This window comes from Chroicocephalus ridibundus, chromosome 1 (assembly GCF_963924245.1).
Source record: "Chroicocephalus ridibundus chromosome 1, bChrRid1.1, whole genome shotgun sequence".
Lineage (NCBI taxonomy): Eukaryota > Metazoa > Chordata > Aves > Charadriiformes > Laridae > Chroicocephalus > Chroicocephalus ridibundus.
Genome location: NC_086284.1, coordinates 198495966 through 198601640, shown reverse-complemented (window position 1 = coordinate 198601640; position 105675 = coordinate 198495966). Strand labels below are relative to the sequence as shown.

The window sequence follows — 105675 nt, the reverse complement described above, 5'->3', positions numbered from 1 at the left end:
CTGAGGTGGTTAGTCTTGGAAGGCTGGGTGTTTTTTTTGTTTTTCATCAGCAGGAAAAACAGATTCCTTTACCCTAGAAATTTGCGGCTTGAACTTATTTCACTCGTTATTTAATTGTATCAGCAGACATCTCTTGTTCTATAGCCTATCTCCAGTTTTTGGATCTTCAACACACTCAGGAAGCACGCCTGCTTTGCCAAAGCAGCTCAGCACCAGCAGCTCTGAAAGCAGGGTACGAGTGAGTCACAACACTTCAATTCCTGTTAGCACAACAAAATGCCCAGGAACGCCTTTCTGGATGCTACCTTGCATAGTCCCACTACCCATCACAAGGAACAAGTACTCCAAAAAATGCACTCTCTGGTTCATATGCAGGCTATATGTGGTGTGTTATACCCAGAGGTGGAATAGGGAGTTATTTCTCCATAGAGAGGGCTTGCTCACAACTAAGAGAGCTATCTTTCAGTAGGACAGTGCCAGAACCCAAGTCCTCAGTGCTCTTGCAATACCTTTTACATCAGTTGAAGTAGGGAAAACACAATTAACACCATCTGCTAGGATCTGGCTTTACCAATATTCTTTTCATAAACAGGTAAAAGACAATGTCTACTCTGTCAATGTATCTACTATAGTTGTATGTTAAATACCTTCATGTGAGTCCAGTTTGTCAATTTTCCAGTAAGGCTTTCTTTTTGGAAAATAAAGAGCAGCATCAGTCCCAGTACTGAACAAATTATTATTCAATTATTGTCGTTAAAAACTAACAATTAAATTTTGTTATCTATACATAAAAATACACTAGATCAGAGATCTACCCAGTCCACTCTCCTGTGCCTAAAAGGATCGCTAGCAGATGCTTAGGAAAAATAAGAAAGAAGTTAAGTATGCTACTTCTGTGGATTATTTTAACATATATGTTGCCAAGTTCCAGTGACCTGGATCTTATGGATGTCCTAAACCACGTGTACATCACTGTTTTTACTAGCTGTTTCTGGACCTTTCTTACATGAATTTGTACAACTCTTTGCATCTATTTATCCTTTGGGTTTTTAAAACTTCTTGTGGCAATGAGTTACACAATCAAACTGTTTATTTGCTTTGTTTTGATTTTAAATTTGCTTCCAAATAGTTCAGTTGGGTTCCCCACTTGGTCTTGCTTTAGAAAAAATAGAGAATATCCATTCTCATCTCACCTTTGCCAAAACAGTCACAATTTGATTGATTTCTAGCATATCACCCCTTATTTTTCTAAGATTAAGAATATACCTCTTCATTTTCACTATACTCTTTTGTAAGATAGGGAGTCCTGCATACAATATTCAGGAGTGAGCAGAACAAGGATCTTTTACACAATAGCATAGTGATGTTGACTGAATCATCAGAAGCACGATGTCCCTCTACCAAAAAGCCATTTTGACTCTCCTTAGTATATCATTCATCAGTATGTCTACTGCAAGCAAGCCAGTTCAGCACACACCACAGTTTGTAGTTTTGCAACTTCAATTGCAATTTATGGGACCCTGTAGAATACTGTTTGATTACTGTGTCAGATATTAGTCTTATTCTTTTGGATTATTTGCTTTGAACTTAGATCTGAGACAATTCCTCCAACTCATGCCTCAGTAGATTCCCCTGTAATGAACTCCACTGCAAGCAAGCAAGCACTTAATCTTTTTATTGTGTCATTAGATTCCTTGAGCAAAAGGTGTCCTTTCGTATCTCCATTACTAGTCAGCTCCATAGACTTTCTAGGAGACTTCCTTCTCATCTTTGGTTAGAAAAGAATGATATTGACCTTTCTTAAAAATATTGCATTGGGAGATGCAAAAAGATGTTTTCTTACAGGTAGCATTTTGGGGGATATCTTATATATGTACTGTTGAGGCTTTTCCCTATATTACTTTTAAAGAAGCTCCTTGTGCGTGGAAAGCTCCTACCTTTTCAACTGCTCCTTTTAATTTCCTTTTGGAGACTTATTAATTTTATATAGTTCCTTTTTTACTTATACATTAGCATAACACATTTTTTTGGACATTGAACTTGTGCCACTATTGAAGAGTGACTTTTTGAGCGGCTGCTTGGAAAGGGACCAAGAGTTCTTTCTCTTCCTATGGGGTCTGTGATTACTTGCTCCAAGCAAGTCATCTGTAGTGTTTACAAATTTAGTTTTTGCATCAAGCCTTAAGGTAACACTCCTCCAGTTTCCATAAAAATGACTGATGTCGCTCACTTAGTAAGTTTTCTTCTCTCTTACAGTTTCCGGTGTTTCTTAGCACACCACTGTCATCTTCCAAATAAAGTGGTTAGTAGCACTGCTCTAACAGTATACTCTTTCTATGCAGGAGCAGTGTTTCAGTCCAGACAGTTTCTGTAATACCTATTATTAAGTTCAGGGGGCAATAACCTTATTCTTACTTACATTACTTGACAGTAAGCTTTTTAAAATCACATTCTAAACTAGTACAATCTACTTTACCATTCCTACATACTTTGTATCCTGGAATTACAGTGTTCACCCATTGGTTTTATTACATCTGGTTATGGAACCCCCATTAGGCTAATATTCCCACTAAAACCTGGGCAGTATAATAGACACATGCCATATTTTTTGAAAACTACCATTTATGGAGAAGCATCTGGTCTTGCAGCCCAGAAACCCAAACATATCCTAGGCTGCATCAAAAGAAGCGTGGCCAGCAGGTCAAGGGAGGTGATTCTCCCCCTCTGCTCCACTCTTGTGAGACCCCACCTGGAGTACCAAGTCAAGGTACTGGAGCATAAGGAGGACATGGACCTGTTGGAGCGGGTCCAGAGGAGGCCATAAAGATGATCAGAGGGCTGGAGCACCTCTCCTATAAGGGACGACTGAGAGAGTTGGGGTTGTTCAGCCTGGAGAAGAGAAGGCTCTGGGGAGACCTTATAGCAGCCTTCCAGTACCTAAAGGGGGCCTGCAAGAAAGTTAGAGAGGGACATTTTACAAGGGCATGTAGTGACAGGACAACGGGCAATGCCTTTAAACAGAAAGACAGTAGATTTAGATCAGATATCAAGAAGAAATGTTTCACTATGAGGGTGGCGAGACACTGGCACAGGTTGCCCAGGGAAGCTGTGGATGCCTCATCCCTGGAAGTGTTCAAGTCCAGGTTGGATGGGGCTTTGAGCAACCTGGTCTAGTGGGAGATGTCCCTGCCCACAGCAGGGGGATTGGAACTATATGGTCTTGAAGGTCCCTGATTCTGTGATCTATGCATGTGAAATTTATATGTGCACTAGCTCTTAGGCTCCCTGCTCAAACAGGGCTCTAATTCTGGTAATAATTCTTGAAAATAATTTATTGATAATAGATTTCTTTTATTCCTTGTTCCTCACTACACCTTATCTATATTTTAATCAACATTTGTCTTGTGTTTGACATTTTTATTACTTCATCCCTGAAGAACAGATGATAGCAAGTTATATACTATCCTGCTTCTACCAACATTCCCTCCATCTTAAGAATAAAGACTTAAAAAAACTCTTAATAGGAAATGCCTGCTTTTGCACTTTGGTAATATAGACACTTTGCAACCTAAAGCATTATTACAGCACTGGTTAAGGACATAGAAAAGCCAAAGTCTAAACATTTCTCATTCCAAGAAGGTTTGAGTCCAAATCTTGCACATTTCAGGATCCTTCCTTTTTTTTAATAAAATGCAGAGGTAGACCCTAGAGTACAGAGCAAAATCCAGTATTTCCCATCCTCCATTTTCTCTTGGGTCAAGTCTGATCTCTGGACCATCAGCCCAGGCCCCCCCTTCTTAATTGCTGTCTGGCTTCACAAATTTTGCATGCTTGGCTACACACTTGGCCCGTGTGAAGAGGGATCAATAATATAACTCCATCGTTGCTCAAGTGATTTCAAGGAACACTATGTGGAAATAAAACTTAGGACAGGTGTATCACCAGACATACCTAAGCAGCCAGACATGGATTTTGTGACTTGTTGTGTAGGAGTTTAGGCACAGATTTCTACCTTGGCTACATATTTACTGCCTTTGTTAAGATGAACATGTCAATGACTAGGCTGGAAGGCATGTCCCTGTCACATCCACACTAGAGAAGTACCAGCCTTCTTTGGAGTACAATAGCCATATTCACACTACATTTTGCAAGAGTATCCTGTGGTACAGCACTACATACTTTCATGTCTCACCAACACAGGCACACATATCTTATTACTATTATTCCAGCTGTCTCGACATGAAGGGCCATGGCCAGCACAGTCCCATAGCTTCTCTTTTAACTTAGTGTGCAGTCGTGCTGCCTGCACCAGGCAGCAGACATCTTGCCTCAGGGCCACTCACATCAACCACAGGACAGCCGAGTGTTTATAACTTAACAGCTTCTTGTCATGTTGGGCAAGTTGTGGAGTGGAGCCGTGTGGGGTGCTACTGTCATCACAACAAAATATTCACAATGATTCAGAACTACTTGGGAGCTGCACTTTTCCAGGAGTGTGAGTACATCTCCTGTCCAGAGTGAGCCAGCACAGCCAGGGCAGGTACTCAGTGGAGGATACCAGCAGGGCACGTAGGTCCCACAGAGCCACAAGACAGGCTGGTGAAACAGGAGCTGCCCAAGTGCTCCTGTAACCAGCATGTTACTGCTTCATTCTCTATAAACAATTGCTCCTTATTTCATCTGCATGATCCAAGGCGACCCTCACTCTCTTCCCCTGCTCTGTCCCTTTCCTACAAGAGTGACAAGTATTCAGCAACGATGGCAAATGTTACAGTAGGTAGCACCTTAGAAGCATTGCCTACCACCTGTAGAAGCAGTGAAAACACACCCAGAACTGCAGTTAGAGGCTGGAAATGTCATTCATGCACAAGGTATGCACAAGTCTGCAGTACAGGGGGCGAATGAAATGCTCAGTGGGATGTGAGAAGGCTGCTATTTCACCTGGCTCATGCTGTACTATAAGCAGGCTAGACCCAATGGCTAGACTATCAGAGCTAGACCCAACATTGATGAGATTACACAGTTCTTGCAATTATCCTGCAACTGGGCCCTTTAGAAAATGCAACTTTCAAAATATGGCCTTAAGCAGAGGCAGGTCAGGTGCACCAGACAACCAGGGATTAAGTCCTATGTATGTAACTACTATTAAAATAATGTATACTGTATTTAGGCAGCAATGTCTAGTTAAAAAGTGATTCACTTCCAGGCAGAACTACTAGCCATAGTATTGTGTCCAGTGATATTGCTTCCCTGTCAAAGCAAGTCAGTTTCTCCTGTGAGTAACCATCAAGAGTTCCTTCTTGTAGCTACTTCTCCTTTCACCACCCACAGTGCCAGGAAAAAGACAGGAAAGGATGAAGCACTTCTGGAAGACTGTCCCTGCCCTCAACCTTCTCCCTCCAATACAAATACCCACATTAACACACTTGTCTGCTGAGTACTCTCCGTGAAGAGCACTGACCTGAACAGACTTGTTGCTGCTCCTCCGGACTGGTGTCAGCAGTCTCCAGTGCACTCTGTGAAACTACAGTTTTTTACTTAGTACAATCAGAATCATTCCCAAATGATGACATCTAATCAGCATGGGGTTTTTTTCCTGTGTCCAATTACTTCAGTTTTAGTTTCTTCTGTCCCAGTTACTCTGCTTCTTTTTCACATACTGTTTTAATACCAAAACTGCATTTAGTTTATGCTTTTCCTTTATGTTTTTTCTGAATCTTCCCTTTTTGAGGAAAGGATAATGCAAGGGTATGCTGAAGGTGAGAGCATCTGCTTTATAGGTAGACATAGCTTTGGAGAGGGCAAACCTGGATTTAGCAGCTGGTAAGAAGGGGAAAACAAGAGGAATGTGAGGATTTCAGACATTTGAGAGGAGTCTGTGTAGTCTGTAACTACACAAAACTCAGTAAAGAAAGTGCAGGGGAAGGGGCTGAGAGAGGAACAAAGAGGGAATAGACAGAAAGGAGCCAGCTGCATCTAAACAGCATCCGGTCAGTACACATGTGACCAAGCTCTGAGCATGATGAGCCCAGTCTGTCCTATCTTCTTATTGAATCCTTTCTTAACCATCTCTCCATCACCTCACTCCACCCCACATGTGGGAGCACCATAAGGACAAGATGCCAGCACTTGGAGGGGCAGGCAGGACTGCACTCAGTGCCAGGAACCAGAGTCAGCCCCAGGGTGCAGGCACCCCTGGCTGGTGGCATTAGCAGCTGGAGAGGGTGGAGGTCTTGGCCACAGCCACTGGGGTGGGAATGGTGTGTGTCACAAAAACCAGCTACTGGGGGGGAAGAACATGATTCAGTGGTGACACCTCTGGGAAAATGTATTTTAAAAAGGGCAAAACACTGCATGTCAGTGAGGAGTGAGGACAAAACTGTGAGAAACTGCAGCCTTGTGATCATCAAGGTCAGAGAACGAGGCGGGGAGGTACTCCAGGCACCAGAGCAGAGATTCCCCTGCAACCCATGGAGAGACCACAGCAGAGCAGATATCTACACTACAGCCCATGGAGAGGACCATGGTGGAGCAGCTATCTCCCTGCAGCTCACGGAGAGGGAAGGAGAAAGAGAGGAACCACTGTGTATCAACCATACCCCCATGATCCTCCGTGCATCACTTAGGGTTGGATAGGGGAATCGTGACTGAAAGACTGAAGTTCAGTTTGGGACAGAAGGGGAGAAAACGTGTTGTTTTAAGGATTGTTTCTCACTACCCAAATCTATTTTAATTGGCAATAAATTAATTTTCTGCAAGTCAGGTCTGTTTTTCCTGTGACAGTAACTGGTAAGCGACCTCCCTGTCTTTATTGAGACCCAAGAGCTTTCTTGTCCTATTTTATCCCCCTGTCACACTGAGGAGGGAAGTGAGCAGCTGGAGTCTGGCCCTTAGCTATCCCACCTGGCCCTTAGTTAACCCACCACAGGTACCAGACAGGCAGGGGCTATATGCTGGTATTTGAGAGGACCCACAAGCATAGGGTGTCTGTGAGATAAGCGTGTGTGTGTTTGCTAGCGCACATCAAGCTGGACCAGCTCGCGAGTAGGAGACCTGTGGAGCAGGTAAGAGGGCCTGGGCTCTGGGCAGGGGTCATGGACAAAGAAGCTATGCTGATGCTTGAGGGATCTGCGAACATCCGTGTCAATAGAGTGAGTGGTGGGTGTGTGCTTTCACTAATGAGCTTCAATCCTGATGAGCTGAAGGGGGCGAGGGGACTTGACTGTCTGCACTTACATAAGTCCTGGTGGTACTATATGTGGGTGCTGTTGAAGGCAGTGCCTTCTCATGGCAGCATGTGTAACCAGCCGTGTCAGTGTCCTCTGTGTGTGTGTCTCTGACACACGCTCAGCCTTGTTGCTGGTTGAACCTGCAAACAGAAAAGCAGCAGCTCCGTCCATCAGCCTGAGACAGAGACCTCCAGGCCTCAGGACAGCACAGGCTGGGCTCCAGCAGCCAGGCAGGAGGTATCCCCACCCCTGGAGCTGCTGGAGGGGCAGCCCCTTGTAACACATCCCTTAAGAGACATTTAGCACAATCAATAGTTTGAATTGGTATGTATACAATTATCTACATGAAGTTTTTGACTTACTAAGGGATCGCCAGTTGGTGGGGTTTTTTCATCCCCACAGAATCTGTGAACCATTACCACTCTTTTCCATCCGGATCTGTTTATAGATACAGCCTCAAGTATAAGCTGGGTAAGACAAGCTGAGCAACTCTTGCAGCCGAAGGGTCAGTGCTGCTCTTCCTCTGCACACTCCCGGCGGCACTAGTCTGACACTTCAGTAAGATGACTGAACTCTTTAAGCCTGCAAAAAAGTGCAACTGCCTGTGACTGTACATCACTACAGTTATACTGTAACTAGTATAAGTAAATGTCTACACGTAACCATTATAAGTAAATGTATAACAAATGTGTACAAATGTGTAAGAAGCTGCCGTGACAATAAATTCAAATTGCAACCATTTTGGTTACATCAGTGGGAAAAAAAAATCCAACAGCATTTGTCCCTTAAAAAAAAATGTATTCACCACAAGCTAGTCCTTGGCTACTTTTGAAAACAAAACAAAATAGAACATGACTCAAGAAATACCTTTATCTGTGTCTACAACTCTCTTGTTGATTTTTTCTTTGGCCTCCTGTGGTATTATGCTGCTGGCATTTAAACAACTCACTTGAAGGAGAATACAGAAGCTGTTGTATTACAGAAGTCCTCTAAAATAAATCATGTTATTGGAAGTTAGTTCTGTTTCACTAAATCTAATGAATCCATTAATAATTGTAAAGGAATTCCACTGCCTCCTTGCCCTCTGGAAATGAAACACTGGTAAATCAATCCTTTGACTAACCCTCAACATAGTATAGATAAAGATTCTGTTTGGGCAGTGGACTGGCACCAGCCTCCTTACTCTAAGGCATTGCTCTGAACTATATCAAGTTCTAAAATTAAAACTTTGCCAAGTTCCTCTTCCTTCTGTCATCAAACATTCATATATTTGAAATATATTTTAAGATACAGAATGCTATTCACATCCTACTTAAAATAACTTTAACATCCACTTAAAAAGTTCTATATGTGTGGGCTTTCACATTTGGAAGACAGTAAATCTGTGCCCATACTTTCTGAACTGTTGCATAATCTCTTTGGTTTTATACTTAACAACAATCCTCCTAATGAAAAGGAGGAAATTAGACTCTGGGGAAGTCCAGTGAAACAACCCATTATTCTGTGTGGAAGTATAAAAAGGGAGGGAATTTTTTTTCGAGACTGTATACACCTCCTAAGATCATCCTATGCACTGTGGCCATTTTCCACTTCAATAACAGTGAAAATTTAGCAGCAATATGTTTCCCCTAAGCTTTTTAGTGGTGCAAAATCAGCACTGGTGACCCTGGCCAGTTTTAAAAAACTTCAGCTGCTTTACCAATCCAGTCAGCTGATCGATGGAGCTATGGAGAATCCTAAGGCAAAAGTATATACTCTGCTCACTCATAGTCAAGTATCATGGACCTTCCTTAGCACATGATATTAGTAAGATAAGACTATTTTAAATCAGCTTCTCAATTATAAAACCAAAATACTTTTTTTCCCTGCAACGCCAATTATTTGCTATACTTGTCATGCAAGCAATACAGTACAATGGCAGGGAATCTCTTATCCTGAAAATTTAAAAAAGGCAGGCATTGTCTTCAGAGGATTAAGCTATTTTCAGCTTTAATACACATGAGCACCATAGCTTTTAGAAAAGTAAGAAAAAAAAATACGCTTGCACTTTTCAAATAAACAATCCATCCACCAGCCGATCCATCTGAAAGGCATTGTAAAAATTACAACAGGCATGGAACTTGTGCAACTTAATAAAAGAAGCTCACTTAGAAAACCTAGTACATTTCATTATTTTCTCTCATGCAATAGAACGAAAATGTCGCCTCTTTAAGGCCAAATTCTTTAGTTATGCAAATTACACTGAAGCACTAGTGCATATACAGACACATATATATACATATTTGCCCTGACTTTACCACCATGTCATAGCACCCAGAATGGGTACAATTGAAATGTGTATTTTTATAAAGCAAAGATTGAAATGTGTATTTTTATAATGCATTCAATTCCACAAAAAGGATCCCATTTCATGCTCTGATTACAATCATTAGCCAATTCTAGCTGCTTGCTGATGCAAAAGAAAGGCATAGTCCTGCTACCCCTACTTCCTTCAACCTCACCCTCACTCATCAGACTACCTGCCAACATGATTGACCTATTAGAAAACTAATCCATCCCCGTAAACTGAACAGCTTCCTCTGGGTCAGCTAGCAAGTTACCTCAGATACACAAGAGCCTACAGAACACGATAGGAATGCATGGCTGGCACCAACTGTGGGAGAGGTAAGGAAGGACATGAAACTGCTTCTTCCATAAGAAAGCCTGATTTGCATACAATTAAAACTGGCAACCACAAGATTCTCTAGTATAATAGGCATTCCTAAGAGACAGCAGTTCGTTAAAAGATACTCCCTACCTTATTCTGCTAATTAATACATTCCTAACTCACATGATCCTTTTCCTTACGCAGGGTCAACCAGTTTCAATTCAAAAAAGGATTCAGTTAATTTAGCTAAGTATTTAAGACCTACTACCTTCTAATTGTTAACATGAATGCACTTATTATTCAGTAGTAAATCACTTGTAGTATGGACTCCTCCCACCTAACGAAGATTATCTAAGTGCTGAGGATTCACACTGTGGGAACCAAAATAACAGCTTATTTCTCCTCTCTCCTCCCTTCCTGGCTCTTTCCCCTTCATACTCAGTTGCACAATTTCACTCTTCCCTCTGCCTTTGCACAGACTCTGGCGCTCATTTAATCAAAAATGAATAAATTAAATTAATCCAAGAAAAGAAAAAATCTATTTGCTGCATTAGTGAGTTAAATAAACATACTCTGAAATTAAATGAGTACCTAAGTTGCTTCAACGTAAACAAATGGCTGTGGTGCAGGGCAGGGAATGGAAGCTGTGGAAGGGGAGGACATCAGGTAGAATACAGTTTTAAATTTTAGTTCAGCAGTTAACTCGGTTCAAACCCATCTCATGAAACTACAGCCTCAGGATGTAATCGATCTCCTCTGACTGCCTCCCTAGTGAACAGAAGAAGATAAAATCTGAAGCCTTCTGAAGGTCCTTTTCTCCCTTTTCACCACCTTAATTTCCAAAGCTGGGTACTAAAATGGAAGTAAGACAACAAATTTGACAATATGACCAAAAGCCATAATGCAGCGCTGAGGCAAGTCCCAGAGCTGGGATTCCTCAGCCTCCTGACACCTAACCGCCACTTACACAACGCAGGAGAATCAGTTCAAGCACTTTGCACATATAGCAATTTGGCTGAATGTTGGCATGCTTTCTCAAAAAAAAGGTCCTAAGCCAAGGAAAGATTTAAAGCAAAACAAAAGTTAACCACTAGAATTCAATTCTTTATAGCTTCTTTCTTCCTCTTGTCCTTACTCCTTTGCCATTGTTACTTAAACAGTTATTGAGATATTAAAATTGCAAATTATGTCTCGAGCACCTAAATTATTGTCTTCTATCTGAAGCCAACAATAGAGCCAACTGAATTCTGAAGCCAAATCCAAATAAGCTATTTGAAATCTCACCACAGCTATTAACATACTTTGCTTTGTGCAAAAAAACATTTTCATGTAGTAGGGAATCTAATTTAGGAACATTTGGGACATCTCTGCAATATTTCTATTCATGTTCAAATACAAAAAGCTGATATAAATATTTGAAAAAAACCCTTGTGCCTTTGACAGGCAATTACAGCTATAAATAAGAATAGGCAGATAACTTTCTTTCAATCTCTCCCCTCTTTCTAAAGATTAATTATGAATATGTCATGAGTTTAGCAAAATGGGAAGTTTCACATGGACCTTATTTATAATTTTATGTGCACGGGCTCCATACTGATGTAAACATCTGACTGCTGACTGGGGCCCTGCATAGTAAAGCTGAATATATTGATATTTCCCTCAGCACTTTTAAGTCCTTATCTCACTTACTGGTGATCAAGTTTACAAAGAAATTGATATGAAACCTAGCAGCACCAGTGATTGCCATCCGCACCCTGGAAACCATGTGATTTCATCAAACTACTTACTTTAGCTGTGAAGGAGCCAGTTTTTTATAATAAATCAATATCTGGTTATAGTGCAAGTATGAAAATTACTAGCATCCTTTCTTACAATTAAGAACAAAGAGACATCTTCATTTCTTACCATCCTAGACTGAAGGGAATATGTATTATCATCATATAGATTTAAATTCTTGGAAATTACTAATATATCAATATTAGACTGGAAAGAATTTTACACACTATTTTTGTATAAAAAGCCACAGAAACGATGAACTACTGTAATCACTTAGTCAGAAGAACATGGTTTTCCATGGAATATTAGGATGTCTTTGTAACATGCTTTAAGAGCTCTGGTATATGGGGCACTCACTCTGGAGGGCACAGCAGTCAATGCGGGCAGAAGACATGTTCACCCTGGATTATGGATGCCCAGATTATTCAAGTATAGGTCCACACTTACAAAGACAGCCCAAATCTAGGCCACACACAAATCCCACCTGCCTTTGAGCCATACGACATTAGAGTGCTCTCAAAAAAAAGATCCCAGGGCACTCGTCAGCCATCATAACCCTCATAATATTCTCACAAAGTCAGTCATGGAAAGCGGCAAACATCTGGGCTAAGCGTAGGCCCAAACATACCTGAAGGACTCAAACTACCTCTCCTCCCTACTCCTCAAAAGTTCTTAAGCTCACTCAAAACCTGCACCTGAGCAGCAGTTTATGTTTACATATTGTGACTATGAAACAAGCTCAAGCTAATTTTTTCAATACAATGTAGCCCACTGTTCTGTCTGTATGCTGTCTGTACTACCAGAGGAACTCTTAGTAATTCCTGCTCTCCAGGTACAATGAATCTTCACTTCTAGAAAATATGCAAAGAACTTTCATCTCCCATTGTGGGCAACAGGGAGACTGATACTGGCTTCTACAAGTATATAATAAGACAAGACATGAGCCACAGATATTGATTTGGGTGGTATGAAACATCAGCTCACTGCTTAACTGCTGCAAATTAAGCACAAATTTGTCCGTCATTATTAGATCTGTACTTACCCCTGCAATTCAATCTGATATGTAATGCCTGATTCAACAAGGGCTCCACATCTCTTTTATATTTAGACATGACTGACTTACTACAAAATTACATGTTGAACTTCTACAGTGCCAAGTTCTTTCCAGCATAAACAAATATTTACTGGCATCGCTTTCCTAGCCTTCAGGCAAATACCTGATCTGTGTCATGTGTCTCATTCTCAGCAAAATTTGGCCTGTTGTAACTCTATAGCAAAAAAAAAAAACAAAAAACAGAAAAACAAAACTTTTACAACAGGGAGAAATTTAAAGAAAGAGTTGTCATGACAGATATTACAGAGATTCTTCAAAATAGAAATATTCTTCAAAACAGAAAACCAATATACAGGTAATCTTACCAATAAAGCAATAAAGCATGAATGTCATTTGGATTGTTGACACAAGTTGCTTCTTACCACAAGGTATTTTTGTTTCCTAAAAAAAAAAAAAACCAAACCCAAAACAGTCACATATCAATGTTATGTTATGATTTTAAAGTCTAGTGGGGAAATTTGGGAACGCAATAAGGGCAACCCCAGAGGATTAAGAAATAGGCAAGAGACTGACAGTTCCTAAAATATTGTCTTAGGTGTCTTAGGATAACAGCAGCTCCACCTCCCAGGTTAGTTCAAATTATCTCCGAGGACAAACAAAATTGATTTTGCTGCCCTGAGTATGAGGAACCAGGCTGCTCTTGTCATAGAAATGGAATGGTGATGCCAGAGCCTTGGCCAGACTGGTCTGTCACCCTTCAGGTGCTTGAGGGCAGAGAAAATAATCACTATGGTGGAAGGAACTACCACCACCTGCAAGCAGCATCCCAAATACATCAAATAATTTAGAGAGGGCAAAGATGGTATTCTATGGCTCCGGAAGAAACACAGAGGCCTTGAGGTCAGTTGCCACTCAGAGGTCTGCTGCCCTATATACATCTGCCTAGTTTACCTATGATTAGAACTAGCGCTGTTTTGCTCTGAGATAAATACTTCATATTTCATTTTCCTTAAGACTCTTTCTCTCCATATCAAAATTAAAAAAAAAAAATTATACTGAAGGAAGAGACTGAGCTCTTTAACTTTTGAGGCTCAGATCATGAGGTTTTACTTCTAAATCAAGCTGGGAATAATATATTTTACATACACATAGTGTTCAGTCCCATGGTTTTCCCACAGACTAGTATGCAGATTAATTTCTTTGCACAGAAGAAGTAACAAAAAAATCTTCTCTAAGGGAGGCAGATGTTTAAAACAACACTCATTTATTACCAGTGACCTTCCCAGACACCTTTCCAAGCAGGTGAAGACACATGCTGCGTCCAGCCCATCACAGTTTCACTTCCCAGCAGCTACTGTAGGATGGTCATAAGGAGCTAAACTGCTTTCTCTCTCTTCTGCTCCTTCTGTCACTTGTACCTTCTGTTTTCCAAACAGGACCACATGGAATTCCTTAGCAACCCCACATCATCAAGTCCTTTCAATTAGAAATGCCCAACAAGCAAACTATACTTAATGACTTTGTGCTGATCACTGCTATGAGCGAACAGATTTTCTCACCCACGTCAGAGAGGTTGGTGAGGTACCCTAACACTCTTCCCGGGATTTTCACAACTACAACACAGACCACCCTTACCATCCTGCAAAGCAACTTGTACAAGGAAGCCTTTTCTCCACTCTTTTTCCTTAAGCTTACGTGAATTACTGGGTACAATACACAGATGCTAAAGACTTTATTTTCCTAAAATTAGAATCATACAATCATAGAATGGTTTGGATTGGAAGGGACCTTTAAAGATCATCTAGTTCCAAATTAGGTCGCTGAAAGCCCCATGTACTATTAAAGAAAAAAAAATAAATAAAAATTATCAACAAGTTATTAAAGAAAATCATTTTAGAACACTATTAAAATTTTTAATAAAATTATAAAAGAAAAAGCTATAAACTTGAGTGTTCAAAAAAAATCCTCTTAAAAAAATAAAAAAGAGAAAAAGAAGGAAAAAAAGAAATTTTCACAATTTTCCAACCTTTTTGTAGACAATCTATACTTTTAAGAACTTAAAGCTCAGAGAAACTGGCATTTTTAGCAAATTAATTGCTAAACATATTTACCTTAATTGCTTTTCTAGAAATCTTACCAAATTGTATTTGTCTGGGTTTAGGGCAGAAAGCAGTTCTTATGCAATTCCACGGTTTAGCCCTACAAAAGAAAAGAAGCAAAAGCAACTATAATCCAAGCAGCAATAAACAAAGGTAGTATTGGAAAATTTTCTCTCATTTCTATGCCAAGGACTAACATCTAACTATTTATTTGGTTTTGCTACTTACTTTAATATTGACATACCAAAAGGCTTAGAGATCTAAAATTTTTCAGATTTGATACAAAACAGTTGTACCTGAACTCCGAGGCTGCTGACTACTGGTAGATAGGGAAAAGCATAAATGCGGTGATGAATTACTTTTACAAGATCTTTGTTTAGATTAAATTATCTAAAAACAAAAAAAAAAATATTACATTTCTCAAATTCAGTTGTATATACTGATTTTGTTATCATCACATATTCTCACAACTGTATAATAACATTAATAACACTGGAATATAAATAAAGCAACACCGCAAAAATACAACACAATATCCTGAGTTTACTACGGGCTTACATAAACGAAATTTGTTTTCTAATGCAGATGAAAATTAGATGATCTGGAAAGAGAAAAGCATTTAAAGGGAAGTTTTTAGGAACCAATTTTCCTCATATAAACTGCAATGCGTATAATTTACCCTTTTTTTCACCAGATCACAGCTACGAGTGCAACTAACTACTTGAAATACTTTGTTCCTTTGATTTTAGCAATAAAAACCATAAATTTTATCTAATTTGGCTTTCTGCTATGCTCACAATATTTTTCAATCATGGCTGCTTAAAGGAATAACGCTAAGGAGTGAATTAGAAGTTATCCTTACCTAAGGAGCTGTAGTGCATTTAGGCTTCACGCCATTCAAAAGAACACAGGCTGAAGCCCCTTGTCCTGCTCTCTTGCTCTCAACTGTGTGAAGACCCCACCTGCCAATGAGCCTTGGTGGTACAAAGGAAGATGTAAATACTAAACCTTCCTCAGGGCAAGCAATCACAAGTGACAACAAACAGACCCAGTGGCCTCTGTGGAAAACAATGTTATATCCAGTTGTATGAAAAGCTCTGTTCTCCACCTCGCTGTATATTAAAACCAATTCGGCCATGCTACTAAGTGAAAATGCATTGCCAAAATCTTCTTGGATTGTTTACCACCAGGTCTTCTTCATTATGGTGATAATAATATTTTTTTTGGCTTTGGTTTGTTGGGGGTGGAGGGGATTCTTTATACTCCATGACATCTCCATGAGTATGACTATGTCTCGCCTTTAAAGCCCTAGCACGTCATTATTAGGACAGACTGGATTTTAGAGAGAAATAGATACTCTGTGATTAGACTAGACACCATAGATTAGCTCTATGGTGATCCATAGATTATGAATAGAACAGATATTGAAGTATTGGGTCATGATACACACAAAAAAATGGAGCTTAACACACAAGAGATGCTGCATATGAGGACACTAGCAGTTTCTAGAACAGAAAGTAAACCTTAACCATCTGGAACGACAGAAATAAAAGCTCCTTCCCAACTATCAAAATTTCAGCTGAGATCAGCAGGGTTGTATTTCAGATTTTAGACTGTATTGACACCAGGACCAGACACAAAATAAAAACAAGTTGCGTCACAGAAAGAAGGGAAGCTGCTTCTCACCATGTTCTCCTTTCTTACCAAATCTAGAAAAAATCTTTCCTTGAAAAGCATGGACCAGCAAATGACAACGATATGGGTAAGTACGGAAAGACTGGCAGAGTGGCAATTATCAACAAAGTGATGCCATGTAGTCCTCAAAGAATGGGAAATCTGGGATAGTGTTAGAAAATGTTATAAGCAGCAACAATGCTGGCTTAAGATACCACCGTATCCACTGTCCTGTGCTGTAGCATCTCAATCCTTCAGTTGAACTGAGCGTGTGGAGCCACATTGCAAACTAAATACGGAAACCAATGCAGCTTTAAAACTGCTTCAGAACAAAGAGTGATTTTGTGTGATTTGAGTGATTTGGATTTTTTTACGCAGATCAGTTTGAAGCATCACAAGTGTCCTGGTGCAACTCAGTGTCGTAGCAGTATGGAGTAGGTTGAAGTTTTAAAACTATCTTCTTTCCCATTTCAGTATTGAACTTCAGTGTTTATATAATGCAAATAAAATCATTCTGATTTTATGTAACTTTTTACATAAATCAGATGTTGGAAAGAACATAAAAATAAATACAAAAACTCCAAGATGAACCATATTGAAATAAATGAGACTCTTTCCATAGACTTCAAGGGAAATGGGTAAATGTGGAGCAGAAGAACACGAATAATTTAAACCAGGACTGCTGGCAAAGAGTACATATCCTCAGAATTGAGCCCAAGTGAGTCAAGGCCTCCGTCTAAAAAAACAAGCTCCAGAGTAGTTGATATTAATCCTGGTTATTTGTTAAATGGTGAGCACGGGAACAACAAAGAACCAGTCGCGATCCCTGCACTGTCAATAGGGGCCACTAGGAAAGACAGGCTACATCCTGCACAGACAGCGTAGAGGTACCCAGGTAGGAGATATGGAGGCAGGAGGCACTCCATCAGCATCTCTCCTCTGCTGGCACTTCTGAGAACAAGCAATGTTGGGGCAACCTCCAGCAGCTCAGCCCCTGCAGAAGCACTTGGTCTCTTGTAGCTGCTGGAAAGCAGAGCTGGCAATACAGGAACACGTTCCCAAATTCCTTCTGGATGCCCAAAGTCTGATGGCGTAAAGCACAAAATCACACAAAACAAAGCAGCAAATAATCCTATGCATACAGTGTTACGCGCACACTCTTATTTTCCCTTTCCAGAACACAAAAGTGGTAAGAATCCCTAGAACCTCTGGTTATCTGGATTTCAGCCTCCACGGTTCACAATAAGCAGAGGAGAAAAGAACGGGGCCTGTTTAAAACTAAACACTCTGCCCTTTGTTTGAGGAAATGGCCACTACCAAGTATCTATATAAACGATGTTTCTTGGATTAGGAGCTACATCAGATTTTAAAAACAGAGTCAGCTAGGGGAAAAATCATTCAAAAAAACATTCAGTATCAGTTTTATATTTTTTCTCCAGAAACGGTTTATCTTAACAGGACAGAAAAGAATAATTATAACTTGTTCACCAAAGAGGTTAGAACTTTTGAACTACCGAAACAGAAAAATTAGGAAATAAATGTGAATAAAAATACTCTGAGGAAAACTCCAGTAAGCATTACATAAGGATATTTTATACCTGTAGAGGTTTCCCATCTTGAAAAAGGAAGCACGAAAAGTAATTTTTGCTTCTATTTGATGGTCATAACCAGGTATTAACAGAACACTGATTACAAAGTAATTGTCCCATACAAACGGTTTTCATGGGCATTTCTTTCTCGATTGCTTAAAGCTAGCAGGCACGGTTTTCCTTTCGCATGAATCTGATTCATGGTAACCCATTCAGCTCTGTCATTGTTATTTCACTCCTTGGCGGTTTTCCCTATAAATATACAGGCAGAAAAACAGTTTACTGTGAAATATCTCATATTAGCATTAGTCAGATAACACCAGATAAGGTGGAAAAAAATAATCCAAAACCTATCTTTTGAAGATACTTTATCTAAGATACTACTATTCATAAAATGGATGATACTAACATTTTCTTCTGCCAGTTTCTCCCTGAGGGACTTCCCACTCAGTAACAAACAAAAGTACTTCTAACATGTGAAAAAACAGGAAATCGTTATAAAACCAATTCAGTTGCCAGGGAGCCTGAGTACTCCAGTTTCTGAAACTAATTTAGATTTTATTATTTTGATCTCACGGATTCTCTTCAGAAACACAAGACCCAGATCACAAAACACGCAAGTTTTTATTTGACAAACTCCTTTAACTCCAACTACAATTCACAGTGATTTATACACAAACCAACTGATTACATAGTCAGTCTAACGTTGTAATTGCAAGTACAGATTATGTGCAAGTCTACTTTTTCAAACAGGAAATGGAGCAGAGAAGGGATATATGAACAAGGCAAAACATAGGCAAGGAATGTGATGGGAAGGGAAAAAGAAAGTACTAACAAAAGATAAATATTCTGTTGATCTACCTCTAGTTCGTATGAAGTCATACCCAAGATCTTAAAGATGGCGACTATGAGTTTGCAGTGGGCTAAGCTGGCTAACTAAATCAGCAGGAAACTAGTCATTTTTTTAATTGATCATTTTTCTGCCCATTTAATCAGATACCAGCCAGCACAACAGAAGAGGACAGAGGAGACAACCCCTTCCAGCACCGAGTTAGATCAGCTCACTTGCCTTGTAAAAATCTCCCCTTGCAGCTGCTGGAGGTGACGGGTAGGAAAGACCTAAAAAGCTTTTATCGACTCAAAACTACCCATGCAGAATATACAGGTACATATAAGAACACTTATGCACAGTCCATTTGACATAAGAGACATTTCTGGATACAAAAAGAGGTCTGTATTCCTGTTGTCAGGGGGGAGGCAGTGTACCACTTTTTCCGGATCGCTCATTCTTGTTGAGCACATATGGAAGAAATTTTTCACTATGAGGGTGGTGAGACCCTGGAACAGGTTGCCCAGAGGAGTTGTGGATGCCCCATCCCTGGAAGTGTTCAAGAACAGGTTGGATGGGCCTTTAAGCAGCCTGGTCTAGTGGAGGTGACCCTGCCCATGGCAGGGGGATTGGAAGTAGATGATCTTTAAGGTCTCTTCCAACCCAAACCATTCTGTGATTCTATTTTAAGCCCAGGTTCATAAAAGGAGCTTAGGTCCAACAAACATACTGCTCTTCTAACCATAACTCGGCATGTGTCTTAACAGAAAAACACAAGTACCAAAGGTGCAACTTGATAAATCGGATCCTAACTACAATTTTCCTCCTCACCTGTCTGTTCTTATAAGGCAAGTTACTACTAAAAATGACAACAAAAAAATACCAATAGCCAACTGTGTGTTCTTGTTCCTGATAGATGCTACAAGAAATTTGCCTGCAGGAGCAGAGAGGAATAAGAAAATGCTTTTAAAACTGTAATTTTCCCCTTCTGCTTTCCTAGCTAAACTGGTGGCTGAGGAAGGATTCAGGTACCAGGTGCACACAATTTTACTTTTCCAGAAGATGCTTCCGCCAGATTTGTTTGTTTATTTTACCTAGGGCTAGGGTTTTTTTTAATTTTGTTTCTTCTAAGCTAGGACCCTAACTCATGGTGTAAACTAAGCAGTATCTCGTAGCATTAATTCTACTGAAACCCAGCAAGGCAGGAAAAGGCACTCTCCACCCAGTTCCAAGCAGAAACCCTTGTAACACGGCACATACACTGTTATCTCACCAAGCTGACCTCAGAGAGGGCTATGATTTTTGTCCCTTGAACAGGCTTCCCAGCTCTGCTGTGGAAACAGATCATCTCCCAGCACACCCTAATTAAAGCTACAAGCAATGAAGATTTATTCTGTGTCAAACACCAACACATAAGATCACTTGGCAAAGAAGGGCTGACAGTAGCAGAGGCCACAGTGGGTGTTGCTTTGAATTACAAAAGCATTTAACCCCAGAGTGAGATTTATAGTGAAGCTTTCTCTGCCCGAGAAAGGCTTCTTATGTCAGCGGCCAGCTCTGCATGGTTTTAAAAGCCTGCCTCTTACCTCCATGATTTTCTTTCTCGCATTGGATACGAAAATTCAACCTGCAGAGTGGTATCCATGGTGGGGCTCCTAGTTTCCTAGGTGTGCAGGGAAAAGTCCTAGCACCTGGCAGATTGTGCAGTGCAGTTCCCACTGGGCTGAACAAGGTGGGAAGAGAGCTGTGTCCAGGCAGGGAGTCCAGGGGTGTTCATCATCACTGGAAAGCAGAATCTATGGCTGGTAGCTCTATGACATCCTCTTTTTTTATTCCCATCTATTCCTTCCCCTTGTTAATCTAAGAAGACTAAAAAAACCTCAGCTACAGACATATATCTCAACTATTACTTCAGGGTCAATCCAAATTCTAACTTAATCATTCTCTTTAGCCTATTTAGTTTTCCTCTTTCTTTTTGACAAATGCTATTTTCTTCACCTCTTATTAAAATACTGTAGTTCCCCAAAAGAAAGGTAAATATCGCCTATTATATCCTGTCATTAGGTTCTTCACAGCCACTCCTGGCAGCAAAACAAAAATCAGTAGCTGTTTAAAAGGTTTTCACTGTTTGGAGGAGAGCACCTCAAACCATTTGATTCAAAAGGAGTCTTCCTCAAAAGGACCAGAAACATGGTGTAAAGACCCTGAGTGCCTTGCTTGTATAAGCATTTTGTGGAAAGGAAATTCCTTCAGAATGTGCAACTCCCCATTAATTTCTTTTCCAACCAAGGTCAGTAATAGAAGCAACATCTACTTCTATCTAACCTTCTGGATAACCAAAGCCAATAACCATTTGACAGAAAAGATACAGATGATCTCTTGAAGACACAGATTCAGTTAAACACAGGCAAGTGTGTTACCACCTAAAAGAAAGCAAACCATTAAGATACATTCACGCTATTCTACATATGACTCTGCATTTTCACTTTACAGTGATTCATTAAGAACTTCTACACTACCTACAGTCTTTGTCCAGTTTCAATCCATGTGTGAGATTTATAAAGTTGTTTGGATGTTTATTTTTAGGTAGAACTGTCACTATTTCTTTGCAACTTTCAAAAAAATTGTGTACAATCGAAAACTAACTTTTTCTATTTATAAAAGTCATAAGATTGGAGCAGATTCATCATTATTTATCTGCCTTGTTGAGAGACTGTTCACACGACTACCACCAGTAGAGGCATGAGATTTGACAGTATTTAAGAAAACAGCAGCTGCATCCTCTGGTTGCTGATGTATTAGTCTGGACCAGAAACATACACTATTTTAGGTGAACACAGAGGTTGGTGCATACCTGCTCTTAAGAAGCACTGCTCTAAACTTGAAAGAGTATTCTCTATGTATTAAAATGCCATAATAATTATCAGCTTTCCCAAAACCAAAAGAAAACATGCTAGCATACCTGAAGGGCTCCGCACTATACATACCTCTCTCTCTCTCTCTTTATTTCCCCTCCCCAAAAGCAAAGAGGCAAGCTTTGCAGCATGCTCTGAATAAATGATCTGGGTTATTTCAGATTAAAAAAGAATGAACCTAAAGTCTAGAACCTTTCAAAAACTAACAATAAAACAATAAAAACTGAAAAACAATAAAAAACCACCACCTTGTCAGCAGCTATCTTCCTAGTAACACCAAAAAGCCTATTAACATGGAAAATCTTACAGTGTTCGAAATCAACACAATAATAATAATATACATAATAATACACATAATTCACCTCAGAGAAAAAGGCAATCTGTATGGGGATTATCCCTTGTTCAAGGGCTGATAGCTTCTGTAAGTTTTAAAGATAGTTAGGAAAAGAAATAAATGTGAAAAAACTCTCTTAATATCAGTAGTATCTCCTGTTATATGGCTGACTGCTTCTGTTTGTTGCTATTTTTTTGCTTTGGCTAGTAGACTTTGTGTCTGGCCACTCAGAAAAAGCCCCTTCCCCATTTAACAGTCCAGAAATGGAAGCCTAGTGGGAAAGAATATTCTGTTTTCACTTCTCCAATTAGAATGTCAATCCACATTCTTGAGTTTCCACATAATAAAGACTTTTATTTATATAAAAGCAATGAGATGCAAACCAACTTCACAACTCCTACAAAAGTGAAGTATAAGCAAAAATATCAATTATGACTTGTACTCATAACTTTACAAAAGCATTTATCAGTTACACTGACTGCATAACTGCAGTTATAACAACCTCTTGCAAATATATGAAGCATACTACATATTGTCACATTTTACTTTGCCATCAGCATAAATTCATTTGACTTATTACCTTTTATCTAAAGGCATCTTCTAAAGCAACACTAGAATACAGATACCAACAGAAAAGACGTGTTAAAAATATTATCAATATATTTCAAAATTATTAGAAAGACATTATTTACTGTGTTATTCCCTGGCTCCTACTGCTGTAACTATATTGCTGTTTATAAACGGAAAAGTTTTTAAGCCTTAATTCAAACAGTTGATTTACTGTATTGGCTTGTACTGTATTGGTGGCATTTGCAGAATCCAAACTACTGAGCCATCTGCACCACAACTGCTTTCCAGGCTTTGTCTTTGTCAAAATCCTTTAAGGTATTATTGGAAACCTAAAAGCAAACACATTTCAGACAAATGGAAACATGAAACAATGCTTTGGTTAAAAACTGAAGTTCAAGCAAATAAACACCTGAGAAAAACTAGGAGAATGTATACATGAACAGTTACAGTCTGAACTATTAAAATATTCTATATATTGTAAATTGTATAGTTTTGTATATTGTATAGTATACATTTATGATAGAAACTGTATAATATTTGAGACATTTGGGTCAAAGAATCTTGGCAAAATTCCTATTTTAAACATGTTATTTAGCACATTTTTTCAAGATTTTTGCCAAAATGTGACTGAAAGCCCTAGCATCTAAATCTCTAAACCCAAAGCCAAAAGTAGCCCTCTACACTGCAACTGAAGCAAGATTAACCTACATACATGCAAGCAAACTAAGGTCTTGCCTAAGAACACAGACTTCTGAGCAGCCAAAGGGACCTACAACATCACCTGTAACATTATTCATGTGTTAGGTAAGCAAAAAGGTGTTGCTTTTCTGGACAAAGTGCTCCTTTTAGCATTTAACTTGCACCCAGTTTCTCAGTGACTCACAAACTAGGCACACTTATGTAAATAATCCCCAGAATAGATATGTTTAGCCATGCCATGACCTATGCTCCAAATGTGATTTGCAGCAGTGGAAGTGCTGCTGGGCTTCATATTTTATACAGAACATAACTCTCAGGACACAGATCCAGAAAATAAGCAACCTACACCGAATGCCCTCAGCAGCCTGAGGGGACATGAATCTACAGCTTCCACTTTCCATTACCAGCTGTATAATGACTTGACTGAATTTCAGTCCCTGCTCCCAGTGTTTTTTATCCAGTGCTGTTTCAATGAAGATGCTCTTTCTAGAGCAGGGACTGAATCCAGCGCTCTCTTTCTAGTGCTGGGCCATGCAATAAGCATCCAGTTAACACGAATTTCTCTCCTAAACTTTAAGGATAAAGCACTTTGTACAGCAGAGGTGAAGAGAGTCTAAGGGCTACAGTGCTGTGCTAGGAGAAAGCTGTAGTTAACCTACGCAGGCTGAAGAAAGCTGGGTTCCCCCAGTCCCTGAAATAGCACTCTAACCCTGAAGGACTATAAGGAAAGTGGCAAGAGTAATACTGCCACCATCATGCTCTAAAAGAAGTATGTGACAAATCTGTATCTGAAAGGATAGCTTGAACATGGAAGTGCAGGAAGGAAATGGTGGGAAATATCAATTCTGGTCTTTATATCTTTATCACCAACTTTGGTAGTGTGGTTAGGACATGGAGACACCTGCAATTCCAGGAACCCTCCTCTGCACACTATTTCATGCACGGGTAGCCACTCACTCAGCTTGCCCATTGTTGTTCCTGTGCTCCAGGTTCTTAACTCTTCCCACTCGCAGATTAGGGAATTTAAGAGAACTACCTCAGTTTAGTAAATTCACTCCCCCACAGCAGACCTTAGAAAGGTACAACTCTATCAAATACTCTCTTTCCATAGCCTAAAACCTTTGCTCGTATTGAAAGGGTTAAATCCATTCCTTTCTTAATAGCTGGCTATCTCATTATCAGAACACAGTCATGCAAGGCCCATCATCTTTTCTCTAACTTCATTCTGACATATAAATAGCAGCATCCTGTGGAGTAGGACAGTAGGACTATCATCTCATCTTAGTACAATGATGAACCTCATCTGTAATTGGGAGCCCATACTACAAATATGAACAAAAGGAGTCTTTAACCTTACAACTGTCTTTCTCTTAACAGGACTTGTCGTGGATTTAGATATTGAGTCTGTCAAGCCCCAGTTGTCATTTAACCAGCAAAATATTATCTCTTTCTTAAAAAATTCACCAGTGCATTAACATCTTTACAGCTCTATGGAGCAGCTTTTAATTGTGATCTGAATTATGTAACATAAAACATTACAAAAAATATATTTTAAATTTTATGAGTAGAAATACTTACCTCTGTTGTTCTGTATTCCTGTTTTTTAACCTGTGATGCTGTCCATGATGAATCATATAGTTTCATTTTTGTCTTGTAATTTACACACTGTATTACAGTTCCGATAGTAAGACATGCCTGAATTAGCAGCATCAACATCAGCAGCAACAGGAGTACATCATAAGATTGCTGAAAATAGAGACATTAAATGTGTTGTTAACTACCTGAATAAAATATTTTCTGCCATTCCCATCCTTTGGGATTTGTATCTAGATTTTATTTTTTAACCCAAATTATAATTTACATTTTATTTCATCATGAAACTTCAATTAAAATTTGAATGCCTGGGTTTGCTCAAAGTAGAACAGCAATTATTTTTAACAAAATATTAATTTGCCAAATTATCTTTTCCTCTAGAAATAGAACAGAATTGAGGAATCCATCCTCTAAAACACAGAGCCTCTGACCTGAGCAATGTTGCAGCTGTGCCTGGGCCTGGCCTTGTGCCCTGCTGGCTCTGACCTTGCCCTGCCGACTTGAATTCCTGGCTGACCTTGTATCTGCCTCACTACTATGGACTTGTCTGGCAACCACTGAACTATTAGCTGAACCTGGTTACCACGGCCAGACCTGCCTTGTTTTTCTTTTTTTTGTGGGTACTGTAGGACTGCACCCCTTGCCAATGTGGTCACTGTCCTTGTCTCCCTTGCTGTCACCTTCTGCTCCATTGTTCACCCTCCTTTGCAGAGCAGCCCAGTCTTGCTGCATCCAGACACAGAGCAGCAGAAGAATCTAAGAAATGCTCTGTAAGGGTCACATCAATTGTCTAGGCAGTCCAGCTTCTGTCTACAACATGTGCAACAGGAGAAGCTACTTAAAGAGAGCATGTAAGTCGTGGCCACTTCCTGAGGTCTAACCACATACTATGTTCCTCCAGTATCAGAACAGGATCACATACTCAAAAGCTGGTTTTCCAGTCCCTAAGTCTCAGTTTAATAAACATTATCACTCTCTTCTTCTAAAATTACAAGACTACTTAAGGACGAGTGGGTACTAAGAATCAAGACTCTTATTGACACTATTTTAATCCCCATAAATGGTTCTTTGAACATCATCACGGATTGCAAAACACTTTGACAGTAAAGCCACAGAAAGCTCTTCAGCAAACACTGGTAACACTTCATATTGAAATGCTTTAAGGTTTGAAAACTTTTTTTCTTCTCTGCCCCAATCCAGGCTTTGAATGAATCCAGGTGTAAATTTGCAATCCCAACATGCCACCTGTTGGTAGACATCCTAAGAAACACAAAAATGTATTCTTCAAGTAAACCAAGAATCTTTCATTTATACACTACAAAGTTATAAAAAACTCAAGGAGTCCAGCATATTACATATTATTTTTACTGATTCTTTAGAATAATATCCCATTGTTTTTAAACTGTAATTCCAGGGTGGCAACAGATTTAACATACTTAAAATTATATCATTAGTCAAGTAAGCTTTTTTTAATAATTTCTATAGTGTTTTATTCAACCTTGATGTTGCAGTACCTTGTCTTCTAATACTTCCTAATTCATTCTTGTGTTGCTACTGTAATAGGTAGATGTTAATTTTTCAATTGCATAAAAATACATACTTTAACAGCAGGTGGATAATTTTTAAAGATGTCAACAACTTGCATGATACTGAAGGATAAGTATGCAGAAGCTGTGAATAACAAAGGAGAGGTAACACTGCTAATGGCAATCAGGACCTCAACCTAAAAGAAATAAAACAATAAGTGTTAAAAAAGAATAAAAACAAGTTAACACTTTGATTTGTGAGCTATATCTCCTTGAAGCAAGCATAACAAAAGTGTGTAAAAGTGTGTAAGATTATACATATGAGACAAATGAAGAGCCATCCACATTGCATACACAGAAGCAAGCTTTGAATAAATTAAGTTCCTAGCCAAAACACTGTTGTTCTGTAATTCATTTTCCACTTAATATGGATGATGGGGGTTTTGTTTGATTTTAAAAGTGCCTTTCATATGCAGATAGAGGAAGCAATACCCCATTTAGAGAGCCAGTATAGACGCATCATTTATTCTTCAGTTTGTATGAAATAATGAGAATTAACAGCAACAGACTTGCAACCTAAAATAACTATGCACATAAATTTGAGTGCAAATTTATTTCAATACAATAGCAGCCAAGTTTTCATTCAAATATCATCCTACAGGATCAAATTCTCACTTCAGTTGTGGTCATGCATCATTACTGACTTAAATATGGTTGCATGACTGTAACTTAGAACAGATGTCTTAAGGCAGCCTAACTACACATCTGGGACAGTTAAGGAATAAATGCACTCTATTGAATATTCTTAGTCCTTGTTGCTAGCCATGCAGATGAGGAATTTGTTTAAAGTAGGTTCTAGTCCAGTGCAGCCTGCACACCTAATTTTCTTCTTTCAGAAACCACAGCTCAAAGAGCTCAAAGGACCTCAGCTCAGGAATATGAAAGCAGTTCTGGGCATACCATATGAGGAATGTTGTTTTCCCAAGGAACCAGTACAAAAAAACCCACCCAACAAACAGTCCTTTCAATTCTTTTCTAGAATTGGTGGAATTAAGTCTCCAAAGGACCTACTGGATTTCGTTTCAGGAATACCAGCTTACACTCGTACTACGTATTTCTGTCACATTTTGTAGAAGCAACTAAAAACAAGTGAGCAAACGTGAGTAGTGCCCACTATCACAGGCAGGCTTTCTTAGCATTACTCCACTCTAATGACAAAATCCAAGAATTTTACACACTTACCAGACATTTACTAGGATATTCAGCAGCTACGTGACTTGCAATAGCACTTGGAAAGCACTAAACAAAAAAGCGTAACAAAATAATATTTACCGACTTGAAAATTATACAAATTACAATTGAGTTACAGTGATTCCAATTGGTCAAATTTCTTGAAAACTTAAATCTGTATAGACTTATTATGACAGTATTAAGAATCAATTACTCAAATGGAGATAAAACTAATCTTCCATTTAACTTGCATTTAATTAGTATCATGTATTAAACCTAAACATACTGAAGTATGATTATCCTCAAAACTTGACACTTTTACATAAAAACCTAATGAACCCTACTGAACTTTGTGAATTCTGAATGCTGAAAAACTTATGATCTTTCTCCACTTCATGCTGAGGGATTTTCCAGACATAGTAGCCATATGTTCATATCTAATGTTCATTGTCTTCTTTCTCAACTGGTTCAATTAGTGGCAAGCAGGGTAGCACGGCATCCTTCATGAATCCACTGCTCCTAGGTACAGGCTGTTATTAGTGACAAGGGTTACCAATCAGTCTGAGGCTTTTATGGCAGTTAAGGCTGACAGGCTAAAAGCGCTGTTATAAGGATTCTACCACGCTGAAACTAAACTCAACTTTTTATTTTTGCAACCTGAAATATTCTAAAACCTAGGACTTGTTTGACAAAACACTTCAATTCTAATAGCCTTGTTTTATTACTCATTTCCATTTTACTGAACTGAGGACTGAAAATGTATCAGAACATTTTATAAGAAACAAAGTACTGTAAATCAAAATAGAAAAAGCATATTGCATAAATATATCAAGTATTTTGAAGCGCTAATTTATTTGCTAAGCAGCAACTGCCAATTAGTATTAGGGTCAAACAACTATTCCAGTAGAGAGAGGAAAAATAAAATAAATTAAAAAATTAAAAACTCAAAGACACTGTTTTAAAAGAGTACCTTCATTCTGCACTACTTACAGCAACTAAGATCCAAAAGAATGTTACTGAAAGATATGGACCTGACACTAGAACATCCATATTCAAAGCAATTATTCCACCAAATACTGATGAAATTCCAATAATCACCTCAATTACCTAAAACAAAGAAGAGCACACACATTATTAACAGTGCATTTGAACCGAATTTCCTATTTGCATATAGAAAGGAACTCACTGGAAGGAGAAAAATGCATTTATGCTATTATCTATGCATTAAGTCAATGTTTTTCAGATCTAAAATAGAGCAAAACTCCATCTGGCTTAAGTAAAAAAAAAAAATAAGCTTCAATATACATATTTAGGGTCTCATTTATTAGCTCCATCGAACAACAGTTCAATTTACTCTATCCTTAAGCCATTAAGTAGTCTCTTTCCTATTATATATGGCAGTTATCACTTATCTTGCAACAGTCTAAAAGGAAACGTTTTAAGATATATCTGTCATTTCTGTCTTTATTCTTTCAGCTCTTACCTACACTGATCTCTTCCTGGCTTTAATGAAACTTAACACTTAGAAAGATGAAAGAATAAGTTGATTTAATGAAAGAAAACAATGCCTTTCTTACTGAGTATGACTTCAGAATTCGAGTAGGAAAGCTGACATTGCTCAAAACGATGGTACTGTCATATGCAGTATTCTAGAGAGGGATAAAAAGTCATGATCAAAAAAACATAAAAAGCAATACATTCCTTTCTAATATCTTGTACAACCTGTCACAGATCCTAACAGAGGCACACGATGTGACAGCGACACACCACAGAGTCAGACCACATCAATCTCATTAAAACAATTGAGGTAGACCCTGATTATCTGCTATACAACCACTGTTCAAAAATGAAATATGGTCACCTTGTCTCCCCTTTCCACCTTGAAAATATACTTTCTTCCTGAGGCTTCAGGTTTTACTGATGTGGATTAACAGTAACTGAAGGAGAACAGTACACTATACGACTTTATCTAGTGAGCAATACTTCCACTGGAACACAAAGTGGCAGAGCGTATTTGCTTCATTATTAGCTACAAGAAGTACTGTTGTAGAAAAATGAGGGTGGGATTTGGGAGAGCACATGTGACTAAAGAAAATTTTATCTATAGCCCCAAATTCTGAAGCCAATATTCATTGCCCAGAAACCACCAAATTGGCATACATGACGAATACTTTCTCTACTTCAGGTTTCAAAAGGGCATGGCTTGCATACATACAAGTCACAGTATTCTGATGTTTCATACATCATTAAGCTTTGTTCTACAAACCAGAAATAAAACATTTGCCATGCCTGTTCATAAGATATTCAAACAGCCCTGTGCTGTATAATTGCAACAGGTCATTTTGCGGAGGGCCCATGGCACTCAAAGACAGAAGAGGCTATTACCGTTTTGTACAGTACTTTTATTTATTATTCCAATCTAGTTTTACCATGGAACCTAGACTCACTAGAACAGGTTGCCCAGAGAGGCAGAAGATGCCCCATCCCTGGAAACATTCAAGGTCAGGTTGGATGGGCTCTGAGCAACCTGATCTAATTGAAGATGTCCCCGCTCATTGCAGGTGGAGTTGGACTAGATGACCTTTAAAGGTCCCTTCCAACCCAAACTATTCTATTACTCTATGTAATATGAAATTATATACTGGAGTCGCCAGTAACTTGTCAACATAAGTAATACAGGAAAAATCTAGTATTTTTTAACACCAAAAAAACCCAGACATTTTTAATCCCTGAGGGTACCTACTTTCTTTCTCGTACAGCACTCTTCAGTAGACCTAGCTGAAATGATCACAGTAGTTGCCATGAAGATTTCCAGCAGAATAAGTAGAATCAAGTTGAAATTTATCTGTCAGTAAAATCCCAGACAGAAATAAGTTACATCTTCCATATTAAAAATACGGGAGGGAGCAGGATCTAGCAGTCCATCTATTTTTTATGACATTCAGACATGTCTATTATATCTATTAATTAGATACTTTGTTAACCCTTTTCTTGGTTCTTGATGAATTTCTGGGACAACACTTAGCTGTCAACATAATGGTCAGAATGCCTAATCTAAGAAAAAAAAAACATTTATTTAATTTATGGGAATATTCTGCCTGAAGATTTTATCACTGTCTTCCAAAAGAGCACTTAATGACAAGGGGGTGATTGCTGGGTACATTTGCATTTTGCAGGACCTCCCATGTGAAACTAGATGCAGCAAATCATGGAAGATTCACAGGAAAAGAAAGAGTACAAACAAGAGCAAGCCTGACTAGCCCAGGGTCTAAGATAATCGACTGGAGGGGTGGGAAGGAGGGCCAAAGACTCCCAACCCTTACGCTGCAATCCAAATGGTGGGATACAATGTGTAACACTGAATGAAAACACAATCCAAAGAACCGGGCCAAGAATCCTAGCTCTGTGCTCTACCTATTGCAAGCAGAGCATTGATGAACACTCTTCATGATTTCACAACTCTTGCAGGTCTCACAGACTACATTACTGTGCAAAACCATAGATGCTGCCATTCCTCATCTTCAAGAGACAAATAAGTGAATGTAATACTTTACATTTCTCTTCGGTTGCTGATTATCTCATGAAAAGAGGTAGGTATCTACTCTACATGGGCTGAATAATTTTTTAGAGGCATGCAAGTTAGACAGAGTGGATCTCCTTCTCTTGTCTTCAAAAGCACCGTGTTTTTCCACTGGCAGCCCAAGAAAACATTTGGAGGTTAGGTCAGGCCATTGGGCAAAGTAACAGAATTATATTATTCCCTCATGTCAGACCTGCTTTGTAGATGATCAAATCTGTTTTTCTCTGCCACATATCTTGCAGCACACGTCTTTTTCAAAAGATCGTAAGTGGCAGATTTGAAAGGCTTTTCTGGGTACTGAAATTCACCCTTCTTGGGAAATGATAATTGGAACTATGAAACTGTATAGTTGTTATTACAGCCAAAAACATCAATAGAAGTCATAGTGGCAATCTTCTAGGGAAAGTGCTAGCATGAAGAATAAAGACATTATTTGGCAAAAGAAGAGGTGTCAAACATGTGGCCTGCAGAACAATTTAATCCAGCCTGCAAATTCCTATGATTTGGATGTGATTTGACATGTAGTGCTGGTACCGATGTGGGAGGACAAGGCCACACTATACAGTGCAGTGCCAAGCAGACATACAAAACTGAGTCCAGAAGCACTATAACTACATTGAAGGACTAGCTCATTTAGTGCTAGCTATAAGAAGTAAGGAACAGAAATTGAAAAAGTAACAGTAAATACACTAGATTTTTTTTTTTATTTAACTTTTACCTTTCCAGTATTTTTTTTTCTGATATGACATGTCTAGACCATCAGACAGGACAGAGCCTTCCACTCATAAAATTAGTTCATCACCCCTAGATCAAAGTAAAAATATCTAATCTCCAGTTTTGGAATTTGGGTGGGTTTGTTGTTATTATTTTTTAAACAGAAATACGGCTAAAGCTAGAAGTAAGTATCTTTTTATACCATCAGTAACAATGGTAAATTCAATGTTAGATTTCTAAGCACTGAAGAAAATTATCCCTACAACTACCACTGTACATAAAACCTAGCACCAGATGCAGAGAAACAAGTAAACTGTGTCCCTAATCCTCTTCTATGACTAAGCAACACACAAGTGCAACTGGGTGTAAAGCAGCAGATTAGCACGACTTTAATCCAATTTGCTCTGAACCTGCAACAGGCATTTAAAAACATGGTTCACTGAAACTGTACGAAAGGGTTGAATTAATTTAAAGGTTAGATAATTTAAAGTTCAATATAGTTGCTTAAATGCATATTTTTTTACACGGTTTAAGATATCCTCCAGATGTTTCAAGGCATCTGCACAGGTCTGACAAATAATGACAGAGCACCTAAAGGAGACTGATGCCTTCCTGGACCAGTGGCTGAAGCAAGGCAGGACAAACCAGCACATACCTAATGGAGACACACGCTTATGGTTAGGCAACACAATCAAGCACCTACGCTCCGCTATCTGTGTGCACCCATGCTGCCTAGGCTTCCACTACTGTCTGTGGAGACCTAGTCTATACAGACAAGAGAAGGAACCCCAAAAGCTTCTGGGCCAACCAGTTCCTAGAGGAGGGGTTCAATTATACTGGCTGCTAGTGCCATTTGAAATACTCAAGCATAGTGAATGTGCCTACATGAATGGGATGTATGACGGAGGACTGATGGGGGATTCTCACCCACCCAGAGTAGAAGCAGAAGTCAGGCAGAACATCTCACAGCACATTTAAAATAAGAGATGCTTAAATTCAGGCCATGGAATCCTGCCTTAGCCATCTACACTGAGGCAAACAAGATTGTACTGCAGGGTCCCAGTGACTGGATCATCTCAACTATAATGGAGGTACAGACACTCAACGCACACAGAGGCAATAAATGTATGTACTCAATTTGGAGCTAATCTGAGTCCTAATCTGTTCAAGATCTGAACCCTTTCAGTTACAGTGGCCAACACGCACAAGGCTTCACAGAATCACAGAATGGTTTGGGTTTGAAGGGACCTTAAAGATCATCTAGTTCCAACCCCCAACACTCATTTTTGTCCCTCAGGCTTCTTACTCTGAGAGCTGGGAAGGAACAGAGTGGCAGCAGTGGTAGTTTGCATCTTTTAGACATTGCATTCTTCATGTTGAGAGTATACTAACTACAGAACTACACACCACTGGAGTGGTGTCACACAGTCACAGCCTAGGACGTGGCTTGTATCTTGCATTCCATTTATCTATCTGAAGTAATTTTGCAGAGTTATCCATCAACACAAGTAACACTAATGAAGAATTACCCAGGTCGTTGGGGGGGGGGGGGGGTGTTAAATATTAATTGTCTTAATTGGATAAACTTATTCTTTTTATGAGTCTTACTGCTTTTAAACTACTGGCAGTGATTTCACTTCAGACCTAGTATTATTTTCTTGTGCAGTTTCCCATGGAGAGGGAAAATAAATACAATGATGAAAGAACAGTTAAAAAGATGGTATTCAACATTTTCTTTGTACCGCATGGGTAATGGAAAACCGCCGGCAGTGAGCTGCCAAACAGCGAGACTGCCTCACTGAAACAGTATCCTTCAAAGAGGAGAGCAAGTCAGTACCATGAATAACTCTTAAGACAGAAAGGTCCAAAAAAAGCTTCAGAGCCAGCTTTGCACACACATTTATCCTGATTTATCTTTATACAGTGATCAACACCACAGTATGGATATGCAATAGGCAAGTGAAAAGAATTAAAACCACATAACCAAGAAGGTCTTGTAGATATTATTGTAGATAACTAACATTGGGCAAAGAGAGAATTTGCCTTGTTATACATTTAATGTTTGTCACTTATACTTTTCCAGTCTAATATAATCTCTTTTTTCAAATGGTTTGATCTGCCTCGAAAATACAAAAGCTGTTTAATAATAGAAGATGCAAACTTTTATGCAATCTAAAAACTACTCACTTCAAAAGTATGCAACTAAAGTTAAGCTCTTACACACAGAGCCAGCTCAAAGCTTCTCAAGAGCATAAGCAAAACTAGTTTTGTCACACTGGAGCTCGTGACAAAATAACTATTTATTGTGGTGACAAAATTAGTCCCTTGGGCCCACCCTTCTTGGGCAGACATTGCCCTCCACTGTCCCAACCACGCTGTGATCCTGTCTACCAGGGAAGGGAGTGCAAAGCGTCTAGTAGTCTCCAGTCACAGAATCAGAGAATGGCAGGGGTTGGAAGGAACCTCTGGAGATCATCTAGTCCAACCCCCCTGGCAAAGCAGGGTCACCTAGAGCAGGTTGCACAGTCACACTTCTGTGCTGTTTTCTCTCAGAATGCTTGGCCTGGTTTCTAATATTTGAACTCTCTACCAAGAAAGGAAGGGAAAAGGGAAAAGGCAGTACCACTGCATCTTGTATATAATTCATTCACCCCAACATCCTAAGACACTTGAGGGGGAAAATGAATGAGGGAACTGCTACACTAGCAATAAGCTATCAAAGGCTGTGCAAACAATTGACTGGTATAAACTGTCCTGAGATACACACAGAACCCAGGGGGCCATGACACTGTCCCATCAAACACAGGGCAAAACTGCCCCCATCTAAAGCTAGTAGTACTTGAATTCAAGTGATTTGACTGTCCAGAGTGCTAAATCTCCACAGCTCTGATTGACTGCAATACTCCATCTCTCTGAAAACTCGGCCAGCTGCACAGAAACGTGGAGCTAGACCTAGTTATCTAATATAAAAACCAGCTTTGTAAGTACTGGCTTGATATACAGTACTTTCTAACAGGATGTAAACATGGTTGATTTAAAAGTTCTACATCTGTGAAATCTGGAGCTAATCAGATATTATTAAAATAGCATAGATAATTCCAAAGCAAACTATAGTCTCTGCACTATTTTTCTATTAGAAAAGTCTTTTGTTACTAAAACTAATTCAGATCTGCTATATGACTATAGGGAGCCATTATTACTGCTGAGCTCTTAGTATGACAACAATTGATATGACAGTGGGAGGAGAATGGAACAATCACACATGAGAGCAGTCATTAACTTTCATACGAAATGTATGGCATAGTTGTATTGTGTACTGCTATTCTGTGATAGTCTATTATGAATATTCATCAATGGCAATGATAATACCTATTGCTATGTTATTTACTCATACTTGTAACATTCTTATTAGTACAGAGGTCTCAGGACATTCTACCGTAACACAAAAAAACAAAACCACCCTGTAGTTCTAATGCTTGGCTCAGGCCACGAAAGACAGATGTTAAAAGGTTGTGACTCAAAACCAGTGAACTTTTCCTAGCATGAAATATGTATGCTTCAAATGATGTAACTGCTGCATTCTCTTTGTTTATGATGTATAAGAAAAGTGCTCATCAAAAGTTTCTTTCCTGATGGCCTCACAAGTAAAACTATCCATTAAAGAAGATCCAGGAAAGGATTATACTTAATCTGGTGATGAAATGTCCTAGCACTGTTTGGGACACCTCATTTCAGTACAATTCAACCCTAAAAATTGGCTAATCTACAGATGAGCTACTAATTAATTTTCAATTTTCTCTTGTGACCCTGCTCTTTAAAACACACAAACAAACAAATAAAAAACCAACAAAGCTTGCTACAGTCAACAGAAAAATAAACAGTCAGTTAATCAAACTGGATCACATTTGAAAATCTAGTTCGTGTTTTCAAACTTTGAATATAAGAAGACAAGAAAGTCATTTCCATATGTATCACCTCTACGTTAGCTATAACATGCATCTTCTAGCCATGTAAGTTTCCACCTTCGATGTAAATTTTCCAGTCTTGTCTTACTCAGAAAAGTAGTTACTGCTCGATGGTCTCTCCTCACAGACTAAGTAGGAATACTGGGGTATCGACAGCAATGTAATTACATGTGATCTCCACCTACCTCACACATACCCTTTTTTTAAACAAAGATAAATGAAGAATTAATTAGTAATTGTTTTAGTAACTTACATTTATGGCTGATGGATTGAGGACAAGTTTGCATCCAAACCAAATTAAACACGTCGTTGTTACAGCAAATGTAGAGACAAATAGAATCTGAAAATTTGGTATCTGAAAAACAATTTCAGAATGGGTTTCTCTCTCATTTTAACCACAAGAAAAAAAATAATATGTAATTGTCAATAAAATCATATACTTACCACATTAATTTTATTCCTTGCTATAGCAAAGCTCACAACTGCTGAAGGAATACACTGGGAAAATTAAAAGAGAAGACTAGTGGGATATTCTGCACACAGAATTTTATATATATTTCTGTACATGTATTTTATTTGGTCTTAATTTATATTTCAGTTAACTTAGACAAACAGAAGATCAGAAACTCTGAGAAAGTCTGTCACTCTTTTCTGAGCTCATTAATTACAAACAGTATCTGAGGATTACAAGAGGTTTAAACATGCCTTCCATATCCTTCAGTTTTGACTAGCTACCCAGCACAATGTGATGAGTAAAGGAAAGAAAGAAAGTCTTTCATGAGGCATTTCACGCCTTTGTTAGTTTAAATTAACTCTAGAAGGCCTGAGATCCTTCTGCAGGAAAAGAAAAACACTGCTACTCCCAAACTGGGCCTCCACGTTCTTTTAAACAGACAAAAAGTCATGGTTCTGTAAGCTAAAATTTGGCCAGTCTCAACATAGCTCTGAAGAACTTTGTGAAAACTCATCTTTTGAGTCAAATTACACTTTAAGAATTGTGGCTGGGATCTCCAATATGTTCAGTAGGTACTGTGTTTCTATACTTAAGGGCAAAGCTAAATGGAAAAATCATATCTAAGTGAAAAGTTTCACGAAGTAATTTCTCTATGCCTTAGCTGTTCCTCACCACAATAGATATGGTACCATTACAGATCCACAAATACATAAAGTTATAACATACTAATAAGCAAATTAAAATTTACTCAACTAAAATTATTAAAAATGTTTCCATGTTACATAATGAATCACGTAACAAATGTTGCATTTCTTTACTAATTATCCTTTCACACCTCTCAGCACTGATGGCTTAACAATGGAACTGCTGTAACTAGATTAATAGCGACATTTAAAATTCTTGGCAGCACTTCCTTAACACCTAAATGACCTGTATTTAACATAATTAAAACATCCTTTTATGTCCTGGATACCCTAGAGTCTCTAGAACACCACATGACTATGTTTAGGCAACTGAATCCTACTACTAGTCAAAATGGTCAAGAAGTCTAGAAAGCAATTCAGCTCATGCTAAACTAGACACTTGGTGGTCAATTGGCTATATAGCTCCCCAGGCTCTTCCAACTGTATTGACTCCATCATCTGTTGTAGGAGCTGTAACACTTTGCTCACATACAGACACCCAAACGTACACATCTTTATCCACAGCAAGCCATTCCAACACAATGTGATAACCTGCACCTACCAGATCTTTGGAAATTCTCAATATACACAAAGTTCAAAGAGACAAGATTTGGGGCAGAAAAAGAGACATCTTGGTAACTGACAGTAATGTTGCAGAGAATAACACATCAGTGAAGATATTAACTTCAAAAACTGCTTCAACTTTATTTTAATGTCTCTAGCAGAAACATAAGTGACAACGCATTCACAAAGCAACTCCTGGGATTTGTTTACAGTAAAGCATTAGTCTTGCACCTAATTTAAAACAAATCTGCAAGTCAAGTTGCAAAAATAACGACAAAACAGAATCCTGCCATGGACAAAACCAGTACATCAGACTCATCTTATGCACATATATCTAAAGCGCATATATTAAGCGCATATAATACAGCACAACAAATATGAGTCCCTAAAAAATATAGTAAAAAATATTGAACTTTGAAAAACATCAGACATCTTTAATGCATATTTTACTATTACTTTAATAATTAATAATATTCAAGAGAACTTCTTAGTCTGCTTCAGTACATGGCAAAATACATGGAAAAAGTAATACTTTCAAATACAATCTGAAATACATTCTGATAGCATTTAGCCAGGAAATTCCCCAAATACTTAACAATGTAAATTTTCTCAAAATCAAGCAGAGAAAAATTGTTCATGTGGATAACTACTGTATTCCAGTGGTGAGCTGGTTAATGAAAATGGTAGCACAAACCAGTTGTCTTTATGAAAACCCATTTAACGAACTGTTATATAGAATTAAATCGTCCATGAAGAAAGTTAGTAGTAAAAAGAGAGACAGAATAAAATGCACAAAAATTATTTACTACTGATTTTGCTGCCAAACAGCCACAGCAAATAATTAAGAATGCTTACTGAACCTGCTGCACACCGTAAATAATCCATTTCAGATGGAAAAATATTTCCCAGATACAGTGAAAAGCCAGAAGTAATAAGGAGGCAAGTCTGCAAAGCAACAAATAAGATAAATTAATATGAATAAAACTATTTTTTAAAAAGCAACTTGTCAGATAGAAATCAGTAATTCCTTTCAAATTAGGCTACTGATGAATATTTAATAATGCAGTCTTTGTGTGAATAATTTTGAAGCAAAATACCAAAACATGCTGACTTCTGAAAAGATGTTTTGCTGGTTACCAAGACTCACTAGTGAACGATATCATTTGAAACAATACAGTTTGAATCAAGCATTGTGCCCTGACTTGGCAAATACCTAATAAAATGCTCAAAAGGTAATTGCAGTGTTCAGTGGTTAAAATGTTTCAGAAACCTCAACTAAGCCTCTACTTCGCATTCTGTGCTTGACTCCACCAACATTCATTATGCCTATGGGCAGCTGGGCATACCAACTAACAACTAGAACACAGTAATAAAAATAGTATTAGGACATATTGATGAAGATTCTTCCACCTATATTCCTGTCTCCCTCCAAACTCTCTTCCTGCTTTGGTCCAATGGCACACCCATAAATGTTCAACTGCTCCTGTTCCTTTACTAACTATTCTATTTATTTCCTAACTATCAGAGTTAGGCTCTCAGCAATAGTGTATTCTATTAACATTTTTTCTTTTTCTTTTTGCTTGTCATTTCTCAGAGTAGGCATTTCTTTGAAGGAGAAGCTGAGCAACAGAATGGCTCTTTTATTTGGGCCTTTTTTTTAAGTTACAAAATTAGAGGGGTGTTCAAAAAGTCCTTGTCAAAAAATGACAGAAAATAAGGATAGCATATATCCGTGTACAGGCACACACCCACAGAATTCTGGCAGGCTGGAAGAACGCTATAGAATACAACTTAAAATTGTGCTTGAGGCATATGGACTTGTTCCTGCACAAGAAAAGTCCACACCAGCAGGCACTTTGATGTCATTACGGTTTGCATCTGCTCCCTGAAGTACAGGTTCTGTGCACTATGATTTATCTTGCTCAACATACAGACTTTCCTTTCTGGACACTGTCTTTCAGAAGAGTTGAGAGAGATTAACCATAATACTTGGGAGAAAAATCTAATTGGAATTTATTGGATGACCTTATTAATAAAATTGCATTTATGTTGATCCATAAAACTCATGCTTCTTGGTAATATGACTTCAGCAAATTATCATTAAAAATTAGTATCTCCAGTCATTCACAACAACTCAGTAAAAAGGAAAAATCTAATTAAAGACAGTTGTCCTTTTTCACAATTAAGTTTAAGAAAATTTAATGCAAAGAAAGCCAGCTCTTCTTTTGCTCTCTTTTTATGTAACAGTACATCTGAAAGGAAATCCAAGTTCCACAGATTGTCAGAAAATGTTTCCATGAAAATGTTTTCATGTCAGCTGTTTCCACGAAAATAAGGCAATACTTCTATTCACGGTGCAAAAATAAGTAATTACCATATTAACAGTGAAACATTTTTAGCTCTTAATAAAAACTACTCTTCAAAACACACAAGCTGAGAGAAAAAGATTAAATTCTAATTGCTATAACAAACTTTAATCAACCTGGCTCAGAACACGAAGCATATGATGTACATGCAAGATCAGCATCCTGTTTCTCTTGCAGTGACACAAAAATTCAAACCACTGACATTCATGTAAGAATCCGATGTATATACCTCACTACATGAAGATTCTAGCAAATAACTACATGACTACTGATCCCTGAAACATGAAAGGGGCATTTAAGTACCATATATATTTTTAATTGCAAAATGTTATCATGGCAAGTAAAGTACTTTTAACAGTTAAAAATATGTTAAGAGCATACTTTATATCCTTTACCAAAGGCAGTGCTTATACACACATATGGGTTGATATTTACCACTACCACACTTATTCTGTTTATGCTATATGACAAATATTAAAGATAAAAGTCAGCCTTCATGTAGCATCTTTGATTAGTACAGAATTAGCCAAAGAATACCATCAGTCACTTAAGTGTTACATTCTAAATTTGCCAAATATGATCCTTTCTGTACAAATATTTATATTCAATACTGTCAGTGATGAAATTGTGAGTGCCCAAACGATGTGAAACAGAACAGATTACTCGGCACTGAGACCTCACCTACATTTTTAATTTTTGTATCATTTAAAGTACTTACTCCCATCAGCAAAGAAAAGATCCATGTTCTGTAACTAAAGCAAGGATGCAGCCTCTTTGATAGATGAAGGTCACTGGATTTGATATCTGGTATATAATTTCCATTCTCTTGTTTTCCCCGCTCCAAAGTTGGCATCCTGTCATAGCTAAATTCTTCTCTGTAACCCTCTTCCCTGGTCATAACACTTCACAAAGACAATTAAATAATAATAATAATGAAAATGCAAATTATGAAGAAAGATCAAAAATATAATTTAGTTCCTTCACATACTCAGAACAGTGCTCCACTAGGTTTTTGCCTATTTAAGATAAAATCAATAAAAGCAATTTTTAGTAATGAGCTGTATTTACATTTCAAAACATGTAAGCATTCTAACAACTTACTTGCATACTCTAAGTAAACTGCATCCTGTAGCCACAGTTCATAACAATATGGCATAAACATCAAGAGAATGCAAGTTTGTGTATCTATGATAGCTCAATAGACTTTTATTTCAAGATCTAAGAACCATTTTTGGAGGTGTTTAGTTTGAGGGTAACTCTATAACCAAAGCTTTTTGCCTTTTTTTTTTTTTTTTAAACTCTAGGACAGAAAAGATATTTAAACATGTTTAGATATTAACTCCCATTTGATTTCAACACTTCTTATCAGATATCTAAAATGACAGACTTCACTATGAATCCGATGAACTCATATATTCACAATAACTCAGCTACAGCAAACTTTTTCTAATTTACCCAGTATCAACCATTTTTCTTGTTCACTTTGCCCTTTTATGTTCATCTCACTGCTTACCAATCTGTTCAAATACCTTGATCAGTATCTTAACATTAGAATTAAGTTACTGCAGATTTTTCAACCGTTAAAAATCTTCATGCTTACCTTCAACTGAAAAGTTAACTGTCAGTTTAAAACAGTCTTGTGAACACAGCTGCCTGTACACTTTGTGATATTCTCACCGTTCAGTGAGTCATGCCGTCTTTGAAAAGTTCTCCCTTACACTTTGGCTTTCAACAACATCTATTCAGATATGGAACAAAAGCACAGCAAAAACTTCAGTTAAGCCAGGGAACAGGAAAATGCCTCCTGAATTTTAATTAACAGAACACACTAGAAAATGACTGTACTACATTCTCATAGGGCTGCTTCCAAACCAGACCAACAAATTAAAAAAGTTTAAAGTCTCTTTTTTATTTGAGTACTACCCCTTGCTTAGCATCTTAAATAAAACCTTCCTCATAGTTTACCACTTTTAGTTATTATAATAGCCAGTGATAACAATGTTCAACAATCTAGTTCCTTTTTCAAAAGAACAAAAACTACTTACAATGTAGTATTATCCTAGAACGAACTACAGATAAAAATTCAAGTATTCAAGTATCCCAACAAGCTGGGAAGTTAGACAGTTAAAGGTTAGAAATCTATCAAGAATATTATCTTCACTGTAGAACTCTTCTTTATCTTTTTCTACTAACCCTAGTTTTCTAGAGTGTTCAGATAAACCCTGCACACTTCAGTCGTGCTGACATTCATACTTACAGAACACCGTGATGACTAAACAACAAATTTTAAATCTAGCAGGCAGCAATGACATGCAATGGCCAGCGTACATTGGATTCAGTCCTCCTGCTTATTAGGCAATGAAAAAAAAAGAAAAGAATGCTTTTATCTTGAAGATGTTGGCACCTTGACAGCTGCAGCAATGACAGGGTCTTTTGTATAAACTTTAAACACTGTTGTAACCAAGACACAATTAGATCTTCAGTATTCTGAAGGGCATCACCTTTAAAGTGTGCTAGAAAAACTTTAGAACAGCACTACTTCTCAATTCGTACAGACTGTCGATTTCACTCTTCTCATAATGTCAGCCAATACTGAAAGAATATTAAAATGTTACAGTTGTTTTAATAGATTGAAACATGGAAATTAATACACCATACACAGTGCTAGACACAGCTGTAAACTGTGTTAGAAAAAGGGTAAAAAAGAGACTCTTTAGCCAATCAAAACTGTCTTAAGTAACTAAGCCCTTCTTTTCCTGGGTTCAGGGAAGAAATACCATGCAAATATTTACATTACCTGTAACATTTAAAAGACTACGGTTTAATGGAAAATGGGTAATACTTACTTTACTGGTTTGTTCTAACATAAATTAGTATAGATACAAGACAGGATCATATTTTATCCTGTTTGACCAATTTAGGGAGATCAACTTATTTTTTTCCACAAAATTGGTGAGATATTCAGGTATTTACTTGATATAATCTCTTTGAATAAAAACAATTTTAAAATTCCTGCATCACTGAACAGAGCAGGGCTCAAACCCTACAAACTTTTGTTCACAATTCCAAGTGTTGCAGCCAATATTGTACCTGAAACCCACCTCTCTCAAGCATGGCACTACAGTGTTTGCTCTGGTTATGGTGAAATTCCTTCTGCCCCCTTCCCTGTCCATTTCTTAGTATTTGCCATTTTCCTTTTTGCACAGATGTTCACCACACAATTACTGTACCCTCTGCATTTAGCATCAGTGTTAACAAAATACACTTAAACTTCACAGCTCAGTTTCTACTCTAAAAATTTTCTGGGGCCCTTATTTTACATTCCCTTAATTTCATGCTCCTGATTCCATAAAAAGTCTTGGGTCATTTTTGCGTATACACAACCACAAAGCAAGATCTGGTAGCCAGAGCCCAAGTCACAGGCCAAGACCTTATAACACTAGGTAAGGTGCAGGTGCTATACAGAGATTCCGCCCACCTCTAACGGGTGCATAGGAAATCTACACAAAGACTGTAGGAAACATAAGAATGCCAACAGAAGATTACGGGCTTCTGAAAAGGATTTACAAATTACGTGTTTTTATCCTAAGTTAGGCCAAAACATGTCAAGGAAAGAAAATCAAATAAAATCGTCAGAGACTACAAAGAACTACTTACTTCCACCACTGAAATGACCACTGAACAAGTTCAGATTGCCTGAAGCAGCTATAGCAGATACTACATCACTTCCCAGGGCTGTGCCATGCGAGCATCCCCCACGGTAACCACAAAAGACAAAAACCAGATTGACAATTATGACTGATCTGCCAAGGGACAATATGATGAAACGGTACATAAACTTGTCATAGTCCTACTTTTGTATCAGTAATGAATAAAAAAGCATTCTGTCCTGGAACAGTTTTCCTAGCACTGAACCCAGGCTCATACCCACGTTACCAAATCCAAACACAAAAGCATACAGCACCTGAAGCTCTGGTGAAATATACTTTTACCATGGCTCACCAACCCTTCCTTTTTTGATGAGTTTTTACGAGCTATGCTATCTATGCATTTTTTCACACAATATATAATTACACTATTTTAGCTCATTACCTGTATTCCTTGTTCAATATTTTCAGCTCTTTTAAATAAATCAGCTCTTTGAAGTATTTTGCTTCTCTGGAGCTGATTTCTCAACCCTTCTTTCCCAGCTCATGTCTTGGGGCATGTACTGAACCAAGAACAAAATGTAGGCCAAATAGCTTCAAAAGGATGACTTGCTCCCCTAGTATAATATAAACTTATTTGGATTTAGTCTTTCACATGAATCATCATCTGAAGAGCTTAAAAAGGTTTGATCCCTATCCATTGATACACTATCCATTGTATGCTATTAAAACATAAAATACTTCTAGTTTTATGGATGTCACAAACACATCATGTTAGCATTTTAAAGGACATCCAGACTGAATACTGGTATTTTCTGCCTTGGCCATTTTCTTGCAATAAGATTCCTGAGAAGCACAGCCTGGGAAAGGTGTTACTAACTACAGGATCTTCATGCAGGAATTTATGCATGTGTAACTACTCCCCTCCTCCAGAAAAACAATTTCTTCACCTGTCATGGTTTTGCGAACCAACACTCCTCTGCTTGCACTCCACAAAAATCTTAGTGAAAAAAATGGTAGTTAAAATGTTTTAAATCAGTGTATCTAAAAGCAGAGGCTGTCCCTCCCCTAGAACTTTTCTAAAAAGATCACTGCTATTTCTCCTCACAATAGCATCACCTCAGTTACTTCAGAGCAAGACACTGGAACCTGTGTGTAATTACTGACAACCAGAATTTCTTCTGGTCTATGAACTGTATAGAACTTTATAAAAGCATGAAACAATCTGCAATGCACTCCTAGCCATTCTTTGCCTAAATAATGCTGAGATAACCATACTAGTAGAAAATAAAAGGTTGCCAAAGACAACCGCTAGTCTAGTCTCAGAATCTCATCACAGACTACACTGCCTTTCTGCAACAGCCATAAAGTAGTTTCACATAAAAGTATACACAGCTCTGGCCTTCTTCCTGAAACTGTCTCCTGTAGCAGTCTTATGCTGCAGTTCCCATTGAAATTACTGAGATGCTGAGCTCATCAACTCAAAAACTATGCTTTGCGAAACACTATTTGATAAACAAAATTTAAAGACACCTACAGTGCATTGCACAAAGAGAAATGGTAAAAATATCAAGTGTTAATGATACGCAACAGTCAGTAAAATCTCATTTCCTCTACAGCCACAGCAGCTCCTACATTGATATGAAGACAAAAATACTATTTTTTCTGTAAAACAAGTTTACAGTGTTCTAGTGCTTATTCTGTCATTTTGAAACTGGCTGCTACTGACATTATAGCAACTCAACAGTATGCCATTTGCACATGCATACTCTCCTGTGTACTCCACTTTACCACATTGGAGAGACTCCATGCCTGACTTCTTCCCAGTGCCACACGAGAGCACTGAGAGCCCTCAGCCCCAGTGAGATGGCAGCCTGCCTGTGGGCTTTGCCTGCCTAGGCCTCCTCGCTTACAGAAACCCAGAAAACCCATCGTACAGCAGGACTGCCATTCCAGACAGCATCACCGGCCACCAACAGGCTGCCCGCACCCCTTTGCTTCAAGCTTTTTGTGGTAGCCACACAGAACACCATCTTTAAGTCTCCCCAACCCCTCCCGCCCTGAAACCCTACTGAAGGAGGTCCTCTCATCTCCGCCACTCGGCCCTACCAGGAGAGGGCCCTGTGCCGCCTCTGCAGAGGAGCCAGGGAAGCATCGGTAACGACACCCCGCCCCTCCCCGGCTCCACAGACATCGTCCCCTCACAGTGGGGGGCAGAGGCGCTTCAGAGGGCCGCCCCCTCACGGTGGGTCGGGCAGGAACGCGGCCTCCTCACACCTGGGGCGGGTTGGGGGTGGGGAGAGGGCACAGCCGGCACCTCAGCTCAGCCGGCCGCCCCCCAGGCACGCGGGGCGGCCTTTTCCACGTGACCAGGAGCGAGCAGCCTGATTGGCCGGCGGCGTCGTGGCGGGCTTGAGGCGCGGCCGGCGGAGGGGGTGCTGTGGCGGTGGTTGGTAGGGAGGTGTGTGCTGTGGGGCGGTGGGTGCTCGGTCATGCTCGGTCTCTTCGCCAAGGTGCTTTCCTACTTTTGGAGACGCGCAGGTGACAAGGAAGGAGAAGATGAGAGGTGGGAGGCCTCAGGTAGGAGCTCCTGTCCCCGTTATGGGTGTGTGGTGCCAGAGGCAGGACTTATGTGCGGCTTCAGAGCCCTGAGGGCATTGGGGGTCTTGTCCCCGATGTGAGTGGGGCTGAGTGAAGACCTGCTTCCTTAAGAAAGGAAATCAGGAAAAGAAGGCAGCTTTTTTTTGACTACTGAGCACGTGGGAGTGTTCCTAGCAGTACCTTTTTGCTAGGACAGGTTATTGTTGCTGCTTAGAGCATGGAGTGAGGTCTGAGAGGAGTGTTGTGGTGGTGGGTGAGGGATGTTTTGGCTGTTCTCTTGTACTACTGTCTTAATAAATAAACCTTATTCATCTTCCTTGGGCTGTAGAATGGAGATGATAGTGTAGCTTTGATGTTTTGAGGCTCCAAAATGGTGTACATTTAAAATGCTTTTAGTAATAGTGTTCAATGTAGCAAGAAGTGCTTTTTTGTGTTTATGAATGCAGAAAACAAAAAAGATTACTTACTGTATTAATAGTTTTGCTTGTGACTAGCTAATAATATGTTAGAAATCTAAACTATCATACTTCAGTCCAGCTTTAAGCCTGAAGGTGTAGTGCACTGCTGTTGAATGAAAGTTGGTGTGATATGTAAGTAGATACTACTTCTAATACAAAAGACTTGAAACTCATAGGTCTCTAGAGAAACAGCACCCCATCTCAGTTCAAAACTGTATTAAATGTAATATAAACAAATGTGAAGAATCAATTTCTATAGCTTGTTTAGTTTTACTGCTTTTTCAGTATAGAAATCTTAAAAGTCTTGGGTTCCACATGCAAACAATACTGAGAACTTTCTTTTGCTATGGAAAATCATGAAAACAGTTGTTGGCCCAGCGTTTTTGGGAGAAGCTGTTTAGCCTGCAGGTATTTCTTTATTTCAAATTTTTCAAGGTATTTGAATATATATATTTTTCTTCAAGTGCAGGTTCTGCACCTGAGATGAGGTAATCCTGGCCTGGCTGAACAGAGAGCTTTGGCTGGAACTCAGGGAAAGAAAAAAAAGTTTATGACCTCTGGAAGAAGGGACAGGCAACTCAGGAGGACTGCAAGGATGTTGTGAGGTTATGCAAAGAGAAAATTAAAGGGCAAAAGCACAGCTAGAACTTAATCTGGCTACTTCTGTATAAGACAATAAAAATGTTTCTATAAATATATTAACAACAAAAGGAGGGCTAAGAAGAATCTCCATCCTTTATTGGATTCAGGGGAAAATGTGATGAAGGATGAGGAAAAGGCTGAGGTACTTAATGCCTTCTTTGTCTCAGTCTTTAATAGTGAGACCAGTTGTTCTCTGGGTCCCCAGCCCCCTGAGCTGTAAGACAGGGAGCAGAGCGAAGCCCCCATAATCCAAGGGGAAATGGTTAGTGACCTGCTACGCCACTTAGACACACACAAGTCTACAGGGCTGGATGGGATCCACCAGAGGGTTCTGAGGGAGCTGGCGGAAGCGCTTACCAAGCCACTTTCCATCATTTCTCAGCAGTCCTGGCTAACTGGGGAGGTCCCAGTTGACTGGAGGTTAGCAAATGTGGTTGGATCAGATGATCTTTGAGGTCCCTTCCAACTGGTATTCTGTGATTCTAAGAAGGGCTGGAAGGAGGATCCCCAAGGGACTACAGGCCTGTCAGTCTGACTTCGATGCAGGGGAGAGTTATGGAGTAGATCATCTTCAGTGGCATCATGTGGCATCATCTTCAGTGCATCATTGCCTGACCAGGTGATCAGGCCCACTCATGGGTTTATGAAAGTCAGGTTCTGCTTGACAAACCTGATTTCCCTTTATGACAAGGTGACCTGCTTAGTGGATGAGGGAAAGGCTGCAGATGTTGTCTATGTGGACTTTAGTAAAGCCTTTCACACTGTTTCCCACAGCATTCTGCTGGAGAAACTTCCCATGGCTTGGATGGGCATATGCTTCACTGGGTAAAAAACGGTCTGGAAGGACAGGCCCAAAGAGTGGTGGTGAATGGAGTTAAATCCAGCTGGTGGCTGGTCACAAGTGGCGTTCCCCGGGGCTCAGTCCTGGGGCCGGTTCTGTTTAATAACTTTATCAGCGACCTGGACGAGGGCATCAAGTGCACCCTCAGTAAGTTTGCAGTTGACACCGAGTTGGGTGGGAGTGTTGATCTGCTTGAGGCTAGGAAGGCTCTTCAGAGGGACCTGAACAGGCTGGATCGATGGGCCGAGGCCAATGGTATGAGATTCAACGAGGCCAAGTGCCAGGTCCTAACAATCTGGACCTGGACCCTAACTTGGGTCCTAACAATCCCATGCAGAGAAGGGACGGACTGTAAATTCCCTGACAAGGGGCAGAAGGCCCTTCAAGCCTTCAATGGAATGCCTCAAACACTCGCAAGGAAATCAATAATGCAGGCCTGGCCTTCAAAGAACTGATAAGGCTAACACTTCTGGCGCCTGGAAGTGTGGGAGAACTGTCTTGTGAAGACAGGACAGTTCTGCCACTCGTGTGGTGAGCTTGCTAGTTCTCAGTTCTCAAGGCCATTGTGTCCGATGAGTGACCTCTGCTTCATTATCCACAAAACGCATATGAAAGCGCACAGCCCTGCATATGCTAATGAAGATTGTAGAGATCATGCTAAACATCTATGACTATGGCACTCGTCTCTCCACCCAAATCATGCTACACGTCACCTGGGAGAAGGGAGAAACCTGAGACAAGGCTGTCCTCAGCAAGGGGGGTGGACCATGCTGATTCAGCAAACATAAAAGGGGAAAATAAGTGCCCCTAGGGGAAACAAAGAAGAAACAATAGAAGAAGACAGTGCCTGGGAAGATTCCCTGAAAAAGACGCTGGAACCAGGACTGGTGATCTCTTTATCTCTGTCTTTTTCTCTGTCTTTTCCTTTCTCTATCCCTCAGTTTCTCTTTTCTCTTAGAATTGTTAAGTAACGGTTAAAGTTGTTAAGTAATGACCTTAAGTACGACCTTAAGTACTGCTTGACATAAGTTGTCCTATACCTGCTGTTAAGTAACTCAATGCATACCTCACCACTTGCCATAATTTGTTATATACCTAACCAGTTATCGTGGACTTGTTAAGACCTATACTAACCATTTTGGTAAGCTAATAAATGTTTCTATATGGACCTTGAGATTTATCTCACCTTAGTCTGCACCATTGAGAATTTACGAATCTGAAGTCACTTACCCTCCCTCTTTACTGGGAGTGGGATGTAACAACAAGAGAATGACTTTTTGATAGAAGGAACAGCACACTTTTTGTAGCTTCATTACTTGTTGCATGTTTTTCTAAACAAGTAATTTGTCTTTATGTCAACCCTTTTCCTCTGAATGCAGATGATAAAGAATTAAAAACTGTACAAGGAATAGTGACAAGATTTTGCCATGATTATGGGATGATAGATGACATGATAATCTTCACAAAGGATGCTGTGACAAAAAATATGCTGCTGTCTGTTGGACAGGAAGTTACTGCCACTGTTGAAGAGGATAAAACATCGGGTGGCCTGAAGGCCATCAGGGTAAGAGATGAAGATAAATAGTGGTCTCACTTTCTCTGTAAATTCTTTGAGACTTTCTTTTGGAAGTTACTATTATTTTCACCTCCCAAATTCTACAAAATAGGAGAAATTGCCAGCCCTTCACCTAGTGGGGATAAGTTGTTTGGGTTTTATTATTATTATTTTATTCCAGCTCCTTTAAAATGTTGTTCCTTTGATACTGATTCTCTGAATATAAGTCTAGATGTAGTGAATATGAAACCATTGGTTGAGATAATTGCATCAGAATTTGTTTAATCATACCTAGTTATAATCTCTGTGTATTAACTTCTTTTGAGCTTCAAAGTCAATTTTATGTTACTGTTATATGAATGGAAATATTGTTATATGAAGAAAATAAAAACAGGGGCTGCGAGTTTACTCTTTTTGCACAGAATTGAATAAAAACCTAAATTTCAAAACTTACTGTTGTAAAGCATCAGCAACTTAATGTAATGGAGAGTTATAAAAATGGAGATTTCAGTACCTTTCTTGCTTAACACTTCATTTGTATAACTAAGCTTGAAGTAGGTTTACATTGTTGCAACTTTAAACTGCTGTAATTTTTTTAATTGTATAGGCTCCGCTCTTAGGTGTCTCTGATAATCTGGCTGAGAAGCTGAGCCAAGTGGCCCTTCTCCATTTAGGTATTACGTAAATATCACTGGTGCTTCAAAGAATTACAGCAGTGCTGAAGCAGTTGATAACCATGTAGTACAGAATCCACCTTCTTGGCTTGTATCTGCTTGGCTTAACTGCATTATACTTTAAGTACAGCTCTAGATTAGTGTACTTCATCTAATAAACACACCCTGACCAAAAGTCTGAGCGAAAGCTTAAGCTGCTTGTATAGAGCAAATCACAGGGTAACTAGGTTAAAAAGTTAACTTGAGCTTTCTAGTAAATGGGTGTTTTATAATTAAGCATCGTTCCCATCTATAAAGAATGTAATCAGACAACATAGTGGCTTCAGGGATCGTGTTTCAGATAATAAGAAGGTAATAATTAGCCAAAGTATTCTAATGTATCTAGTAATCTTATTAGTAAAGTTCTGATATGCAGGTTTAATAAAAATGTAAATTACCAGATTGAAGAATTTGTTATTACTGTGTTAAATTAGCAAATGATACATAAATTGGGGAAAGAAGGCCAGAATCCTACATTGATTAGCATATAGCGTTCCTGATTCCTCATGCCTGCCTTTCGTGCACCATCCTTATTTTGGTACTTCAGAGACATTTTGGTCAGTTGCCATCAGTGTCCAGACATAACCAGCTGTCATATGGAAGCGAGTTTATACTATTTTGACATGTTTGGTAATTCTGTTGGTACCAAGTGGCATATATTAATAGAGTAAATTACAGTTCATAACTGAAACTGCTAGTGTGTTTGTGGTAATGTACTGTACGCTTTTCAGAATTAGTCTGTTGACCAATCCTGAAACTGTTCATACTAATGGTAAGTAGAAACATACCTTTCAAAATACTTCCATCTGTCACGATGGGATTAGTCCTTATTTATGTTTCTCTTCTGTCAAATATGGGTCTTCTCTTGATGATAAACTTGAGCAGTTGAAGCGATACTGGATTTTTCTGTGCACTTTTTTGGAAAAGAGTTTCATGGCTTTTAAGTAAGGGTCTGAATATCAGCAGAGGCATTGGCATGCCTATGGAAAGCAAGATTGTATGGTGTACTCTCTTTCTTGCTCCCTATCTCCCTCAACATTTGAGGAACTGACCCATCTGTTTTAATTTTTGAGCTGTCTGAAGGTCAGGCTAACTCAAACTACCGAACGCTTGGAAATTCAGGGGGTCACGTATGTGAGGCTTCTACAATGTATCTGTGATGTACAGGATATGTAATTGCTAGAGTGTCATTGCTGCGTAAAACATCTAATTAAAATTGAGAAAAGGATGCGTATTGTGGAGGGCATGTGTTGTATGTACATAAAGGTCACATACACATCTGTAACTGGAAGTATATAAAAATTTTAACACTGCCTGTTGATGATACTTAGGTTTTGAAGAGCTGCACTTAAGGCCAGTAGAGTCTCCGTAAAGAAAGACCTGATACCATGCTTTGTGAGTGGCCACGTGAGAGGTTTAGTACAATACAGTTCCATTCACTGGAATGCTCTTCCTTTTAGTATAACTGTGTGGATGAAGGGGAAGTGAAGGTTTGTCTTTGCCGTGAGAAACAGTTGCCTCCTGTAAAACACGTGTTAGTACAGGTGTTAGTCTAGAAAGTTACTTTATTATACTTCTTACCTTTTTTGCCTTGAATTTAAAAATCTCTCTAGCATTCAAAACTCTAACTTCATCAGCCACTTTAGCTGTTAATCTTAGGGAAAGATCTTTATCTAATTAACCTATAAATAGGAAACCAATTGAAACATGCTGGATGCCTGCTGAAAGCCTGTTTTGTAATCATTATTCGTCAATAATAAATATGCTTTTAATCTGAACATGGTAGTAGTCCATGAGATTTACTAATAGGTAAGACAGGTTTTCTGGCTGAAATAATGACTTGCATATGATAAACTTCTCCCTAGAGGCTGTACTTGAGCTTAAAATAAATGCAGACCTCTGAGAAACTTTTTTCCTCCAATGGTTGAATTGGCAGTAACTGTACTGTGTCTGATAAAATGAAGTTGATTAAAAATGTGGAGTAGACAGAAAATAAAAATACTAGAAGGCTAACTTGATTTGTGTTTTACTCTGTGGAACGTTTGGGGGTTTAGGTGTATTTTTATATATTCGTGAAATCTGTAATCAACTGAGGAATTGCAGTAGAATTACTTGTTCGGACTCTTTTCAAGCTCTGTTGCTGGTTTGGTAGTAACTGAGGATATCATGAAAACTATTTCTGAAATGTTCATGGTTAATAATCAACGGGGTGGTTTTTTTTAATCTGGGTTTGTTAGGCATCTGTTTCTTAATTCTTTATTTCAAGAATATTTAAAATGTTGCACACTTCCATTTTTCTCTCTTCTGTCCTTTAACTCAAAATAGCAACGAGAACAATTTCTGAAGGCTAAAGTAAATAAGATGTTTCATATTAAAGATTAGAACTATGTAAGAGACCAACACTAAGTCATAAAATGAATTCCAGTTACGTGCAAAATTTTGAGGGGAGTTTTTCTTAACAAATCCATTTAATTTTGAAACCAAAGCAGTTTTATTTATAAAATAAAACTGAAGAAAGAATATTAGTGGGGGGAGGGTTTTATTCTATGATCTGAAATTAAACGTAGAGGAAAAGTGAAACATAAGTCTTATTTCTAAAATATTACCAGCTGTAGTGCTATTAAAAACCTAGTGTTTTGTAAGATAACCTTCGATCTCCTCTCTCTCTCTCTTTTTTTTTTTTCTTTTTTTTTTTTTCTTTTCCTTACATGAAAACTAAATATTGGAAGTCCAGCACGCAATTTCAGTGCTGGTTGATAAAATAGTACTCACACACACAGCCAAAAAATAAATTAGTTTAAATCTTCTTTCTCCTTCCTTGTTGTTCTTCTGACTGACAGCTTTGACAATACTATTGAAATATTGTCATCATTCTAAAATACATAAACCTGGTAACTGAGAAACTGCATAAGGATCTCCAGAACAACTAGGATTGTTTAGCAATTATGGGGTTTGTTTCTGTATGTGCTAGATAATGGCCTTTTCAAAAGTTTGAGATGAACATAATGATTTGTCATGTTCCTGTTTGTGACGAGTCATAAATCCTACAGGCATCTCAGAAGATCTTTTCTGGCAATGTAGTTTTTAACTGGGTGAGTAGCTTAAAGTCAAGCTTGTGCCAAAAGCTGAGTGACTCTATAGAAAGTCAAAGTCCAAGGGCAATCTTGGTTCAATAAGCAAAGCTTATTTCTTCAATGTATGCAGTAATCTCTGAGCTCTTGCAAATAAAAAGGAAAATTGTATAACTGCTCTTTCCAAAGATGGGAGTGCCAGGGCGAGAGTGCATCAAAGTTACTGCTGAGCAAGAATAGCCGTGATTATAATGGGCTTCCTGCGTACAGAGTCTGGGGTTCCCACTTTGGGTCCCAAGATTTTGTCTGTGTTACTGATGTAAAATATCTGATTTCAGAGGAACAGCACTAGTCTTCCGTCTCCAAAGGGTCTGTTATACGTACTTGGATAAAAACTAAACTCACTCTGTGATAAATCTGAAATTACTTTCTATGTAGTGGCACAAACTTGAGATGCCCTGAGAGTTTGCTGAGAACAGCCAACAGCATTTCAATCATAGTCTTCTTTTGGGCAGAGGGAAGGAAGTAAGTCTCTTTTCAGTCCCCTAGGCAGAGGAAAAAAATTAGATAAAAGGTAAATTTACTACTCCTCTGTTGAACAGTGTAATTGCTTATTCAGATGCTATCCTATGGCCTATTCTAAGCCATACAAATTGCTTATAAGAAAGTTTGATATTCTCAGGTTTTCTTGGTGAATGTGAAGATATAGTTGTCACACTGGAGCAAAATATAGGGGTTTCTTCATTTTTTCTATTTTTTTTTTTACAGTGAGTTTTCATGTCATTGAAAGGAATACCATGTAATAATAGTTCTTCTAATGCAATATAACAATTTTGACTAAAAAATACAGTTTAACTGCAATGTGTGCAAACTCTAGAGTACAGGTAGATGTAAGCTATTTATTACTATCTTAAATGGTAATATTCATTGTGTTCAACAGAATCATAGAGAAATTGGGATCATAGCATAATTCAGATTGGACCAGACTTCAGGAGCTCTCTAGTCCAACCTCCTGCTCAAAGCAGGGTCAGCTTGTGGTCAGTTCGAGGTTACTCAGGGCTTTATCCAGTCAGGTCATGAAAACCTGCAAGGATGGAGAGAGACTGCACAGCCTCTCTGGGCAACTTCTTCCAATGCTGACTGTCCTCGTGGTGAAAAAGTTTTTCATTATATCCAGCCTGAAGTGTTCTTGTTTCAGTTTATGCCCACAATGAAGGCTCTGTGTTCCTGATCACCTCTCCTTAGGTAGTTGGGGGCTGCTGAAGCCAGGCTGGACAAGCCCATCTCTGTCAGCTTCTCATCCCAGCCTAACTTCTCCAGCACCCAGCCACCAAAGTGACCCTACACTGAACTTGTACAGTTAATTGATGTCTTTCTTGTACTGGGGAGGCCAAAACTACACTCAGTATCATAGATGTCATCTTAAAAGTGCTGAATAAAGAGGGATAACCACTTCCCTTAACTGGCTTTCAGTGTCATAGTTTATTTTGTAAGCTTTCTGAAATAAATGGATTTAGACTTGCCATTAGTCTAGTCTAGATTAGTACATCTGTTGTTGGGGTTACATTTCAGTTGTGTAAACAGTATAGTGTTAAAAGTGAACAGTCACCGCAATGGAGTGCGCTGGGATAAGATCACCAGTCCTGCTGTTAGCTCCATAATGGCTATATATGCCACCAGGTACATAGGTGTCCTTGTCCTAGCCAAAGATGAGTCTCCCTGCATAAACACTGTGTAAATTCTCAACAAGTACTTTCATGTGGAATTTGTTACCAGTTCCTTTGCTAAGGAAGTCTCAATTGTAAGAGAAGCCAACTCACAGGCTAGTTCTGGTAGTTTCCCTCACTGGTTTTTATTTTGTGATGATGCCTTGGCATCTGGCATGGGATCCATGTGATCGAGACAAATCAGTTAAGGTTCAAACTGTTTCTTTTTGCTTTGTAACTTTTGCGTTCTTTGTGAAAATTGTGCCTCGAAGAAGTGCCACACAAAGGTACTAATAGCATTTAACAAGTGTAAAAGTCTTCTTAATATTTATGAAAAGTGTGGCTGTAGGAGGACTGTTTTCCATCTGTGCATGAATGCTGATCTGTAAGAGAAAAATGGCACTGTATAGTCTTTTGTCAGTATATTACTTTTTTCACATTATACATCAAGAAAGTACTTTTTATTCAGAGTTTCTAATCTTCATGTGGAAGTGAAAACACTAGAGCTAACTGTTTTGGTTTTTTTTTGTTTTGTTTTCTGTCCAGTTACGGTTACTAGTTACTCCCTTATCTGATTTATTCTAGTTTTCCACTCACTTTCTTTACTCTGTTTGTGACTTTTTAAACACTTGTCTTTCTGAAATAAGCTGTTTGTTTCATGATCTGACACTACAGTTGATAGAAAAAGTTGTCCACGGGCATTTCATTCATTGTACTTGATCACTGCAGAGATACCTTGCACACATTCTTCATGCGTTGCTAGATCCTTATCCTCATAAGCCTCAGTAAAGAATTTCGTCTCTCTTTTTCTCCTGCTTTATTGCACAATGTAGTTTCTCTACATACCATCTGAAGTCAGCAGTTCTTGCTTAATGGTAACAAGTGTTTCTGTCCAGTGCATTGACGTTGTTACTGGCCTTGACATTCCTTGTAGAGAGCAAGGAATCTCTGAAGAACAAGTATTTGAACTGCAGAGTGAAGACTCCTGAACCTATGACCCATGGCCCTTTGGGAGCAAGGAAGAGAACGCACAGTTCTAGGAATTCTAGTAATTAAGAGCTGAGATGCTGTATCCTTGCCCCAGCATTAGCTGGGGCGGGGGGGGAAATAGTTTGTATACATTGATAGTTTGTAGCTTGTGTTCTGCAGTGGGCTCTTCAAGCAAGTTAACTTACATTTGAGGTGCTGAGACAGAAGGGCAGTCTGAAATACATATAGTGTTTATAAAAAGCATCTTGAAAACATTTTTTTGGCTTTTGGAAATAGTGATGTTCTAGTTCCACTTGTGTACAATCAGATTGCTGGGAGGGGTCCTCTTATCAAAATTAAGACACTTCTTAAGTAGACCTGAAGCAAGGGGAGCATGAGAAAGATTTGACAAATGAATATGTAATTAGAGGAGTTGTCAGTGTTTCAGCATACAGTAGACTTCTTAGAAGAGAAATTACTTACTGTTCACTAGTTATGTTTTTTGTGTACAAAAATGAACAGCCACAGTGAGTACAGAATTGTCTAATAAGGAGCTTGACTTCCATAAGCAGTTGAAATTAACTTCCACATTTCATGTGGAAATTCTGATATTTATTGTAGGAATATATGTTTAATGTATAATTCTAAGTATCAGCAGTTTAAATGTTGGTTTTTTGTATTAATAGGTAAACGCCATCCAGAATACATGGGAAGACTCCAGTGCTACTTGTGGTGCTTCTGAACTAAATATGAAAGTATTAATTGGCAATATTACCTCTCTCTCTAAGGATGGTGGCTATATTAATGAGAATACTTTTTTTGCAATGGAAGATGTCTGTGAAGGTGTGTAGGGGCTTTCTTGTTTGGTCTTCCTTAATTATACATACAATAGAAATATCTTCTCATAAACTTTAATCCACATCCCAAATAAGCTCTAATAAAGTGTATGTAGTGAAACAAACATAGTGATTCGGGTGAAGAAAGCTACCTGTTCACGCGCCCTGAGCATAACTTGCATGCGGTCGTGTAAGCATAGGTGTATTTTCCCACTAGCATCTCTTAGGTAGTTAGTTATAACTTACTGGGGAAAGAACTGCGATGATAAGCTTGAACTCGGTGGATGTGAATAATGCATTGTTCTGTCTGGGTATTGTATTCAAGTTAAACTAGTTCTGTATGGGAATAATGCGAATCTTATCAGTAGCAATTAAACTTAAGAAATGTTCTGTTTTACACAGGTTTCACACCTTGTGAAGGTGACTGGGTGGAAGCGAAATATTTTATTAACTCGACAACATGGAACAGTGAAGCGGTTGCTGTAAAACCTTTGAGATATAAGCGAGTAGACAAGGTAAATGTTCTGCACATTGTTTTTGGCAAGAGGAATCTTGTGTGAAGTGGGGTTTTGAAGGTGATTTTTAAGTTGCTAGTATAGGTAGGTCGTCTATAATACAACTTTAATTAAATGATAAAACATCAACTCATCCATTTGTAGGATTATTTTCAAAATAACAAAGCTTTTTGAAATAGCATACACATTTTGTTTAGAACAGGAAGAGTAACTAACTTATTTACTGGCTATCAGTTTTTGATTTGGATGCTTACTGTTGTTTTAGTTACATGGGTTGTAATGATAATGTGTGGATTTTCAAACTTTTTTACAGAAGTAATGGCTGGAATTTATTATGTTTAATTTATCCAAGTGTTTTGGCTTAAGAACAACTGTTGTCACCGCCCCCCCCCCCTTTTTCTTTTATTTTAATGAAAATATTTGTTCCCTCTCAGAATACATATATTAGGTTTGTGGTTTATTGTATTTGCCTTAACTGTATATCTTGAATAATATTTGCATGTCAAGCACAGGAAAAAAAAATTCTTCTCTTGTGACTGCTAGTATTGAAGTATAAATTAGATAAGTTGGTAAGTCACAAGACAGGTATCATAATTAAGTAAAATGTACATATTGCGGTATGCATTTAAGTAAAACCTAATGCTTATCTGAAGTACTTGTGTTTCTTTACATTTTTAAATCGGAAGACAAGCACCGTGTTTCTAGGTTAGAGCTGTATGTTTACCTCCCATGAATAACTGAAACTTCAGAATGCAGCTCTTGTTAATGCTAGATTGATTGTTGCAGGAAAAAACAATGCAATAGTAGTGTGCCTATTAGCTTAAACAGGTAATATCAAGTAACACTGAATAACAAACTGTTACAGGTTCGCATTTCCAGCATCTGTGGAAGAAGCGGTACAGTAGATGACAGTATATTTTTCACTTTGGATTCATTGAGACTTCCTGATGGCTATTCACCTTGTAGACATGATCTAGTGAACACGATTGTGGTGGAGAGCAATCAGTCGTGTTATATTTGGAGAGCTCTCTGCTTGGTGCCAGTCAGCCAGAACGGGTAATATTCATTCTTTCATTCTCTTTCCACTTAATAACCACTGGAGATAAATAGTAATTATGCAGCTTAAATTTTGATGCTTCTATTAAGCAAGAAATACTGTGAATTCTTCACTAGTTGACTAGAAGGCATGATAGATCATTGTAAAGATCAGAGCATGTTATGATTTGGCCCTTACTTTTTCTTCCTTTACAGAAGGTGGGGACATCTGTTCTTACTGGAGAAGCAAAACTAGTAGCAGCTGAGCTCAGGGATATTGCTAGGGAAGGAAGGAATTTAACATGCTTTTGTTATAAAAATGCCAAGCTCATGCTCTTACTTTGTGTTTCCTCTAGTCTGTGGTCTTCTAATGAGGATTTTACTGTTTGAAAACCATTCACTAGCACAAACTAGCGCTTTAGATGGCATATGTGATGTGAGGAGGCTCTAGACAGATTGAAGAAAAGGTTGGAAAAAGTAGATGATGTTCAGTATGGAGAAGAAGCAAAATTTTGTGAAATAATCAACTACATAAATGTAGAATGGGCAACAGCTAGTCATAGTTGTTCTGCAGCAATGATCCGGAGTTTGACTTGTGAGTTTGTCCTGTGAGAAAGACAAATACTGCCCAAATGTATATAAATAGGGCTATTGCCTGTAAAATCTGTCATTCTCAGTGCTAACAAGGCCTTGGTAGAGCTACCAACTCTGATTCTACAGGCCAAAATTAAGCTGTTGACCAATTGGAAAGTCCAAAGGAGAACAAAAAGAAAATTCTGATACCCCTCAAACAGTCTTTGGGAGAAATTGCCTTGTTCAATCTCTAGGAAACATAGCTAAGGGTGGCACATATGTCTTCAAAGGAACTATGAAGAATGGAATAAGCTCTTTTCACAGGAGATAATGGATATAATAGATTTAAATTGTACCTAGTTGAAGCTTGAAGTGTTTATAACGCTTTGCACAACAGTACAATTTGTTCACTTATTTTTCAGATGGACCTATTTTTAATGATGGATTTTATACAGAAAATTATTACTGTAGCCAAGTTACAAAAGTAGACCTTAGGGTTAATTTTTCAGTTTTAGTGTATTTCCTACCATATCAAAAAATTGAGGCATCTTAAGCTGCAGTGGGAGACATCTAGTGGGCTTTGCTAGTAAATTGATGTTCCTAATAAAGAACAGCTGCAGTCCTCTTCTACTTCATTATATTAGGTAATTTAGGAATACTTAGGGTGTGTAAATATTGGTGAGATTATTAAAATATTTCCAAGTTATTTTCATGCCAGAAAGTATCTGACTGAATAGTTTCTTAATTGTAGAATAGAAACAATTTTTTAAATGGTTTCTACAGGTAGCTGACACTGAGAGGTTAGAGCTTGGGTCACGGTCTCAGACAGGGAAGAGCACAGGACTTTGGTTTCATAGGCATTTTTTATCAGTTGTATGTGTGATAGTAGTTTTTAAGGGTGCTCTTTGTTTTTCAGCTTTTTTAATTTTTTTTTCAGTTTGCTGCTTTCAGATTGTAGCAGTAAGCAGAAGACATAAGTTCTTGGGGTACATATTGAAACACTTCCAATCTAGACATTTTATCTTTTAAGCTCCAGTGCTAATCAAGACTCTTACTAAGGAGCTACTCTTTGTTGCATCTTGGTTCAGCTCCCAAAGACATCCATAACAGCTTCAGTCACCATTTGATTCAGCTCTTCAGCAAAGATTAGCTAGCTTCTTAATCATTTTAGTCTTGTATCCAAAGTTTTGTGCTGCTGACAAAAGACTTGTTGTTTTCAATGTGCTGCTTAAATTAGTAAATGTAATCTAATCATCTTGGAAGTATAAGTAGCTGAGAAAAAGTGAATCCTCTCAACTGCTTCTTCCTAAATACTGTGACTGTGCTTTGGTATAGTGATTCTTAAACTTGTGCTGAATCAAAGGTATTTGCTGAGTCTATTTATGTTTCAAAATTGCTAGCTAAAATTATTTTTACAGAAAATCTCACTCTAATGGAGTCAATCTGGATGAGCCTTATGAAGACTTAATGAGAGACAAAGGAGGATTGGAAATATCAAGAATGACTAACTTTGGAACTCTGAAGCAGGGGGAATCTAAAAGAATGATCATTTGGATGGAGTAAGCCTTTCTGATTTCTCTAAGCTTTCTTTCTTTCCATCACTCCATAGTCTGTAAACCTGTCTTTCATACAGAAGCCTTTCAAAGTTGAGCTTTGTGGTTCATGGTTTTCAAATAACCCCCAAATACTATGGAATTAAAGAGAATTTCATATTGAATTTAATGTCTTTAGGGTAGCCCTTCTATTGAGCACCTATCTTGCAGATAGGACTGGGGAGTCTCAAAGCACTATGTCTCTTTTCAATCCTAATAAAATCCTTTCTGAAATGAGAATTAAAGTAAATACTTTTATTTGTAAGTGTGTTGAAATTAAACTGCAGATACACTGTCATCTTTAAAATCTTAGAACAAGAAGACTGTTGCATACTCGTGTATTAAAAGCAAACCAGATCTTTTTTCCCTTTTTTTTTTTTTTTTTTTAACTTGGATGCTGAAGGACTATGTTGGTATATCCTTGAGGGTTTTTTGTTTTGGTGGTTTTCTCTTTCATTTTTTGTTAATTTTTTTTCACATCTGGGTATAGAGATGAAGTCTATACTCAAATGAAGTCACATCTGAATATCCTTTATTTGTTGCTATGTGCTCTTTCCTAAGAGTTAGTTACCCAATGATAAATTTTAAGTTACCATAGCTTTTTTTTATACACAGTATTTCTCTATGCTTCATTTGGCAGTTGATATAAGCTAGAAATATTAACATTTAGCAGAGGTTCTGGTCCTCATGAGTTAGAAGCAGCAGTGCAATTTCTTTGACAGCGGTTATGAAATAATGGTGAACTAACCTGCTATAGACAGTTGTATTTGATGTCAGGTAGAATTAAGCTTCCCAAGAACATTAACTATGCATTTAATTATGTAATTATTATGTAACTACTTCTAGGAATAAAGGGAGTGTACCACAATCCTTAATCATCTGCAGATTAGCTGGATGGGTGAAAAACAAGCAATTCAGTTTTCAGATTCCTCAAAGATGTGAGAACAGTCCAGAAGCATATCTGTCATTTTTTTCAATAAATCAAGAAAACTTCTCAAAAGCTGCAATTAATTCATATAACGACAGTGGAGAAACAACATATGAGTCATTGAGTAATGCATCCATTATGAAGAATAGAGTCATTCCAGGTACAGTGAAATGTTAACATTTGAATGCTGAGCGTTAACTCCTCAGATGGACCTATAGGTTTGTTTGCGAAGATTTGCCTATGCTAGCAATAGTAACTGTGGTAACAGAATTTATCATAATCTGTTTACTACAGAAGGAATTAATTCCCAGGATAGAAATTTACCAGGGACAAAAGAAAACTTTTCCTTGGCGAAAGATGAAAATCTACATAATGGAGAAAATGAGCAAAGAGAAGATGTGGATCAATCAATAAAGCACATCAATATTACTGGAGGAATTGTCATACCACCGGGTGGAAAAACGTTCATAGTGATTACTTGCACAGCTGTGTAAGTATTTATTTCTATTTGTTCTGACCAATAAAATGGAAACAAGTCATAAAAATTGACTAATAGTTCCCTTATTCTGTGTACAGTTCTCTTTTTGGTCTAGGATAAAGTAAGCCAGTACATACTAGCAAATGATGTGGAAACCTATGTTACACCTTGAAAGTAATTAGCATTGTAATGCTTGATTCTGGTTTTTGTCAAAAAAAAATGGTAGTAGTAAATGAAGAAATATAGTTAGAGTAGATAACTTCTCTAAAAAAAAAAAAAAAAAAAAAAAAAAAAAAAATACAACAAGGTGAAGATTTTTCAGAAATAAAGGATCTTTCCTACTTTGTCCACTTGATGTGTTTCCAGTTAGGGTTCAGTTCTGAGGAGCCCTAAGCAAGGTGGGGCGAAGCTGTTGCTGCAGACAGTGAAGGGATATGCGTCAGGTTCCTCTGATGGAAATGTTTGGCTGATATTTTTCAGTAACAGTAATTCCAAGATATTCTTTGTGACAGTAGTATTAATTCTGTACCTAAGATGTTGAGGGGAGGGATTTTGCTCATTACCCAAGCTTTTGATGAAATTGAGGTTTTGTGATTTTTACTTTTTTTTTATTATTATTTATGATAACTGGATTGAACTCAGGGTGGGGAGGAAGTGTGAGGAATTACCCTAAATTAGCTATTCTCATATGTTACTGAAATGAGAATCTACAATTTTAATTTAAATAAACTTAGGGCTGGGGAAAATAAAGTACGAACATGACGGTTTTAAGAACATAACTTCTGCTTATTTGAAGAAATCCTGGGTACAGTAAAGAACTCCTGTTGCTTGGTTTTTCTGATTTTACTGTCGGACGCTATATTGAAGCCACTGTAACAAATGAAGAAGAATTCATAATAGCACCTGTGGAGCCATTTTCTCCAAGAAAGCCTAAAATTATTCCAGAACCTCAGCCAAGGAAGACAACAGTCGTTGCCCCTAAATACAGAAGGTACTGTGAATTAGAGCAAAAATAACACTTACCTAATTTGGTCTATTTGGTATTGCTATATCTGTTCTGCAATGCTGACAGAGAAATGTGAAACTGGGAGAATCTGTACGTGTTTATGTTTGTTGTAAACAAGATAATTGTGGACGTTACTGATAGAAGAGCTTGTTTGAGTAATGAACTGCCTGATTTCTTTGTAGATTGGTCAAACAGGAGCTCTTTATACTATATAATGTGGTGATAAACAAAATAAACACTGTTGTGTAGTAATCTATGAATAACAATTGTGTTTTTAAGGAAAAAAGATGGGAAATCATAAATAGTTTTCTGAGAGAGTTACCTTCTTAACTCCTCAAGCAACTTTGACATCTGTATCTGATAAATGTTTCCCATCTTTCATTCAGAGCTTTTCCTTTTGCGAATAAGCTTCCATTATACTTACAGTATTTGTTTAGTTATAAAAATATGCCTAAACTGAAAAAGCAGACACACGATTCAAGTAACCTGTAACTGGAACACTTGCCTTTCTTCCCAGTATAGCAAACTTCCCAACTGTCACTTTGAAGGAATCTGTGTCTTGGTTTCGGTTTGTGTACGTATGGTTTTGGTTTTATAGCTTTAATGATGTGACATGTTAATTAGCTTTTTTCACATATATAATTTGAGAAAGCTAAATGATATGCTATATACTTTTATTTTAGAAATCACAGAAGGCAGTTGCCAAGCTTTCTCCCGCATTATACCATACCAGATGAGTTAAGGAAATGCGTGGAGCAGAAGTTAGACATACTGACCTTTCAGCCTCTCCTAGCAGAGGTATGCGTATGTAGGTTCATATAAGAAAATATATCTCATGTGTTTGTTCAAGTTGGCCTTCATTTAGCAAAAATGTGCAGCCCTTAGTAGTATAATAGAAGTTGATGTAATACTGTTACCAAGTAGCCTTAAGACTTTAATCGGTATGCTGTGACTCCTGTGGGATTCAGTATGTCACAGAATCCAAGCTTACAAGAACACAAAAAGGGTAAATGTGAAAAACTGAAAAGGGAGTAGAAGTATACTGGGGTGGGGGGAGATATTACAGAAGCTGAACAAAGATTCCTCTTCACTCTCACTTTTTAGGCATCACTGGAAAGGGTTTTTTGGGGTGTCAGAACAGTAGTCCATCAGTTGTTTCATACCAAATGAAAGCAGAAATTCTTAAGTTATTGCAATAACAAATTATTCTTTTCTGGTTCAAAACTTTTTTTAAAAAAATGCTTAAATTTAATTGATTGTGTTGTTCAAATTCTTCCAGCAAGTATAGCTATTTCAGAATACGTACGAAAAAAAAACAAAAAACAAACAAACAAAACCCTGAAGTCTAACAAATATTACAGTGATACCTTCTCCAAAACTCCTGATTTCTGGTAGAACGTTGCTGCAACTCACTTTTTTCCCCCCTAACCTTTTAAGGACTTATAAACTGGGACTGATACTTAATTTTTCAAAATGTAAAAGGCTGTGTTGTCTGCTTTCTAAACAGCTCACAAAACCTGAGGTCGCAGCATTAAGATAGCAGGTTAGTGATCCTCTCTCAAAAAGAAGATAAAACTCTGTAGTATTTAAAATTATCTTATACTGAAAACCTGCCATTAATGGTAACTTTTTTGAACCACACCTTAGGTTCTGTCTGGTACTGGTGGCTGTTTTAAGTCTACTCCAGAATGTAGACTCCAAGGCTCATTCACCCTGTATTTGAATGAGAAGACACCAGATAGAAAGCATTCTGTGCTATCAGTCATTGTTTAGATAGAGCTTTGTACTGTTGGAGAACACCGCTTCAGTGAGATATGTTAAGCTCTGAGGGAGAAAGTTAAGGTTGTTTCAGCTTGCCATAAGTTGTATAATTATCAGCCAGGGCCAAGACTGATATGACTATCTCTTCATTCATCTCTGCCCAGTGTACTTGGATTTTATGCTTTCTGGGATTGATAAGCATGGAATTCAGTTTGTAGACTGCCCCTGAATTCAGATGTACTGTACAATACTCCGTTGTAGTAGGGAGAGACTAACTCTCTGATTAACTCTTTAGCTGACTGGTATCTGAGCTCCAAGGAGGATACTAATTCTGCTTTGACTACTGGGGGAGTTTAAAATACTAGCTAGTGTAAGGTATGTGTATTTAGATGCCTTTATTGGCAAGCCAGTTGCTGTGCAGTCTGTCTTAAGAGGTGTTTTGCATAATGTTAGGAATAGTGTGTTCCATATCTTAGTGTGTAAGTTACAACAATGATGTATACGGTTTTGTTTTTCAGCATCTTAATCTGGATAATTATAAAGCAAACTTTTCTACTCTCTTGTGGCTTGAAGAAATCCATGCAGAAATGGACATAAAAGACTTCAACATGAGTGGGGTTACTTTGAAAAGGAATGGGAACTTCTTAGTGTTGGAAGTGCCAGGAGTGGAAGATGGCAGACCTCATTTGGTTGCAGGTAGTAGTTAATGGGAGAGAAAGCCAAATAGCACGTGGATCAATATTTTCAGTGCAATCACAGAATGGTAGGGGTTGGAAGGGACCTCTGGAGATCATCTAGTCCAACCCCCCTGTCAAAGCAGGCTCACCTAGAGCAGGTTACACAGGAACTCACCCAGGCGGGTTTTGAATGTGTCCAGAGACGGAGACTCCACCACTCCTCTGGGCAGCCTGTGCCAGTGCTCTGCCACCCTCAAAGTAAAGAAGTTCCTCCTCATGTTTAGGTGGAACTTCCTATGTTCAAGTTTGTGCCCATTACCTCTTGTCCTGTCACTGAGCACCACAGAAAACAGACTGACCCCATTCTCCTGATAACCATCCTTTAGGTATTTATAAGCATTGATAAGATCCCCCCTCGGTCATTTTTTTTTCCAGACTGAAAAGACCCAAGTCCCTCAACCTTTCTTCATAAGAGAGATGTTCCAGTCCTCTAATCATCTTGGTAGCCCTTTGCTGTATCCTCTCCAGCAGTTCCCTGTCCTTCTTGAACCGAGGAGCCCAGAACTGGACACAGTACTCCGCTGTGTCCAATACAAACTCCACTGTGTGCAATACAAACTTCATTGCTTATTCATTTGTTTAAAGCAGTCTTTCACATATTTGAACACAGTTATTAATCCAAGCTACTAGACAGGTGAACTGCGCTGTTGGTGTCTCAGTATGAGTCTTACAGTGGCTGCTGTCTGAAGCAGCATTGCACATGTCTGTTCTTACGCGTGTTCCAATACATTAGGATTTTTCATGTACAAAAATCAGTGGGGCTTTCAGCAAAAATAAACAGCACAATGTAATAATAATTTAAAAGACAATAGGTGTAGTAAAAGCTGGGACAGTAGTTAAAATTGAATTTAGAATCTCAAACAATATACTGTACAAGAAACTGATTTCAGGAGGTGTTGTCTGATGGCATCAATATTAGGTGCCTTTAACATACAACTTGCATACGGCATTTCAGAATGCCATATCAGGCTACTCACTGATACAGCAACTTTGCTGAAGCCAATTAATGTCTAGTATTCTGCAAGTTCATAGTTTAACCATGCAGAAAAGGAAGAAATTAAGTGCTGCTGCAAGAATTTTACTATTCCTTGTAACAGTATGTTCATTTTTAACTTTGTTTACAATTAGGTGATAAGGTGATACTGAGAAGTCAGGTCTACTCTGACCATATAATAGAGTACGTTGCCTGTATTACTGAGGTAAGCAAGGTATATCTCCTGCCCACAGGTTTCAAAGGGGAAGCTGGCAATTCATGGAGTTACAGACTAGTTTAACCTGACTTTTGGGAAGCTAGTTTTGTTTTATCTATGTTCTGATTGGTGATTTTTGTATCTTTTTTGTATTTTTGAAGACTTGGGCTTCCCTGTTCTTTCTAGATTATAATCTTTACCTGCTCTGAAAGCACTCGTTATCTAGATATGCAGTATGTTGATTGCAGGTAAATCCAGGTGTTCTTTTTGGAGGTGATGGGGGGTTCGATGATTTCAGAGATGTTTCTTTGTGTTTGAAGTACTAAACCTTCAGCAGTAAACTGACTTTTTTTATCTTTGCAACAGATATGTAATGAAAACGTTACTCTTAAATGTAACACAGACTTTGAACAGGCTTACAACTTGGAACCCATGGATGTGGAATTTGTTCATTGCAGGTATTTTTATAAGTTTCCCAAAAAGCTGCATTTAATGATTCCTCTAGTAAAGCGACTTTTAAAATATACATGCATGTCGATTGGTTGTTTTGGTGGATACAGATAGGAGAAGGACTTAATTAAAATCTTGCCAATTCTTTCACCTTTTTCCCTCAACACACCTGTGCCACTACATTAATTGGTAAAAGACTGCAACTGGAGTCACAATGTACAAAGAATTCTTGTCTTAAGCCTCTCTAAATGATTGTAACAATGCCAGGCAGTGAAATGATGGGGGTGATGAGGTGGGGTGTTTTGGTTTTGGGAGTGTCTTGGTTTTTTTTTTTAAGAAAAAAAAAATATACCAATATGGCTGCAAGACTATGCAAAAAAAAAAAAGCCAATGTTAACCACCCATCCTTTTATACTTTTGTTTTATTCATGGGATTTTATTACCTGCACAGAGTTGCTTGATCTTCTCTGTAAAATCAGCTTTGCAGAGAACTTCCTTGAAAGACTATCTAAGTCTAGAACATGAGGCCATCTCTTTCTCACTGAAGAGATAGAGAATATATATATCAGTGCTATTCATAGCAAAGCTGTTGATTGACACTTCTGCAGCACATTTCTTAATAGATGCTTTTTTTAAAAAAAAGAAGTGTTTTCATGTAAAACTCCTATATTTATATGCAGTAAAAAATACTGGGTACCTGGTAGGTGTTTGCTGTTATATGTTACAGAAATGTAAGCTTTTACTTTAATCTACAAATTTGTATTCTGATAACAGGATTACTAGCAGGCGATGCCAGTTAGCACTTGAGCAAGCTACCTACCTGGGTGAAAAAGGTACACTTCAGTTGACTTAAGCTGTCTAGAGGAGTTTGAGGGGAGTCTTGTGTTTTGTACAGCTTTCACATCAGGGCAAGCTGAGAAGAATGCATTGTAGTTTGTTCTTAGAGGAGTCTTCTGTAACTTTTTTTTTTAACGACAATTCTCTGAATCTAGAGTAGGTATCATCAGAATGATTTCATCTAGCCGTCGTGGGGGAGAGGAGTGGAAACAAATTTTTGTGACCTGTTTGAGACACTAAGAGCTGTAGAAACAATACTGTTATAATAACAGCAAGTGAAATGTTAGTGTTTTGTGTTACCTCAGAATTTATTAAAAAGGACTGATTTCCTTTTTTATGGTTGAGTGGAACGATCCATATAAACTCATACAGGTCTTTACCATTTCTACGTTAGTTCTGATAAACCAGTTTTGGCAACTCAGAACAAGCTAATGTATCGGCAGTAATGTTAATCAGTGAAACATGCAAAGCGTTTCTGTGGCTTTTAAATTTCTCTACTTTCTCTTTCTCCTCTAAATTTGAAGTGTTATTTCCGGAAAGGCTTGTCTTACAATCACCACAAGCTATCAAGACCCAGAATACTACTGACTACTGTGTTGTTGATGATGGCCTTGAACAATGTGCCCAGCAGGAACAGGAATGTAAGGTATCTGTTCTGTAAACGTTCTTAAAATGCTGAATACCATTCAGATTGGTAAATGATACCTACAGTACAGCTATTGTTAGAAAGGAATTGCATAATGGATTATCAAAGCAGCGAAGTTGTATTCTGCTGCTTTCTGATGACAGCAGTTTTTGTTTGCCTGGGGACAGGCAATTTTATGACAACTAATACTATTAAGCTAACACCACATCTCAAATGGAAAGTGCTAATAAAAAACTGTATGATTATAATTGGAATTGTCAGATTAGCCTTAGAGTAGTTTTCGTAGCTACTGTTGAGTAGATACTTAAGTCCTGTCATGGTGGCAGGAAATAATTTTGTGACAGAAGGTAATCATCCTATTCTGAGTAGATTTACCCAGGCTTTTTAACTGCTAGTTAAATTATATGAAGAAAATGTAGAAATCTTTTTTCTTAGAAAGGACTTCAGTAGATTACCTAGTCCTCCTTCCTATTTGAAGCAGGACTGTCACCATCACTAAATCAAGTCAGCTTGGTGGGGGGAGGTGTTTCTTTATTTTTGTCCACAGCTTTTGCATAACCTGTGCTTCACCACCTTTCCACTTAAGATTTTTTTTTTTTTTTTTTTTCCTAATTCTCAGTATGGTCTTCTGTCTGCAACTTGTGGATGTGGTCCCTTGTTCTGTCATATGTGACTACAAAGAAGAGTTTGTCTCTCTCTTTTGTAACTCTGATTTAAGCCAACACGGGCTATTAGACTGCCTTTTCACCTCCTTATGGCCAAACTAAATATCCACGCTCTCATAGCCTTTCCAGGTCATGGTCATTCACAAGAACATGATATTGGCTCATATGCAGTTCTAGCACCAACAGTAACCCAGGATTATGAAAAGGGCCTGAGGATTACTACTTGGCCAGTGTGTTCTCAGCCTGTCTTGGTTCACAGTTATTCAGTCACAGGTGTGGAGCTTTCCACTTCTCCTTACTGAATTTCTTGAGCTTTCTGTTGGCTCTTTTGCCAAGTTTCATAGAATCATAGAATCTTCGTGGTTGGAAAGGACCTTTGAGATCATTGAGTCCAACCATACACACACAAAAAAAAAACCCCTACAATCTCTGTCACTAGAGCATGGTTTCTCATGGTCCCTCTGAACTGAAGTTGCACCATCAGGCATTTGAGGTATGACTCCTGATTTTGTCCTGTCTGCAAATTTGTCGAGGGTGTTGTTTGATCACATGCTAGTCATTGATGAAGATACCGAATAATATCGGTCTCAACAACAGCCCTGGGGTTCTTAGCTTCTGACTGTCTTCCAGCTGAGTATCAAACTATTGACTAATACTTTTTGAGCCCAGTAGTTCAGTCAATTTTCAACTCATCTGTCGGTTGATCTAGCTAATGTGTCCTCAGCCTACAAATAAGAATGATGTGTTAAGTAAACCAATTCAAAAGCCTTGCTGAGGTCAAGGAGTATTGCAACGACTGCTTTTTTTGTCAACTTAATAGTCTGTCCACATAAGTCTCCTCATCATAGGGGAAAGTCAGGTTGGTCATGAAAGGTGTGCCCTTTGGCTTAGCCATGTTGACTATTCCTGGTCATCCTTTTTTCCAATCCTGTGAAGGCTATGGAATCTAGAATTATGTGCTCCATGATATTCTCAGGGATTGGAGTGAAGCAGACAAGCTATAATTCCCCACATCTTCTTTGTCTGTCTTAAATTGGAACAGTATTAGCTTTTTCCTGCTGTCAGAGACATTCCCTGGCTTATCACGATTATTTTTTATATGCATTTATCTTCACTTGCTGTTTTCAGGTCAAAAAACTGCAGAACAAACAGGCAAAACACGTGGCATCGAGGGAGATGAACACAACAGATGTGATGAGGGTAGCTGCGCAAACAAGCCAACGGGGTATACTTTAATACTTTATATTCAAGTATAGACAGTTCAGGATTGCAATCACTTCAGTAAATCAGGGCTGAGTAAGATACCTTTTAGATGTCCTCATGTTCTGTCTAAAAAGACAAATTCTGGAACAGTACTAGCAAGAAGTTTTATTGGAGTCTTTCTGTGGATTACGTAAACATCTTTAGTTCATAGACTTATAGAATGGTTTGGGTTGGAAGGGACCTTAAAGATCATGTAGTTCCAACCCGCTGCTATAGGTAGGGACACCTCCCACTAGATCAGGTTGCTCAGAGCCCCATCCGGCCTGGCCTTGAACACTTCCAGGGAGGGGGCAGCAAACATCTAGTGATATATTTTCTATTCAATAAGCTATCATTTCCCAGACATTTGCTGGAAAACTTTTGTTCATGTTCAAAGCTTCCAATTTGTTACTGGAATGCTGTGTCTCATTCTTGGGATAGCTACTTTGCCAAAGATGCCAAAACTTTAGAAAGCTCAGATGATTCCTGTGCTTTTCTGGAAAGTGTGACTTTAAGTATCAGTATATTTAATTGCCAAAGACAGGATGCGTAAAGAAATATGGAATGGATTACCTAGAATGTACTTCTGTCCAAGGGTTAATAAGATTCTGCTATGGAAAGCTAAAGCTAGACTAATTCAGACAGGATTAAGAAAAAAATTTCAGTAGTTGTGACTTAGTGCTGGTCATCTAGTACCGGTACTATCCTTGAAGTACTCATTACTGAAAGTTACTGAAATTTTGCTATTCTAGGACAAAAAAAAGTAAGCTTGATGCTAAAATTACTGAATAGAGTTTTTACAGATTGTTGGGTTACATAATCAGAGTCCTTTTCTGGCCTTCAATTTTATTAAAGATCCAATACACTTCTGAAATATTAATGGCTTATTTTCTATGTGCTATTCTATGAAATCAGAATTTTTGAGAAATTCATTACTTGTTACACATAAGGAAAGTGAAAGTTTTTTGAAGGATAACGTGAATTGGCATTGCTTCAATCTATGTATGTTAAAATATTTATGCAGAGTTTTAATATATCTTCTCATGATTATAGTTGGTGAAACTGTGACAATCAAACAGAGAGCAGGTGATTTTTTCAATCCTATGCTGAATGAGCAACAGAAATTGGCAGTGAAGAGGATACTGAGTGGTGAATGTCGTCCAACACCTTATGTTCTCTTTGGACCACCAGGAACTGGAAAAACAGTAACAGTAATTGAAGCTATTTTACAGGTAATGGTGGATGACAGATCAGTCTTCTCTAATCTTTTTCAGTGTTGGAACACTTAGAGTAATTCTGTAAGTACCATCATATTTTTTTCCAAAGGAGTTTTCAAAATACTCTGTTTAAGATCCTTTTCTATAGCTCTGTGAAAGAGGAAAGATCCTAATATGGATTTATAGAGCTCCTGAATGGCTTATTTTCAAGTCTTCTTGTCTTTGTTTTTAAAGCCTTAGTCAACAGCATCTAATTTGTGATTCCAGTATTGCATAATATATTCATGAAGCACAGGTATACGTTAACAGGATAACCATGAATTAATTCTGCTGTCAGTACACTTGGTTTGAGTGTACTTAGTCATAACTGTGAAGACTAGTGTTCTTGAACTGCAAAAGGATGGATGAAATCTAACATGTATGCAAAACTCTTCTGGATTCTGTGTTCAGTGAAATAAAATGGGCATATTTGTGCTATTGCTACTCCTCTAAATAACCCTTTTTTTTTTTTAATGTCCATCTTCTTTAATGTAGATACATTATACTCTACCAGACAGTCGAATTTTGGTTTGTGCACCATCAAATGCTGCAACAGATCTGATTTGCTTGCGGCTGCATCAAAGCAATCTATTAAAACCAGGAGCTATGGTCCGAGTTAATGCTACCTTCAGGTCTCCAGAGGTAAATATTATAGATATCTACCAGTTAATATTTCCATTTTAATATTTTAATCTTAAAATACTGATTTAGTAATGTAACTGTCAGTGGTTATTAGGCTGGTTAGGCTTGTTTAGTATCCAGAGCATGAACATATTACTTCCAGTTTTCCAGCAGAATTACTGGAAAATGTTAATCATAGCCCTTAATTTGATTGTATGAGTATAGAATCTTAACCTCTATCCTGCAGTGTACAACTCCACAAGAAGCAAATACATATCGGTGGGATTTTTAACGTGGTAAGATACTTTGATTTACAAAGCAATCCTGAAATCTGTTACTGAAGTCAAGCCTTTGTCTCCAAATTAAGACTACTTACACAGAAAAGTAAGAAAGTAAGATTGTCATTTTTATACAGTACACACTTTGTGTGTGCATTTTATGTATATGTTTATATACGTATTTATGTATGTATATGTTATGTATGTGTATGAAACATCCCTATGTTCAATTTTGATCCTTACAGTAAAGAAAACACAGATGTCTTGCATATTGTGTTGCATACTACTTTTTTAGGCAAATTAATGATGAATACATTTCAGTGTATGAATGGGTCTAAATCTAAGTGTTTTGCTCAGTTTCTAAAATAGTTTTCAGTGGGCTTTTTTTATTCAAATTAAAATATTTAGGTTTAGAGCAGCATTTTGTTTCATAAAATACCTTCTTTTTTTATTGCTTTTCTGCAGCAAATTGATGACATGGTGAGGCCTTACTGCAAAGATGGCGATGATATTTGGAAAGCATCATGGTTCAGGATAATAATTACCACATGCAGCAGCGCAGGAATGTTTTATCAAACAGAAATACGGTAGAGTACTATAGACAGGAATATCACTGAGATAACTGGATCCTACAAAACCAAGAGCTTTTAGATACCCTTCATACACTGTAACTTGAGCTGTTTTAATACAGTTTATTGCATGTGTTTCTATTTTGAAGTTGTCTTCCTAGCAAACCACTTGGGTTTAGTAATGTTTTAGTAAAAGCAGCTACTTTCTCCATGGTAAATTTTAGAATTATCTTGAATACTGTTAAAAAATTTTGACACAATAACTTCTCCTCCACTACGAGTGGGAGCCTTGGAAATGATATTGCTGTTGACAATCATTTTACGTTGTATTTGGTTTTTTATCAAGTCACCTTTAACTAACTGTACGCAACCACCATGTCAAGTGCTGTTAACTAAAGATTCCTCTGGTTTTGATTTTAACTTTGTTAAATGACACTCTGAAGCCTAACTGGCTTGAGTTGTTTGATAGAAACAAAGCCTGGGGATTGTCTTTGCTACACCAAGTACATTGTTCTAATTAAATAGCCAAATTGAGAACAAGGAAGGCTTTTCTAAGTGTCTTAACCTTGGTATAAACAATGCTTTAATCATGATTACCAGTGGTTGTGTTTATCAGAGTATCTAAGCAAAATCAAAGATGACAAATTAAAGATACTGGGTTGGTTTTTCTATATTCCGTGTTGAAAATATCCATCTTTGCTCTGTGTGCTTGGTGTTGCCTGGCACACTTGACAAGGAAGTTAACAGAATTGCTGAGGTCAACCACAGGGTGGCAGAATGAACTAATCTGAAAACAGCCCTGGTTTGGGTTCATGTTTTTTAATTCTAGGCTTGGACACTTCACTCATGTGATTCTGGATGAGGCAGGGCAAGCAAGTGAACCAGAAAGCCTGATTCCTATTGGGTTGATTTCAGAAGCTAATGGACAGGTAGTTCTCTTAGCATCATTTACTGAATGGAAAAAAATATCGGTTTGCTGGTTTTTATTTTCATGAATGATGTAGAATGCAAGCCGCCATTTCCTGGTAATGAGTATGGAGTACTTGTAATAAATCTTATTCATGCACAACGTCCATTTCCCAAACTTAAATGAATTGTTTTAAATCTAAAACAAGTCTACATTGGTAGGACAGGATTATGTGTGTGGAAGATGTCAAAACAAAAATACACTTTCTTAGTTTAAGACAACAATGTATTTCTGTCCCCTGTATTTCTGTCCCCTGTATTTCTGTCCCCTGTATTTCTGTCCCCTGTATTTCTGTCCCCTGTATTTCTGTCTTTCTAACCCTTCTTCGCAAACAGATAAGACGTTTGGAGGAAAGCAGAATACTTGATATAAATTGACCTTTAAGTTCTGAATTCTGAATTGTGTGTGTTGCTATTAAGACTATGTTTTTTTAGTAACTGTTTTAATACAAGATGGATTTATATTTTTTTTTAATTGCATATACAGATAGTTCTTGTTGGAGATCCAAAGCAGTTAGGGCCAGTAATAAAATCTAAAATTGCACTGACTTTTGGATTAAGTATGTCCTTGCTGGAAAGACTGACATCAAGAGATGTGTATCTGAGAGATGAGGATGCTTTTAGTGCCTGTGGAGCATATAATCCTTTGTTGGTGAGTAAAATTACAATTGTAATTAATATTTTTCATCTAAATAAAAAAAAAAAGAGAGAGAAACTGTGGTTCCTGCTATTTCCCTAACGCCTTTTTGCTCCCTGATGTTTAGTGATAAGTCTAGCTTGAGCATTAGTTCTCTAGGAAAGCTTGATTATTTTGAATATATACTCTGAATAGCAAGGATGCTGAGCCTTCCAGCATGTTTAAAATCCTTCTTTGGAGGGGGTCTCTATTCTTAAGCAAACTAAGTCAAATATGGTGCACAAAGCAGTATTCTAAATAATGGCTTAAAATTCCATTCCATCTCCATTGTCCATGTTTACTGTAACTTCATAACTTAATTTTTCACAAATGAACAAGTACAACTTCCACATTTAACAGAAAAAGACAAACAAAGCCTCCTCTTCAAACATAAAGATTAATTTTGCAAACATGAGGAAGGCAAAAAAGAAACTGTTCCTGTTTCTTTATCACCCCTTCTTCTGAAGGATGCCTCCCCAAAACTCTGGTGTGGTGAAGTACCTGAAGTCTATGTTAAGTGGCAGAGGTAGCATAGTACATAAACAAGCACAGATGTTTCAGCTGCTTTAAATTATTATCTGAAATATAGAGCTAAAGTTAAATCTACTAAGATGCCTTCCCGTTCTCGTGGTAATATACTTTGAAGAATTAAACTGAGAGCCAAAGATGACTAGATGATCACATAAGCAGAGGAAGGAGGAAATCTGTTGTCAGACTTAAGGGGGAAAGTGAGGGTGTTTGGCCCTAGGCTTCAGGTTGGATTCAGCCTCCTGAAAAACCTGTCACACTTCCTTCTAAAATCTGTTATCGCAGACTTTCATTGTTGCGTTCCTTTATGCAGTGCTTAAGGAGCATTGGCATAGTGAGAGAGCAGGAAGTGTGAGGGCTTTAAGGATACCATTGGACTTGAGTATCATATGTTAGTCTTTCTACAGGATGTATTTTCTTCGAGATGGTTATTACTGACTGGAACGCTTCCTTAAGGCCATTCTTTCATTCAAAGACAAATACATTTCTAGTTTCTGAGGCGAGCTTCTATCAGCTGTTCTGATGCTCCATTTCTACCTGTCAAAGCTTCCTCAAAAAAACAGATTATGTCCATGGAAACTCCATGAAAACAATCTGACTCTCTTAAAAAAAGAGAATGTGCCTATAGATCAAATGTTTAAAGAAACTGGGGAGTGACCAATTCATCTATCATGTACATGCAGTTCTCTTTTCCTTTCTTCTTTTTTGTTTTTTTTTTTTTTTCCTTTGGAGGGGAAAGGGATGGCCTTTCAAAAAACTGCTTTTATTTAGTATTTACTTACAGAAGATCGCATTTGCAGTTTTTGCCTTAATACAGTTCTTCAGCATCTTTAGAAAAGCTAAATGCTAGGGAATAGTAAGGTAGTATCTGCTTGGAAGCTGTCTACTGTGAAGTCTGATGAACAATTATCCGTTTCAGTTACGGATTTTGGGTTTTGTCTTTGCAGATCACAAAACTCGTAAAGAACTACAGGTCACATTCTGCATTGCTTGCCTTGCCATCTAAATTGTTTTATCATAAGGAGCTAGAAGTTTGTGCAAACACTTCAGTAGTAACTTCTTTGTTGCATTGGAGAAAATTGCCCAGGAAGGGATTTCCATTAATCTTTCATGGAATAAGGGTATGTAAAGTGTTCGTGTAGTGAAACCATGAATAAGGAGGCCTCATAGAAGTTTGCTGATGTTGTAGATGAATTTTCTGTAGAATGAATTCTAGAAAGGATATGAAAAAAGAATAAACTCTTTTGCAAGTAATGTGACTTCCCAACCATCTGGTTTTAGAAACAACTACTGAAGTCAAATGTTTGCTAAGAACTTGAGCAGCTGCCCATTGAAGTGTATTATGGCGACATTTTGATACAAATCTACATTTGTAGCAGACTGACCAAGGTGGAGTTATAGCCAGCTGCCTTTAGATTCCTCTCTGTGAGAGTTTGCTACGTTGGAATGAATACAAGCCTCTGAAACTAGAGGATTATTAAGGTTTAAGTAGGCAGGGGAAAACAGTACTTTGGGGGGGAAAAAAAGTTTTTCTTTAATCTTCCAAGAAGTTAGTAAAAAGTGATAGTATCTGCTGCTTGGAGAGGCTTGGTTTTTAACTCTTCTGCCTTGCACAAAAGCAAGATACCAACTTGCTAACACACGTTATTCTGAGTTGAGATTTAACTGCTTTGTTGTACACTTAAAGGACTGTTATCATATAAATTCTCCATCTTAAAAAAACAACATAAAATGTTATGTGATACTTGTTCACTGGAAAGGCTGTATAGTGAAGAAGATAAACTGTTTTATTTTGGTTTGGTTTTTGTTTGTTTGTTTGTTTGTTTTTCATTTAGGATGCATAACAATAGTCTGTTAATAAATACATAGTTCTTTACCTGGCTGTCATCATCTCTTTTCCTTTCCCCTAATGCAGGGCAGTGAAACACGTGAAGGTCAGTGTCATTCATGGTTTAATCCAACCGAAGCAGTTCAAGTAATGCAGTACTGTTGCCACCTTGCTAAAAATGAAAATGCTTTAGTATCAGGGACTGATATTGGAGTGATTACACCATATCGTAAACAGGTATAACTGATGTCTACAAACTTCAAAGTTGCTGTATTTCATCTTGTGTTTTACATTGTGGCTCTTAAAGTAAGTAGGCATATCTCAAAATTTCACTGTTTTGTGTCATATTACACAGTGTATTATCAATTATTGATGATCAGAGAACTGTGGAATACCAGGTTGGAAGGGACCTCAAGGATCATCTGTTCTAACCTGTGTTGGCAAAAGCACACTCTAAACAGGACAGCCCAGCATCCTGTCCAGCCAAATCTTAAGTGTCCAGTGTTTAGAAATCCACCACTTCCATGGGGAGATTATTCCAATGGCTGATTGTTGTCATTGTGAAAAATTTTCCTCTTGTGTCTGAATCGGAATCTCCTCAGGAGTACCTTGTACCCATTACCCCTTGTCTTTTCCATGTGACTCCTTGTAAAAAGGGAGTCTCCATATTCTGTGTAGCCACCCTTTAAATACTGAAACATGATCATAAGGTCTCCCCTTTTCTCAAGGCTGAGCAAATACAATTCTCTCAGTGCTTCCTTATATGACAGGCTTATTTCCATTGAAATCTAAACCTAGAGAAACACAGCAGCAATGGCATTCTACTTTTTTTTTATTTTATTTTTAAAAATTGGGAAATGATAAAGGAGAGATCTGCTTGCAATTTTGGAGACAGAAGCAGATTTTTCCGTTGTTGGGAGTAAAGAATGCAAGTCAAGAATTCATTATCCGGCAGCTGGAACAGCAGTCTGATTCTGTCACTCACTCTCTGCACTGAGGAGTGGAACAAAAGGGAAATGTAGTGAAGTAGGTGGCATGTCACCTTGTTATGGCTTTGAGGAAACTAGAGGAATTGAGGCTTCTTAGCTGTCCTGTAGTCAGACTTGAAGTTTGTGTTGCTATTTAAACCTGTAGAGAATGTTGAATGTCAACTTCAAATGCTGTGCTTTATTTTTTAAACTATTTATATTCAAGTCTTAAGTATGTGATGTCTGTTTTCTTTTTAAAAAGAAGATGAAATCTCCTTTCATTTCCAGAGGACGCTCTGGACAGCGTGCATATTGTTTTTCTTACTGTTCACATCTCAGTATTCATGGCCTTGCATGCATGTGTTGGGGGAAACGCTGTGAGGTGTGTGGAAAAGACCAACTCCTTTTGAAGAAATCTCACTTATAAATTAGAGCTCTCCCTGTACTGACCCTACTGGTCAGGTGGATGCACCTGCCAGTTTCTACAGTTACTATTTGTTTTTCAAATATTTATATGTTGTATTGGCGTGACTGAACCTCATACACTCCCTAAAACACTTCACATCGTTTAATGTGGTTATGTCCTTCATCTGCCTGTGATGCAAGGCATGTAATAGTAATGTCCGCTTCAACAAAGCCACCTTGTACTGCAGGAACGCTAATTAGAAAGTAGTCATTGACTGTAATTGTCAGCTTAGCTAGGCATGGTTTCTTGGTAAATTTCTTGGAGCACTAAGGTGTAGTCTCCAAGCAGCTTTTAGCAGTTGGCAATATACTGATCCCGCACATACCAGCATCCCTGTGTGTGAGACTCCTGTTCTCTTTCTCTTTTTGGGAGGGTACTTATGGTCACATCTCGCCTCTGTCTTTCACTCTGTATTCCACCTGCAAAGGTGGAATCTCTGCACAGTCATCTTGAGGGACTAGGGGAAGCTGCTTGCCCTACCACGTCTGTGGTAAGCATGGGTTCGGATATAAGGCACACCAGAAGAGAGCTTATGGATCTAAGTCGTTCTTCTCATTAAAAGGCATTATTAAAAATCTGTTGATTTCTGTTTAAGCGATGGTAGTGAGTATTTCACCTTCTCAGTTGTGTAACAAGTGTGATACTTCTCAGGAAAAGCTACTGTTTTATTTTAAATCCTTACTAGGGGATGATGGCTAAGCTTGGTGTAGGCATTTCCTGTGACATCTCTGTGTTAAATCTCATACTTGTATACATAGTATGTTCTCAGCTTTGAAATAATCCACTCTCAAATGAAAAAACAAATTCATTTAAACACTTTTTTTTTTTTTTCCGCAGGTAGAAAAAATTAGATTTCTTCTGAGAAGTATTGATTTGGCAGACATCAAAGTTGGCACAGTGGAAGAGTTTCAAGGCCAGGAGTACATGGTTATCATCTTATCAACGGTATGTATATTATTTGTGGTCCTGTGGAGAGTTTTTGTATGTGTCTAATTCTCTATGTTTCCTTTTTGATATAGGGCTTTTAAAAATAAAAAATAAAAATTGGAAACAGTACAGCATCTGTGATTTTTGAAGTAAACCTTAAGCCTTTGTAGATACTCATGCTGAATTTATTTTAGTTTCATGCGGATAACGTACCTTTCCGTTCTTCCTATGCACACTTAAGTGAAACTGGGTGCATTATAAATATTAGATAGACAACCATGTAAATCACAGTATTAAAGAGTAATAGCTTATAAAAGACTTATAAAAGCTGATGTAGGTTCTTAATTTATTTTTTACCCTCAGTTTGAGAATTATCACTTAATGGTATACAGCTGACGACTTCCCAGACACCAATGTTGACTGTGCGTAGAAGCCGAATGCCCTTTATCACAATTTATTTATTTTGCATTAGTAGGAGAGCACATGATAGTTTCTCATGATCATGTTGATGGTGCACTCTAAGTGCTGTGGTGGTTGTATTATAGGAATGTTGGTAAAGGTCTTTTCTAGGTGCTAGCTTTTTGAATCTGAAACTATCAAATGCCTTGAAGAAAGGGTCCAGGGGAAAATAACATAATCCATGCTACATTTCTACTTCAGCAGTATACGAGTCACAGGCCATCATTTTAACACATTTAACATCTGAATCACCTCCTTGATTCAGAGTTGGGTTTTGTTGACTACATCTATGTAAATATGAAGGTATAGGGGTATAAACTGCATCACCAAAGATATTTAGGTAACCATGAAAGTGCAGAGGTATTTAGCTTCACTCTGCAATAAATGGGTCTTTCAGGAAAGTGCTGACAAAAGGGAGCATTCAGGAAATGTGGGAAGATGCGTATGTTTGGGAAGATGATGTTTGTGGATTTGTGTTGAGTCCATCCCTTGCATTTGGCAAAGAAGAAAAGAGGGAGGATTATGTCACAAAGTACTGGGAGGGAGTTGCTGTTGTTATTTGGAAGCTGGTAGACCTTGTCTCACCTTCTTTTGCAAACTTGATAACTAATATGTTTCAGATGATGTCTCTTTTTTCTGAAAGATCTCAGCGCATGTTATCTGCAGATGTCAGACAAAGATGTAGCCATAGTTTTCAGGCAGTTGACTAGAGTGTGGAAATCCTATTTGTAGTAGCTGAGACATCAGGCTTCAGAAAACTGAGGTTAGATGCAGGCATATGCCAGCTCCCTTTCTCTAAATGCTAGATACTAGACACTCCAGTGCATGCATATATCCCTGGTATTTGAATTCACATGAAAGCCCCATAAAGGGGAAAAACTACAGCAGCTTCTTTATGTCCTGCTTTTCTGTCCTTTGTCTTCTCAGGCAGGTAAGGTTGTTGGCTGGGGCTTTTGACAGGAGCTTTTTCTTTGTGCTTCTAAGGAGAAATCAATGTGGAGTCAAGAAATGTAAGCAGCAGCTGATAAGTCAGCTGATAGCTACTGAGGCTTTTTGCCTCAGAAGACAGGTTCTTGCTACCAGAATATGGCATACCAATCATCATGTTCTGAGACAGCACACACTGAACTCCTGGACAGAAGTAAAAATCTGTGCAGGATCAGTGGAAAAGACAGCTGGAAAACTTTAGAGAAAGGCTAATTTAATACTTTGAACATCAGCAAGTGATAACCAGTTCAATGTACGTGGTTGTGTTTGAAGGTTTAGACTTTCTTTTGGTGGGCATTATGGGCCCCACATAGCTGTATTTCTACAGTGTGGAATTCAGTTCAGAATACAAAAAAAGTCTGCATACGCTTGCTTTTTTCCAGATGGTAATGTGCTTTTGGTGCAGTAAGTCTCTAAGTAAAGTAAAAGATCTAAGCGTTTGGAACGTGGAGTTCCTGAGATGTTTGTGACCTGGGATACCTTGGGGCTGTTCAAGTATGTACAGTACAAGCAGAGCCTGTATAAGTCTGAGTAACAGCATGTAAGGCAAACTGATCAAAGGAGGAAGTATAGCCCAGGAATGTGTAGCTGAAAATATGACCAACACTGGTCTACTTGTAACAGGAGTACATAGGATTTCCAGGAGAGAGGATGATAAAACAGCTATGTAAACAACCAAAGCACTGGAAAGCAGAGTGAATACGAGGGTGGAAGAACAATTGTTTTGGGGGGTTCTTTTGTGGCTTGGGGAAGAGTTTGTGGGATTTTCTTGCTGCCTTTTTTTTTTTTTTTTTTTTTGAGGCCAGTGGTACTATGCTTATTTTCTTTGTTCTGTGTCATACCATGGTTTTTCAATCCAGCATTGTGTCTCTCTTAAAGTAGTTCTAGGTATGTACTATGCTCCTAGTTATAAGAACTCATTCTTTAGGTCATGAAAATTTTTCTTTTATCAAAGATGGGTTCAAATACAGGTGAAATAAATAGAGGTGAAAATTTAATGAACAACAGTTACAGCACACTAGTTGCTTTGGCCATTTTTTTCTAAGCTAAGTCAAAGCACGCTAAGACTACTGGAGAAGGCTTGCATAAAGACACACTGTGAATTGTCATTCAACTGTAGGAATTAGAATGCCAGCAGTTCTAGCATTTCTTCTACTGAAAAGATAAAATCACTGTTTTTTAGGAAGCAGTTTTGGTATCTTTTGTTTCAAATCACAGTGGGTAGTCCTGATGCTAAAATAAAACTAGTACACCATTCCCTTGAAATTGCTGAAGCTGCATTAGCAGCCTGTTGGAGAATAGACATTCTGTGGGAAAGCCAATGGTGGGAAATAGCTAGCTGAAATTCGGATTATGAAGCTAACTTGGGCATTGCTGACACTGATCTGTGGATTGCTGCAGTAAGCAAATATTATGTTAAAGTTACACTATGGCTAGGTAAGTTGCTTTCTTGTTATTCTATTTCTAAAATTGTCGTTAATTAATTTTAGGTGCGATCTCATGAAGGCTTATTTGGTGATGACAAATACTGTTTGGGCTTTCTCTCTAACCCAAAGAGATTTAATGTAGCAATTACTAGAGCAAAAGCTTTGCTGATTGTCGTGGGAAATCCTCATGTTCTTGTGAAAGTAAGTTTTGGGTTTATATCTTTGAATTACACGTGGTATTTGCCACAGTAAATTAATGATTGGGGGGGTTAATTTGATGTGAGGGAACATCAGATTATGTTAAGAATTGGTACGCTGTCTTCAGTCTGCATTTGGGAATATCTGAACTCCATAGGTTCCTGTAAGTATGGACAGTTCAGGCACCCACACAATAGACTTCCAAGCACAAAGGAAATTGTAATGCTGATTTGTGCATACGGGCTTCTACCTACTTTCCCTCTCTAGAAGAGGTCAGAACCTCAATGCTGAAGTTCTCCAGCAGCCTACGAGTCCAGTAAGCATGTTTTGAATAACCTTACGCAATCAGGTTCTTCGCAAAATGCAGTTCCTTCACTCTTTAAATGGAGGGTGGTAATTGTTCCCAATTAAAATAACAGCCTGCCGGGGAGGCGGTCTCCTTTTGAACCCATGCATGGTCCTTCCATAGGAAAAAGATGAGCTTTTCCTAATATCTGATAAGATGTTATGTCTGACTTTTTGGATGAGAAGAAAAGCACTATTTCAGAAATAGTCTGAATAGAAAGTTTATTCTCTGTCTCCCCACAACTATGGGCAACAGATGTAACTTACAGCAGCCATAGGTATCTTCCTCCTATGTTACACCATGCCTGTACCATTTGTAGAGTTCTGTTTCTGGAAAAGGTCCTATTAAATCGCCTGCGTTCATGTGCCATGTTAATTTGTTTGAAAATTCACTTCACAGAGCAGCGTGATTTAAGTTAAACACTAATCTTCTCTTGTAGGATCCCTGTTTTTGTGCGCTGTTAGAATACAGTTTAACGAATAGAGTTTATATAGGTTGTGACCTGCCTCCAGAGCTGGAATGCCTGCAAAAGTAAGTGTCTGGTCTTCACTTTAACCTTGCTAGATATGGATCAGTTTACAGTATATTTTAAAGCTAGTATCTTTTGAAAGATTGAAAAATACAACAACCTGTGATATCAGAGTAGGATTTGATTTTTGCATTTTTAAGTATTGTAAACATAATAACATGTAATGTAACCATTTTTTTTTCTCCCATGCCATAAGAAGAGTCTGAGCATTAAATATTAAATAAGAACTGTTGTTGACTTTGGTATTTTATGTATCCCTGTATTTGATGATCATGGAAGTGGGGGATGGAAGGTACAGGGGAAATGTTATGGTGACTTTACTGTAATTAAAGACATTTGCTTGAAGATTGATTTAAACATGTCCCTTCTAGTAACACATAATGTGTTGTCAAATGGGTATTATCTACTAGATGAAACTCTTGTTTGGTTGGTTGGGTTTTTTTAATCAAAATTGTTGTTCATGGAAAGATAAGCAAAATTTTTGTCTTTTTCCCTTTAATTGACAGGTGTGAATAGTTTTTTCAGTGTTCAAGATGCATTCAGTCCTCATCTGTTTTGAAACTAAGAATACTTAACAGAAATTTGGTTCTGAGCAAATCCAGCACCCTTGTCCTCAGGGAAAGGCACGTGTTCTGAAACAGTTGGAAGTTTCTCCAAACAAGAATTTTTTATTTATTTTTTTTAAGAAGTGAAAAAGTTGAAGTTTAACAGTATAAAATAGTAGTGGCAACTTACTTGCTTTTGTGTTTAAAATGTATATGACTTTATGCCTCTGCATGGATCAGAGGAATTAAAGCCATGTTTTGCATTTCTACAAGTACACTGTAGAATAAAGTACCTTGTTTTATTTTGACAAAATTAAAAATAACTGATAGGTTAGCAATATTCCTGCTATTAGCTTCATTGGGCACTGTGCTGACCCCTTAAACAGTGGGTTTTTTCCACTTTTTCTTGTCCTCTCCTTGGTGATTAAGTCTTGTCAGACAACGCTTCGGGAATAGTTGGGCAGCTTGCCACTGTGTTAGAAACTGCCAGTACAACAAGGTGGCTTTCTGTAACAGACAGAACTACTTTGGATAGGACTATAGCCTACAGAGTAACAAATGGTGGGGAAAAAAAGATAGCAAGCTTTTGTTTACAGTCCACTCATACCAATTTCTTTCCTTGTATGCACTGTACTACTTTCGTCTGTGATGCATAATGTGTAAGTACTGCAATTTATGAGATGGCAAACGTGGTAAAATATCAAAGCTAGATGCTACATAAGGATACGGTGTACTGTGACACATAGCGTAGAGAACCCAGAATTACTGCACTGTGTGCATGTATCCAGGCTGGCACAGCTGTATTTGAGCAGTGTTCTGTTCAGCCTGGCCTCTTTGGCATGGTATTATGCTGCTTAAACTGCTTTGACTCATGACAGGCCAGAATAGATGGTTTGTGTTGTCACAGTATGATGCTGAAAATACCAGCATCTATGATGCCATACCAATATTCTACATAAAACTCACGAAGTTGTTTAACTAAGAATCTGTCCTAGTTGCCTATTGAAAGCCCTCTCACTTCAGGATTGTGTTATGACCTACCGCATCTCACAAACCACTGTTTAGACCTAGCAATGCTTAGACTTACTGCCAGCCTTGCTTTTTTGTCAATGTGCTCATGCTCTCTTGGGAGAGCAGTGAAGAGATTGTAATGGAGGTGGAGGATGTTTACTTTATTGCAAGATACAATCCAGAACTTCTGGTAAGTATTTCCATGATCTCTGCATAGGAAAGTAGCATAGGATTGATAATATTGTCATACTTAATAGCAACAACTTAATAATCTTTTAACTGTAATAGTTTGCATAGAATGGTTAGAGTTGGAAGGGACCATAAAGATCTTCCAGTCCCCACCCCCCTGCCATGGGCAGGGACACCTCCCACTAGACCAGGCTGCTCAAAGACCCATCCAGCCTGGCCTTGAACACTTCCAGGGATGGAGCATCCACAGCATCCCTGGGCAACCTGTTCCAGTGTCTCACCACCCTCACAGTAAAGAATTTCTTCCTAATATCTAATCTAAACCTCCCCTCTTTCAGTTTGTCATTTGTTCAGCATGTTGACATCTGTTTCTACAAAGATAAAAAAATCTACTTGATTTATTTATGAACATTGTGCTTTTATTACTCAGCAAAAGTATTTTTCTTCTTATTTTTCTATAAGAATTCTTAGTTTAAAGGGCAAGTACACATTTTTGGGGGGGGGGGGGCGGGCGGGAATCTTTCATCCAGCAACTACATTTTGCCGGTGGAGAAACTAGTATACTCTTTTCACTGATAACTATTTTTATTGTAACTCATATGGTCCACACCTAAAATGTGGAAACCTTTTCCCTGAGTTACTAAGAATAGCCTCAGACAGTCTTCTGCCCCCTTGAGATGGGCGCACATAGCGAGCTTGCATTCTCTTTGTGTTGAAGAACGGGGAGAAGGGGGATTTCTGCTCCTGCTGCTGTTCTTATGCATTTAAAGCTTTTTTTTTTTAATTATTTTTCTAACCCTTTCACTTCACCCTATGGGCTGCTGCTTATTAATGACTGAGAAGCTGTACTGTGCAATATGAAGACAGGCTGAGAGAGCTGGGGTTGTTCAGCCTGGAGAAGAGAAGGCTCCAGGGAGACCTTAGAGCAGCCTTACAGCACCTAAAGGGGGCCTACAGGAAGGATGGTGAGGGAATCTTGATCAGGGAGTGTAGTGATAGGACAAGAGGTAACGGTTTTAAACTGGAAGAGGGGAGATTTAGATTAGATATTAGCAAGAAATTCTTTACTGTGAGGGTGGTGAGACACTGGAACAGGTTGCCTGTTCCAGAAGTTGCGGATGCCCCATCCCTGGAAGTGTTCAAGGACAGGCTGGATGGGACTTTGCGTAGCCTGGTCTAGTGGGAGGTGTCCCTGCCCATGCCAGGGGGGTTGGAATTGGATCATCTTTAAGGTCCCTTTCAACCCGAGCCATTCTATGGTATATAACAACTTGGTCTTCCTCCTTCTTTTGCAATGTCTCTCATCTCTTTCTCTCTGCCCAGCTGCTACTGAAAACCTTACTTGAAGAGAGACCTACCCATCAGAATTGTACAGTATTAAACAGCGTTTGCAAATTTAGAACAGTTTCTTCTGGCAGCTTGATGTGTAGGCAGAGCTGGTTGCTCCAGAGGTGTTAGCTTCAATATTCTAGTCATCTCTTTCATAAAGACATATGGCCTGATGAGCTGGGATGAGGAAAAGGGGAGAAAACAGTTTGAGTTCTCGCTATTGGTTAAAATCATCTTTTGGTTTTACCATTACAAAAAAATAACGGTTTATTTTAGGATATGTGAAAAGGGAGGATCAGCCACTGCACAAGAGTCGGTTTAGAGTCAGACTTTCTTTTAGAGACAGTTGAACTAAGTCTTACTTTGCATGAAAGCCATGTTCTAGTTATTCACTTCTGCTTACAGGAACACTCTTTTTCCAAAGAAGATTAAATAAAACCTCTCTTTGTTATGGCTGTTTCTGATTTATTAATTCCTTGCCTTACTAAGAACTTAAAAAAGCCAGACAGAGGCCTTCCACCATGTCTTGAGGAGTATGTCTGAGATGCATCAAGTCAGAGAACACAGGAACGCTATTACAAATTTCTCTCTTTTCCCGCTTCCCTCCAAATATTGTATTAGACATCTCAGGCTTAAGAAGAGCATGAGAAGGAAGTAGTCTGTAAAGCAGACAATTCCTGAGCCATTTAACTTAAGCAGTTAAGAGTTGAAATTTAAAAAATACCCTCAAAAGACCAGTCAAGACATTGGTAAAGCCCAGAGGCTTCCTTGCCAGAATCAAAGCATGTAGTACTCAGCTACACGCTGAACAGGTTCTTGTTGTTTTCTCAGTATGTTTCAAACAGTAGCAAAGGTCAGAGAAGTACATTCTGTATTGTAGTGGTCCCAACCTTAACAGCAGTCCCAGCAACCAAATTCTGTGCTGTGGCAGCAGGAGTTTCCTCAAGGCATGGTCTTTGCTGTTTGAAAGGAGCACCTGAACTTGCAGGTGGCTGCATTTAGATCACAAGTAAAAGAAAAAGCATGCACTTCTAATAGTATTTTAAAATATGAAGGTTTTGTTAGAGTGGCAGTCCCTCAATATTGTTCATTATAGTCTTCTGCTGACTGTTTTTAAGTTCCTCTGAAATTTCTGCTCTTCATCTGTCCACACTGGTGCAGTGTAATTCAGGTCACACTAAATCACTGGTTGATGAAGGAGCTGCTGGGCATGTACGTTTATTTTCATTTGTTATTTCTGCTAGTTCAACGTGTTTTTCATGACAGCTGCTTGACTGTGCTTTATCTAATAAAAGTTCCATCCCTACCAACTACAAAGCAACATTTTGAAGGTCAAGCTGTGGGCCTCTGACATGAGCCTAATTATTCAAGACATAGCAGCTGGGTTGTCCAAGACACAGGCGTGGTTGGATGCTGCCCAGCGCCATGCTGACCAGGCTGCACAGCACGCTGGGTGTATTTTTCCAGATAATGGGTGGTGGGAGCCCTATTAATTCTTTCTGTCCTTCATTTTCCTGAAAAATGGTCAGTCTACACCTGGAGGGGAAAAAACACTGAGGCTGTAGTTACAACCTGTATTCAACACCTTGTGTGATCGTGTGTTTTCCATAGGGCCCCTTACCCCAGTAAGGATATTTGATCAATAGGGCAAGAAATAGAATTCAGTGTGCAGGCAACGGCATCCGCTATTGACTGTCTTCTGCAACCCTGATTTGACAATGTTATGCAAATTTACTACATTTTTCTCCTTTAAATAAAATAGCTTCAAGGTGTCAAGGAGCATTGTGCTGCACATTTTGGAGCTCAGATACTAGAATAATGAGTATTCTAAATCTTAATAAGAAACAGACTAAAAAGCAATATGGTTTTTCTGCAACTAACAAAAGAGAACATCAGCATTCATTCACAGATTCAGAAACAATTCATTTGTCTCAGTTTTACCAGGCTTGTTAAAATTTATATACTCTTCTTATTTGAACAATTGGCCTTTTTTATTTTAATAGTAATGGTAAGGAAAATGCAATACGCCTCTAAGCTGTGGGGAAGGGTTTTCTTCCAGCACATGGTGAAGAGTGGGAGTGTAAAATAATCCTTTTAAACTGCTTACATTTCCTTACAGCTTTAAGTGTTGTTATGTTTCAGTATCTCTTTAAAGATATTTCAGCACCGGCTTCTTGAGAACGGCTCTACGAGAGCAAAAAGGAGCCCATCTACTGCGGCGTGTCACAGGAGTACAGGAGGTGATGTGCTGTGGAAGGACAGAAGTCAAACTGCAGACCGTGGAATGAACAACTCTATGTAAATAGAGGACAAAGTGCTGTTGAAATGTGAAATTTGGAAAGGCTTGGAACTCGTCCAAAAGGCACAAATGACTAGTTCTAATCTAAAACTAATAGTTCTTTTAAAGAATGCTAATATCAAGGAAGAAAAAATTAGGAGGCGGAAGAGACTATAGGTAATGAAAGGATACAGTCAACAAAGGGAAAACAGGGAAACAATTTTTAGTTAAATATATATATATATGCACACAAAAATAAACAAACAAAAAACCAACACAAGAATTAGTCACTTTTCTAACCTTTACTTGTTTCTCTTCAATCCTCTTTATATGTGACTTCTCTTCCCCTTGCCTAACTGGAAGGTGCAGATGACGTGGAAGTGCTAGAGCTGAACAGAAGATTCCTCTCTGACATCTGGTGCGTCCGCAGCTGCTAACGTAAATGCCTGAGAGTTGTGTTTCGTCTAGATTGTCTAGGCTATCTCTCTAGCTAATGGAGAGAGATGACTCTGGAAGGCGGCTTACTTCATCCTAAAATGTGTCTGGCATATGGGAATGAATCCCCAAAGGTGCCTGTCCCTCTCCGCTAACTGGAGAGGGAGCCTAGAGACTGAGATGAGATCAGTTGTGGGTAACTGAGGTTAGGTGAGGGAAAACCCGCCCCAGCTGCTGCATCCTTCTCCTGGAAGCACAGGAGGCAGCCCTTCTACTCTAAGTTAATTAAAAGCAGTGTAGCTAAGAGGAGATATAACAGTGTTTGGGAAAATGATGCAATTGGGATTTTAATTTTTTTTTTTCTCTTGCTGATACAAGGGGTTGCTGATACAAGAGAGAAACTGGTTTTCATCTGTGGAATACAGTAGCACACAAGGAAATGCTTCAGTGGTCGCTAACTACTGAAAAGCTGCGTGAATAAAAGGATAATTCTGAGTCATGATGGTAGAGCTCAGTACATCATAACATGAGGAAGTATCTTAAAATTGATATCAAATTAGTCTCATAACAGTCATCACATAGAGAATAAAATAAGGCCTGGCTCAGTACAATCTTACTAGGTTTGTGAATAAATTTGAATTTACAAAAACCTGGCGCCAAAGGCCCCGGTTTATTGATAAATGCAGAGAGTTATTCATTACAACAGCGCTCCTCAAATAACACCACCCACACGACAAGTCCAAGAGACTTGCATGAATGGTCTTAGATTGCTTTAAAATGAATGAACAGTTTAAAGCGTTTGTGGTACAAAATAAACATGGGAGCTCAGCAGCTGTTCAAATACGTACCCTTCCTAATGGGAAATAACATTCCCATGTAGACAAGTCCTGGGCAGAACCTGGGTCCTTTTTCATCTGCTTTTGATGCACTTCAATGTAATAGAATTCAGTTCCAATCTTGAAGGGAAATACTGCTGCTTTTCTTTTTACGCCTTGGAGTGTGCACAATGTAAATGGTAAAAGCATGCAAATTCTCTGGTTCATGGTTCACTCCGTGGTTCACTCCCAGCTCTTTCAGCTGGGAAGAAGCACGTCCAAACAGTATCAAAATTAAGGGAAGGTAAGAAGTAGTGGAAATTCAGAGATGGCAGAGATGAATAATGCAGATGAATAATAGAGAAATCTTTCCTGTGTGCCCAAGGAGAGAAAAAATGGGGGTGCTATCGGTATCCAGTAATATGTCTGAAAAGCAACAAAATGTGTCCCAGTATGAATCCCAGGATGATGATCCCAGTCACTGCCAGCCTGGTGAGTGATCGGTGTCAGTATTTGAGTGTGTTTAGAGGTGGTGTAGCAAGCAGAAGCGCAGTCCTGCCAGGGTAAGGGGCAAATGGGATGCGGGGTTGTCCCTAATAGCGAGACTTTTTAAGCAACCACATGTACCATGTTGACCATAAGACAAAAATGCGCTCCAAAGGAAAAGCCCTAATGCTGCAGCCTTTGTTATTTCAGTTGGTCCTGTTTGGCAGGGTAGCCCTGGTGTCCCCAGGGTGGGTGGGTGTCCCCGGGGCGAGGGAGGGTGGACAGGCAGCAGCCCACAGCAGCTCTGCAGCCCGACGGAGCTCAAGGATCTGTCCTTGGCACAGAGCGGAGCAGCACTCCTATAAATCCCTAGCTGCAGCGGAGGGGGGAGTGGGAAAGGAGAAGCAGAACAATATTGTCAGCTTTTGGCAATTTGCTGAAAATATTTTTGTGGAAGTCAAGGGCCTCGTGGTGGTTTCCATTCTGTTGCTAACAGCCGTGCCCTGGGGCAATGAAGAGGATAAGATAGCGAGGACAGAAGGGTAGGGAAAATTTCCCTTTTGGCTTCCCTTAAATTAATGAGCAAAGAGCACAGATGGGATAAGTGAGGCAGAAGAAGAAATCCAGCATAGACGTTCCCAGTAGAGCGCCTAAAATGAAGACATTTTTGTGTGGAACAGGACAGTGACCAAACGGCATTTTCACCTCTGTCGTTTCTGTTTTGGGGAGAGCTCTCTGAAGACTGCTCAGGTCTTCCTATAGAAAAGGACTGACAGTAACTCTCAGCTCTGTAACCCTCCAGATGTGTATTTCCATCCTTGAAATAGCATGCTACTTTTCGTAGGCGCCCTGCCTCTGCCACTGGCGCGGCAGCCCGTGCTGGAAGGGGCAGGTGCCGGCATGGGCAGAGCCGGTGGAGCCCAGCGTGTGCTGTCCTCCCTCGCGCCGGCGGCTGGTGCAAGTCATTTGACCTCTCCAGATTTCCATAGTCTCGAGGTTGTGCTGGAGTTGCCAGGTTTAACACTTGGATGTTTGTCAGATGTGGCAGTTTTTAACTTCAGACCCAAGGAATTGCTAATAATAGACTAGTAAATAGCATGCAATTAACTTTCTCAGGCTGTTCATTAATTTTACCTAAACCACCACCCATTTTTAGAAGCAACTTGTTTGCCAGAGTCTTCAGTCAGATTTCTTCATCCAGTATAATACTATAAGGCTTTTATTTAAAGCGTGTTGTACCAGGTACCACTAACTAGGCAATAAGTAGTCACAAATGCATTCCAGGTGAATGTTACCATCTCATTTGCGCTGAAAATGGTAACTGTAATATTACCGCTTTGTACTTCAGCACATCCTGAAATTAAGTCTTAAAAATGATTGTGTGCTCTAAGCACATGTGGCCTTTATGGTAGTGCCCTGTACACAAACCTCATTTGTGTGTGGAGTCATTGCTACCAACACGGAAAAATCTAGCAGGAGAAAATTTAAAGAACAAATTTTTTTCTTAAAAGTAACTCATTGCAGAAGTACACATGGAAAGAAACAGATTACAAAAAAAAAAAAAAAAAACAGAATTAATTTTTACCTAATTTATTAATAGTACAAGTAAAACCAAATTCATAACAGGCAGATAATTGCTTTCATTTTTAAATTGCTATTTAATCTCTCTCTAGATTAAACTGCAGATCTGCCTGGGATTGAAGTCAAGAAGATTTGGTCTGGACTCAAAAGCCAATCTTGTAGAAAGATCCTGAAATAAAATGAGATTGGTTCCTCAGCATGAGAAGTGTTAATAGTTCAAGATAGCTTTCCTTTCTGGTTTTCATTCTTGTGTCCGAGTGTTTGCATCACTCTGTGTAGCCAGGCAAGAGGAGAGCGCTACCTTTAGTCATAACATACTGAGGAAGGACTAACACATCATGAACAAAATGCAGCCCTACATGCACCATAGCTGAAGATAAGGTAGCGAACGGTCTGGTGACGGTGGTTGGAACTGCACATTAATGTGGTCTCAAACATGTTCCTTTTATAAATGATGTTTCAAACATTTTACGAGTAAATTATTCAAAGAACCAGGTGGAAATCAACCCACGTGGTAGGTACATTTAAAAAAAAATCTCTTCAAGACAACAAAGTGCTTTAAAAGTATGTATATACTTGGGGGTTGGAACTAGGTGATCTTTAAGGTCCCTTCCAACCCGAACCATTCTATGATTCTATGTTCTCCTCTCTTTACTTCTGTTAGTCCGTAGTGCATCAAGCTCATTGTTATTTCCTACAAAGTAAAATTATGTTTGAGATGCTGGAGCAACTGTGTTCCAAAAATGTCTATTTTAGTAATCTTTTGGGCTTCTACTGTAAAAGGAATTTCCCATTTCCAGGTTTTCGTACTGGGAGTTTTTGCATTGGACTTGTGGCTGAAAACTCGCAGCAAGCCGTACCTTGTAGTCCACAATCCTGAGGTAGCAGGTACCTGTATTCAGACAAAAGCCCAAATAAAATAAAATTTGTGTCAGCAAACCTTCAGCTGAATGACAAAACAGCTCCTCGAGGGATTATCTGATGTAATCTGAAGGTAGGGCCTAGACACAAAGAAGTAAATTCACTCATGTGAGCAAGGCTGTTGACATTCAGGCATTTTCCTAGACAGTGCTGAGCACTCCATGCCTGAAGAATAATGTAATTTAAGCTTGTGAGCTTCAAGTCCTCATGGGCTTCACAGACTTTTTGAACACGCTTTGAGAAGCAAAGGGAAACTGTGGATCTATTTATTTCAAGAGTTTCAACTTATTTTTTCCACTTCTTTTTGTGCAGTAGGTTAGGGATGTAGGCAGAAAGCCTCACGATGTTTGAGGAAGACGTTGACTCACTGTCCTGAGTGTCTGAATGTAAATGGAGACAATGGTATGTCAAAAGTGTGAACAAACCCACCACGTCCATGCAGTCAGACCTGGGGGGCTGTCAGTTTGCTTATTTTAGAGATTGGGAACTGCAGAACTGGTTAAGAACATGGAAAATTAAATCATCCCAGTTTTCAGTTAAAGGTTATCCCAAACATTAGCTTTTAAAAAATATCTATGTGTTGTTTGCATCTGGAAACTCAAGTTCTTACTGAGCATTTTTGAACTGCCTTATGTAGTGCAGATATAGGCTCTGTTTAAGGACATCCACTCTCCACTGACTGCGAAGGAAGGAATCCCATTAAAAGTTCAGGAGGTAATATTATTTAAAAATAATAATAACATTTTCAGTAAGTGCATTGTCCTTAAATCAGCGTATGTTTGCATGCATTGGGGCTGAAAACCTTTAAATGATGGCCTTCCATCAGGTACTTACTGAATCTCATTCTCCTCTTTTAACAGAAGGTTACAGATATAATGCGAATTTTTGAACAGCTGCCTGCCTGTTTTGTGGTAGATGTATGCAGCATAATGATCCATTAACACCTCAGCAGTTCCATTAGCACAGAGACAGGTACCTCAGCAATTCTTCCACCTCACCGGCATCATCTGCATCAGCAGTGCCTGGGGAGGGACAGACCTCCTTCTCCCTCGCAAAATAAGAAATTACCGCACGCCCTCTGCAGTGCCTCAGACTGATCAAATCTATTGCATTTAGAAAAACTGCGTAGCTTGGTCTAACTTCCACTGCCAGCAGGTTTGTGCCACGTATTTTAGACTTTGCTAGAGTTACACCTGCTTTCCACTGGGTGATGCGGAGCAAGGTTTACACAGGCGCCTTGTTTCTTTCTTCAGATAATAGTCGAGGTTTGGAAGGTTTAATCAGAATAATTGTTAAAGATTGTTGTCACTATGACATTCCTTTAATATTTTTTCCAGTTTCATTTCTTTTACTAATCAAAAATGTGTATTTATCTTACATTCAGTTAAGAAAATACATTATGATCTAATATTGCAAAGACTGATTTTTCTTTCACGGCTTTAGGACCATGATGAACTACAGCCCACAGATACTAAGCTGAATGCCCAAAGGGCAGCATCAGATTTTCTGCACATATTACCTGTCTTGCTTGACATGACTAGTTTTTACTTCACTTTTTCTTCTAATGTGAGTGTCATTATATAGTAATTTAATTCTGCTCCAGCAGAAGCTTTGTAGAACAACCTAAGCCTGTAAGCTTTTTCCATCAAATATCTATGCTGCTGCTTCTGTCTGATATCTAGCAGCTTGTGAATCAGCATGAGTTATTTATATGCTGTAATTTTCTGTATCAAAAAATTAATGAGTACATATTTAATAACTTATAAATGCTTTCAAAAAGTCTGTTACATCAAGTAATCATTTCAGAATTTATCAACCAGATTTGTAATTTTGTCCAAATGTGCTTGATACAGTTTTGTTCAGATGTGAATTTCTGGGTTCCTGGTGTAACACCTGGTCTTCTCTTTGGCTTCTCAGCAAAATATATCAGTTACCAGAAGCTACCAGGACATTATGGCACTGTGCAGAACTGGAAAGCCTTCGGTTCCTGCCAGCTGAAAACATGACACGATCTGACGTGAGAAGGGTTAGGAAGAAGCCACGTCCGTTCCGCAGCCTTTGTACCGGGGCACTGTCTGACCTTGTCATCTTGATTGGCGTTAGTTATGATACTGTATACAGCATGTTCTCTATAATTTCTCCTCAGGGCAGACTACGGGGCCTGTAGTTCCCCATGTCATGGCGCTCACCCATTTTAATTATAGATAAAATAGTAACTTTTTTCCAGACTGAAAATAACTTCTTCAGGGTTCAAGCCATTGTTTAAGTTCAAAATTATTCAGTTTATATTTCAGTTAAATCCTTATTAAATTGTCTGCAGATTAACTGCTTCCCCTAATTTGGTGGAGGTTTTTTCACATGACTAGTTATTTCTTAACAAGCTCTAGTAGAAAATGATGGATTATAAAGTATCTCCCCCTTACTGCAATATATTAATTTTATCTTCCTGCTACTTTCCAAAGAAAATGCTAATTCAGTGTAACTCCATTTTCTGCCTCACGACTGACAGCTTTACCCTCCCTGCCCACTCCCTGGTCTGTTTGGCTCTCAGGGATTCATCTGTTCCAAGTTTATATAAGGAACTTTGCCACTTGTTTTTATCCCCATAAACAAAAGGGGTTTGATCGATAACTTTAGCTTATAGCTTTAGGCATACTCTAACTCTAGCAGTAGGGGCTTATGCCAAAATCAGTATTTTATAATGTAAACTCAACATAATGTGAAATTACTCAACCATTGATATTCTCTATTCGGAGGTAAGTAGCTCGGTACAGTCAGGTTAATATTGGAGACCTCCACATTATTGCGTCTAGATTACAGCAGCGCCCAGCGAGAGCTCGGCCAGACTGGAGCCCGCTTGTGCTAAGTGATGTACCAATGCAGACCATTGGCAAACACGTGTGCAGTGGCTTAGCCTTACTAATGTGAATATTTCCATTTGGTTTTAGTATGGCTGACTGTGTAGGACAATAAAATTAAGAAAGCGTGTCAGGGTTTACAGAACCAGGGACACAACCAGCAGCACATGCAGGTTTGACAGAACTAACGGAACAGCACATGAATTAAAAATGTTTTTCCCAAGGCTACATCAGTTGCAGTTGTAGGATTACAAGAGAAAACTGTTATGTTGATAGATGAGAATCCAGCTCTTCAGTAGATGTTTTGCATGTAATCTTACCCTAATAGCTCTTAGGGGTGACATCACTTACAAAGCAAAATGTTTGCAGGCAGAATGGAATGACATGATTTGCAGCAGCTCTACGGCACTTACACCACAGTAGCTCTCAAAGGCATATTTCCTTTCTGGGTTTGGGCATCTTTCCAGGTGTAACAGAGACGTGAGATGGTACCTATGTAACATAAGGTTATAGAATACGTTTAGCTTGGAAGGGACCTCTGGAGATCACCTAGTCCATCCCCCCTGCTCTGAGCGCATCCAACCGGGTCAGGTTGCTCAGGGCCACCTCTTCTGGTGTTTGACCACCATTGTGGTAAATTTTTTTTGTTCATTTGTGAACATTGTTCAAACTTGTGTCCTTTCCTTCTCATAGATAGGTGAAGAGAAAAATGTTTCTTCAATAATCTTCTGAAATAAGAGAAATAAAATAAAGACACACAAAAAAATTAGATTTGTCTAAACTGTCTGAAGTAAGCAGAAGCTCCTCACAACATAGCTGAGAGGATCTGTTGGCAATTTTGTCCTTTACTAGAGGACTGATAATTACTATCTCTGGAACAAGAGAGAATTAGTATTACTTCAAACCTTTATCAGTTTACTTTGCCTTGTGATAATTTTAAGCATCAAATTTGCTTGCACATCATTTTAACATCAAGTCAATAGAACTACTCAGAGGATGCAAATTACAGAAAATGTATTTATTATTCAGGTTTTGAACTGTAGTTTTACTTAGTTCAAGGGCACAAGAGGCTAGGGTACTCCAGATAGATAGCCCAAAAAATCTAGATAACACAGATGCAGACAGCAAAAACAACAGTCACACTAGTGACCCTGCATGGTGTTGCCCAGCACTGCAGATTCCTGGGGAACTAGTTCTGGTTCCTCCTCAGCCCACGCAGGTTTCTTGCCTTTGTCCCATGCTATGCCTGAGCTACCAAGCCCTGTGGAGAGCTGGGACAAGGCTACTGGATGGACTAGAAGGGCTTTGCTGTTTGTCACTTACTCCTAAGCATTGGGCAGTTTGGTTGGGAGCGATGGCTCAGACCAGCTGCTGGACATCCTGAAGAAAAGACTATTGGACCTGTACAGATCAGATCTGCAACTGGGGACACTGAGCTTGCGGGCAAACCCTGTGCTGTAGTGCAGAGACAGCCGGCTAGCACATAGCAAACCCGACTTACTCAGACGTACAAGATCGGGCAGGTAACAGGCACGGTGTGCATATGAAAGTTGTGAGGAGTCGCGCCTGTGCCAGATTTCATGCCCTTCTCTCCGGGGAATCACAGGAACGCAGCAGTCCTACTGCAGGGTGTGATGCAGATGCTGCCTGCTGCTGCTGGACTCTGGCTGGCTCTGACAGGGGCAAACTCATGTTTTCAAACCATGCTACATAAGGTAATAGCTGTGGCTTCGTTATTTACCATTGCTGTTTAGAATTGAATCTCTTTCTCACTTATATTTGGATTCTAAATTTTTGAGAAATGCTGATAGAACTTTTCCCTTCTCAGCTCTTTACTTCAGTCACTTCTAAATCTCTGAGCTGAAACTAAGTCAAAATATTCATGTATAGACTATAGTCACAGCTCATTCAAAGGGGAAAAGATGATTATGAGTTCTTGAATAGTAAAAACAGATGATTTTCTATTTGAACTCATTCTCTTTGTTGCTATATTATTATTATTAAAAACAGCTATATTATTAACTAGGCAAAGCACTGATTTTATTGGGAGCTTTTGCCCAGTCTTGTTGTTCCAGAAATATATGTTTTGGCATCCATGAGAAAATATGCCTATGTCTGGAAATAAATGCCAGGAAATCTCCATTTCATAGAATCACAGAATCATAGAATGGTTCGGGTTAGAAGGGACCTTAAAGATCATCTAGTTCTAACCCCCCTGCCATTTGTACGTGCTCATTTGCAAACTTTAGACAGCAAAAGCCACTGAAGATTGTATTCTGGTTCTGCATTACCTTTTCTGTGATATTTTCATAGAATGTCACCAGCTGAAGTCTTCTGGACACTAAGTCCTTCCCGTATCTGGTTCAGTTTTCACTGGAACATCTCTTGAGGATAGGCAGATGCCCAAATTCATATGCAGCAGCATCTGCCAAAAGATGTGACAAAGGCTGCCTGAACGCCCGTAACTCTCAATATACAAAAAATACTTGACCTTACAAGGCAGGTACGTATTAGGAAGTATCCACACCTCTGCACCTGTGGATGCCAAGCTTGAGACAGGTAAACTCCCTTCGCTCCCACACATGCTATCTTGCCTAACAGGCTCCAGTCAATGGTTATGGATGCTCATGCTGTGCCTAACGGTCTTTCAGCAGTTGGCAGGGGCAAATCCACCCTCTCCATGGGAATGCAGAGCTGTTCCCAGGAGGACACTTCCCTGTGGTGCATTGTGAGACTTGCTTTTTCTTAGCAGGCTTAAGGGCAGAAGCTGTGTTAGCCTGCCAAGGCATATGGTTTTGCAGGGCCTGCACACTGTTTGGTTCTGCGCATACTGGCAGTTGTGGTTTGGGACACTAGATCAGAGAGACAGTTCGTCATTATGTGAAGGCATTGAGTATGGAGACTGAACACAGAGCATATGATAAATCTGGCAAACGAGATGAATGCTGCGTTCTCGCCCATCAACACTTAAGGAGCAGCAGAACAAGCCACAGCATGGTAGGTGGGATTATACTGCCTTGCTGACATGGGATGACCAGTAATGGCTCCACAATGTCTGGAGGATGTCACGGGTGTAAGGGAGGTACTCCAGTCTTTCAGGGCCATGGTAAGGACTGAAGAAATCCACTCAAGTACTGAAACGGGCTCTCTGCAATTTTACTTTGCAGTCCAGTACATTTAGAAGATTCAGGGTAGGGCTGGCCTGTCCATGTGGAACACAAAAGCAAAATGTCACTGGTTTGAAAATCACCTGGATGTCAAGACTGCAAAAGCATGTATACACAGGCGTGACTTGCCTTTGTCACAGTCTGTAACTGGAAAACTAGAGGCGAATATTCTTTTGCAGAGCTGAGCCTAAACACTGATGGATCCCTTAACCAGACAATGTGCCCTCATAAGAACTATAGACTTAAGGTTAAAGCAGGCAATGGAAATTAAGGATGCCATATGTGCTCAAATTCATGCCATGCCTGACAATTCTAATGAGTGATTACTCACTGCAAATGCATGGGCTGTTTTGTGGATTGTGAGCTGTTGTTAGACATGTTGTACTGATAGCTTACAGATTTTAAAGCATTTCTTTTGCCTTTTGGGGTTGGGGTTTTTTTGAGTGCTTCTGGGATGAGGGCACTGTTAATCTTTATGGAGTATTTTCTGCCTAATTAATTGTAAGGACTTAGGTAGCTGAGGGCTTTTATTTTCCTTTACTGAATAAAATATCAATTAAAATGTAAATCTCTGCGATTGCTGGCTTGGGGACATGGGGATGCCTGTAATTGAACTGTGTAGATTACTCACTGTTTTCAAATACATTAATAATAATATGTTGGCACAGCTGCTTCTTCTCATTTCCTTACATTTACATGGACAATACGAAGCGTTAAAAACAAATGATGACCTGTATTAATTTTGCCAACAGATACAAAGGGGTTAAAATAGTTCTGTAGTTAGAACAGCTGATTCATAATAACAGTTAATGGTCCCTATCAAAAAGACTGCAACCTGCATGAACAAAAACTGATAAAAAATGCAGGAGTTTCGCTTAACCTTGCCTTTCCTCATTTCCTTTCCCTTTTATGTCTTTACTTGGACTTGGTGCAGGCTGGCTAGAGACTACCTGGATGACAACTGTTTCTCCCCTTCCCTTGCTTGTCCATCTCCCTGGAATTGTCTTCACTCTGCAATAGCAAAAATGGAAAGGCCGGATTAGCTCCCTGTTAAGCATCTGCAGAGGAATCTTTGCAGTGAAAGGCACTTGCATCTCTCGAGAAGAAGACACCAAGGTCTGACCCACACTGCAGGGAGAGAGGAGCTGTGTACTTGTAACCCCGTACAGAGTCACAGACCCACAAGGAAACACGCTGGAAGTTCCTTAGAGTGGCTGTGAACCAGGGTTCTGTCCTTCGCTTTGACTCTCCTTTTTATTCTACAAACCTGTGTGAGGTTCTCCTTCCTCCTGCGTTTCTCTGCCTCCTGGAACATGGCCTGTCTCCTTTGCCTTTGCGGCAGTATCTTCCACAGCTCTCTTCCCAAACCCCCCCACCAGGGCAGCAGCCGTACACTCAGCCTTCTGGCAGCACAGCTTATCTTGCAGATCTCAGAGCTCCATCCAGAACCCAGCCAGACAGAATTCCTTAACAAACAGGCAAGAGAAGGAATCCCTCCAGTGTTACTTCTGTATGTCAAGACGTATGGTTAAAACCTTCCTTCCTCTTAATACACCATTTATTTGAAGGCTGATACACAGAAATAGGAAAAAAACAATAGAGCATAATTGAATGCTCTGAGCAACTGTAAAATTACAATATTAGCATTTTTCATTAAAGAAAATTCTGATATCCTGTAGCAGAGAGGACAATGTGATCTCCTAAGGTTTAGAGCACTTCCCTGGGAACTGAAAAATCTGAGGTTTAGGCCCTCTTCAGCCTGAAGAATTTGAATCTCTATTTCTCAGTAAAATGCCTACTCATGCTACAAAACAGGCTACAGCAGTGGTGTTCTCCGTCCGTCCTGCTGAAGCGGAGCCAATGTGCAGCAGAGAGTGCAAGATTAATGGGACCAGGAGAGGGGGGACAAGCAATCGGGGATCTGTGTGTAGCACAGTGAGACGAGGACTCTCGGCAATTTATGAGTCTTGAAGACTTATGTTCCTTGCTCCAAATGATATTTATGTATTTTGGCTTGTGATGCTCAAACAAGCAGGACTAGCAGCAGAAATCAGGGCTCTTACCCCTTCGTTTAGGGTTTAATGAAAAAAAAAGCCTCCATCATCTCATCTGTACTTCCTTCTTCATTTGCATTATGAGTTTACTTCAACTTTAAATGCTCCTTGCTACACTGAACTGGCATTATGAGGGCCTGCCTTGTGATACTTAATACCACTGCCTGGCAGGATGAAGCCTTTACTTTGCAAGCTTCAGAGTGGAGTTTGAAAGAATGTTGCTGATTGCAGTCTGTACTGAGCAAAGCAGTTAAGCATGTGCTTTGCTGTCTTTTGTCCAGAATTTTGAAGCAAGAGACTAAAACAAGAAACAAGCTGCCTTCTGTCAACAGAAAGATACCAGTATAAAGGCACCGTCAACTCAATACACAATCCATTTATGTCTTTCATCTCCTCTGAATTAACAAAAACTGCCAAAATTAATTTCAAGTAATTTTTTAAGATGCTGTTTTCTTTGTTTTTTCCCTTGGTGTTAGTTTCTGTATTTCAGTGGTCTCTTCCTAAACATATCTTCAATCTGAGGTTAGTAATTTCACCTCCAGGTGGCATGCACCATCATGCCCAACCTTTCTAATAGTGTATGCGTTTCCTGCCACGAGCAATCTGTATGCAGCTGCAGTCTCTGCTGCTGAAGCATTTCAGCAGCGTGGCTCGCTGCCTTCAGCCGCGGTACTGAGCCCCCACAAAACATCCACACTGGGACTCCATATAGCCTTCCAGCTTGCACCACTGAAAGCTCTCTTGACTCCACAATGATCGATGCCATAGTGGTATTAGATTAAAAGCACTAGGTGAATGCTGCAAAAAGTCCCCCTTCAACAGGACACAAAAGTACTCTCTGTTTTATTTTCTTGGGTTTTGCCGCTAACTAGTTGGGAAGTCTTTGGGAAATGAAATGGTTTTAGCTTTTTGCATATAAAATAGCTTTTAAAGTAAGGATGATGGTATATTACTCTTCTCCTTTAGATTGGAGACCTAAGGTGTAACTGATTAACAGTTGTGATGTTTATTGATTAATCAACACACCTCTAAGAGACTGACAATACCTTAACTGGCTAACGAACAAATGTCTAATATTAGCAGTATTCATTCACAACTGCATCACTACAAACACAACTATTCTGAGTTACAATTCTACTGCCTGTTAGTACTAGTAGTAGTAATTCACAATTATATTACTATGAAGGAATCATATAAATTGCATTGCAATTTTTCTTTATTGGTCCCAACTCCACTACATTCGCACACAAATTTGATGTTTCTAACGCTTATCTAGGCAGTATTGATTCAATATGGTATTACTCATACTGTTATCTACATAGTCCCAAGACTCCCTTCAGCCCCGTTCATTCAAGCTGGTCACAATTCACCTATACCACACACTTTTTGGATGAAATTATCTGACTTTAGCCTTGACTTCCCTCCCAACTCTAATTAAGCCAAGAAGTTTCTTGTTTTATGCAGAGGCGGCTTGCATACCAGAGCAACAGAATAACCCATTTTGTGCTCACACAGTCTTTTTGCCCTCCCAGCTCCCATGGCAGGCGTTAGCTGGTTGTGAAGCCCAGCGTCTGAGCAGGACGTCTCACTCACAGCATGGCCCTGCACATGCCAATGCCTCCATACAAGTGCACCCCTGCACGTGGCAAGCAGAGGGTGCAGAAGTCACTAAGGGAATGTCTTGCTACTTCAAGGCCTTTCTTAGCACAGAGGACACAAGGAAGAAAGAATGTGAAGAGGAAGGCAGGAATCAGTCTCCTACAGCCTGCACTGCAGACACGGTGGTGGACGACGGCAGTGGGAAAGAGCCCAGGCCAGACGATGTCTTCCTGCAGCAATCTCTGCCTTCCTGTGCACAGCAGAGAGAAGCTGAAGTAGAAGCAGCAGGAGGGCGAGCGAGCAGTCGGCAGCCCAGCACCCTGCTGTCACCGGCCAGGCCTGCAGGCTCAGCACCACCTCCTGCCACCTGCACCAGCCTCTTCTGCTTGAACACGTTACCAACACTCAGTAGGCAGGAAAGGGAAAGGGACCTGGAATCAGTACTCCTTCTCCAAGCATTTTAATGAGGCTGGTTGTATAATCTCTTCATACAATCACTTCATCTGAATGAAAGGGAGCAAAACTTGCTTTTGATCGCTCACTTCTACTTGAGAAATAATATACAGCACAGTGAGCAGAAACATTTAAGGTCCACTTGAATAGGATTCTCCAGGGAACTACAGGACTGGGAGGACAAGAGACATAAACAATCCTAGAAGATATCCATTAGCAAGGAGACATGCATTGCTGCGAAAAATACTTCACCGATGTCAGCAACAGTATGACATCTTACTGTTAAGAGTCACTTTTTATGAACAGGGAGCACGGAGACGCTTCTTACTGCCAAAGCCTCATCTCAGTGCCAGCAGCCCCAGCCAGGCTGCATTGCCAGTTGCCACTTTTCACTATCATCTGGCATCTCACTTCACTTTGCTGCCAAAACTCTCGCCCCAGTGCTAAGACCCACGGTCACAGCTCGCTGCCATCTGCCAGTTCCCACTGTCAACCCTACACAGTCTCGCCCCCCTGGGTGCATCTGCAAAGGCAGGACTGCTCTCACCAAAGGCACGGCTGCTGCTCAGGCAGACAGACAGCAGTACCCGCAGAGCTGTGGCAGCACTAAATGCAAACCCTGCCTAGCGAGAGCATCCGTGCAACCATGGGAGTAGCTGCTCTGCGCGAGGGCCACACTGTCCCCACACCATTGCTCGGTGAGTGTTATGATTCCAAGGGTGGCTGATGGGGTAAAGGCTACATGGATTAGAGTCACGGCCTTGGCTGAAGGCAAGAAATGCCCCACAGCTGCTTCCCAGTCCTTCTCCACAACGATGTTATCAGGGAAGCTGCATCCTCTCCATAAAGACATCCTGGGGGACTGCATGAGGGATTCATGATAGCGTGACTGATGTTAAAACCACCAGATTAAAAGGCAGCAATTCCCAAGTGACTGGGAACTGACAAGGACAAGGACAGCACGCAGTCACCCTTGGGGAAATGGCTACGGTGGGACAAGCTGTAACACAAGCGACAGTGAGTGTGATTCATGTGTAAACTCTGGACACCTACAATGTGGAAATGATTCATCTCATTTTGAAGAGGACATCTGCATTTGGTCACATGAACTGCACCGTTACATTTACTTATTTCTCCTCCTACATGATTCAGGAATAGTACTCTGCAATATCTAGCTCAGATGCCTTCTCGTTTGAATAGATAAATCTCACCCTGCATCTAGAGGTAGCATACCCTCTGCTTAGAAGGCAAATTCTGGAGGCTACAGGTCTCCCCGCCAGAATTTGCAATCAGTCTCTCACTTTTACTCATTTGCTTTTAAATTTCTGAACTTTCAGAACTTCAGAAAACAAGATTTTAAAAAGCCACACTTTACCTTCAAGGATCAATATACTCTATATGATAACATCAAATGATTTATTCAAACTGTCTAAAAATAATACTCATTTTTGATCTTTTGATAGAATAAATTAGAATTCATTCACATGGCTTTCCACTTTGATCTGTAAATCAATTTCTGACCCTACCAGCAGCTTGTGAAATATTTATTAGCACAGGATTATTATCACAGCCTGATTATTGTCTAGATTATCCAGCAGTATACATGCCAACATGTTATTGCTGAGAAATTTGGCTATGGTGTTTGTCTATAAATTATGACAGTAATTTTCCATGTCCCAGCCTCTGCCCTACTACAGGTTTCTGTTTACCCACATGTTTTGGTTTGACAGTACTGTTCCATCCTGACTGTCTCTTTGGCTTGCTATACAGACATAATCTTGCCAAGTGAGATTACAAAATCGATATGATTAAATCAAATAATGGTATTATAATGAAGCAACCTTCAAAAGAGACATTTAATTTATTCATGGATGTCATATTTATTTTAAAAACAGAGTGTCTGATTTATGGTTATTTTTCGATGCCAGTAGGACTTCTTGCATATTAAATGTGGAACTAGATACAATTTAGGGGAAAGATATAATAGTTGTCTACAAAAGCATATGTGTCATGGAAAAGATGGATAGGGATTGATCCAAATACCTTCCCATAAATGGGGCCAATAAATTAAACTACGTTTGAAACAAACAGATCAAGGTGGTTTCGATACAACAGGTTGTTAGCCTGTGGAATTTCTTAAT

At 38.9% G+C, this 105675-nt stretch overlaps 2 protein-coding genes and 1 long non-coding RNA gene across 6 annotated transcripts; 1 reads left to right on the top strand and 2 right to left on the bottom strand.

The window, feature by feature from the left end:
* Positions 1–18673: 18673 nt before the first annotated feature.
* On the bottom strand, positions 18674–41828 carry MLC1 (modulator of VRAC current 1). Of its 2 annotated transcripts, XM_063323349.1 has the most exons (12): positions 41691–41828; positions 40809–40992; positions 38580–38669; positions 36468–36521; positions 36277–36378; positions 30508–30609; positions 29342–29413; positions 28755–28871; positions 27777–27833; positions 26609–26731; positions 24994–25161; positions 18674–23045 (listed from the first exon to the last, which is right to left on the bottom strand). In XM_063323349.1, exons 2-12 carry the CDS (start codon positions 40986–40988, stop codon positions 22971–22973), a joined length of 1140 nt encoding a protein of 379 aa, XP_063179419.1. In that variant the 5' UTR covers positions 40989–40992; positions 41691–41828; the 3' UTR covers positions 18674–22970. The 2 variants fall into 2 exon arrangements, with proteins under 2 accessions (XP_063179419.1, XP_063179420.1); XM_063323350.1 differs by lacking the exon at positions 30508–30609.
* Positions 41829–49702: 7874 nt separating this feature from the next.
* Positions 49703–83819, top strand: MOV10L1 (Mov10 like RNA helicase 1). Its single transcript, XM_063326654.1, has 24 exons — positions 49703–49843; positions 56980–57136; positions 57532–57644; positions 58510–58700; positions 60671–60811; positions 61691–61932; positions 62067–62262; positions 63047–63241; positions 63940–64054; positions 65536–65713; positions 66883–66953; positions 67311–67402; positions 68169–68227; positions 68756–68872; positions 71838–72016; positions 72536–72682; positions 73405–73526; positions 74338–74437; positions 74962–75126; positions 76626–76799; positions 77594–77743; positions 79778–79885; positions 82804–82941; positions 83724–83819. Exons 1-24 carry the CDS (start codon positions 49718–49720, stop codon positions 83817–83819), a joined length of 3372 nt encoding a protein of 1123 aa, XP_063182724.1. The 5' UTR covers positions 49703–49717.
* An 8630-nt stretch (positions 83820–92449) lies between these two features.
* Positions 92450–100877, bottom strand: LOC134510267 (uncharacterized). Of its 3 annotated transcripts, XR_010069547.1 has the most exons (4): positions 100309–100877; positions 98553–98686; positions 96675–96753; positions 92669–93374 (listed from the first exon to the last, which is right to left on the bottom strand). It is a non-coding gene; the product is annotated as an uncharacterized LOC134510267 (long non-coding RNA). The 3 variants fall into 3 exon arrangements; XR_010069545.1 differs by lacking the exons at positions 92669–93374; positions 96675–96753 and adding an exon at positions 92450–92651; XR_010069546.1 differs by lacking the exon at positions 92669–93374 and having other exon boundaries at positions 94950–96753.
* Between the last annotated feature and the right edge of the window lie 4798 nt (positions 100878–105675).

Bases quoted from the DNA above. Each gene is read 5' to 3' on its own strand.
- MLC1 (XM_063323349.1), bottom strand. From the start codon at position 40,988: ATGACCAGGGAAGAGGGTTACAGAGAAGAATTTAGCTATGACAGGATG. The intron at 27,834-28,754 runs GTAAGTAGTGCA...TTTTTTGTTTAG, and splicing joins TCTTTTGGATCTTAGTTGCT to TGCTTTCCAAGTGCTATTGC. The intron at 26,732-27,776 runs GTAAGTGTGTAA...TATTTCTTTTAG, and splicing joins AATATCCTAGTAAATGTCTG to GTTGAGGTCCTGATTGCCAT.
- MOV10L1 (XM_063326654.1), top strand. From the start codon at position 49,718: ATGATAGATGACATGATAATCTTCACAAAGGATGCTGTGACAAAAAAT. The intron at 65,714-66,882 runs GTAGTAGTTAAT...GTTTACAATTAG, and splicing joins CAGACCTCATTTGGTTGCAG to GTGATAAGGTGATACTGAGA. The intron at 74,438-74,961 runs GTAGTTCTCTTA...TTGCATATACAG, and splicing joins TTTCAGAAGCTAATGGACAG to ATAGTTCTTGTTGGAGATCC.